This window comes from Molothrus ater, chromosome 19, assembly GCF_012460135.2.
Source record: "Molothrus ater isolate BHLD 08-10-18 breed brown headed cowbird chromosome 19, BPBGC_Mater_1.1, whole genome shotgun sequence".
Taxonomy (NCBI): domain Eukaryota; kingdom Metazoa; phylum Chordata; class Aves; order Passeriformes; family Icteridae; genus Molothrus; species Molothrus ater.
In genome coordinates this window covers 601934-732333 of record NC_050496.2, presented here as the reverse complement: position 1 = coordinate 732333, position 130400 = coordinate 601934, and the positions used below count along the sequence as shown (strand labels likewise).

The window sequence follows — 130400 nt, the reverse complement described above, 5'->3', positions numbered from 1 at the left end:
GGACATCTCCGGCCGTGAGGGCTCTCCCAGAGCGGCGGCCGCGGCTGTGCGACCCCGGGGAAGGGAATCCGCAGCCCAGAGCCCCAGGTTCGGGCCCGCAGACCCTGCAGGTGCCGCCATCAGCATCTCCGTCGGCGTTTGCGATCCCCCGCTTTACTCGCCCGGCGCTTTTCCCTCGGCCCCGCGCCTTCGGGAGCAGCGGCCGCCGCGGGTTCCCGGTCCGGCAGCGTCCGGGCCGGCACGGGAGGGACAGGGACAGGGCACAGCTCCTGTGCCCGGAGGGACTCGCGGGGCCCGCTCGGGACGCAGCAGGTGCCGCTGCCGGGACCCTCGGTGCGGGTTTGGCCCCGGTTGCTCCGGACGCTCCCGGACCCTCTCGCTGGCCCGGCCGCCGCTCGGGAATGCCCCCGGTGCGCAGGGCAGGGCTCAAATCTCAGCGTTTCTTTAAAATCCGCCAGGGTTTCTAAAGGTCGCCCGGCCACCCCTCAAAGCCCGCACGGTTCCTTCACCGCCTCACGGCGAAAACTGGGGCGAATGTAAGGAAAGCTGGCCCCGCGGAGCTGCCCCGCAAAGCCGAGGTGCTGCCTAATCCCATTAGCAGGGTGTTAATTTAACAACCTCCCGGCGCTGCCCCGAGCGGGGCTCCGCGCTGCCCGCCGGCGTTCCCGGGGCTGCGGCTCTCGCTTCCCTCCTGCCCTTCTCGCTGGGTTTATTCGGCGTTTCACAACCCCCGGGGTTTGTAATGGCTCTTGCGGTCATTAACGTGATTTACTGAGGCTTTCTCCTCTAATTACCTCGCCCTCGAGCTATTAAATGCATGTAAGCAGCTCGGCGGGGACCGAGGCGCAGCTCGCCGGGCCCGGGCCCGAGTCTGCCGAGCCCTTCGGGGCAGGGCCCGGGGCTGTCCCGGGACGATGGAACGGGGATGCTCGGGGAACCGGGCCGTGCCCTCCACAGATCGGCCCCAGCTCGAATTTGATTTTCCTGTCCTGAAGCACCAGCCAGTCCCGGCCCTGTCCTGCCTCGGGAGGGGACGGATCCTTGCCCAGGTCAGCCCCGGTGAGACGCCGAAACATCTCCGGTACCAGCACCGGGGCCGGAGCCTCGCTGGTACCAGAACCGAGGAGTACCAGACTGCTGGTACCAGCACCGGAGCATCTCCGGCGCCTACACCGGGAACGAAACACCGCTGGGCCCACACCGGGGCATCATCTCCGGTGCCCCGGTCCCTCCCCGAGAGCGCGGCCGGCCCCAGGTGCGGGCCCGGGGCCTGAGCGGCCGGGCCGAGCTGGGGCAGAGCGGAGCCGTCCCCGTTCGGGCCGGGAGAAGCCCCGGGGCCGGAGAACCGGGAAGAGTTTGACTTCAGCCGCACCGGGGACAGCGGGAAAGGCGGCCCCGGCGCTCGGAGCCTGTTTTAAAAGTCAAATGGCTTCGGGCGCCGGAGCTCGTCCTCCTCGCCGGGAACAATGTGCTGCTGCTCGCCCACCTCCCCCTGCACCGCCCGGGCCCGGAGAAGGGAGGGGGAGAGCCCGAGCGGCTCCTCTCCTCCTCGGCTCTCGGGGGGCCGTTCCCCGGCGGGACCGGGAGCGGCTGGAAAAGCAGAGAAGACCCGGGTTGAAATAATCAGGAGCGATTTATTCCCCTGGAGTGACAGTTCTTTTGAGCAGTTGCCGAATGGCAGTTTCTGTCTTTCTGAAAGCTTTTCTTCCAGATTCTGTTCAGATTAGGCTGGGGAGATGAATGAGGCCATTATCCAGCCCAGTAGCTATTCTGAAATGCCAAATTAATTACCAAGGGCTAAATCAAGGCGATGGGGGCTGGAGGGGAGAGGGGGGCGGCGGTTTGAGGTGTGAAAATATCTCCGCGATCTTTTAAACACGGGCACGGCGGGCGGCCCGGGCTGCTCGCCTCAAACCCCCCAAACTTCGCTCGGGGGCAGCGGCGGCCGGAGCCGGGCGGAGCGAGCGAGGAGAGGCCGCGGGTCCCGCTCCGGTTCCCCTGGCCCGGCTCCGGCACCGCTGCCGCATCCCGCACCTCCGGCGGGCTCCGCGTGGGGCTGAAGCGGGGCTGAAGCGGGGCTGAAGCGGGGCTGAGGCCGCTTGTGCCGCTCACGGCTCCGGCGGCCCCTCCGGCACTGCCCGGCTCTCCCCGCTCCCGTCCCGGGGACTCTCGGTCACCCCCGCGCCGGTCCCGCAGCGCAGGGAGCAGCAGCCCCGCTGTGCCAGACCCGTTTGCAGAGGTTCATCGGCAGCTGAGCCGCCGCGGAGCCAGCCCGGGGCATTCCCGAATTCCCGCAGCTCCGAAGGGCCGCCGCGGGGATGCCAGAATGATCAGCCCGTCGCGCCTTTGCCATGAGAGAGGGAAGGGGAGGGCGAGGGATCGTGCAGGGATGCTGATCCCTAACTCGGTTCGCGTTCCTTGGCTTGGAGGGTCACAGAAACGCCGCGGAGAAAGGGGAGAAAGACCCGTTCCGAGGGAATTGGGGAAAAAGGCACCTCTGGCTCTTCCCGGACTGATGTCTCTCTGCCAGCACAGATGACAACATTTGCACATGACATTTAATCCTCTACCCTAAAGCTCTGTGGCTCCCGGCAGGCAGTTATTGTTATTATTGTCGCTCTAATATTTACGCTTTGCTCCCAAACAAGTGTAATTTCCCCGATCGCTTTGTAGCTCCTTGGCCCCTAATCCAGTTTTCTCTTCAGTTCCCGGGAGACCACACCTCTGGCTCCTCTCATTCATAGGAAAAAAAAAAAAAAAAAGAATGGAAGGAATTTTTCATTAAAAAGTAACCGTTTAGGGAACGGCGGGCCAAGCCTGACTCAGTTTTGGACGTGGGGTTGATGCTGAATCCCCTGCAAAGGCCCACGGTCAGCAGAGCCTGGGCAGCAGAGGCAGGCAAGGCTTCCCTCGCACTAGACAGTCCTTGCAAACAGGAATAAGCACCGAGGAGATTTCCCAGGGGCTGAGAAGTGGGCTGGAGAAGGAATCAAGCCTTTAATGTAAATTGGCCGTGGCTGGCGGAGACCACTGAACACTGGGCTATTCAGCATCTCTGTGAACCTCTAATGATCAACTCGGTTTTCAATTATACACCCACAATTGCCACCAAGTGAGATAAGCCTCCGGAATACTATATTTCCTCTTGCAAAATGTTTTCTTTAGGGCGGGCGGGCTGGAAAGCTCGGTGAGTAATATTTGATTTATTTTCAGCGGAGCCGCGGGACACCAGCAGCCAGGAGAGGAGCCAGGGCTGTCCGGAGCAGCTCAGGCACTGCCGGGAGCTCGCAGGTGGATCCAGGCGCTGCAGCGCCGCGGTTCCCAGATATTCCAGGAAAACAGGGGCGATCCTGGGTGGCAGCGCTGTCAAACCCTTTGATTTATTTGTGTGCTTCCCTACAGAAACAACGGCTTCGTTTGGGCGGGTGCAGACGGAGCAGGCAGCTTAGACTGGGAAATGCTGCCGGGGGCTCATCCAGGGAAAAACGGGTCCAGGAGCAGAGCAGACCCTCCTGCCCAGCCCCTCCCGCCCCCCGAACAAGGGCATCCGAAGCCATTTGGCTTTTAAAACAGGCTCCTACATTTGGAAGCTGTTTCCAAGTCCAAATTACTGTTCTGAGCAATACATGACAAGGATGGGACAAGAGGGGCTTGGTGACCTCACAGCAATGCCCCGAGCTCCAGGGGAATGAAATACCCGAAGGAACGGGGAGCTGGGGCGCTGGGAATGCCTCGGCACGGCTGGAGAAACCTCCCTGCTCTGAAGTGATGGAGGCCTGGGGGACCCCTTGCACTGCTGGAGGGAACATCCCTGCGTGTTCCTGCAGCCCCGGTTTCAGGGACCTGCGGGACTCTGCTGCCAGGCTGAGGTGTGGGAGATGTGGGGTGTAGGAAACAGGTTTGGGGTTGGAGAAGGCAGATTTCTGTACAAATATTGCCGGGGATCTGTGTGCAGAGGAGGGGATGGGGGCATCCAGTTTATTCAGTAAAATATTGAATTCAGAGAGACTTCACTGAGGTTTTGGTGCCACTCTGCAGATCTTATTTTTAGGTTATCAAAGCACCTGCCTGGCTCTGCTGCCCAGTTGTGTCCACTGGTGTCGCTCCACGCAGGAGATTTTTTGGCTCTGGCATAAGAAAGGGGCCCATGCAGAGATTTTCTGTCTCGATCCCAGTTTTATACAGGACCTGTGGAAGGTCGTGGAGCTGAGACCCTGATCTCAGCGGGATTGTTCCTCCCTGGGAAAAGGAATTCGATCTCCTTAAGCTGGTGTAAAGTAAAGGTGGAACTTGGCCTGGGCTTCCAGGGGAGAGGGAGGGAGGGTGGCAGAGGCTGGGGCCAGGGCAGGCAGGGCTGGGTGGATTTCAGCTACCTAAGGAGCAGGATTACTGAAACACGGATCCCCAGAGCCTCTGGATTGCCAGCTCCTGGGAACTCCCTTTGCCAGACAATTCATCCTCCTCCAGCGTTCCCTCCGCACTGACAAGTGGGCTCCGACTGCAGCTGGGGGAGTCCCGGGCAGGCTCTGCCTCGGCATTGCAGATGAAGGGGCCGTTTTGTTGCTTTCTTTGTTTAGAAGTAATAAAAAGAAACATATTCCAGAAAGCATCCTGTTCCCTGAGGGAAGGAGCGGGGATTTGCAGGGCTTGAGCCAGCGGAGCTGGGGCAGGGCAGAGGGGGTACAGCCCCATCCAGGCTTTGGGTTTGCATCTTCCTCAAGGGAGGTGTCCTCTGGAATCAGACAGGGCACGGTGAGTGCTGGGGCCTTCCTGGCACCCCAAAATCAGGGTGCTGGGAGCGAGCCCTGGCCCAGCCCTGAGCAGAGCCCTGCTATCTTTCCAGGACCTTCCGCAGGGCGCTGCGCAGCGTTCGGGCTCCTTTTGGCAGCCATCCTAACCTAATTATAATGAAGGATGCATTAAGCGGGGATGAAGTGGCCCTCGAGTGGCTCTAACCCTCTAAAGGAGCTCGGGGAGAGGCGGCGGGAGCGGCTCCGGCCGGGCTTTGGGGACGGGGCCGCAGCTCCATGGAGGAACCTTCCAGTGCCCCCTCCCGGGACACGGAGCCCTCATTCCGCCCGTGCCAGAGCTGGGCTCACTCAGAACCATTCCTGCCAGAGCTGGGCTCACTCAGAACCATTCCTGCCAGAGCTGGGCTCACTCAGAACCACCCCCGTCGGTGCTGGGCTCACTCAGAATCATTCCTGCCGCTGCTGGGCTCACTCAGAACCATTCCTGCCAGAGCTGGGCTCACTCAGAACCATTCCTGCCAGAGCTGGGCTCACTCAGAACCATTCCTGCCGGTGCTGGGCTCAGTCAGAACCGTTCCTGCCGGTGCTGGGCTCAGTCAGAACCGTTCCTGCCAGAGCTGGGCTCACTCAGAACCATTCCTGCCAGAGCTGGGCTCACTCAGAACCATTCCTGCCAGAGCTGGGCTCACTCAGAACCGTTCCTGCCAGAGCTGGGCTCACTCAAAACCATTCCTGCCAGAGCTGGGCTCACTCAGAACCATTCCTGCCAGAGCTGGGCTCACTCAGAGCCACCGCCGCCGGTGCTGGGCTCACTCAGAGTCACCCCAGAACCCCGGCCCGGCTCATCCCCTGTGTGCGGACCGGGGGGTCCGCACCATGCCCAGACCAGCCGGGACCCCCGGCACTGCCCATCCCCTGTGTGCCCGGGGATCCGCACCGTCCCCAGCCCAGCCGTGACCCCCGGCCCGCTCCGGCCCGGCCCCGCGGCTGCTCGCCCCAGGGCTGGCTGGGGCCCTGGGCAGAATTCCTGCTGCCTCCTGCTGCTCAGCGGCACCGCCGCCCGCCTGGAAGCCGATCCCGGCGTGCCCGAGCCCGGGATGCCGGAGCAGAGCGCACGGGAAGCACGAAGGGACGGGGATGGAGGGGGGTGGGAGAAGGCGAACGGAGCGCTCGGGGTCAGCCTCAGTTTCCCCGCACATCGAGCAGAGAGCGCTGCTCGCGGCCTTGGGAAAGCTCAGAAGGCAGGAAAGGCAGCTCCGAACCTCAGCCCGGGTGGCTGCAGGTCTCACCTGTGCCCACCTGGGCACCTCCCCGCGTCCTGCCCGCCCTGCTGTCCCCAAAGGAGGATGGGGACGGGCCGCTCCAGCCCGGCTCTGTCCTGCTTCCAGCCTCTTTTGCTTGCCTTGGGTGAGACTTTGTCCTATTTTTCCCATTTACCCGAGGGTGAGATAAACCCTGTCCGCAAACCCCGTTTTCTCCTCACGGCTGATGTGGGCGCAGCATTCGGGTGCCCGCAGAGGACGCCGGGGTACGGTAAAATGTCCCTCTCCTAGCCCAGCTTATCCCAAGGTGTACCTGCAGTGGATTTGCACGGGGTGATTTTGCCCTCTCACTTAAAGCGAGCCGGGAAAAAGGGAATTCGCGGGAAGGAGCGATCCACAGGAGCTCACCCTGAGGCCCTGCTGCCATCTGCTGGGGTCCCAGCGCCGCGCCGGGATGGGGACGGGACGGGTCCTGGCCGGGGGAAGGAGCCCTCCGGGAAGGGGAAGGGCACGGGGTCCCCGTCCTGTTTCTGTGGTCCCGGCCCTGTCCCGCTGCAGCCTGAGCAAAACCCCAAAGAGCCCCAAGTGTCCCAGCTGAGGATTTTGGCTGTCCCTTGCTCCTCTGGCGTGGCAGTGTTTGAGGGTGCCCAGGACGAGGGAAGAGATGAGAATCCTGACTCCATGTTTCAGAAGGCTGATATATTATATTATGTTATGTTATGTTATGTTATGTTATGTTACGTTACGTTACGTTATATTATAATGATATACTAAAGAAAGAGAAAGGACACATCAGGAGGCTAGAAAAGAATGAATAATAAAAACTCGTGACTGCTCAGAGCCTCGACACAGCTGGACCATGACTGGTCACCAAGTAGATTCAATTCACATGAGATCAACCAAAGATGCACCTGCTGGTAAACCATCTCCAGCCCATATTCCACAGCCATGAGATAGTTATTGTTTATATTTCTTTCCTGAGGCTTCTCAGCTTCTCAAGAGAAAAATCCTAGCGACAGGATTTCCATAAAATATCACAGTGACACTCTGGGATGTCCCTCGCTGAAGTATTTCAGCCCCTGCATTTGGGAAGGCAGAGCCTAGCTCCTGAGGCGTGCAGGACTCTGATTTCTACCCGGATTTACACCTGATTTACACCTGATTTACACCTGATCTACACCTTGGCCATCATAAAACGCGCACCCAAAGCGGAGGGGCGGTGGCAGTGAGGGGCGGGGCACGGCTGGGCAGGGCAGTCTCGGTGCCCTGGTGGCTGTGCTGGGTGGCAGGGCTGTGACAGGGGAAGGACAACGAACTGCTCTGCTCTGCTCCCACAGCCTGAACGCTGCCCCCTCCGCCCCTGGGCGTGTGGGGCTGCCCGGGGACGTGTCCAGCTGTGCCCAGGCCAGGGGAGCCCAGCACAGGCCCAGCGTGCAGCCAGCTCCGGGCATTGCCCAGGCTCGTTCCTTTCTGCCCAGATTTATGCAGTGCCACCAGGAGCTGGAGCGAGTCCTGGTGTGGGCACAGCCGGGCTGGCAGTGCCAGAGCGAGCTCCTGTGGGCACAGCCGGGCTGGCAGTGCCCAGAGCGAACTCCTGTGGGCACAGCCGAGCTGGCAGTGCCCAGAGCGAACTCCTGTGGGCACAGGGGAGCTGGCAGTGCCCAGAGCGAGCTCCTGTGGGCACAGCGGAGCTGGCAGTGCCCAGAGCGAGCTCCTGTGGGCACAGCCCAGCTGGCAGTGCCAGAGCGAGCTCCTGTGGGCACAGCGGAGCTGGCAGTGCCCAGAGCGAGCTCCTGTGGGCACAGCCGGGCTGGCAGTGCCCAGAGCGAGCTCCTGTGGGCACAGCCGGGCTGGCAGTGCCAGAGAGAGCTCCTGTGGGCACAGCGGAGCTGGCAGTGCCCACATTGAGCTCCTGTGGGCACAGCCGGGCTGGCAGTGCCCACATTGAGCTCCTGTGGGCACAGCCGAGCTGGCAGTGCCCAGAGCGAGCTCCCAGAGCCCGGTTCGATGGCTGAGGAGCTCACAGGAGCTGTGCTGCTTTGGGAGGTGAAGGTGCTGCCAGCTCTGGAGACTCTGAGGTGCCCGAACCAGAGGGCTGAGGGTCCCCACAGGCACAGACAGCACGGGACCCACGGAATCCAGCGCTCCCATGGTCCCTGCTGCCCTGGGCTGAGCCGGGGGCGCTGCCAGAGGCAGAGCACTCCTGGCAAGCGTTTTCCGGGGATTCATTGCCCGGCTGGGTGCGCAGGGCCGGCTGAGCTGCGGCCCGGGGGATGCTGAGCCCGCTCCATCGGTGCAGTTCTCCGGCAGGACACAGGGTGGAAACCTCAGCCCGCGGGAAAGCCGCTCCCGGCCCGGCTCTGCCCAGCGCTCTGCGCCTGCCCGGGGCTGCCCGTGCCCCGCCCGGTCCCGGACACAGATCCGGGCAGGAATCCGGGCAGGAATGCCCTGCTGAGCAGGGAGCACAGGGCTCCTGAACGCCGCCCGAAGGAGGAGCCGGGGCTGAGCGGAGCGCTGGGAGTGCCGGCAGCCCCAGAGCAGGGCAGATCAGGCTCATCCGCCCAAAGTGGGGCAGCTCTGGAGCCCTCCCAGCCCAGAACTGGCCACAAAACCTTCCACACCTCAGCAGACTGGGTCATGCAAAGTTCTGCTGCCTCCTCCTCCATGGCAGGTGGAAGGGGAAGGTCTGGGGTCAGATCTGCCCACAGCGAGGGCTCTGCCCCAGTTTCATTTCTCAAGGGCTGCGGAAGAGTCTGTCAGGATCCTCTGAGTGTGCTCTGAGAAATGAAAAACACAAGTTGTGGGGAAAACCAGAGACACGAAGGTTCCCTTTTCATGATGCTGCTTCCCCTTCCTTCCAAGGACAGGAGCAGGGGGAGGCTGAGAGCGGCTCTGCAGGGCTGGGATCCCATTCCTGGGGGAACCCAGGGCCGGGGAAGCAGCAGGCTCACCTGGAGCCCGTGCAGCTCACAGCAGCCCCGGGGCTGTGTAAGGACAGGTCAGCATCCCAGAGCTGCTGGAAACCCCTGCTCTGGGCACCAGCAGCACCCTGGGGAGATGTGCTGGCTGCAGTCTGCAGAGCTCGCCCTGAGTGTACAGCTGGTGACTTCATGGCATTTTTGGGGGGCTGAAATGCTCCATTCCCAGGGTGGGGCTGGGGTGGAGATGCTGTTTCAGGGAGTGTGTCTGGGTGTGGAGCAGAGAGGAATGGGAGCAAGGCTTTGATGAACTGAGCTTCAGTGTAAGGTGAACCTTGGTGTCCAAGGCCGGGCTGGATGGGACTTGGAGCACCTTGTTCAGTTCAAGGTGTCCCCTCACCTGCCAACAGTTTGGGATAAGAGAACCCTTAAGGTCCTTTCCAACCCAACCCGTTCTTTGTCTCTGGGGTGTTCACAGAGAACCCAGAGGAATAAATGAGCTCATCAGAGCACAGCCTCAGCTCCCTCCTCCTGCTGGGGCTGGGTGGCAGCTCCAGGGGCAGGAGCTGAGCTGGGATGTGCCAGAGCTGAAGGTGCTCCATGGCCTGCTCTGGCTGAAGCTCCAACAGCTTCATCATTGTTGGTGTCACCACTGCCACACTCAGCGCTACCCCTCCTCCTGGGGGGCACCCACTGGGGATGCCATTCCTGCTCTCTGTGTGCCCCCAAAAGCCACCTGGGATCACTTCCTACTGCCTGCTGTGGCACCAGCGTCCCCGGGTTCCCCTGAACTCGGACCAGCCAGCAATAAGGAGGAACACAGCTCCCTGCTGATGTTGACATGTCCTGGAGGTGGCCCTGCTCCAGCGCCCTCTCCCCGAGCTGGCTGTGTCGGCACGGTGGCCCCACGCGCTGTTTGTCACCGCTGCAGCCCTGGCACGGCCCCTCCCTGCCCTCCTCCGCTTCCTTCCGCCGCCACGAGCCCCCCCAGCCCATGTTTGGTAACTTCCTCAGCTGCCCCGGGCCCCCAGGAGCAAAACAAGGAGCTGCCAGTGCCTCAGGTGGGGAGGGAAGGGACAGGAGGGGCAGACACACTGCGGCCCCAGCAGCCAGAGCGGTTTGGTCCCTGCAGCTTTGGCCCTTCAGGTACCTCCCAGCTCCTCCAGTTCAGGGAGGAGTTCAGTTCACAGCCTGAGCAGCTGGGTCTGAAATGAGGAGGTGGGAATGGGCAGGAGGGGTGGGAAAGGTCAGACTGGCATCCCAGACTGGCACCCACTGGAGAGCTCCGGGCAGGAGGAGCTGGGACCCTGAGCTCTGCCAGAGCCCTTGGCTGTTTCCCAGGTCAGCGCCCTGGGGCAGGTGGCACCGTGACATCGTGACATTGCCACCTGACCTTCCCTGTCCCGCTATTTTTGCTGCCTCAGGATTTCTTCTGAACTGCTGGTGGCCGCTCAGCTGGTGAAGGCCGGGCCCATGTCCCTCCCTGGGGTTTCACCTGGCGCAGGTGACGCAGGCACTGCGTGCGTGCTTTGCACAGAGGCGTTTGTCTCCGTGGGCCACCAACGAAAGGGGATTTCGGCTCTGACTGCGTTTGCTTTTTTTAAAATTCACTGGAATTTCACTGCTGAACCCACAGCTATTTTGGCCCCCGGGCAGGTTTCGACTCTCGGAGCAGCAGAGGCAGCGGTCACTCTCTTCAACAAACCGAAATCCGCAGAGGAACCCGCCCGGGTTCCTGCCTCAGGGCCGGCTGGGCAGGACCGGGACGGGGACGGGGACAGGGACAGGGGACAGGTATGGGGCTGGGACCAGCCCTGTGGGGCCAGAAACCAGGCTGGGGCCAGCCTTTGCTCTGGAGCAGTGCACAGGGCAACCGGGAAAGGCCATTCCCAGGTGCCACCAGAGCAGCACGTCCCAGCCTGGTGTCACCAGCCTGGGCTTGGCACTGGCACAGAGGGGCTGGGGGCTTGTCCTGCAAAGGTGACACGGGGCAGTGCAGGGAGGAAAGGAAAACAGCACACACAGGATGGAGGAACAGAGAGAGGGGGGAGAAATGGAGAGGTGGATGGATGGATGGATGGATGGATGGATGGATGGATGGATGGATGGATGGATGGATGGATGGATGGATGGATGGAGGATGGATGGAGTGGCAGGTGAAGGGTTGGAAAGGTGCAGGGATGGATGGATGGATGGATGGAAAGAAGGAGAGATTGATGGAGGGAAGGGCAGGTGGATGAATAGCAGGATGGTGGATGGATAGCACAGATGGATGAGGGGCAGAATGGCAGGAGCAAGGGGTAGAAAGAGGGGTGGATGAAGGGAAGAGTGAAGGGTGGAAGGGAAAGTGGTGATGGTGTCACGATAGATGGGTCCATGGATGGATGGACGGGGGATCCATGGATGGATGGACGGGGGGATCCATGGATGGATGGACGGGGGGATCCATGGGTGGCTGGAGGGGGGGATCCATGGATGGCTGGCTGGGTGAATGGCAGAGAGCTGGCAGCGAGGCAGGAACAGGGATGGCCGGACGGAGGGAGGGAGGCACGGAGGGCTGGGCGGGCGGAGGAAGCGGGGGCAGGGGGCAGGTGCCGGGGCACGGCCGGGGCGGGGCGGGCGCGCACATGTGCGGGGCGGATCCGCCGCCAGCCCCGCCCGCCCCGGTGCCGCCGGTGCCGCCCGGCGCGGAGCGGAGCCCGGCGAGAGCCCGGCGGGGCCGGCCGAGGATGGGCACGGAGCCCCGGCGGCAGCCGCCCCGCAGGTGGGAGAGCCGGGGGGAACCGAGACGGGGGGAACTGCACGCACCGAGCCCGGGGTGTCCGTGTGAGCGGGACAGGGGAACTGCACGCACCGAGCCCGGGGTGTCCGTGTGAGCGGGACAGGGGAACTGCACGCACCGAGCCCGGGGTGTCCGTGTGAGCGGGACAGGGGGAACTGCACGCACCGAGCCCGGGGTGTCCCTGTGACCGGGACAGGGGGAACTGCACGCACCGAGCCCGGGGTGTCCCTGTGAGCGGGACAGGGGGAACTGCACGCACCGAGCCCGGGGTGACCGTGTGAGCGGGACAGAGGGAACTGCACGCACCGAGCCCGGGGTGACCGGGGTGGGGGGCTCCGTACACCCCGTGTACATGAAGGAAGAGCTCTCTTGTATTCCCGGGGTGCCCGTGAAAGGCGCGGGTTGGGGCTTGGTGCGCTGGGCACGGCCGTGCCCGGAGGGGGCAGTGCCGCTGGCGGGGGCTCGCTGTAAATGGGGAGACAGAAAGCGGCGGCTTGCGGGGCTCGTGTGTAACTGGGGACACCTCTCAAAGCCACCAGCGGGGTGTCACTGCCCGCGCTGGGCTTTCTCTGGCACCCTTGGAGGATGTCCCTGCAGCCCGTGCCTGGCCAGGAGGAGCCGGTGTCAGCCCGGGTGGGGACAGCCCGGCTGCTGTGACTCATTTCGGGACTCTGTGTTTGTTTTTCCCCGCGTGGCCCCACGGAGCTGCCGCTCGGGGCCAGGTGTGGGGCCCTGCCCGCCCCAGGGGACCCCCGTGCCGCGGCGGGGTCCCCGGGAAATGCCGGGGGCTCTCCACTCCCCGCGCGGGGCCTTGGCAGGGCTGCGGGCAGCGAGTGACTCAGCCGGGCCCTGCAGCAGGAGCCCTGATCTGAAGGGACCCAAAGGTCACCGACCGCTCCCTCAGCTGGGGCTGGGCAGCCCGAGCGGCTGAGGTGCAGCCCCAGGGAAGGCTCTGCTTTGGCAACAGGATGTGGTTTGGGATGTGACAAGCTCGGCAGCGTCACCCCTCCAGCCCCGGGCCGTGCCCGCGCTGCCTCCCGCAGCAGCCCGTGCTGCTCGCTGTGCCTGCTGAGGGCATCTCCCACCGGGTGCTCCTGTGGCCTCCCAGTGCCACCAGTGCCACCCGGGCAGTGCCCGGCCCGGCTGCCCCAGAGCTGCTTTGGAGGTGTGAGCCCTGAGGGAGAAAAAGGCTCTGCTGATTGAAATCGCTAACGAAAGCGGGAGAAAAGAGCTTTCAGCCCTTTGTTTTGATGTTTGTGACAAGCCGGCTGCTGTCCCCAGCACCGATTGCTGTGCTCAGGGCTGGTTTCGGCCGTGCTGCTCCCGGGGCAGCGAAACTGCTCAGGCAGCTGCAGGCTGGGGCTGCTCCTGCTGCCTGCCCTGATGCTGAACAGCTGCCATTTGGTTTGTTTTCCCATTCAGGTCAATTTTCTAAATCTCGGCCCGCTGCAAACCCCAGGGATTATGCAGGATGTCAAGGCTTTGGTTTTCCTGCTGCCAGAAAGGTCTCGGTTTGGTGTTTGGGTTTTTCTCTCGTTCAAAGCACACACTCGGGTGGAGTTGTGAAGTGTTTCTGAAACCTGGTTGCAAAGTGGTTTGGAGCTCTGGGCGCTGCTCAGATTAGAGCTCAAACATAGAAAGGTGAGAAGATAAGGAGGCAGAGCCCGGCTGTGGTGGTGGCAGTGCTTCTGTCCCTCAGCCACGGTGACTGTGCGAGGTCCGAGGGCTCAGGTGATGCCGGGGGTGCTCTGCAGCTTTCCAGGTGTGCTGCAGTGGGAGCTGGATGTGAGCTCAGTGCTCCTCTGCCTTCCCTGGCCCTGTGTGGGCACCCCTGTCCTGCTCCCACAGCTCTGCAGCTGCTCAGGGCAGAGGAAAGGGCGTGGGACGTGCTGGAGGGAGCAGGTGGGGCTCTGCTGTGCCTTGGCCCGGTGAGGGGCAGCCCCACACCTCTGGCCGTGGGACGGTGCCGCTGGCTCCTCCCTCCTCCCCGTGGAGATCAGGGCATCCAGCTGGGACAGAAACCAACCAGAAGTGGCCCCGAGCGCCTTCTTGCTGAATGTGAAAATGAAGATGTGGGCTTAGCACTGAGAAAGAAGAACTGAGAGCAGTGGGAAGTGCTGGCAGAGAGGAGCAGCGGCTGCTCCAGCGGGATGAGCTGCTCTGGCAGCCCCGGCGCTGAGGGCTGCCAGCATCAGTGCTCTGCCTCTGCTGGGCACCAGGGACAGCCCAGCACAGCACGGGGACCTTGCCATGCTGCTGCTCACCCTGGAGCAGTTTCCACTTCTCTTTCTTGGGTGCCTGCTGAGCACTGGGGCTGCCCAATTTTGCATTATTATTCTGCAAGGGGAAAATTGTGCCTGAGGGTGGCACTCAGGTGAGTGGCCCAGGTGCTTTTGAGCAGCGAGAGGCTCCTTCTGTGTCTGAGCTCTGCTCCCGGCACCGGTTTGAGCTTCCAGGTGAGAGGATGGGGAGGGAGGATGAGGTTTATAATGGAAACTGCCTGGGCATCGCACTGCTGCCCACATTGCAGCTCTGTGCTTTGCTGCTTCGGGCTGGAAATGTCGCTGCCCGGAGGAAATGGGAGCTGTGGGTGCAATCCAGGCCCTGCAGTTCTTTCCCTCCCTCTCCTTTGCTCGCTTCCCTCCGAGGCTCAGGACTCCCCGTCCCTCATGTCCGGTGTGAGGACAGGTCCCACCCACCCAAAGCCATCACCGGGGCTCCAGGTGACATCTGCAACCCACGCAGGGCTGCGTCCCCTGGATTTGGGGCAGGGCTCTTTGGTGACGGGGTGCGACCCAAGGATATTCCGGGGATCCGGAGAGGGGCCGGGGCCTGTCCCCAGCGCTCCCCGTCCGCGGCTCCTGGGGGGAGCCCGGGGCGCGGCCGCAGCTCCCGAGCGCCTTTCCCAGCGCGGAGACCGAACCCCGCCGCTCCCGTCCTTCTGATCCCTCTCTGGCCGCCAATTAGCGCGACGTGAGAACTTGTCTCCCCGCTGACGCGCCCGTGTGACTCCTCAGATGCTTTAATTGCGGTGTTTTCGGCGGCCGGGTGCAGTGAAATGGTAATTGTTGTGATTGTGCGCCGGGCGGGAACTGAGAGATGCAGCTCTTTGGCGAAGCCTAATTAGGAAATAGGGACACTGTTGGGAATGGCTCTGCGATGTGGTTTTCCTAATGAAAGCCGCTGAATAGGCAGCCTTGTGATGAAGAACAGCCTCGCGAGGGCACTGCCAATTGCTCTTCTCTAGTGTTAATTTTGTATTTCCTCCCCATTGTTTCTAATACCCTCTTGGAAAAGCTTGAAGATAAAATGCTTTATTTCCTTGCGCCTCGTATCCTGTTTGGCAAGCGGCGATTGGAGCATGTGCATCTGGAATACATGAGAGGCCAGGCAGGAGCTCCTTCAGACTTGTTCATCTCTGATTTCAAGCTCTGCCACGGGAAAAAAAAAAAAGAAAAAAAAAAAAGAAAAATAAAGCAGCTTCAGCTTCGGCTGCTGGTGCAGCGGGAAGGGCCGGCAGGGATGTGCGGCTGGAGGGGAGCTGGGGCCGGGCAGCCGCAGCACAGCGATGCTCTGGGAGCCTGGGACAGGCTGGGGCTGTGCAGCCGCAGCACAGCGATGCTCTGGGAGCCTGGGACAGGCTGGGGCTGTGCAGCCGCAGCACAGCGATGCTCTGGGAGCCTGGGACAGGCTGGGGCTGTGCAGCCGCAGCACAGCGATGCTCCGGGAGCCCGCGGCTGGGCTGGTTTCACTTCAGCTCTGTTGAACCTGCAGCGCCTGAGAGCTCACCCAGATTCAGTCTCTGGCTTGGTAAAGCCGAGCCTGGAGGCCGGACCTGCCCGGGCAGCTGTGGCTGAGCGCTCCCACCTGGGCTGCTCCTTCCCGGAACGGGGCTGGAGCCCTCGGGGTGCCCGGACCGGGAAAGGCCCGCAGGTGGCTCTGGCCGGCAGACGGGAGCCGCTGGCAGAGCGAGGAGGGCACAGGACAGCGCTCCCTGGCTGTTCGGGGCAGTGCCGTGGCGCTGGGACAGCGATCGGTGACGATTCTGGGTGACAATTGTCAGTGACTGGTGCCGCAGGGGCTCTGTCTGTGTTTGTACGAGAGGTGGGGCTGCGCCTTGGCTCCCCTCGAATGCTGTTTCATTGCTCAGAATCCCCGCAGTGCCTGGGCTGGGAGCAGCTTGGGCGCCCCCAAAACGCTGCAGGTGCCGGTTTTGGGGTGGGCCGAAGCAGAAGCGAGCGGAGCTGGCAGGAGCAGCCCATGGGAGGGGCCAGGACAGGGGACACGGCCCCGGTCCCGGTCCCGGTCCCGCCGCTGGCGGCTGCTGTGTCTGGCACGAAGGGCTCGGCTCAGCCCGATGCTGTGGCTGCCCCAGCAGCTGCCGGGGGAGGATTTGCCGTGGCCGTGAGCTCTGCTGCGGGCTTTGTGTGGCTGCTCCGGCTGTTTTCCCTGCCGTGTTTGCCCGTTCCAGGCGGGGCTGTGCGGATGGGGCACGGCTGCTGCTGCTGCTGCTTCGGGAAAGGCGCCTTGCTCCGGGCCTGCAGAAGTGTTTTCATCCCTTCCACAAAGGCCTATTCTTTGTTGTCTCAAATTAGGATGAAACGCTTCCCCTTTCAGCTGCTTCCCCCGTGCTCTGTGTCTATTTAAACCCTCAGCCCAGAGGCTTCTCGGCAAACAAGCTCCCATCCTTTCAGGTGGCATTTCCCTTTTCTCATTGTTTCTGGCAGTCTGTGCATGTGAAACCCCACCAATGTTTCTTCATTCTCGGTGTCTTTGTGTTGATGGAGCTCCTAAATGGGTACACACGGGTGTGCAGCTGCCTGGGGACTCACAGCATCTCTCAGGTGTGGGGGCTTTGCTGTGGGAATGAGGGAATTCCAGCCCGGGAGAGATCCCTGCTGCTCCTCATCCAGCTGTGGGAGAGCCCTGCTGCTCCTCATCCAGCTGTGGGGGAGCCCTGCTGCTCCTCATCCAGCTGTGGGAGGTCCTGCCTGCCTGAGGCTCCCTGGATCAATTAGCTGGGTTGCAATCAAAGCCAACAAGGTCAAAGTTCCCCGAGGGCTGCTCATTAACTGGGAATTGTCCCCAGGCTGGTCTGGTCTCCATGCCAGAGGCTGCTACCTTGGGGAACTCCAGGGTGTGGAGCAATGGCTGCGAACACAAACCCCACTTTTATGGCCTGGGAACTCCATGGCCCTGAGCTGTCAGATCCTGGAGCTGGTTTAGAAGTGATGGAGGATATTGAGCATTAAACACGGTCCCACCTGCTCCAGGTGGGCTCCAAGCAGGGATCACCATGAGGGTGGTGCTTTAGGCTGAAGGAGCAGCCTTTGGAAATGGGGTGTCCACATCACTGTCAGCTCAGCTCCCAGGAAAAGGGCTGGCATGATCAGGGCTGGCATGAAGGGCTGCTCAGCTCCTGGGAACAGGGCTGGGATGAAGCAGGGCTGGCATGAAGGGCTGCTCAGCTCCCAGGAACAGGGCTGGGATGAAGCAGGGCTGGCATGAAGGGCTGCTCAGCTCCCAGGAACAGGGCTGGCATGAAGGTGCCCTTTTCCTGCCCCTTTTGGAGAAAAGCCCCTGTGCCAGGAAGCTCCAGTCCATCCTGGGAGGACCCGGGGCTGGAAGTTGCTGTGCTGAGCTCCCTGCTCCTGTTCTGGGTGCCTGGGGGGATTTGGGAGCTTGCCCTGAGGTCAGGGCTGTGCCAGCCTGGCTGGAGGCTCTTCAGGGCTGGGCTGCTCTTGGTGTCACCTGTGGCTGTGGTGTCACCTCCAGATGAGTCCCTGAGCTGGGGAGAGGGGACAGAGAGTCATGGCCGGGTTCTTCACGTGGAGAAGGGGGCACCTCTTGCCTCGTGCTCTCCATGGATTTTGGGCTGCCTGGGTCCCTCCTTTGGAGACTTCCTTCCTTCCTTCCTTCCTTCCTTCCTTCCTTCCTTCCTTCCTTCCTTCCTTCCTTCCTTCCTTCCTTCCTTCCTTCCTTCCTTCCTTTCCTTCCTTTCCTTCCTTTCCTTCCTTTCCTTCCTTTCCTTCCTTTCCTTCCTTTCCTTCCTTTCCTTCCTTTCCTTCCTTTCCTTCCTTTCCTTCCTTCCTTCCTTCCTTCCTTCCTTCCTTCCTTCCTTCCTTCCTTCCTTCCTTCCTTCCTTCCTTCCTTCCTTCCTTCCTTCCTTCCTTCCTTCCTTCCTTCCTTCCTTCCTTCCTTCCTTCCTTCCTTCCTTCCTTCTTTCCCTCCCTCCCTCCCTCCCTCCCTCCCCTGGCTGGCACGGGGGTGCTGTGGCTGTACCCCCCAGGTGGGGCTCACACCCTCCTGGCAGGTCTGTGACATCCAGCCTGGCCTGAGTGCGATGGGGACAGAAATGTCCCTGCCACCATCTGTCCTCGTGGTGCTGCAGCCAGCGGTGCTGGGAGCAATCTGCAGGGTTTGGGCAACCAAGCCAGGGACTGAAAAGGCTCCTGGGTTCCCAGCAGGGCCTCCACAATGGCAGGAAGCAACTTCTAAAGCTTCCTTTGGATACACAGGGCCTTGGGGGAAAGATTTACTTGCTTGTTTATGCTGGAAGTTAATCTGTTTAGTGGGTTTGGCATTAGAGCTCACAAAAAGCCCTCAGAAATGGTCACGCTGCTTGTTTGTAGGTTTGTCTCTCACTTACTCTGTGTCACAGCTGGAGGAGTTAAGCAGAGCCAGATCCAATTGAAAGCTCACATGTAAACTTGTTTTTCCAAATAGCCAGGAGGAATTGGGATCAGCTCCTGCACAGGAGGGAGCTACAAGGGGAGGGCAGTGGGGCAGGGATTGGGGTCCCCTCTGGGAGGGACCCCTGTGCCACCTGGGATGGCCCCTGGCCCCATGCAGGCTCAGAGATGTTTATTGTATAGGAAAAACCCACCAGACCCAACCCTGGCCCTCCCCTGAGCCAGGGGGGCAGAGTCAGGAGCCACAGGACATTTGTGGGGACAGGAACCTGGGAAGGGTTTGGAGGGGCAGGGCTGGCTCAGGGGAGCACAGGATGGTGAGGAGCTGCTCTCCTGGTGTGGCAGTGTTGGTGTTTCCCTGTGCTCTGGAGGTGACAGTGCCACCCACACACGTCCTTGCACAGTGAGAAGGGATTTTCCCAGGGATGGCCACAGAAGGGCCCCGTGTGGGGCAGCTGCTGGGGGGATGTGCTGGGACCCTCCTGATCCCAGCCTGAACACAGCCAGGGTTGCACCAGCTCTGCCCTGTGAGTGGGGTCAGACCCCCCTCCCAGCAGGGATTGCCCTTGTGTCTGTCCCTGGAGTGCTGGCAGGGGTCCCTGGCCCCTGCTGAGTCCCTCAGTTCCTCCTCAGCACCAACAGCTCAGGCTGCTGCTGCACTTTGGGAAGCACCTTTTTTCCCTCTCTGAATGATGCACTTGCTGAATTTTTTATCTTTCCCCTGTGGCACACAGGAACTCCTGTGCTGAGCTCCCACCTCCCCTGGAGAGGAGCCCTGGGGCTTCCATGCCACCCTGCTGGGGACACCCAGCTCCTGTCAGGCTGTGCCCACACCAGGCTGTCCCCAGCCCCGCTCCTGGGTCTCACCTGGAGCCAGGACTGCCTGTGATGTGCGGTGGAACTTCAGCCTCCCCTGCGCTGACAATGACTGCTAGAGGCTAAAATTAACTCTTGCATCATGTGGCCAGGGGTTTTCAGAATTGCTGCCAGGAACAAGAGCATTTCCTCTCTGAAAACCGAGCTATAAAACTGGGCAGCTCTTACTCACATCAGATCTGTGTCATTTCTGTTGCCCTTGGGGTTTTTGAGGAGGAGAGCAGAGCTGGCTGAGCTCTGCCAAACTCCCAGAGCCCAGGGGTGGGGATGGGGTGCTGATGCCCTGGGTGCCCTCTCCATCCCATCCAGGCTGGGAGTGCTGATGCCCTGGGTGCCCTCTCCATCCCATCCAGGCTGGGGATGCTGATGCCCTGGGTGCCCTCTCCATCCCCATCCAGGCTGGGGGTGCTGATGCCCTGGGTGCCCTCTCCATCCCATCCAGGCTGGGGGTGCTGATGCCCTGGGTGCCCTCTCCATCCCATCCAGGCTGGGGGTGCTGATGCCCTGGGTGGCCCCTCCATCCCATCCAGGCTGGGGGTGCTGATGCCCTGGGTGGCCCCTCCATCCCATCCAGGCTGGCTGTTGGAGGCAATGGCTCCTGTTCCTGGACAGACCCAGAGCCACCACAGGGCTCCCCAGCAGAGCAGAGAGATGATGGGGCGCTCCAAAGTCACTGCATGGTTTATTGGTTTTCCTCTCTTGGGCTCCATTGTTTTTTGGGGCTCAGGATGATAACCCTGCAGTTTCTGGTGCTGTAAGGAACAGGACACCAGCAGTGTTGGCTGGGCAGAAGTTCACAAAGGTTTCAGGCTGGAGAGGGTTCCTGCCAGCCCCAGCCGTGAATAAACTCAGGGAGCACCTGGCCAGCCCCAGCCAGCTCTGGACAGCCTCACTCAGCTGCATCCCCGTGGAGATCAATATTCTGTGGGGCAGCAAGGGCACTTTCCTTCTTTAGCTGCTGCTGAGCGAGGACTTTAAGCCCCCAGCGGTTTCTCCCTCTGAGCAGCTGTGCTCTGGGGAGTTTTTGGAGGGGAACTGGGTTTTCCTGATGAATGCCCTCCTCTGCAAGCCCCGAGGACTTGGTCCCCCTGAGAAAGTCGATTTCCCCCCTTGTTCAGGGGGATGGGAGCCCTTAGCAGTGGCAGACCTTGTGTGCTGCTCCCCCAGTAACTCCCAACCAGGTGTGAATTCTGGGCCTTGTGTTCTGGCCCTGGAACTGCTGGGATGCTCTCCGTGCTAATTAATGCTCTGTAATTCCAGTGCTCAGGACAGTCCCTCTGAAATCACCTCTCTGGGGTGCCTCTCTGGGGATGAGCTCCAGAAGGAACTTGGAAATAGTTCCAGAAGGAACTTGTAAAGAGTGAATGAGGCCCGAGCCACCTCTGGTGTGCTGGAGAAAGCTTCTGCTAACGGGGCTTGATCCCCCTGGGGAAGGGATGCAGGAGACCTTTCCCTCTACACCAGGATGGAATTTCCATCGTGGCAGCAGAAATCCAGGCTTTGGTGGCTGCAGGGACAGAAGTGATGATTGAGTGTGCCCCAGAGTGGAGAGCAGGACAGGAGTGATGACTGAGTGTGCCCCAGAGTGGAGAGCAGGACAGGAGTGATGATTGAGTGTGCCCCAGAGTGGAGAGAGGACAGCAGTGATGACTGAAACTCCTCCAGAGTGGAGAGAGGACAGCAGTGATGACTGAGTGTGCCCCAGAGTGGAGAGGGGACAGGAGTGATGACTGAGTGTGCCCCAGAGTGGAGAGAGGACAACAGTGATGACTGAGTGTGCCCCAGAGTGGAGAGAGGACAGCAGTGATGACTGAAACTCCTCCAGAGTGGAGAGAGGACAGCAGTGATGACCGAGTCCCCTCCAGAGTGGAGAGAGGACAGGAGTGATGACTGAGTCTGCTCCAGAGTGGAGAGGGGACAGGAGTGATGATTGAGTGTGCTCCAGAGTGGAGAGAGAACAGGAGTGATGACTGAGTGTGCTCCAGAGTGGAGAGAGGATAGGAGTGATGATTGAGTGTGTCCCAGAGTGGAGAGAGGACAGCAGTGATGACTGAGTGTGCCCCAGAGTGGAGAGAGGACAGGAGTGATGATTGAGTCCCCTCCAGAGTGGAGAGGGGACAACAGTGATGACTGAGTGTGCCCCAGAGTGGAGAGGGGACAGCAGTGATGACCGAGTCCCCTCCAGAGTGGAGAGGGGACAGCAGTGATGACCGAGTCCCCTCCAGAGTGGAGAGAGGACAGCAGTGATGACTGAGTCCCCTCCAGAGTGGAGGGCAGAGCCCTCGTGCTGAGCAAAGGGCGCAGGCTCTGGTGATGGAGGGTGGGAGGACCCTTCTCCCCGGCTCTGGCAGCAGCTGCTGAGGATGGAGCTGTTCTTTCAGTCCAGGTGGGCACACACAGGGAGGGAGGAGAGGCTCTCCTGGCTCTGCTGCTGCTGCCTGGGGGGAGCTGACCCCTCAAACCAGGGGGGAAGGCCCAGGACTGCCCAGCTGTGCCATCCTTTGGGAGAGTCCAAAGTCCTGGCTTGGCCCTGGAGCTGCTTTCCTGCCCCTCCCTGCCCAGCCCTCCATGCCCACGTGCCCTGCTGGGGTATCTGGTGGCTGCCAGGGGCAGCCTGGTCGTTTCTGCCCCATCATTTGTGTCTGGGCTTTATTTCAGGGGCAGCCTGGTTGTTTCTGCCCCATCATTTGTGTCTGGGCTTTATTTCAGGGGCAGCCTGGTCGTTTCTGCCCCATCATTTGTGTCTGGGCTTTATTTCTGTGTTTCCTTGCTCTGGACTGTTGATGTTCCTGGAACTGCTCGCCCCAAAGCAGGGCCCTGTGCAGTGCCAGCCCTGCAGCGTGGCCAGAGCTGCCCCTCGGATGTGGCAGGAGCCTGAAATCCTCTCCAGGATAGGAAAGGGCGCCACAACTTCCCCCTGGCCCCGAGCACTTCTCCTTTTGGGGCAGCACACGGAAGGTGGGGTAAGAAGATCTCTGAAATTGCAGAAGTGTGGGTTGCTCTTGGAAACAGGGCCCAGCCACGGCTGGGGAGGGGGATCTGGGTGGGATGGATTTGGGATCTGGGTGGGATGGATTTGGGATCTGGGTGGGGATGGATTTGGGATCCAGCTCCGGGCCCAGGGCTTCCTCCTCAGCTGGGAAGTGTTGGAATGGCAGGAGAGCCCGGCACAGGGGGCTGCTGGCTCTGGGGAGTTCCCTTCTCCTGTTTTTCCACCCTTGGGAAGCACCATCCCATGTCCCTGCTCACCCATGGGTCGGTTTGGATCCCGTGCAGTGCTGCTGGGGTTTCCACAGGAGTATTCCCACCTCGGGAAGATTGTCTGGTGCTGCTCAGCCCCCAGCCTGTGCTCCTGGGGATGCTCTTGGCCGCTCCACTGAGGCTGCCGGGCTTTTGGCTGGAATTTTCTTTGACCTCATTTGGTTACCCAGCCCTACGTGCTCAGCACTAGGGCAAAACATCCCAGGGAAAGGAGCTTATGCAAAAACACCCAGAGCATTTCCAGAGACACAAAGGACTTTCCAAGGTCACACCACAGATTCTGAGCCTGGGAACAACTCCCCAGGCCAGCCGAGGGGGATGAGGAGGAGGAGTTGGACCTGTGGGGGAGAGCAGCAGCAGTTTGGGACATGCTGTGGATGACTGGGGGGGTCACCTTGTCCCTGTGAGCTCTGGGGTCCCACAGCAGCACTGCCCCGAGCCTGGGCTGGGCTGGGGCTCCTGCTGCAGCTGCTGGGGCTTTGGGGGCCTGCGGGAAGGGAGAAGGAGCAGGGGAGCAGCCCCAGCCCCAGCCCCTGCCCGAGCCCCCTGCCCCAGCCCTGCCCCAGCCCTGCCCCTGCCAGGTGTTGTCCAGCTGCTCAGAGGTGCTGGGAGGGGCTGCAGGGAAGCTGGCAGTGTGTGAGGAGAGGAGGTGCCAGCACAGGGAAGTGCCAGTGAGGGCTGGCAGCGGGCACGGGCAGAGTGGAGCCATCCTGAGTGGCACAAGAGCCGCTGCAGCCCCTCTGTGCCCTGCCCACGTCCCCAGGGGTGGCCCTGGCACCTCGGGTGAGTTTCCTTTTCTCTCAGCTCTTCTCAGCCCTTTCTCCTGCCAGGGGCATGGTGGAGCAGCAGATCCATGGCTGGGGCCAGAGGCACGAGCACAGCTTGGGATGGGATGGGGATGGGATGGGATGGGATGGGATGGAGGATCAGGGTCAGCAGCAGTAAGGGACAAATGCTGGATCCCTTTGAGGCAGATTTAACCCCAAATCTCCTGCTTCTGCTGGACCCCTTAGGGCTGAGTCCTTCTCTGCCAGGTGATGCCTTGTTCTGGGGGTGAGGAGCTCCTCCAGCTTGGGGGGATCCTAAAGCCCCGTGTTTCAAAGAGTTTGTTGGGATTTTCCCTCCCCCAGCTCTATCTGCAACGGCTGCGCTTGGGACCAGCCCTTTGAAGCCTTAATTGCAATTATGAATCTTCCTCTGTTCCCAGGTCTCCCCTAATTGGCTTCCTGTGCAAACTTGAGAGCTGCTGAGAGCAGGGCTGGGCTCTGGGAGGGAGCTGCTGTTTGTGATGGAGCTGCTCTCTGGGGCTCTGAGCCCACTCAGGGCAGGCCCTGCCTGCTGCTGTGCCCAGATGCTCACAAGGGTGGCATTATGGCCAGCCTAAGCTGATTTACATGCTTGCATTTGCAAAGTGCTAATCTAGTGGGATGGTTTTTCTTTCCCCCTCCTCTCCTTTTCTTTTCAGCCCCCTCTAATCTCCTGCTCTCCCTGCCAGGTTCCCAGCTCCTTTGGCTGGAATGGGCCCCAGCTAAATCCTTTATCTGTCTGTTTGGCAGCCCCGGGTGCAGTAGTTAGCAAACGAGTGACACTTTTCCTGGCTCATTAATTAGATTTACTGAGCTGAGCGCTTGCTGCAGCAGCAGGGCTCTGGACAAGGCAGTTCTGTATTTTGTTTCTGAGAAATTTGGGATTTAAAAAAAAAAAAACAACAAAACAACAAAACAAAACAAAGCAGTTCCAGGGCAGTTCTGGTCCCAGTGGTCAAATCCACAGCTCCCCTGCTTGCAGTGCTGCTGGGAACACGTGGTGTTCTCGTGTGCAGCTTTATTTCTGCAATTTGCTGCTGCATGGGCACTTCTGGCTCTGTGTCATTGTTCTGCTGCTCAGAGACTTTGAGCATGGGTGGCTGGGTGCCCGTGGCAGGATGTCTTGGTTAAGGCAAGTGGTTCTTGTGGGTTAGAAATAACCTCGGTGAAGAATTAGGATGTTTTATTATAAAAACGCTTTTTTGGCATGTCCTGCTCTGCCAGGTTTATAAATGGGATTGAGAAGATTACAGTAGGAGATAAAAGTGAGAGGATGTAAGAAAGTTCTGCTTCACTTTTACCTTTGCAGCTGAGGGACTTTGCTGAGCAGGAGCCTCGGCCACTCCTGCTGGAGGGGAAACTGAGGCACAGAGAGGTCTCACCCAACTCTGGGCTTTGATCATGGACTTGTAGGTCCCTCTGGGAGCTCTGGACAGCAGCAGCCTGTGTTGTATTCCTTTAGGGGTGAGTGCTGGGTCCTTGTCCCCCCTTGCTGGGCACTGGGACACCCGGGGAGCCTGGGGGATGCTCCTGGTGCTGCTGAGTCACAGATGGAGCTGGGGCAGGGACAAACCCAACAACTCTTTAAACATGGAACTTTAGGGTGCCCCTCAAGCTGAAAGAGCTCCTCGCTCCCAGAACACTGCGGGCAGGTCACTGATTTCAGTTTTGGATGTTTGTGCCAAGCAGCGAAGTGCCCGGCACAGGAGGAGCTCCCACGCTGCCCCCGGGTGTGCTGACAGAACTGCAGCGGCTCTGGGAAGGAGCTCTGGGGTCTCGGAGCTGGGGAGGAGAGCAGAAACACCAGAGAGGTGTCCCAGGGCTGGGGAGGAGAGCAGAAACACCAGAGAGGTGTCCCAGGGCTGGGGAGGAGAGCAGAAACACCAGAGAGGTGTCCCAGGGCTGGGGAGGAGAGCAGAAACACCAGAGAGGGGTCTCGGAGCTGGGGAGGAGAGCAGAAACACCAGAGAGGGGTCTCGGAGCTGGGGAGGAGAGCAGAAACACCAGAGAGGTGTCCCAGGGCTGGGGAGGAGAGCAGAAACACGGGCGCGGTGTCTCAGAGCAGGCACCGAGGGCACTTTGCCCTTCTCCCCGTGGGAGCTGCCCTCCAGAGCAGCAGTGAGCGTTCATCCAGCGCGGAGCCACCGCTGGGACAGCGAATTGCCACTAATTGGCTGCCCCTAATCGCGCAGGGGCCAGGCCGGCTAATTAGCGGTGTCTTTACACCTCCCGTGTTAATTTGGAGAGCGCGGGGCATTCCCGAGGGAGCTGGGACCCCCATCAGCTCCGGTGTCCTTTGATCCCTGCCGGGGGCAGCCGGGAGCTCCAGTAAAATAACCCACCGGCCTGAGCTCTGGTAAAATAACCCACCCGGTAAAATAACCCACCGGCCTGAGCTCTGGTAAAATAACCCACCCAGTAAAATAACCCACCGGCCTGAGCTCTGGTAAAATAACCCACCCAGTAAAATAACCCACCCGGTAAAATAACCCATCAGCCTGAGCTCTGGTAAAATAACCCACTCGGTGAAATAACCCACCCGGTAAAATAACCCACCGGCCTGAGCTCTGGTAAAATAACCCACCCAGTAAAATAACCCACCCGGTAAAATAACCCACCGGCCTGAGCTCTGGTAAAATAACCCACCCAGTGAAATAACCCACCGGCCTGAGCTCCCCAGGGAGGAGACCCCAGCCCCTCTCTGGTCTCTGCCCAGGGCAGAAGCTCTGCCTCCTGTGCAGGGGTTGCTGAGGTTCCCCACTCTGAGCCAGGGGTTTCACCTGCCCTCACACGGGGTTAAAGGCTGTTCCTGGTCTCAGGGAGCCACCAGTGTTTCCACAGGGAGTGGAAATGAGTGACTGGGAGCTCTGGAGACACAGGAGCAGTTGGAGCTCCAGGTTTGGGATGTCTCAGGGATGCTGCAGGAGGGCAGGAACCCTCCTTGGGGGCAGGTGAAACACCTGGGTCCCACTGCTCCCAGGGAGGGCTGGCCTGCTGAGGGTCTGCTCTGTGCTGTGTGAATCTAAACTGGTGTGTGGAGCAAAATGTCTCTGTTGATCAGGAATGAGAAGTTTCATTTTTTTTCTGGCTCAATTTTTGCTTTTTGAATCACAGGCAGATGAGGGCAAACACTGTTTTGAGATGATGAGTTGCATGGTTTTGTTCTGACTCCTTGAGACTCTCCACCTCTCTCCTTGTGCACCCTCTGGGCAGATTGATTTCTTTGGCATCCTCTCCATTCACTGAGGAATTCCCTCACCTCAGAAAAGTTTCTTGGATTATTTTACTCTTTTTGCTGAGTCTCTTGCAGCCCTTTCTCCCAAGGTTTTGCTCCTCCTGTGGTTCAGTTTGCATCTTTGGTTGCACACCCTCGGGACAGCTCAGTCCTAAATTGGGGGTCATGCATCTCGGTTATCACCAGGGCTGTTCCTGTGGAGGGATGGAGCAGAGGTGCCCCCTTGGCAGCTGGTTTGTGATGCTGGGAGCCCCCACGGGCTTGTTTCACACCGGGGGTGCTGTGAGTCCTGCTCCTGATGCTACAGCAGCCTCTCTGTGCCTTTATCAGCTGGAGAACAGCACATCCCAGAGCCAAGGGCAGCTGGGGTGGGCAGTGCTGGGACCCTGCTCCCGATATTTTGGATTTTTTCCTTTCTTTCAGTGGAGCCTTTATCTCCAAATCTCCCCAAAAGGTGGTTGCTCTTTGGAGCTGTTGTTGCTCGTTTTCACTCTCGGGTTTATTTTTTGGCGTTCACAGATCCTTCACCTCCTGAGCCCAGCCTTAAGCTGTGGCTGCTAATGCAGGTAATCCTGGGGCTGGGATTTGGGAAATCCCATTGAATAACCCCTTGGCAGCGACACCCGGGGCTGGGATGGAGGGCTTTGAGTGGGGCTGACTCGTCTTAGGCTGTTCTGAGCCCCTGTGGGTTTCCTGCTCTGATCCCGGGGCCGGGAGGGGCCGGCGATGAAACCGCAGGTGCTGAGGGGGCACAGCGCTGCCTCTGCGGGCTGGGGCTGGGCCCGAGCCCCTCCTCTGCCCTCTGCAGCTCCCACAGCACGGTCAGCCCTGCCCTGCCGCGGATCTGGGGCTTGCTGGGTGCCCTTGCTTGGGGCTACAAGATGCTGGGTACGGGGGGAGCAGGCAGCCAGCCCTGGGTGTGACACTGGTGCTGCTGCTGGCACAGGGGAGCAGGCAGCCAGCCCTGGGTGTGACACTGGTGCTGCCGTGCCCCTGTAGTATCATGTTCTGTAAGTGCTGTTTGACACTCGTTCTGTAAGTGCTGTTTGACACTCGGAGCACTCCGAAACTGCTTTGCACGTTAGTTAGGTGCTTTCCCTGCCCCGCGGTGGGAGCCTCTCCTGCAGCCCAGCTCTCAGAGACAGCGAGAGCAGGAGCTGATCTCTGGCTCTGGGGGAGCTCTGCAGTTGGGGCTCTTTGAGAGCTCCCCAGTTCTCACATTTCTGGTGTAAATGAGGAATTGCAGTTCAGAAAGGCTGCCTGGGTAGGGCTTGCTCCTGTTCTTTCTCCCAAGGCTGGCACCTCTCCTCTTCCCAAAACACCATTTCCCACTCATAAGTCAGGATTTCGTTTCCTCCTGTGAGCAGCAGGATGTCCCGTGTTGTTCCTGCCCCTCAGCACCATTATCCTGCAGGCACAGGCACTCTCGTTATTCCAGAAGTAAATTTTCTTCTTGTGTCAGGAGTTTTATCTTCTGCTTTGAGATGAAATCACTGCCTCAGGCGCTCTTTGGGAGCGATTCCCTGTGTTCCTCCTCTGCTGCCTCTTCCCCCGTTGGCTCAGGGAGTGGGGACTCGCTGGAGTGAGGGTTCACAGACAGGGAGGGAATGTCCCTCACGGTCCCTGCTGTATGTCCTCACCCTCAGTGTCACAGCAGCCCGTGCCCCGGCCCTGTTTGAGCCGGGCTTTGGATGGCACAGCCTCCTCTGCAGGCACCCTGGGAGGATGTTTGTCAACCCAGCTGCCTCGCGGATCCCCTGGTACCCTGCCTTGCTGTGGTTTCAGCAAACATCTTATCAGCCTCATCTCCTGCTCCGTGCAGCGCTCTCACTCGCTCACAAACACCGGGGTGAAGTTTTTCTTGAAAATCGCAGCTTTCTCCCCACACTGCCCCGTGCCCCATAAAGGCTTCCTCCAGCTGCTCCCTCCCTCCCTCGCTCCGGCTTTCTATCTTTGGCTCCTCTGCGAGGTGGAGGGGAGGCAGCAAAACCTTGCAAGCAAACAGCTGAAACCCAAGGTTTTCTTCTGTAATCTAAGAAAAACAGTTTCACTGGAGGAGCAGGCACCAGGCACGTGCTGCTGCACTGCTGGGCTCAGCTCAGTGTCCAGGGCCCAGCTCGGTGTCCCGGGGCCCAGCTCGGTGTCCTGGGGCCCAGCTCGGTGTCCAGGGCCCAGCTCGGTGTCCAGGGCCCAGCTCGGTGTCCAGGGGCCCAGCTCAGTGCCCGGGGCCCAGCTCGGTGTCCAGGGCCCAGCTCGGTGTCCCGGGGCCCAGCTCGGTGTCCAGGGCCCAGCTCGGTGTCCAGGGGCCCAGCTCAGTTCCCGGGGCCCAGCTCGGTGTCCAGGGCCCAGCTCGGTGTCCCGGGGCCCAGCTCCATGTCCAGGGCCCAGCTCGGTGTCCGGGGCCCAGCTCGGTGTCCGGGGCCCAGCTCGGTGTCCAGGGCACAGCTCCATGTCCAGGGCCCAGCTCGGTGTCCAGGGCCCAGCTCGATGTCCGGGGCCCAGCTCGGTGTCCCGGGGCCCAGCTCGGTGTCCAGGGCCCAGCTCGGTGTCCAGGGCCCAGCTCGGTGTCCCGGGGCCCAGCTCGGTGTCCAGGGCACAGCTCCATGTCCAGGGGCCCAGCTCGGTGTCCAGGGGCCCAGCTCCATGTCCAGGGTTCCAGCTCCATGTCCAGGGCCCAGCTCCATGTCCAGCCCTTCCTCTGCTGTGAGGATCTCCCAGAGCTCCTGTTCTGCCCCCCCAGGATGAGCTGGTGGAGGCAGAGAGCTGCGCTGGAGCTCAGAGGAGCTGGTGATCCCTCCTTTCTGAGGATCTCACCTTGAAAACATCGCTGGCTAGGATTCCTTTGCTTTAGACCAAATGATTTTCCTTCTGCAGCATCAACCCAAGCTCCTGCTTCCTTCAGCTTCATCGGGCTCCTTGTTCTGGCTCCCCTGGTGCCCAAACCCCTCCGGGTGCTGAGCCACATCCAGGCACCAACCCAGGTGAGGCATCCGTGTCCCTGCACTCCCTGCCACTGTTCCCAAACCTGTGCAGTGCGTTCAAAGCTGCTCCCGCGGGCCCAGGGCTTTGTTTTTCCTCTCCTGTTTCCTGCTCAGGATGCTCAGCCCCAGAACAATTGGGGCAGGAAAGGGCGTTGTCCTGGCCCGAGGGTACCCGCGGGTTTCCAGGTGCCGGGGGAGCTGCAGGACCCCTTCTGGAAGGTCCTTGGCAGCTCCTTGGCAGCTCCTTTCTGTCCCCAGGTGATGTTGGTGGGCTTGGCCGCGGGAGGGGAGATCCTGGCTCGCTCCGTGTCTGCCTGGCCCTGCTCTCCTGGCTTTTGGAGCCTTTCCTGCCAGGGCTGGTGGAGCCCCCAGGCTCCAGGGATTGCTGTGCTGGGGGGTCAGAGGGGTCCTGCAGGGGGGTCTGATCCTCTCCACTGCTTCATTTTGGCTCTTTGAGCTCTCCCCTCTGGTCCTGGGCTCCACCACTGCAGAGGGAGCTCAGAGGAGTCCCCTGGGTGTTGGAGATGGGGCTCGGGTGGACCTCAGCCCAAGAGAAGGGATTGTCCGTGCTGGAAAGGCAGCTCTGTACCCTGTCCCAGCCCTGCAGAGCTGCTGGTGTCACCTTGGCTCCCGAGGCACCTTCTGCTCCTGGGCATGGAGCAGATCCTGAGCAGCAGCAAAGCCCTGGCAGGGAAAGGTCCCAGGGCACGGAGGCAAGTGGGGAACCCCAGCGGGTCCCAGCTGAGTGGAAAGTCCTTGTCAGGGAGCTGTGATGCCCCAAGGCTTTCCCATGACCTCTTGTGGCTTCACAGCTCAGCAGCAAAAGATGGGTTTTGTTGATAATTCTCTTTCATACTGTTTCAAAACTATTTTTTTTTTTTGTTTTTAAAAACCTTTTGCCTCAAGCAGGACAAGGGAAAATCTAAAACCAGTAGGTCAGCAGGATCCCACCTCCCACCACAGGGTAAATGTTTACTAGGTTGGTGTTAATTAACAGAAATATTTAATTTGTCTGCTCACCTTTGTGTCCCACAGAGTTGAATGAAGCCTCTTAACTAAGCAATCCTGGCTGGAAATTCCCCAAGGGTCTGGCACCCATGCAAGGACAACTTCACAGATAATCTTGGGATACTTCCCAAGCTGAGCTTTGGTGTGCTGGGCCTTCCCTCACTCACTTTAATCAGTGTTTTTTAAGAAAATAATTTGTGATTTATGATAATAATTAATACTAAATAATTTTAAAGATAAATATTTTACAATAATTAATTATTATAAATTGCCCTTTTGGACACTCACACCTTCAGAGGGGATGGGTTCAACCTTGCCCTGAGCCCTGACTCTGGGAATTGTGGGCACCTATTGAAAATAGGACAAAGCCTTGGGGCAGGTGGGTTTCTCTGAGGACTTGAGGCTCTTAAACCCAGGCACTGTCCCTGCTGCGTGGAGAGGGCTGGGCCATCACTGGGGCGGTGCCACGTGGAGCTGCTCAACACCCTCACAAAAAGCAAGGCATTTTCCAAACCCTTGACCTCAGCACTTGTTTTTCTTGGTCTTCTCAAGATGCTTAACAGGGCTCCTGAAAGTCAGATTGTGTTCTCCAGAGCTGTCCTCTGTCACCGTGCTCAGCGTGGGTGGCAAGGAGGGGACAGCAGCAAAGTTTCTGCTGCGTTGTGGTGGACGGAGCCAGGCCTTTCCCACGGGAAATGCTTCCATAAGCACTGCCCTGGGAGAGGAGGCCCAGGCTGCTGTGTGGTCCGTGGCACAGCAGGAAGAGTGCGTTCTGTGGTGTGAAAGTGGCAGCAGTGTCAGGGGGGGTTTCATTTCACATTCCCTCCCGTTGTGTGCCAAGGCACGCGGGAAGGGATGTGGGGTTGGTGTGGGGTGAGGAGCCCGTCCCCCCCGAGGACTGAGCTGGTTTTTGAGCTGGCTGTTGCAGGGGTGTCTGTGAGTCACCCTGGGCTCTTACTCACTGCCTTTCTCCTGCCTCCAGCCTGGCCGAGGGCTGGGCTCCATTTCCGCGCTCCCTCGCGGTGCCGTGGTGCTCCTTGGTGCTCCTTGGTGCTCCTGGCACCGGGCACAGGTAAAGGTTCTGCTGCAGGGCCTGGTTCAGGCTCTGGCAGTGAGGAGGAGCCCAGGAGCCCCTCTGGGGTGAGGGGAGGGAGGGCACTGGGCAGATCAGTGGCACTCAGGGTGTTTGCTGTCACCTCCAGGGAGCTGCTGGTGCTTCTCTCTGGGGCAGGGGCAGGGCGGGAGGTTTCTCCCTGCACTCCCAGGGAGCTCCAGCAGCCAGGCTCAGCTCTCCTGAGCCCTTCCAAGGAGCTGCTGGCAGTGGAGGCTGGGTGGAGGTGGCTGTGCTGGGGACACAGGGCAGGGAGGGCTCTGGAGCATCTGCCCAGGTCACAGTGGCTCCGGAGCAGGGGTGGGTGAGGCTGTGATGGGCACGGCCACTGCTGGGTGGTGGCCCCAAATCCTGGCCAAATGGGCAGAGAATTGGGTGTTTTAGGATCTCTGGGAATGATATGGCTCTGTGGCGTGGGTGCTGTCCAGGGTGAAAGCAAGGGCTGCCTTGCAGGTAGTTTTGTAGCACTGGCAGCTTTTATTTCTTCTTACTCAAATATTTTTGTGCATTTCTGTTGCTTCTAAACAAGAGGCAGAGAATGTGTGGGCTGGACCCCTCTCTATGCCTTGGGAGAGGGGAATACCTGCCCCAGGGCAGGAGGGAATGGGCACCTGGGCACCTCTGATTGCTCAGGTCAGGAACATCCCCGTTACCGCTCCTGCTGTCCCAGACGTGATGTGGATTGGCTGGGATAAAACCTTCCTGGGCAGCACAGGCCATGCCAGCCAAGGCTCAGCGGGCAACCTGGGCCCCGGAGCAGAGTGGGATGTGGCAGGGCTGCAGGCACAATTTCACAATGTCCTCGTGTGCTGGGCTCACATCCCCTCGGTGTTTTCCACTATTGCCACAAGGGCACATGGAATTTCCTTCACAGTGGCCGTGTGGCAGCAAGGGGACAGTTGTGCAGCCTTCCTTGCCACTTGGGGTGGGTTTGTGACCTTGGCCAGTGACCACTGGAGCCATCAAGGGCAACCCTTTATTAACTCTCCTCCTTCTTTCCCCTTCAATCCAGGAGATGAGTTAAAATGCAGCACACCACGTGCACGGAGGACAGGATCCACCACGCGCTGGAGCGGTGTCTGCACGGGCTGGGCAGGGATGCTGTGGCCAGCAGATGGGCTGGTAGGTGACCTTAACCATGGCCTTCTCTCTCTGGGGTGCCCTGGGCTCCTGCTGGGGTGTCTCACCCAGGGCTCTGGGTCACAGGAGCTGCTGGTGCTGTCCCTGCTGGGGTGTCTCACCCAGGGCTCTCTCTGGGTCACAGCAGCTGCTGGTGCTGTCCCTGCTGGGGTGTCTCACCCAGGGCTCTCTCTGGGTCACAGGAGCTGCTGCTGCTGGAGGCCTTTCCCCTTCCAGTGCTCAGTCAGAGGTGGCATCCAGCCTGGCCAGCGCTCCTGGGCATTTGCTGGAGCAGGAGGGTGTTCCAGGACCCTGAACAGGCCTGGCCCTGCGAGGATCAGCAGGGCAGTGGTGCTGGTGCCGGCTGTCCCTGAGTGAGCTGGGCAGAGCAGAGGGCTTTGCTCAGCCCAGGAGAGCTCCTCTGTGCAATCAGCCAGCCCTGCTGGTGCTGCTGCCCCCAGGGCAGGGCTGTGATCGTGCTGCATTGTCACACACAGCACGGGGATCTTGTTATCAGCACAGGGATGTTGTTATCAGCCCAGCCCTGGCTCAGATACCTTTGGTGGTGGCCATGAAGAGCTGAGCCTTGCTGAGGGGGCTGTGAAGGATTGGGGCTGGCGTCGTGAGGGCAGAGCAGCAACGAGCAGAAATAATTCCTCAATGTCATTCTGACCTTTCTGCCTCGTAGCTGTGAGCTGAGATTAAACCACTGCCAAACCCATCTGTGGATGAAATCTGGGGGCTGTCAGATTCTGATTCCTTCTTGTCTGTGCAGTTCTTTCAACCCTTTCTGCTTTTCTTTTCCCCACCAAGACCAACAAAGAGCTGCAGACAGGATCCCACCTGCTGCCAGCTCCCAGAGGATTCCCTTTGCCACCCCTCACAACCGCTGGAGCTTTGCCATTTCCCTGCTGCAGCATCACCTGGGGGCTCAGCTGGGGCAGTCCTGCCCGAGTTTCCCGTGTCCTTGCCTTTCCCCTGCTCTGGGAGGCAGGCCCTGAAGTGTGACCCACATTGCTGGTTCCTGGAAGAGCAGCCTCGTGCTTGGCACGGTGACAGAGCGTGGCCAGAGCAGCCCTGTGTGCCCTCTGTGCCCCCAAAGCAGGTCAGTGTGTGCCCAGAGAGCAGGTCAGTGCCCAGAGCCCACCTTGCTGTAATTGCATCAATCAGTTCCTGTGTCACTCACAGCTCTCACCCCAGCCCCTCACCTCCATCATTTCTGCAGCTTGTCGGCAAAGTTTGGGGTGTGCAGGGCAGGGGTTGGGGCTGGGGGCTGTGCTGACCCCCCGTGAGTCCCATCCCAGTGATGTCCCCTGGCTCCCAGACCCTTCCTGTGCCTCTCCTGGCCTTTGCAGAAGGAGCTGGCATTCCTGGGAGAATTTGGGGCCTTTTGCACCTCAGAAATCTCCCCCTCATCATTCCTGCTCTGCCAGAAATCCGCAGCACGCCCTGGGTGGCTGTTGGTGGCTCTGCTGTGCCCCAGCCCCGGTGCTGCTGCTGCTGGGGACCCCCAGGACCCCCAGAGCCCCTCCCTGCCCCTGCAGCCTCCGAGGGGCTGCTGTCCCATCCCAGCATGCAGGGCTGGCAGGGTTTGGTCTCTGGCAGCAGGAAGGTTCAGGGAAAGTGGAGAGCATTGCCCTCAGAGCTGTCCCCTGCTGCCTTTCAGAGCCAGGGCAGAGATGTTGTCACATCCTTCCCCAAGCTACAAATGACAGTTTCATTATTGCTGTCCTGTCCAGGCTGTTGTTTGTGGCAGGGTTGATCCCCTCAAGGCAGTGAATCCTTTCATCTTGCTCTTGGCTGGGCTGGAACCTTCACCTTCCTCATTTTTCACTTCTATTTCCCAGTTCCTTTGCTTTCCCCTCATTTTACCCTTTCCACACACCAAAATAACACACATGATGTCACAGCTTTTTGGCTGAGATCTTGCTGAATTTCATAAATTACTTAAAGCTTTATTTTTCTGTGCTAACTTTCACACAAGGTTGCTCCAGAGAGGGTGAGTAATCGTTTCCAACACGTTGTTCCCCCTGAGTAAGGGATGAGGAGCTGAGGGCTGTGAAGTCAGCAAGGAGGAGTTGTGAGGCTTTGGCCATCCCAGATTTACAGCCTGGGTGAGCCCGTGGTGGATGTAAATAGAAGATTTTTCTGTGGAACTTATTGCAGAAACCAAATCAAAATGAATTGTGTGTGACTCGTGAAGATCCCCATTAGAAAAGTGCTTGGGAGGAAAACCTTCTCCTTGTGGAGGAGCCTCTTCAGGGCCGGCCTTGCTTTGTGCTGCAGGGGAGACCATGGTCAAGTTAGAATGTGAAAAGCGAGAAAAATGTTTGATTGCTTGCTGGTGAGCAGGAAAAATAAAAAAAGGAGTTTTTGGTGAAGGAGGGCGCTGGGCTTGGCTCTGGTGGTGCTGGGGACCTGGCAGGTTCTCCCCTTTGAGCTGATTTCTCCTGGTTTGTGCTGGGTTTTCCTGTGGAAATCTCTGCCCAGGCCGGGGGGCAGTGCCAGGAGGGGCCCTGTGCTGGACACCCACATCCACCTCCCGTGTCTCAGCAGCTGCAGGCTGCCTTGCTGCCCTCCCCAAGGGTGCAGGGCTGTGCCAGTCCTTGGGCCCCTCCCTGACCCAGCTGCCCCGAGCTGGCCCTTCCTTGGGGCAGTGCCAGGAGAAACCACGTCCCCCTGGTGAGGAGATGGTGCCAGTGGCTCTGGGGGAGGAGGAAACTGAGTCTTCTGCTTTCCCCCCACACCGTGGGTGTCACTTCTGGTGGCACCAGGGGCCCGTGCCCAGCACAGTGGGCGAGGGCAGCTCAGGGGGTGCCGTTTCTGCTTCGGTGCTTCTGGATTTCTGCCCGGTGCCCACTCTGAGGGGAAATGCCACCCCCTGAGCCAGGAAGGAGCTGCTCTGGGAGGCGGAGGAGGAAGAGGGCGCTTGGGGCACTTCTTAGAAAAGAAATGGCAAAGCCTCATCCTTCCGAGGCCGCCCACGGTGCTGCTGTGCACGGTGCCCATTCTTGGCACTGAGTGTGCTGTGCCTGCTCTTGGTGCTGCCATGTGCTGTGCCCACTCTCAGCATTGCTGTGTGCCTCTTGGCACTGCTGTGTGCCATGCCTGCTCTTGGCATTGCCGTGTGCCTTTTGCCATTCCCATGTGCCTCTTGGCATTGCCGTGCTGTGCCCGCTCTCGGTGCTGCCGTGCCCATTCTCAGCATTGCCACGTGCCTCTGGCATTGCTGTGTGCTTTGCCTGCTCTTGGCATTGCCATTCCCACTCTGGGTGCTGCCATGAGCTGTGCCCGTGTGCCGTGCCCGCTCTTGGCATTGCCGTGTGCCTTTTGGCATTGCCGTGTGCCTTTTGGCATTGCCGTGAGCCTTTTGGTGCTGCTGGTGACCAAAGCCAAGCCCCAGCTCCCTGGGCAGCCCTGCCCAGCTGCTGCTGCTGCTCAGGGGCTGGGCTTAGTCCAGTCACGCTCTGTGGGGTGCTGGGATAAGCCCAGCTTAGTCCTGCCCTTGCCCCAGCCCCAGCTGGGGACAGGGTGTGCCCTGGGCTGCCTGCGCTGCTGGCTGGGGCCAGGAGTGACCACGGGGCCATGAGTGACCATGGCTCTGAGAGTGACTGTGGGGCCATGAGTGACCATGGCTCTGTCCCCACAGCCAGGCCGTGAGTGACCATGAGGCCATGAGTGGCCATGAGGCCATGAGTGACCGTGGCTCTGTCCCCACAGCTGGGCCGTGAGTGACCATGAGGCCATGAGTGGCCATGAAGCCATGAGTGGCCATGAGTGACCACGAGGCCATGAGTGACCATGGCTCTGTCCCCACAGCTGGGCCGTGAGTGACCGTGGCTCTGTGAGTGACCGCAGGGCCATGAGTGACCATGGCTGACCATGCCTCTGTCCCCACAGCCGGGCTGTGCCTGAACTGCTGGAGCCTGCAGGAGCTGGTGAGCCGGGACGCTGGTAACTACCTCATCCTGGTGGAGAAGATCCTGGCCAAGACCAAGGAGGTGAGGGGGGCTGGCGGGGGAGCTGAGGGCTCTGGGGCACTGGCAGCTCCATGATGGCCTTGGGCAGAGCTGCCAGGGGACTGGGCTCATCAGATATTGCTGGGCATCAGTGCCGGGGGCTGGGTCAGCAGGTCCAGAGCTCTGGTGGCACCAGTGCTGTGTGTCCCACAAGGAAGAGCCCATCGCCATTGTTGGGGCAGCCCTGCAGGTCCCCAGGGATGGGCTTTGATCCCCCCAGGCCCTGCTTGGCTCTGTGCAGCTCCTCCAGCCTTCCCCAGCCCTTCTCTGGCCGTGTCCAAAGCATTTGGAACATTTCCTGTTGTTCCTGGTGGAGGCCTTGCTGTGGCTGTGCCAGGTGCCCTGCAGGGCTGGCACCCGGGGACCAGGGGCAGGGTCTGCCCTGCACTGCACCATGCACATCACCCACAGGGATGAGGGAATCTCCAGGGTGTGGTGATGGGATGGCAGGGCTGGAGTCTCCTGGCACCTCCAGGGATATTTTGGGTGGTGCTCGAGGCCAGCAGCTCATCCCTGTGCCCTCGGGCTGTTCCCACAGGTGCAGGAGAGGTGTGACTACGACCTGGTGACGCCCCTGGCCCTGCTCTTCTACTCAGCCGTGCTCTATGTAAGTGCTGAGGCTGCTGCACCCATCCCAGCCCGGGGCAGGCTCCAAAATCAGAGTGGCTTTGGCTGGAACTTCCCAGCCTGCTCTCATCAGCTCCTCCCAAAAAGAAAGGTTCTGTATGAATCCAGAGGGATCGGGATCGAGCAACAATTGCACGAGCAGGGAGACAAAGGGAATGAGCTTCAGGAGTTTGGAAGCTGTTTTTTAAAGGCTGGGCTAATCAGAAAGGGAGATGGACAATAAAGGGGAATTCTTTTCTTTACCCTTTATAGCTGGGCAAAACACACGGGCAACGTGAATGAAAAGGAGCAGAGCCTTCCCAGGAAATACTTTTTTTTATGATTATTATTCCCAGCACAATGCATCATTATCCCAAGGAAGTCATTGCTGCCAGGTCCTGCACAAGCACAGGCTGTGTGGAATTCATCTCTGCGGCTTGAGGGGCTTAAAAAGGAATTTATATTTAGGCTTGGGCACGTGAGCCCCGCTTGGGGAGGCGGGGAAGGAGCTCCTTGGAGCTGTGCCCGGGGGATCCTGTGCCCTTCCTTGGGAGGAGATGGGGTGGCACAGGGCACCCTCTGCTTTGCTTCTCCTCCTGGCACTGCCAGCCCAAACCCTGGGGTTGCAGGCAGCACTCGGGGTCTCTGTGCCCTCACCCCTGTCCTGTCCCTGTCCCGCAGGCTCCTCACCTCCCCCCCGGCTCTGAGCTGCTGCTGAAAGCCGCCAGCGTCTACCACGGCTTCCTGACCTGGCCCGTGCCCTACTGCGACACCTCCCGGGAGCTGCTGACCTTCATCAGCAACGAGCTCAAGGCGCCAGGTGAGCGCCCTGCCCTGCCCTGCCCTGCCCTGCCCTGCCCCAGCAGGGCCCTGCCAGCTCCAAACTCCCCCCTGCCAGCTCCAAACTCCCCCCTGCCAGCTCCAAACTCACCCCTGCCAGCTCCAAACACGGCACCAAACCTGGCATCAAACCCAGCCCTGCCAGCTCCAAACCTGGCACCAACCCCAGCCCTGCCCCGGGCTCTGCCAGCTCCAAACTCAGCACCAAACCCAGCCCTGTCCTGGGCTCTGCCAGCACCAAACCCAGCCCTGCCAGCTCCAAACTCACCCCTGCCAGCTCCAAACTCACCCCTGCCCGCTCCAAACCCGGCACCAAACCCAGCCCTGCCCCAGGCTCTGCCAGCACCAACCCCAGCCCTGGCAGCTCCAAAACTGACACCGAACCTACCCCTGCCCCAGCACCAACTCCATGCCCACAGGATGGGGCAGGAGACCTGCTCCAGCCCCAGCCCCTGCTGCCCCCCTGCCTGTGTGGGATGGGGACTCCAGGATGGCATTTCCCCGCTGCTCCCACCTGCCTCAGCCCCCAGGCTGTCACACAGGGCCAGCAGGTCACTGCCACCTCCCCTCCTGCAGGGACAGAGCCCAGACTGATGCAGGACAGGCTGCTGTGGACAGCCACAGCCTGGGGCCCCCAGGACTGTCCCCAGGACACCGGGTGACATCAGCAGAGCCCTGTCACCCCTCAGCAGGACAGGAAACCCTATGGCATCAGCAGGACCCAGCCCTTATCCATGCAGGGAGCCACATCCCCCAGCCCTGCACCCACGGGGGCCACCCTGGCCCCCACAGGTCACCCAGCACCGACTCCTGCAGGGCCGTCAGCCCCAGGGTGAGATCAGAGCTGCTGTGCTCCTGGCCAGTGTTGACAGCGGCTCGTTCTCTGTTAATCTTTGCCCTCATCACAATAAAGAGCTTTGGCCTCAGCCCCCAGCGGGTCAGGGGCAGGTGAAGCAAGGCTGGAACAGGTGGAAGGTCCTGGCAGCGGAGCAGCAGGGCACACACCTCACTGAGGGCTCCCAGGGCAGCCCTGCCACCCAGCACCTCTGGCAGGGAGCAAACCCACGGCGCTGGGAGGGGAGAGCTCCAGGGCCAAGGTCCCCACTCACGGCCTGGGGCACTGGGGGTGGCACAGGAACGGGGGCAGCAGCCCCCCCTGGCACCAGCGCCCTCCGGAGGTGGGCAAAGCTCAGCCCTGAGCAGGGCACAGCCCCACCACGGGTGTCCCCATGTCCCTGTGGCCCTGCAGCTCTGAGACAAGGCTGACACAGCCAGGCCCTGCCTGGTGGCCATGGCCAGCTGTGCTGGGGCTAAAGCAGCCAGTCCAGAGCTCAGGCTGGGATTTTTTCCCATCTTTTTGTTCCTTTGGAAGCACCTTTCATCCCATCCCCAGGTTCCCATCTCACAGGAACAGCTGCCCTGACAGAGACCCTGCATTTCCCATCCCCCAGGGCCCCCGAGCACCTTCCCAGTTTGAGGGGGTGGGGAACACCCCCAGCCCCAGGCACATCCCCTCCCAGGCCTCCCAAAGCCTGCCCAGGATCAAACCCGGCCTGCAATGTGCTCTGTGTGATAACAGCCCTTCAAAAGCCCCCGAAAGGCAGGGAGAGCAGGCAAGAAGGCTTTGAGAAATAATTGGAAGAGCTGCTCCACTGGGAACCACAGGACATCCACAAGGAGCCCTTAATTAAGAGGAGCACTGGTGCTGCCCGTGCCTGTGCCCAGAGCTGGGTCACAAGGTGTGTCTGGGCAGGAAAGAACAATGCAGGGAGTGCCTCAGCCCTGTGCAAATCCCCATGGAAGAGCAGCCTCGGAGGCTCCAGCCACCCTGATGGCCATGAATGGCCCTGCTGCTGTCCCCCTCCTGTCCCTCACACAAAGGGCAGCCTGGGGGAGCAGCCACCACGGGCTCTGGGGGGAAAGGACCCTCCAGACTGAAAGTCAGCCAGGAAATCGTTAGGGTTAGGGTTAGCCATGTGGCTAATTGCCTCTGATGCACAGCTGGGGGAGCCTGGCATGCTCCTTGCACACACCAAAACCAAGGGCCTGCCCTGCTCCTCCAGAGGAACCAGGCCCACCTTGTGCTGGACCACCCGGGCCCACCATCCTGAGGGGGGGAGCAGGGTCCTGAGCCCTGGAAAAGCTGAGCTTTGGCATGGACAGTGTGCTCCCAGGGAGGCAAGGACTGGGACAGGAGCAGCAGGGACAAAGCCCAGGGCAGGGCTGGGGCTGGGGCTGGGGCTGGGGTTTTTGTGAGGGTGTTTCCCCTGCTGCTCTGCTGCTCTCTGGGTTTTACCCTTCACATCCTGGGTTCCCTTGCCCCTGCACTGGTCCCTCACACAGAGGCTGTGCCTGGTCCCCACGAGGCCTCTCAGTGCTGCTGTTCCTGCTCCAGGCAGGGGCTCTGCCAGCCCAGCAGTGCCCTGGGGGCAGAGGCAGGGCATCCTGCAGGGCTCCAGTGCCTCACTGCTCTGCTCCCTCCCCAGGGATCACCTTCCAGAGGCTGGTGAGGACAGAGCAGGGGCTGCCTGTGAAGAACTACCAGAGCTCCACGGTGTAAGTGTGGCCAGGGGCACTGCTGGGGCTCCCTGGGACATCCCCTGGGGCTGGCACTGCTGCAGCATCTCCAGGGGCTGGGCAGGAGGGCTGGGCTGAGCCGTGGGAGGGGTGAGGAGAGCACCTGGGCCATTTCCAGAGGCTGGGACAGGGTCTGTGAGCTCCCCATGCCAGTGACCCTGCAGATGTGGGGAAGGCAAAGTCCCCTCCCTAGGGAGCTGCTGGTGTTGCAGAGCAGTGGGACACGCTGAGATCCTGATTTTGGGAGCCACCACCCCCACAGGAGCCAGAGGGAGCCCCTCCCAGCCCTGCAGCTCTGAGCAGGCAGACTCTGCTCCTTCTTCGGGGGCTGAGCCTGTCCCTGCCGTCCTCATCTGCAAGGAGGGAAATGAGGCTGGGAATGGGCCTGGGCTGTCCTTAGAGCTTCTCCTTAGAGCTGCAGCTTCAGGAGGGAGATGTTCCGGGCTCCCTCGTGTCCTGTGGGGCTGGGCCGGGCTGGGCCAGGGTGGGCTGGGCTCCAGGGCTGGGCTGGGCTCCGGGGCTGGGCTCCAGGGCTGGGGCTGGACTCCAGGGCTGGGCCGGGCTGGGCTCCAGGGCTGTCTGTGTGCCGTGGCCCGGCCTGAGCCGTGTCCCTGTCCCCAGGACGGTGCTGCTGCTGAACCGCTCGGAGGTGCAGAGCGAGTTCCTGTCCATCGCCCGCAGGCTGAGCTCCAGCGAGCCCGCCCAGCACTCCACGCTGCTGCTGCTGCTCCAGCACCTCTACCAGGCCACCTTCGGCACCCACTGCGACCTGGATGGGCTGGGCCGGCTGCTCAAGGTGGGCAGGGGCAGGGGCAGCTGCTCAGGGTGGGCAGGGGCAGCTGTTCCAAGCGGGAAGAGGCAGCACCAGCTGCTCAGGGTGGGCAGGGGCAGCTGCTCCAGGTGGGCAGGGGCGGTGCCCACCCTGGGCTGCTGCAGGAGCAGCTCTGTGCAGGGCCTGCTGCAGTCATTTCCTGCCCAAAGCGCCACTGGTTTGGCAAAGGAAAAGAGTTTGGGTAACACTTCTTGGAGGAAAAATGCACCTTTTCCCCTCCTCAGGTTAGACCTGAGGTCTGAGGTGTTTTGTGAGGTGCGTGCAGAGGGCTCTCTGATCTTTGATCCTGCCACTCCTTTCCCATCACGCAGCGGAGAGAGGAAGGGCCCCAGATTTGAAAAGCAGCAGAAATGTTTGTTTGACCAGAGAAACGCTTGGGGGAGAGGAAAAAAAAAAAAAAGCCATGAAGGAAACCCCTGGGGTGTTTTCAAAGTTATTTTTATTTACATTGGAAAAGTTTGGCGGGACTTGAGGGAGGCGGGGGCAGTGCAGGGGGAGAGCCCCCCGTTAGTGATGCTGCCCAGTGCAGGGACCCCCTGACCGTGTGCCCCCGGCTCTGCTCCGCAGTCCAAGCCCCTGGAGGAGCTCTCGGAGCTCTACGCCAGCGCTGCCGATGCTCAGGAGGCGGCGGCCGCCAGCCCCGACCCCGCGCTGGCCCGGGAGCGGCTCCAGGCCGTGCTGCGCGACATCGCCGGGGCCGCCTCCTTCCCCGGGGCCATCGCAGGTGAGCATCCCCCGGCCCTGCCTCCTTCCCCCGGCCCTGCCTCCTTCCCCCGGCCCTGCCTCCTTCCCTCGGCCCTGCCTCCTTCCCGGGGCTTTCTGCCCTGCATCCACCGGGTCTCTGCCTCCTTCCCCGGGGCTTTCTGCCCTGCATCCCCCGGGTCTCTGCCTCCTTCCCCGGGGCTTTCTGCCCTGCATCCCCAGGCCCTGCCTCCTTCCCCGGGGCTTTCTGCTGGCTCAGCCCCTGCAGCAGCAATGGGGAGAGGCTTTGCAGAGTCTCAGCCGAGTGCAATGACTGCGATAAAAAAGCACCGCCCCAGGTCCTGTTCAATAACCACACCTGAGCCACAAATGGTGTCATTTAAACAGCAACCAAACGAGTTGTGCAGCCTTTGAACATTGAGGGGTGAGGTGAAAGCGTTAAATCAGAAACTGGCTCTAGCTGTGACATCTGGTGGCCGTGGAGGTGTGAAGTGTCCCCGTGTCCTGAGCCAAGGACAGCAGCGTGCCCTGGGCTGCCCAAAGCACACGGGGGTGGGTGGGTGGCACCTCCAGGCCAGGGGAGCTGGCAGGGCTGGCCCTGGGGGACCCTGCAAACCAGCTGCTGTCCCTCCTCTCTCTGCAGGCGAGGCCCAGCCCCGCAAGCTGCACCCCTTCCCCATTCCCCCTGCACGCTGCTACACCTACAGCTGGGACCAGGACAACTTCGGTGAGTCAGGGCCCTGGCCCAGCTCTCAGCTGGGCCCCGAGCAGCTTTGGAGAAGTAGAAGGTTCCCCTTGTGCGGAGCTGGTGCTTCCCCATTCCTGGAAGGACCGTGTCTGTTCTTGGGAGGGCTCTGTGCCCTTCCCTGCTGGCCCCAGGGAGCCAGGGTGGGTCAGGGCGGGTTTGATCGGCCAAAGGCTTGGCTTTGCTCCAGTTAAACCTGGATCAGACGTGAGGATGTGGTGGAAGCTGGGTGGGAAGGAAGCAAAAGCCCAGCTGGAGTTTGCCTTTTGAGAACCCAGCCAGAACCTCGAGGAGAGAGACACAATTTTCTTTGCATTGCATCCGAGCCTTTACTGGAAATCTAAAACCTTTGGGGAGGAGGTTTCCAGCTCCTTGCTCGACACCAGGGTGGAGGAGAGCTTTGGCCAGGGGCAGCGGCAGCGGTGTCTGGGGTCACCACGTTTGCAGTGGCTCTGCTGGAGCCGTGGCAGACACCTCCTCCCTCCGGTCGCTTTCAGACATCCTCAACGATGTCCTCAGCAAGGAGTGCAGCATTGCCGAGCCCCTGGCCTCGGAGAACGAGGACGAGGAGGAGGAGGAAGAGGAGGAGGATGTGGAGACGGACGGCGGCTCCCCCGGGCAGGACTCGCTGCTGGCCCCGCTCTGTGCCCTCCCCGGGGACTCCGTGTACTCCGTGCTGGCCGAGGAGGGCTCCAAGCCCCCGCGGGTGTCCCTCTTCGCCTCCCCCAAGGAGTCCATCTCGGAGCTGACCGTGGTCTCCAGGAAGTCCCTCAAGTCCTTCGTGTCCAGCCTGAAGGACTGCATGGACAGCGGCTACGCCGAGGACAGCGACGAGAGCTCCGTGGAGGCGGCGGGCCGGCCCGAGCTGCCCAAGCAGCGCCAGTCGCTGACCAACCGGCTCTACAGACTGCTCAAGAGCAAGGGCCAGCAGCTGGTGCAGCGCCGGGACTGCCCGGGGCCGTGCTCGCTCCCGCTGCGCCGCGCCGAGAGCCTGTGCGCGCCCCCGGCGCAGCCGCGCGTCCCCGCGCGCTCCCGCCGCGCGCTCTCGCTGCCGCAGCACGGCCCGGCCCGGCCCGGCCCCGCCCCGCTCGCCCCCCGGCCCCTGGGGCTGCCCCGCCGCCCCTTCCTCAGCTGCGACGAGGAGGAGGCCAAGGCGGGCACGCTGCGCGTGGTGGTGTTCGGCTCGGACCGCATCTCGGGCAAGGTGGCCCGAGCCTACAGCCGCCTCAGGTGAGCCCCCCCAGGTGTGCCCCCCCAGGTGAGCCGGGGGCCGCGGTGCCCGCCCTGCCCGGCCCCTGGGCTCAGCGCAGCCCCTGCTCCTCGCCAGGCTCCAGGAGAGCTCCTGCCCCTCCCTGACGCGGTACTTCAGGCTGCAGTTCTTCTACGTGCCCGTCAAGAGGAGCTGCGTGGCTCCATCGACCCCGCAGATGCATCACCCTCATCCTCATCCTCATCACCACCCCTCGGCGGCCCCGGGGGAGCCCCCGCCCCGGGCACAGGTGGGTGAGCCCTCCCCGGGGGTGCTGTGGGAGCCGGGGCAGGCTGGGGACCCTCGGGGTGACCCCGGTGCCGGTTCCAGGAGCCCTCCCCGGCCGGGACAGAGAGCAGCACCAACGACATCTCCCACTACCTCGGCCTGCTGGACCCCTGGTACGAGCGCAACGTGCTGGGGCTGATGAGCCTGCCCATGGGCGTCCTGTGCCAGGTGCGTCTGTGCCAGGGGCAGGGCGGGGTGTGCCCCTTCCCCAGGGCGCTGGGGAGCTGTTTGGAGAACCTTCTGCTGTGCCACACGGACATGGGATGGAGCTGGGGCTCCTGCTGATCAGCAGGAGGTTCCCATCCCCAGCAGGGTGGGTGGGCAGGTGTGGCTGGAGGTGCCACCCACCCCATCACCCCTCAGACCCACTGTGCCACTCACCCCATCACCCCTCAGACCCACTGTGCCACCTGCCCCATCACCCCATCACCCATTGTGCCACCTACCCCGTCACCTCTCTGACCCATTGTGCCACCCACCCCATCACCCCTCATACCCATTGTGCCACCTACCCCGTCACCCCATCATCCATTGTGCCACCCACCCCATCACCCCTCATACCCATTGTGCCACCTACCCTGTCACCCCATCATCCATTGTGCCACCTGCCCCATCACCCCTGTGACCCACTGTGCCACCCATGTGTCTCCTGCATTCTCACCTGCCCCATCACCCCTCTGACCTGTTGTGCCCCCTACCCCATCACCTCTCTGACCCGTTGTGCCCCTGCAGTGTGCCAAGGCCGAGGCTGAGCCCCAGGAGGATGCCCAGGAGCAGCTGCCCATCCTGGCAGACATGATCCTCTACTACTGCCGCTTCGCCTCGCGCCCCGTGCTGCTGCAGCTCTACCAGACCGAGGTGGGCACAGGGAGAGGAGGGTGCTCTGGCTGTGGAGCAGCGGGGACGTGGCACGGCCACCACGTGCTGCTGAGGCAGAGCTCGGTCCCCTCTGGTCCCCGGTGTCCCTGGTGCCCTGGCTGATGCTCCTGGCTCAGAACTGAGAGCGGCTCCTGCCCTGACCCCGAGCAGTTTTCCACCCCAGCACATTTCCCCATGCACAAGGCAGTGCCTGGCACTGCTGCCAGCTTTTCCAGGTCGCTGGAATCTCTCCAGAGCTCTGCGTCCCAAAGCAAGCCCCTCCCTGAGGCGACTTTTCCCCACCCTGCTGTGTGCCTGGGGCAGGTGTGGTGGGGAAGGCTGAATTTGGGGTGCAGCCCCTGCTTTGGGGCTGTGCCTGGGGACCAAACAGGGCTTGGTGAGCAGAGCCACGTGGGATTTGTGCTCCCAAAGCAGTTCCCAGACCCTGCTGTTGGCTCATTGGGGTTTTTCCAATGGAGTTTTAAGTGAAAACGAGGGGTTTGGGTTGTTTTGGGGTCCAGCTAAAGGCAGGCACCACCAGGCTGCTGAAAGGTGCTTTGAGAACATGGAAGGGCTTTCCCAAAGTGACCCATCTCCTAAGGACTGAGAAGGGTGAAGGCTGCCTGGCCAGGCTGCGTCCCCTCACCCCCACGTGTCCCCTCTTGTCCCCCTGGCAGCTCACCTTCATCGGGGGCGAGAAGAGGACAGAGGTCTTCATCCACTCCCTGGAGCTGGGGCACTCAGCAGCCACCAGGGCCATCAAGGCCTCAGGTCTGTAACTGCTCCTGCACCCCCAGCTGCCCTGGGGGCTGAAACCAGGGCTGGGAAGGGAAGGGAAGGGAAGGGAAGGGAAGGGAAGGGAAGGGAAGGGAAGGGAAGGGAAGGGAAGGGAAGGGAAGGGAAGGGAAGGGAAGGGAAGGGAAGGTTTTGGGAAGGGAAGGGAAGGGAAGGTTTTGGGAAGGGAAGGAAGCCTGGGCTGCAGGAGGTGTCTGAACCAGGCTGAGCAAGGATCCAGACAGCTTTTCACTGGTCTGGGAGAGAAACATCCCAGTTTTGTATTCCCTCCAGGAGTGAAAGCATGGCAATGCCTGATTGTTTGTGCTGCTCTGAACTCTAGAATGGATTTACAATAAAACACCTCCAAGCCCGTTTCCTTCCTCTCATCAGCACCTGCCAAATGCAGTTCTTTATCTCTCCTTGTTATGCTTGCTCTCTGTGCTCTGTCCAGAAGTGTCACTGATAAAATCCCTCTTTTCATCTCCTTGTTTTCCTGGGCGAAGCCAGATTTGTGTGTGTGTGCTTGGAGCCTTCCGGGTGTCGTTTTTCGTGCTTTTATGTCACAAATTTGTAACGTTAGTGCTGTTCAGAGAGCAGAAGCGGCGGCAGGGACATCTGGCTGCAGTTCCTCGGGCACCCAGCCCGGGATGCTCTGCTGAAGCGCAGCTCACACAGACACCTCATGGCCAGCCCCAGCACTGCACCCGAACGCGTTCCTCGGGGCTTTAACCAGCTGCTTTGGTGGGAGCTCTGCTTGTCCTTCAAAGCAGAGCCCATGAAATTCCCCCCTATGCAGTGTGACCCCCCTGCTCCCCCAAAACCAGGCTGGGGCAAAGAGCTCTTAGCCCCAAGCCATGAAACACCCCCAGTGCTGAATCCGATGTTTGCCCTTGGCTTGTCTGGCACTGCTTCACAGCTGCAAAAACTTATCCAGGGGGACAAGAACAGTTAGGAAGTGTCAGCCCAGTGTTTCAGGCTGACGTAACGTGGGCAGAAACCTGCCTGAGCAAACAGGAGCAGGGGGAGCACTGTGGCCTTTGCTGCTCTGTGTTTTCCCTGAGCTCTGACCCTTCTGCACCGGCTCAGCCAGAGCCACTTTCAGTTCTGCTGAGTGGTTTTGTGTTGTAATTCCTCCCTGGATTCTTTGCTTTCTGCAGCTTTTAAGCCCCCTTTTCTCAGTTTTGCCCTTTTGGCCCACAGCTGTGCTCAGCAAGCCCTTTTCCCCTTCCTGACGCCCCGGGTGTGCTGCTGTGCCAATCCCCCGTGTGATGTTTGCTCCTTGTTCCCTGCAGGTCCAGGCAGCAAAAGGCTGGGAATAGATGGAGACAGGGAAGCAATCCCACTGACACTACAGATTGCATACAGCAAGGTCAGTGCTGGCACTGCTGGGGCACCTCCAGAGCTGGGGACAGCTCTGGGACACTCATGGCAAGGACATGGAGGGGCTGGAGCGTGCCCAGGGAAGGGAATGGGGCTGGGGAAGGGGCTGGAGCACCAGGAGGGGCTGAGGGAGCTGGGAAGGGGCTCAGCCTGGAGAAAAGGAGGCTCAGGGGGGCCCTTGTGGCTCTGCACAGCTCCTGACAGGAGGGGACAGCCAGGGAGGGGGTGTCAGGCTCTGCCCCAGGGAACAGGGACAGGAGGAGGGGGAACAGGGAGTTTAGATTGGATATTAGGGATTATTCCTTCACTGAAAGGACTTTCCAGCCCTGGCACAGCTGTGCAGGGCAGTGGTGGAGTCACCATCCCTGGGGATGTTTAAAAGATGTGGGGTTGGTGCTTAAGGATTTGGTAGGGTTAGATTTAGGGTTGGATGTGACCTGAAAGGCCTTTTCCAAGCTGAATGGTTGTGTGCTTCTCTCTGCTGGGCTCTGGCTGCTCCCTGCAGACAGCTGCCAGTGGCAGGAGTCACTGGAATGACGTGGAGAAGGTCTGCACGTCTGTCAACCTCAGCAAGGCCTGCAGGAGGCACGAGGAGCTCGGTGGGTACGAGGTGGCAGTGCCAGGGGAGGCGGGGGGCACTGGGGGGGCAGGGAACCCTGTGGATCTCCTGGCTGGAAAATGAGGGAGGTGAGAATGCAGGAGACACCTGGGAGTCCCTGATGCTCCCTCAGCTGTGCTGTAGTGTTGGGTGTGTGCCAGTCCTCAGCACCACGTCGGGGACAAAGGACGTGTCCTGTGCCACTGTCCCAAAGCCTCCAGCTGGGAGAACATCCCCTAGGGATGGGGCTGGGATGGCTCAAACACAGGCTGTCACTGGGCAGCACTTGCTTAGCAAGGAGGAACAGCAGGTAAAACTCTGCAGGTGAAGCAGGACCAGGGCCAGGTGCTGGTCCTGCATCCACAGCAGCTGCCTCACATGTGCCCTCAGCACACCCTTCCTGCAGCCTGCTTCCCTTCCTGCAGCTCAGCCACAGCTCCCAGCCACCTGGCCTGGCCTCAGGACCTTTGTTCGAATCAGGTTTCCAGTTAATCAGGTGTCCAGTTAATCAGGCTCTGAGCCTTTCAAAAGATCCAAGGCTCTGGCTCTGTGGTGTTTTTGGTTTGCTCTTGTTTAAGAGCTGCTGGTTTGGCCCTCAGACACATGCAGTTCTGAGACAGCTGAGGGGGTTCAGGTCCTTTTTCCTCGTGTGCCTGTGCCCAGCAGGTGTTTGTCAGCAGGATAATCGGGGTGTTGCACCAAGCAGGAGACATCCCTGATGCTCCGTGGAGCTCCCCACTGTCCCTCCTGCCCCTGCCCATCCCTGGAGCCAGTGCTGAGAGGAAAGCATCAGGAATGGGTTTGTCACCCCCTCTGAAGGCTGAGTTGGATGTTCCTGCTCTCGTTCAGGGCTGGCATCAGGGGCGCCCTCAGCTCCTCTCTGTGAATCTCCATCACTCCAAGAGGAACCCGATCCCCCTGGCCCCGTGGTTCTCCCGTTCCGCACTTTGGCCACGGGATGTCACTGTCATCCCAGGCACCAGGAGCTGCTGCAGCCCACCCGGAGCAGCTGCCCCTGCCCACCTTGAGCAGCTTGTTAAAGTAACAGAAATACAGTTGCAATTGTTTAAACTACACCTAGACTGAAATATTTGCTTTAAGAACATTTCTAATGCATTCAAAAATCCTAAAGGCACTTAAATTATTTCAAGAAGAAATAACAAGAGTTAGGTACCATAAAATCGCCTTATAGCATAAATATATTAAAATATAGATGTCTAACTGAAGATATTAAAACTGTGGACTTCTGTATTACATCTAAATATTTTCATCCACATTCAAAAGAAGAATCTTTCTCATAACTTCTGATTTATTTCTGGGTGGGCTCAGGAGAGGCCACGGGGGGAGAGTTGCCCATTGGGGAGGTCTTTCCTCATGGCAATGGGCGATGGATTTCCTCCGGTCTGCAGCCCATGGGGGCTCAATGTTCTGTCCCGCTGTGTTTGGAAAGCAGCTGGAATTGCAGAGCACATTCAGCAGGAGGGGAGGAAAGCTGGGACTGCTCTGCATTCCCCCAGCTCTGGGATCCTGCTGGAGCTCCAGTTCTGGGATGCTCTGGGAGGTGCAGGGACTTCCTGAGTCCCAGCAGAGCCCCAGGCCATGGCAGCTTCCTTCTCCTGCAGCCTCCAAGACAGAATGTCTCAACCTAACCATGACCGAGGTGGTCAAGAGGCAGAACTCCAAATCCAAGAAGAGTTTCAATCAGGTAACTGCAACCCTGGAGCTTTTACATCTGGGGAGGATGGGAGGGGAGCAGGGCTGGAGGGAGCAGCTCTCGGGGCATCCCTTTGCTGCTGCCCCCAGCTGCCCTGCCCAGGCCAGGGAAGGCGCTGAGGCAGCAGCTCCCTCACCCCAGCCTTTGCTCTCAGCAGATCAGCGTGTCCCAGATCAAAGTGGACAAGGTCCAGATCATCGGGGTCCAGTCCTCCTTCGCCGTGTGCCTGGACCAGGACGAGCAGAAGATCCTGCAGAGTGTAACCAGGTGGGAGCTGCAGCCAGAGCTGCCGGCACGGGGCAGCCTGACCCACCCATGGGAGCCCCGGGCTCTGAGCCCAGCTGGGATGGAGGCTCCTGCTCAGACACCAGCAGCCCTGTTCCCCCTGGGCTCTCAGCACTGTTCCTGTTCCCCCTGGGCTCTCAGCCCTGTTCCTGTTCCCCCTGGGCTCTCAGCCCCGTTCCCATTCCTGCTGGGCTCTCAACCCTGTTCCTGTTCCCCCTGGGCTCTCAGCCCCGTTCCTGTTCCCCCTGGGCTCTCAGCCCCGTTCCCATTCCTGCTGGGTGCTCAGCCCCGTTCCTGTTCCCCCTGGGCTCTCAGCCCTGTTCCCATTCCCAGTGGGCTCTCAGCCCTGTTCCCATTCCCACTGGGCTCTCAGCCCCATTCCTGCTCAGTTCTCAGCCCCATTCCCATTCCTGCTCAGTTCTCAGCCCCGTTCCCGCTGGGCTCTCAGCCCTGTTTCCATTCCCACTACCCCTGAGGGTTCTCAGTCCCCACCTGACTCAGGGGCTGTTTCCTGCTGTTCCCCTGCAGGTGTGAGATCTCCGTGTGCTACAAGCCCAGGGACTGTGACCCCCTGGCACCGAGGGGCTCCCCCGTGGCTCCGCAGGACCCCTCCGAGTTCCAGTCCCTGCTGTGTTTGCCCATTGCCACCTTCAGCGGGGCACTGCCCTAGAGGAGCCGTGTCCCTGCAGAGCAGACTGTGCCACACCAGTCCAGGCTCAGGAGAAGGAAGAGGACACCCAGCCCAGCTCGTCCCCGAGCTCCTGCAGCTGCAGAGTCACCGTGGTGTCGCTGTGGGGGCTGAGCTGCTGCTCCAGGCTCAGGGAAACGGGATCCTTGTGCTCTGGTGTCCCTGGGGGCTCCTCAGAAGGTTCCTGGGGGTCAGCAGATCCAGCACCTGGTGGGAGGGCAGGGCAAGGACAGGGATATTCCCTGCCAGGTGGGGAAGGGTGAGCTCATGGGGATATCTGGGGATAGGAATGTCCTCCGCTCAGTGGTGTCGGGTGTCTGTCAGTGCAGGGCAATTACAGAGCCCTGCTATTGGTGAAATAACCCCAGTCCCGGTGGTGTTTCACCTGTCACACGGCGAGGATGCTCAGGACAGTTTTCTGGGATGGGGACAGGTTTCTCAAGGCTTCCCTTCCCCTCTGGAGGTGGGGTGTCCTGCAGGGAAGCAGAGCAGGGATCCTGCAGTGTGGGCTGGCTGTGTCACAGGGAACTGAGTGCACCAGGCCAGGGCAAGCACAGCTGCTGGTGGATCCGTGTATTTCCTGTGCACCCAGAAGAGGAATTCCCAGTTCCTGCAGGGTCCCAGCACTGAGCTGCACTCCCAGTCCAGCCCCTGGTCGTGCATCCTGCTCCCAGCCCTGTGTGCCAGAGCCAGCCCAGGGCTGAACCCTCAGGAGCTGCTGGAAATCCATCAGGATCTGTGCTGGACTGCCTGCAGGGAGGGAAGGACTGGGGAAAGCACCAGGATTGCCTTAGGGCCACTGCAGAGTGACCTTTGCTGGAGGGGGACCCAGCTCCAAACCCACCGAGTGACGGCTGCAAGGGACAGCAGGATTTGAGATCCTCCCCCAAAACATTCCAACCTCTTCCCCCTCTCTACAGTCAGGCTGTAGGTACAGAAAGGTGCAATATTTGAGGATATTTAGGGGTAACCTGACCCTATGAGTGAAGAAATAAGAGTGGAAAAGCCTCGGGCTGTTTCTGGGTGGTTTTTGGGGATTGTAGCAGTGCTGGCAGCACAAGGGCTGCTGCAGGCCCCAAGGAGCTGATCCCAGTGTTGTGCTCCCTGGATGTGTCTGCAAGGGAGCTCTGGCACTGCTGGGGGCTGCAGGGCTCAGCCGCAGTGGGCTCAGTGCAGGGGGATCCTGCAGGAAGCAGGAGCTGCTGAGCTCCTGGCGCTGTCCCCAGGCCTGGTGGCACAGCAGCAGCATCACCTGGGGTTCAGTCTGCCAGGGAAGGGGCCAGAGCTCCTGGGGGCTCCGAGGAGAGGGGTCAGGTGTGTCTGCTGGACTCCTCCAGCCCTGCTGGGACCCCTCCTGTGCCCTGGCTCTGCTCCCAGCTCTGCTGGCTGCTGGCCACCTTCTCCTCCATTGCTGGGGATGGCTTAGCCTGGGCCCAGGCCTGAGCACTGAGGTCCCCAAAGGGTTTTCTCTCTGCCTTTGCCTCCCCAGGCAGGTCTGAGATGTGTTCTCTGCAGTGGGGCTGGAATTTGGCAGGGGGTTGTTCTTGTTCAGGCCTTTGAACCAGCACCTTGTCCTGTCAAACGCTGCTCATTGGCATCCCTGGCCAATTCCGTGCCATGGATCCATGCCAGGACACAAATCCCTCTGGGTTCAGCTGGCCCTCCAGCAGCCCTGGAGAAGAGAATTCCCATCCCATCCAGAAAACCAAGCCCAAACTCCAGGGACTCCCAATCCTGGTGAAGGTTCTGGCCTCTGATGCTTTCTGGAAATGAGAGAATTCCAGGGCTCTTTGGGGTGGTTTCTGTACATTTGTGTAGCCTCAGCAAATCTGTGTAAAGTCTGTGCTGATCTGTAAAATACTGTGCAGAGAACTTTTAAAGTAATTGTAAAATATTAAAAGTTGATTTATTTCCAGTACAGGAGCAGTATTTGGGTCAAGGAATTCCTGGGTGGGTGGGAGGCACAGGAGGAGGCTCCAAAACTCCCCAGAGGAGCTGACCTGGGAGCAGGAAAAGGCTGAGAGTCATTGGCAGAGACAATTCCAGGACCCACCACAGCACCAGGATTTTTCCTTCAGGTGCTCCAAAGTGTCCTGAGGTTAACCTGCAGGTAGAACCTGCACAGTCTTTATCAGTTAAATGGTGTTTTCCACCCTCACAGGACAGCCTGAGGTGCTGCCCGGACTTGAACACTCCATGGTTTATTATTAACATCTCTTCATCCCCTTAGTATGATTTTTTTCAAGACAAAAAAAAAAAAAACAAAGTAAAAAAAAAAAAAAAAGAGAGAGAAGTATTGGAGATGACTCAGTTTAGAGAAATGAAAAAGGCAACTTCAATGCCACCACACTGCCAGCTTGGCTTTCCCTCTCCCCAGATCCCCTCATCTTCTATATTTGCTAGAGCTGGACTAGAAATAGAACTGGGCTGAAGGCCAGGGTAGAAAATAGAGCCACAGCATCAGAAGTGTTTGGTTTGTGACCTGTTCCCTTCCAAGTGTATGGAAATCCCCCGGGGCTGGGATTGGGGCTGGAATTGGGGCTGGAATTGGGGCTGGGGTTGGGATTGGGGCTGGAATTGGGGCTGGGATTGGTCCTGGGGCTGGAATTGGGGCTGGGGATGGGATTGGGGCTGGAGGAATAGCCCTGGCCCTCCTGGCCCTGCTCGCTGCCCCCGTGGCACAGCCCCAGCTGCTCTGGGCACCCTGTGCCAGGGCCTGCCCACCCTGCCAGGGAACAATCCCTGATTCCCAAGATCCCATCCAGCCCTGCCCTCTGGCAGTGGGAGCCATTCCCTGTGTCTGTCCCTCCTTCCCTTGTCCCCAGTCCCTCTGCAGCTCTCCTGGAGCCCCTTCAGGCCCTGGCAGGGGCTCTGAGCTCTCCCTGGAGCTTCTCCTCTCCAGGTGAGCACCCCCAGGTGTCCCAGGCTGGTTCCAGAGGGGCTCCTTCCCTCGGGGTATCAGGAGATCCCTTCAGGAGACAGAGTTTTTCCATGTGAGGAAGATTCCAGCTGCTTCCCAACGTCCCTGCACCCCACCCATGCACTGAAGTGACCAGGTACGGAAGGATACATACAAGGCGCTGCATTTTTCGCCTGCTCTGGTGCCGTGTATAGACCCGGTGGCGGCGGAAGCGGCGTGCCAGGGCACAGGGATGCCGGCTGTGGCCGGACAGCGGCACGCAGCGGCTCGGAACCGGAACCGGGACCGGGCTGTGCCAAAGCTGCGGCCAAAGCAGCGGCGGGTGGCGGCGGGGCCGTGGAGATGGAACTGCGCATGCGTGCGGCTGATCCCGGAAGCGGCGCTGTGGTTGGATGAGCCGGCGCGGAGTGATATCGCTGGTGCTGGGGTTGTAGCAACTGCGCATGTGTGGGGTGCGTCACTATGGCAACGTGGGGACAGCCCTGATGCCGGCGGGCGGGCCGGGGGGGGTGCGGGAGGCGGCGGAGCCGCGGGAACGGGGCTGCGGCTGTGGAACGGAACGCCGGGACGCCCGTGGTTGCAGGAGGCGGCGGAGCCGCGCCATCCAGCAGCTCTGAAGCGGGGGGCCGCGGTGCGGAAGGCGCGGCTCGGCCAGCCATGCAGCGGCGGAGCCGCGCCATCCAGCAGCTCTGAAGCGGGGAGCCGCGGTGCGGAAGGCGCGGCTCGGCCAGCCATGCAGCGGCGGCGGAGCGGCCCCTCTTCAGCGGGAGATGATCCCGGGGTGGCGGGAGGCGGGAGGAGCGGCGTGGAGGCGGCGGCAGTCTGCTGCGGGGGCGGGGGGGGGCGGCATGAGCGGTGCTGACGGGAGGCGGGGCTGGAGCGGCCGCAGGCACGGCAGAGGCTGCGCTGGAGCGGCAGCAGGCACGGCAGAGGCTGCAGGCACCGGGGGAGGCGCCGCGGCGCCGGCACGGCGGGGCTGTGCGGGCTGGGGCGCCCCGGTCCCAGCGCAAGCCGTGCCGTGCCGGAACATGGGGATTGCGCCCAAACGCCGGCAGGGACGGGGTCTGCCGTGGGCGTTTGCCTTGCGGCGGGGCCCGTGGGCAGCTCGGGGTGCGCTGCGTGCTCTTGGAACGCCGCGGCGGGGGGGGCGGGCTCCCGCGGCAGCGCGCACAGGGGCGCTGGGGGCGCAGCGCGGCCGCGCCAGGCGCGCTCGGCACCGCAGATCCGGGAGCCGCAGGGAATGGCAAAGACGCAGCAGCAGCGACGGGACTTGGGCCAGCACCGGCCCCGCTGTGTCGGCAAAGGGGGCGAGGGGACGTGGGGGGCGGCAGGAGCGGCCGCACTCGCGGGTAATGGGGGGCAGAAGCGGCGGGACCCGCGGCGGCAGGAGGGGGCGGGGCTGCGGTGGCGCCGGTAGGCGGGCTCGGAGAGGCGGGATTAGGGGGCGGGGCCGCGGTAGCCGGGACAGCCGGGACCGACGGGATGGCAAAGGCGGGGATGGCGGGAGCGGTGGGAGGGGCCGCGAGGTCCGGAAGGGCGGCGGGACCGCGAGGGCGGGGGGCGGGGCGGCAGGGATCAGCGAGACTGCGGTACCGGAGCCGTGGGGTCCGATGGGCAGGTGGGGGGCGTGTCCCGTTGGAGACTCGCGGCAGCAGGGGGCGGAGTCGCGGCAGGAGCAGAGCTCGGCACGGCAGCAGCTGCGGGCGCCCCCTTGCGGCAAAGAGCTCAACCAGCGCCCAGCAAGCCAGGACCAGCACCACGGCAGCCAAATCTCGGAGGGAGATACTACTAAAGTGCTTTACAACACCTTTTGCGACATTCGCACTTTACGACCCCTTTCACGACATTTGCGCTTTACGACAGTTTTGCGGCAGTTGCGCTTTACTGCCCCTTTTACGACAGTCGCGCTTTACGGCCCCTTTTGCAACAGTCGCGCTTTACGGCACCTTTTACGACAGTCGCGCTTTACGGCCCCTTTTGCGACAGTCGCGCTTTACGACCCCTTTTGCGACAGTCGCGCTTTACGGCACCTTTTACGACAGTCGCGCTTTACGGCACCTTTTACGACAGTCACGCTTTACGGCCCCTTTTGCGACAGTCGCGCTTTACGGCAGCGTTTGCGACAGTCGCGCTTTACGGCACCTTTTACGACAGTCACGCTTTACGGCAGCTTTTGCGACAGTCACGCTTTACGGCTCCTTTTGCGACAGTCGCGCTTTACGGCACCTTTTACGACAGTCGCGCTTTACGACCCCTTTTGCGACAGTCGCGCTTTACGGCCCCTTTTGCGACAGTCGCGCTTTACGGCACCTTTTGCGACAGTCGCGCTTTACGGCCCCTTTTGCGACAGTCGCGCTTTACGACCCCTTTTGCGACAGTCGCGCTTTACGGCACCTTTTACGACAGTCGCGCTTTACGACACCTTTTACGACAGTCGCGCTTTACGACCCCTTTTGCGACAGTCGCGCTTTACGGCAGCTTTTGCGACAGTCGCGCTTTACGGCCCCTTTTACGACAGTCGCGCTTTACGGCGGCTTTTACGACAGTCGCGCTTTACGGCCCCTTTTGCGACAGTCGCGCTTTACGGCCCCTTTTACGACAGTCGCGCTTTACGACCCCTTTTGCGACAGTCGCGCTTTACGGCAGCGTTTGCGACAGTCGCGCTTTACGGCCCCTTTTACGACAGTCACGCTTTACGGCAGCGTTTGCGACAGTCGCGCTTTACGGCAGCTTTTTTACGACAGTCGCGCTTTACGGCCCCTTTTGCGACAGTCGCGCTTTACGGCAGCTTTTGCGACAGTCGCGCTTTACGGCCCCTTTTGCGACAGTCGCGCTTTACGGCACCTTTTACGACAGTCACGCTTTACGGCCCCTTTTGCGACAGTCGCGCTTTACGGCACCTTTTGCGACAGTCGCGCTTTACGGCAGCGTTTGCGACAGTCGCGCTTTACGGCCCCTTTTACGACAGTCACGCTTTACGGCCCCTTTTGAGACAGTCGCGCTTTCCGGCAGCTTTTGCGACAGTCGCGCTTTACGGCCCCTTTTACGACAGTCGCGCTTTACGGCGGCTTTTACGACAGTCGCGCTTTACGGCCCCTTTTGCGACAGTCGCGCTTTACGGCAGCGTTTGCGACAGTCGCGCTTTACGGCCCCTTTTGCGACAGTCGCGCTTTACGGCAGCGTTTGCGACAGTCGCGCTTTACGGCCCCTTTTGCGACAGTCGCGCTTTACGGCAGCGTTTGCGACAGTCGCGCTTTACGGCCCCTTTTACGACAGTCACGCTTTACGGCAGCGTTTGCGACAGTCGCGCTTTACGGCAGCTTTTACGACAGTCGCGCTTTACGGCAGCTTTTACGACAGTCGCGCTTTACGGCCCCTTTTGCGACAGTCGCGCTTTACGGCCCCTTTTGCGACAGTCGCGCTTTACGGCAGCGTTTGCGACAGTCGCGCTTTACGGCCCCTTTTACGACAGTCACGCTTTACGGCAGCGTTTGCGACAGTCGCGCTTTACGGCAGCTTTTACGACAGTCGCGCTTTACGGCACCTTTTACGACAGTCGCGCTTTACGGCCCCTTTTGCGACAGTCGCGCTTTACGACCCCTTTTGCGACAGTCGCGCTTTACGGCAGCTTTTGCGACAGTCGCGCTTTACGGCCCCTTTTACGACAGTCGCGCTTTACGGCACCTTTTGCGACAGTCGCGCTTTACGGCCCCTTTTGCGACAGTCGCGCTTTACGACACCTTTTACGACAGTCGCCCTCTACGGTGCTACCTTTTATGGAACTTTTATGGTACTTTACAGGACTTTACGGGTTTTTTTTTTGTTTTTCATGAATTTTTAATTTTATTTTTTTAAATTTATTTTTATTAAATTTTATATTTTTATTTTTCTTTTTTTAAAGCTTTTTATTTTATTTTATTAATTTTATTTTTTATTAAATATTTATTTTTCTATTTTTAAAGCTTTTTATTTTATTTTATTAATTTTATTTTTTATTAAATTTTTATTTTTAATTTTTGTATTTTTAAAGCTTTTTATTTTATTTTTTATTTTATATTTTATTAATTTTTCTATTTTTCTATTTTTAAAGCTTTTTATTTTATTTTATTAATTTTATTTTTTACTTAATTTTTAAAAATTTTTCTATTTTTAAAGCTTTTTATTTTATTTTATTAATTTTATTTTTTATTAAATATTTATTTTTCTATTTTTAAAGCTTTTTATTTTATTTATTGCATTTTTTATTAAATTCTTATTTTTAATTTTTCTATTTTTAAAGCTTTTTATTTTATTTTTTATTTTATATTTTATTAATTTTTAAAATTTTGCTATTTTTTAAGCTTTTTATTTTATTTTTAAATTTTTTTTACTTAATTCTATTTCTAATTTTTCTATTTTTAAAGCTTTTTATTTTAATTTTTTCATTTTATTTTTTATTTCATTTTTATTTTTAATTTTTCTATTTTAAATTTTTATTTTATTTTTAATTTTTTTATTTAATTTTTTAAAGTTTTCTATTTTTCAAGCTTTTTATTTTATTAATTTTATTTTTACTTAATTTTTATTTTTAATTCTTCTATTTTTAAAGCTTTGTTTTATTTTTTTTATTTTATTTTTTATTTAATTTTTTAAATTTTTCTATTTTTAAAGCTTTTTATTTTATTTTATTAATTTTTTTAGTTAATTTTTATTTTTAATTTTTCTGTTTTTAAAGATTTATTTTATTTTTTAATTTTAATTTTTACTTAATTTTTATTTTTTATTTTTCTATTTTAAATCTTTATTTTTTTAATTTATTTTTTTATTTAATTTTTTAAATTTCTCTTTTTTTAAGCTTTTTATTTTATTTTATTAATTTTATTTTATACTTAATTTTTATTTTCAATTTTTCTATTTTTAAAGCTTTATTTTATTTTTTAATTTTAATTTTTACTTAATTTTTATTTTTAATATTTATATTTTAAATCTTTATTTTATTTTTTAATTTTATTTTTTAATTTTATTTTTTATTTAATTTTAAAAATTTTTCTATTTTTAAAGCTTTTTATTTTATTTTATTAATTTTATTTTTTACTTAATTCTTATTTTTAATTTTCCTATTTTTAAAGCTTTATTTTATTTTTTAAATTTTTTTTTAATTTTTCTATTTTTTAAGGTCTTTATTTTATTTTTTTAATTTTATTTTTAATTTTATTTTTTAAATTTTTCTATTTTTTTAAAGTTTTTATTTTATTTTTTTAATTTTATTTTGTACCTAAGTTTTATTTTTAGTTTTTCTATTTTTAAGGCTTCTGGGCCCCTCAGTTTAGGAGGGACGTTGAGATGCCTGAGCATGTCCAAAGGAGAGCAACGAGGCTGCTGAGGGCTTGGAACACAAGCCGTATGAAGAACAACTGAGGGAGCTGGGGTTGTTCAGCCTGGAGAAAAGGAGACTCAGAGGTGACCTGATCACTCTCTTCAGCGTCCTGAAGGGTGACTGTGGTGAGCTGGGGCTCGGTCTCTTTCTCTGGGCAACAACAGACAGAACAAGAGGACACAGTCTCAAGCTGTGCCAAGGGAGATACAGGCTGGAATTAAGGAGGAAGTTTTTCACAGAAAGAGTGGTCAAATACTGGAATCATCTACCCAGGGAGGTGGTGGAGTCACCATCTCTCGATGTGTTTAAAAAAAGACTGGATGTGGCACTTGGTGCCATGATCTAGTTGAGGTGTTAGAACATGGGTTGGACTCGATGATCTTGAAGATCTCTTCCAACCTAGAAATTCTGTGATTCTGTGAAATAAGAGTGGAAAAGCCTCGGGCTGTTTCTGGGTGGTTTTTGGGGATTGTAGCAGTGCTGGCAGCACAAGGGCTGCTGCAGGCCCCAAGGAGCTGATCCCAGTGTTGTGCTCCCTGGATGTGTCTGCAAGGGAGCTCTGGCACTGCTGGGGGCTGCAGGGCTCAGCCGCAGTGGGCTCAGTGCAGGGGGATCCTGCAGGAAGCAGGAGCTGCTGAGCTCCTGGCGCTGTCCCCAGGCCTGGTGGCACAGCAGCAGCATCACCTGGGGTTCAGTCTGCCAGGGAAGGGGCCAGAGCTCCTGGGGGCTCCGAGGAGAGGGGTCAGGTGTGTCTGCTGGACTCCTCCAGCCCTGCTGGGACCCCTCCTGTGCCCTGGCTCTGCTCCCAGCTCTGCTGGCTGCTGGCCACCTTCTGCTCCATTGCTGGGGATGGCTTAGCCTGGGCCCAGGCCTGAGCACTGAGGTCCCCAAAGGGTTTTCTCTCTGCCTTTGCCTCCCCAGGCAGGTCAGAGATGAGTTCTCTGCAGTGGGGCTGGAATTTGGCAGGGGGTTGTTCTTGTTCAGGGCTTTGAACCAGCGCCTTGTCCTGTCAAACGCTGCTCATTGGCATCCCTGGCCAATTCCGTGCCATGGATCCATGCCAGGACACAAATCCCTCTGGGTTCAGCTGGCCCGCCAGCAGCCCTGGAGAAGAGAATTCCCATCCCATCCAGAAAACTCCAGAGACTCCCAATCCTGGTGAAGGTTCTGGCCTCTGATGCTTTCTGGAAATGAGAGAATTCCAGGGCTCTTTGGGGTGGTTTCTGTACATTTGTGTAGCCTCAGCAAATCTGTGTAAAGTCTGTGCTGATCTGTAAAATACTGTGCAGAGAACTTTTAAAGTAATTGTAAAATATTAAAAGTTGATTTATTTCCAGTACAGGAGCAGTATTTGGGCCAAGGAATTCCTGGGTGGGTGGGAGGCACAGGAGGAGGCTCCAAAACTCCCCAGAGGAGCTGACCTGGGAGCAGGAAAAGGCTGAGAGTCATTGGCAGAGACAATTCCAGGACCCACCACAGCACCAGGATTTTTCCTTCAGGTGCTCCAAAGTGTCCTGGGGTTAACCTGCAGGTAGAACCTGCACAGTCTTTATCAGTTAAATGGTGTTTTCCACCCTCACAGGACAGCCTGAGGTGCTGCCCGGACTTGAACACTCCATGGTTTATTATTAACATCTTTTTATCCCCTTAGTATGATTTTTTTCAATACAAAAAAAAAAAAAAAACCAAACCAAAAAACAAACAAAAAAAAAAACAAAAACAAAAACAAAAAAAAAAAAAACCAAAGGAAAAAGAAAAAAAAAAAAAAAGAGAGAGAGAGAGAAGTATTGGAGATGACTCAGTTTAGAGAAATGAAAACGGCAACTTCAATGCCACCACACTGCCAGCTTGGCTTTCCCTCTCCCCAGATTCCCTCATCTTCTATATTTGCTGGAGCTGGACTAGAAATAGAACTGGGCTGAAGGCCAGGGTAGAAAATAGAGCCACAGCATCAGAAGTGTTTGGTTTGTGACCTGTTCCCTTCCAAGTCCCTGGGGCTGGGATTGGGGCTGGGATTGGGGCTGGGGCTGGGGTTGGGGCTGGAGGAATAGCCCTGGCCCTCCTGGCCCTGCTCGCTGCCCCCCTGGCACAGCCCCAGCTGCTCTGGGCACCCTGTGCCAGGGCCTGCCCACCCTGCCAGGGAACAATCCCTGATTCCCAAGATCCCATCCAGCCCTGCCCTCTGGCAGTGGGAGCCATTCCCTCCTTCCCTTGTCCCCAGTCCCTCTGCAGCTCTCCTGGAGCCCCTTCAGGCCCTGGCAGGGGCTCTGAGCTCTCCCTGGAGCTTCTCCTCTCCAGGTGAGCACCCCCAGGTGTCCCAGGCTGGCTCCAGAGGGGCTCCTTCCCTCGGGGTATCAGGAGATCCCTTCAGGAGACAGAGTTTTTCCATGTGAGGAAGATTCCAGCTGCTTCACAACCTCCCTGCACCCCACCCATGCACTGAAGTGACCAGGTAGGGCTCCAAAATAGCTGTAAATCCCAGAGCACAGCCCCAGCCCACAGGGACAAAGGGCTGCTTTGTCCCTCGACTGCCACACAAGAGGTTCTTTCTCTGCCTCAGTTTGGTTCTTCCCTTTTTCCCCCAGTCCTTTGACTGAAGGCTTTGTGTGAGCAGGGTCACACCTGGCTCTTCCTCTCTCTGTGGCTGGGAGCTGACGTTATCTGGGGGAATTTGGCAGTTCCCTGTGCTGCTCGGAGGGTTTCTGTCTGCTGTGTTTTGGTGTTTAATGACATCAGAAAATGTGGGGAACCAAGCTCTTGGTGCCCCTTCCACGGGCTGCCACGAGGATGGGGCCCCACAGCAGGAGGAGGGTTCAGGGTGCTCTCACAGAGATGGAAAGGCAGGAGGGGAAGGGCTGGGGTGAGGATGAAGGGTCCCAGCAGGACCCTTCAGTGCACTGGATTTTTGGGTTTGGTTGCAATGAGCAGGTGCTGGGTGTGTGCTGTGGGCAGTGGCTGAGGAGCTCTCTGGCCTCCCCATTCTCTGTGCAGGGGGACAGAGCCCAGTTCTGGGGACAAATAGGGGATGGTGAAGGTTTGGGGCCTGCAGTGCCCAGTGGGGAGGGGAGGAGTGCAAATCCCTGGGAACAAGGGAGGGATGCAGCAAAGCCAGAGCTCAGCCCCCCCCTTCTGTCCTGTGCAAAATGTGGGGCCAGCCCAGCCCTGCCCGAGCCTCTTCCCTCTGGAATTTGCATGGCAAGCAGGGGACAGAAGCAGCTCCTGAGCCTCTTCCCTCTGGAATTTGCATGGCAAGCAGGGGACAGAGGCAGCTCCTGAGCCTCTTCCCTCTGGGATTTGCATGGCAAGCAGGGGACAGAAGCAGCTCCTGAGCCTCTTCCCTCTGGAATTTGCATGGCAAGCAGGGGACAGAGGCAGCTCCTGAGCCTCTTCCCTCTGGGATTTGCATGGCAAATGGGACAGAGGCAGCTCCTGCCCCTGTCACAGCTCCTGCACGCTGGGAAACTCCTGCTGAGGAGGGACAGACAGAGGTGGCATCAGGACAGGGGGACAGGCACGGGACAATGCTCTACTGACCCCAGACCTTCCCCTGGGCTCTTGAAGGTGCTAACTGTGACCCTGGCAGGGACACAGAGTCCCGTGTGTGACCCCAGCAGGGACAAACAGCGTCCCACGTGTGTGACCGTGGCAGGGACAGACAGCATCCGTGTGTGACCCCGGCAGGGATGGGCAGCGTCCGTGTGTGACCCAGGGACAAACAGCATCCCGTGTGTGCCCAGGCCGTGCCCACCTGCCCGATGGCCGCGTGTCCGTGTCCCTGGTGCACGGCAGGGCAGGGGAACGAGGGTGTTCCCACCGCTGCTGCTGCTCTCGGAGCCGTCCTGCTCTCCCTCGGGGCGGCTCAGGGCGGGGCTGGGGAAGGGATGCAGGGTTTGGCACCAGCGCAGCGAGAGGAGCTGGCCCGAGGGACGCCGACAGCCCTCGCTGCCTCCTCCTGCCTTTCTGTCCGCTCTGGAAGGAAGGAGGTTGTTTTTAAACCTGGGCCCCAGGTACAGAGTGGTACCTAAGGCTTTTCCTCGTGCAAAAGGAATGGGAAGTGATGCAGAGTCAGCTGCAGTTCCCACACTCCCTCCAGAAGGATTTTCTTGCCCAAACCACTCCTCCAGCAAAGCTGGGTACCTCAAACCCTGCTCTGGGTACAGCTGGGGGCTCATCCTGCCCTGCCCCACATCCCACGGGGAGCAGCGCTCCTCTCCGTGTTCGGGCCGGGTCTGCCGTGTCCCCTCAGCCCCGCTGTGTCCCTGCCGTGTCCTCAGAGCCCTGCTGTGTCCCTGCCGTGTCCCCTCAGCCCTGCCGTGTCCCGTGTGCCGTGTCCCGGGTGCCAGCCCTGGGCTGTGCCAGCCTGCAAACAGATCTCGCTGTGCAGGCACCGCCAGGGCGCCGCCGGAGCCCGCAGCCCTGGGCAGCCTCACCTGGGCCCGGGGCTCAGCCCCGCTCTGCTGCCACTGGGTCACATTGCGGTGACAATGGCACCGTGCTGAGCACAGACCCGCTCCAGGCTGGGCCGGGGCAGTCAGGCTGCTCCAGGAGGGGCGGGCCATGCCCAGGCTGCGGCCCGAGCTGGCAGCGGGCTCTGAGCAAAAGCAGATGTGGGAGATGCTGCGGGCGGGAGGCGCTGCCAGGGGCACAAACACCGTGCCTGGAACGGGGAGTCCTTGGAGGGACTGCTGGTGTCCCGGGGCGACGCTGTTTGTTGGGAGCTGTGAGCATCCAGGCTCTCCCTTCCCTGCCTCCCTGCGCGGCAGCAGCGCCGGGACTGTCCCTGTCTGGGACGGCTGGCAGCACAGCAGGGGCTGTGCCAGGCCCGGGGCCGCTGCCAGGGGCGGTGCCAGGCTCTCAGACTCATCCCCGGGCAGCCCGACCGGCTTAGAGGGGACCGCGCCCAGGGCAGGGCTGAGCCCGGGGAGCGCCGGGGGAGCGAGCGGCGCACGGGGACAGCTCTGTCACCGCGGGACCGCTCCGCCAAAGAGGAAGTTGTCTCGAAAGAACTCGGCGCTTCCCCTTCTGCCCCCCACGCTTTGAAGCGGCTGCCGAGCCCGGGAGCCGCCGGGGCTCCGCCGCCACCCGCGCCCCCTGCCCGGTGTCCCCCGCGGGACCCCGCTGTGCCCCCCGCGCCAGCCCGAGGGGGGACTGCGGCTCCCTGCGCCCCCCGAGCCCGGCCTGACGAAGGTAAGAGCCCCGGAGGGCGCGGTGCCCCGGCTCTGGCCGTGGAGAACGCTGTGGCTCAGCCTCCGCCATGCCCCGCTGCGCTCGGGGCTGCTCTGGCACTGCCGAGGGCTTTGTCTGGGGACTGGCACCAGCGCTGGGTGTTTGGGACTGGCAGCACCGCTGGGTGTTTGGGACTGGCACCAGTGCTGGGTGTCTGGGGACTGGCACCAGCGCTGGGTGTTTGGGACTGGCACCAGTGCTGGGTGTTTGGGACTGGCACCAGCGCTGGGTGTTTGGGGACTGGCACCAGCGCTGGGTGTTTGGGGACTGGCACCAGCGCTGGGTGTTTGGGGACTGGCACCAGCACTGGGTGCCAGGGCTGACAGAGCCTGGAGGGCAAGGCTGGGGCAGAGCCATTCCTTTCCTCGGGAAGGACGAGGGGAGGGAGCCGCGGTGCTGCGGGAGATGAGGGCGGTGCTGCTGGAGGAACAGGAGTGCCAGCTGCCCTGCCAGCCGGTGGCATCCTGCCGGGCACGGGCTGGCCCTGGAGCCAGCGGGTTTGGTTTGGGGCCGCTGCTCCGGCCCCGGGACAGCCCCGCACGGCCCGGCTGGGTGAGTGTGTGTGTGCATGAGTGTGTGAGTGTGTGAGTGTGTGAGTGTGTCAGTGTGTGTGTGAGTGTGTCAGTGTGTCAGTGTGTCAGTGTGTCAGTGTGTGAGTGTGTCGGTGTGTCGGTGTGTCAGTGAGTGTGTCAGTGTGTCAGTGAGTGTGTCAGTGTGTCACTGAGTGTGTGAGCTCCGCCCCATGCCGGGGCTGCTGCGGCGCCAGCCCGCGCTGCTCAGCTTTGTTGTGTTCTGCAGCCAGGGACAGTCACCTGCGCAGTGCCACCCCCGGGCTCCTGTGCCCGCTGCCCGCGCCCGGGGGCTGTACCGGCGGTGCTGGCACGGCCGGGGTGATGCCCATGCTGGCACTGGCTGCGTGTGCAGTCCCGTGGCTGCCCTGGCCTTGGCCCGGCGCCTCGGCTGTCCCCTGGGGCCGAGCAGCGGTGACAGGGCAATAAAGAGCGATGGCAGCGGCGATAACGAGCAGAGAGCGCGGCCCCGTGCAGAAAGGAAGCAAAAATCTGCAGGCTCGGGCCGAGCTGCGAACAAACTCACGGGAGCCAACTGCAGGACGCAGGGCTTTGTGCTCCTGCCCTGAGTGCTTCCCTCGGCGTCCCCGGGCTGCTCAGAGCCAGCTCCCCATCACCATTCACCTGCTCGGGATGCTGCTCCCTCCCTCGGGAGCTCTGCAAGCAGGGAGATGCTCAGGGTCTGTGCTCCCCAGGGTGCCAAGAGAGCCCCCCGGGCCGGGCACACGGGGCTGGGTGCCACACACAGCGTGAGGGGTCACTCTGGTCACCCTCCTCCTGCCACCCCAGGTGGTTCCTCCGTGCCCTCCCCGGGTCACCCCCACCGTGGTCACCTGAGGGCAGCTGCCAGCAGGGGCTGGGCAATGGAGAGGGCAGTGCTGTGACCCTGCACGGAGCCGGGCCCTGGGGCACGGCACAGAGATGTGTCCCAGTGCTGGTGACAGTCCTGTCCAAGGGAGGGAATGGCTCTGGAGGGAGGCAGGGACCAGCTGTGCCACCCACAGCCCCTCCCAGCTGGGCTGCGTTGGGTACCCTGAGCCCTCCCTGCTCTTATTCCCCCTCAGGTGCTTGCCTGGGCTGTTTGTGAGCACAGTCTTGGCAGTGGCTCTCAGATCACACCTATTTTTTCCCTGTGATTGTTTTTCCAAAGTCGACTCCAGGGATGGAAAGAGATGCTAAATCTAAAAAGCTGCTGTTTCCGGAAAACTCTTTCCTTTCCTTAGGAAGAATGAAATGTGACGTTGGCAAGGAAGTCTCCAAACAGTCGGTGGTGTCCAGGAAGCTGCTGGACTTCCACAGCTCCAGCAAAGGCCGGGGGCTCTGCAGAGCTGGGGCTGATGAGCACTCGCTGCAGGGCCAGTGAAGGTGTTTCACCCCTGAACTGGCCCCGGGGGCCCTGCGTGCTCCCCCCTGCACAGGCAGGACCCCCCTGGCAGGGCTGAGCCTTCCCCCAGCAGCCAGCAGGCAAATGGAGCCTCAAGGAGATGCTGGAAAGCCGAGTCTGGGCTCCAGATTCTCTCCCTTGGCAGTGAGAGCCCCAGGGAGAGCATCTGCCTCCATCTCCAAGCTGGTGGGAGCAGAGCCCTGCCAGGGCTGCAGTTAAATCTGGAAATGAGAGCACAAGGGGCTCAGGCTGGGCCCCAGTGCCCCAGTGTGGCACTGCCAGCTCTCCTGCAGGTCTGTCCACTCCAGCAGAGAGCCCCAAGGGGCCAGGAAGGGGCCAGGGCATCTTTCTGTGGGGTTTGGGTCTCATAGCCAAAGTTTTGCCCAGTTCTTGTTTGAACTGGGAGCAGCTGAGGGAAGGGAGAGGAGGAGCCCCTGCCCTGGCTGTTTATCCTTGGTCAGGGGAGCCTGGAGCTGCTGCTGCCTGCAGAGCCAGGGGACTGGAGGAGGGAGAGCTGCCTTGTCCTGCTCTCCTAGCTGGCAGTGCAGCTGGGCTGGGGCTTGGCTGCACGGACAGACAGACAGGCTTTGAGAGGAGGGGACAAACGGGACACAGCATCAGCCTCTGCCGGGGTCCCCTGCAGCTCCAGGGCTGAGAGTGTGGGGGGTGTGAGGAATGTAAGGGGTTAAGGGACAAGGGCTGTAGGGGATTAAGGGACCAGGGATGCTGCAGGAGCCGTTTCTCAGCGTTCAGGAGCTGCCAGCTGCAGTTTGGGGCAGTCCAGAGGATGCAATGTCAGATTCCCAGCACGGCTTGGGGGACACGGCCCTTCAGCTGCCACATCCCCTCCTGCTCCCATCCCATCCCCATCCCATCCCATCCCCATCCCATCCCATCCCATCCCATCCCATCCCATCCCATCCCATCCCATCCCATCCCCATCCCCATCCCATCCCATCCCATCCCATCCCGTCCCGTCCCATCCCATCCCATCCCATCCCACCCCGTTCCAGCCGTGCCGGCTCCCGCAGTCAGCCCGGCCTGGGCGGGTACCGGGGGCCGTGCCAGGCTCTGCCGCCGCTCTCAGCGCCCCAGCCTCGCCGCAGGAGCGCGGGAGGGCGGCACGGGGGGCGGGCCGGGGCTGTCCCCAGGCCAGCTGCCGTGCCGTGACGCCACCGAGCCCATGTGGGTCCGTCCGGTCGGGCTGAGCGCTGCCCGCTGCTCCCGCAGGACGCGCCGGCGCTGGAGCCGCTGCCGATGGAACCGGTGCGATCCCCCCGGGCTGGGGCAGAGCCGCTCCCGCTGCCGATGGTACCGGCGCGATCCCCCCTCGCTGGGGCCGGGGCGGGGCGGAGGGCTGAGCTGGGCTCAGAAGGGGCTGAGCTGGGCTCAGAAGGGGCTGAGGTGGGCTCAGAAGGGGCTGAGCTGGGCTAGGAGAGGGCTGAGGTGGGGTGGCAGAGCCGCTCTGTGCCCGTGCGAGGCGCGGCTTTCTCTGTCCCTGCCCCGGAGCTGACAAACAGCCCCGGGGTAAAAGCTCGGCGTGCCCGGGCGGTGAGTTTGTAACCAAACACGGGCTGCAGGAGGCGTGGGGAGGCGCCTTGGGAGCGGATAAAGAGAACGGGAGAGAGCTCGGGGATGTGCTCCGCGTCCTGCTGGGGCTGCGCTGGCCCCGGGCAGCGGGACAGGGACAGCCCGGCTCCAGGTTTGGCATTTGGGGTGTGCCGGGAGCAGGGAGAGGATCCCGGACATGCTGGAGCTTCCCAGGGGAGCCTCGTTACTGCCAGCCCAGCTCTCACCAACCAGGGTTTGGGGTTGGGGTTTCTTCCGTGGCTATTTCTGCCTCTCTTCAGCTATTTCTGTGCCTCTCTATTTCTGTGTTTCACCTGGCCGGGGGTGGTTGGCGTTCAGTGATTTCCGAGTGCTCATAGCCGGTGACACAGAGCAGGAGGGGTTTGGGGAGCCAGCCCCACACCTCCCGGGGCAGCCTGAGGCCCCACGGTGGGGCTGCAGTGACGCCCCTGCATGGGCACGTCCCCATCCCTCAGGGCCATTCCAGTCCCACCCCGAGGGCTCCCCAAGGCTGAGCTCCAGCCCCTGCCATGGCTGGAGATGCCCCTTTGTGGGGTCGGGGCTGTGCTCTCCTGCAGGATGAGCCCAGGGCTGGGTGGATGTGGATCCTCCTCCCTGGAGGACACGGAGCAGCCCGGCCTGGGCTCTGTGCGGGGACCGATGGCCCCGCAGGGACAGTGACCTGCTGGCTGTCCCTGCTGCTGCCCAGGACCCCCCCGACACACCCAAAGGCCACCAGGGCGATGTTTGAGCTGTGGAACCCAGCTGGTGACAGCGCCTTTGGTGCTCGTGATCTGCCCAAGAGAAGGGAGAGGGAACCGGGGGGGTGTCCCCAACACTTGGGATGATGTCCCCAGCACCGGGGGGATGGTGTCCCCAGTGCTCGAGATGGTGTCCCCAGCATTCAGTGTGGCGTCCTCAGTGTTCCCCCCTGCCTGTAAGGATTAGGGAAGGGACAACCCTGGAGGGAGGTGACAATTTCCTTGTGCACACCTGGACCCGAGCTGGGGATCCCTGCTTAGGAGGAAGGAGCTTCAGTGGGATGAGCAGGGGGAGGATGGAGAGGAGCAGAGGCTGGAGGATCCCAGAATGGGACAGAGCCTCCCCTGGGATTAGCGGGGCTGAGATGGGGCACTGGTACAAACAGCTCTGACCTTGGGCCCCCGGGCTGCTGCCCTGCAGAGAAGGGGCTGAGGAGGCTTTGGGGGGTGCTCAGCACCCCGTGCTCAGCCAGGTCCCGCTCTTGCTGTCTCCTGCAGTTTGGAGCAGGAGGGTTCCCTTTAACCCTGCATTTCCCTTTAACCCGTGAATTTATCTGCCAGGGTCCAGGGAGAGCTGCACTTTCGCTGCCAAGTCCTGCATTTTTAAGAACAGAGCCACGTGTTCCCCAAAACTGCCCCAAACTCTTGGGGAAGGCAGTTTTGGTGTCATTTTGGATTTTTGTCCTATGAATCTCAGAATTGTTGAAACCTGAAGGGAGAATTGTGACGACTCTTCTTGCCCGTCCTTTTTCATTTTTTTTCCCTGCAAAAGGAATAAAATCCAGCTGATGCCACGGGTATTTTAGGAATTGCAGGGAGGAAGCAGAGATTTGCTGCTCTGCAAAGAAGTGGGATGAATGCAGAGAAGGCTCTGCTCTTGCTGAGCTGGCAGACAGCAAAACACCCAGGGATGGGATGAGCTGTGCCTCGTGCCTGCTGCAGGGGATGAGGGGGACAGAGGGCACAGAGCCCTCCTGGGGTGGGCCAGGGAACCTTCCCAGCCTTCCTGGAGCACGGAGGGGCTCCAGGGAAAGGGGCTGAGTCCAGCAGGGGCTGGGACCAGCGTAGGGTCCGTCCCCAGAAATGGGGGCAGCTCCTGTTGCTGGGGTCAGGGATCCTCTCAGGGGGGTTTGGCACACAGAGGGGCTGCCTGCAGCGGGGCTCTGCTGCCCAGCACCATTCCTGTGGGCTGGCATCATCCCTGCTGCCCTGCTGGGCCTGGGATGGGCACAGCAGGGCTGAGGGGCAGTGCCCCCACCCTGGGGAGCACAGCAGGCAGAGAACATTCCCAGGGAAAAGGGGGAATTTCTGCTCGTTTGGGTTCCTGTGCTGCTCAGGAACATTCCCATGAAAAGGGGAATTTCTGTTCATTTGGGTTCCTGTGCTGCTCAGGAACATTCCCAGGGAAAAGGGGAATTTCTGCTCATTTGGGTTCCTGTGCTGCTCAGGAACATTCCCAGGGAAAAGGGGAATTTCTGCTCATTTGGGTTCCTGTGCTGCTCAGAAACATTCCCATGAAAAAGGGGGAATTTCTGTTCATTTGGGTTCCTGTGCTGCTCAGGAACATTCCCAGGGAAAAGGGGAATTTCTGCTCATTTGGGTTCCTGTGCTGGTCAGGAACATCCCCATGAAAAGGGGGAAGTTCTGCTCCTTTGGGTTCCTGTGCTGCTCCTGGCCAGGGGGAAGCAGTGGCTGGAGCTGGCAGGACCCTGCCTGACCCCAGTGTTCCTCAGAGCCTCTTCCTGTGCCTGTCCTCTCATCCCCCTCTCCCACGACTCCTGCCTGTCCCCCTGGGCAGCGTGACTGTTCTGAGCCTGCTGGGGACCTGTTCTGTCTCTTTATGTTGGATTTTCCCGGGAGACCCAAGCACTGGGAGCAAGCCGTGCCCTGTGGGCTCAGCCTCAGCGGCTCTTTGCTAAATTTGGAAGCTGTGGGTGGCCGGCAGCGCCCGCCCCCGCAGCGCCAAGAGGATGCGGATGTGGGGAGCCACCGACACCTTCGGCCGCACTCAGCGAGCGGCTGCTTCCTCCGGCAGCGAGCGCCGAGAGGAGCCGGGGCAGCGAGGGGGTGTCCGGGCTCCGGGGGCTCCGGGGGGCTCCGGGGGGCTCCCAGCTCCGGGGTCTGACGAGCTCCGGGGGTGTCCAAGCTCCGGGGTCTCACAGCTCCGGGGGCTCCGAGATCCGGGGTCTCACAGCTCCGGGGTCTCACAGCTCCGGGGGCTCACAGCTCCGGGGTCTCACAGCTCTGGGGGTCTCACAGCTCCGGGGGGCTCCCAGCTCCGGGGTCTCCGAGCTCCGGGGGTGTCCAAGCTCCGGGGTCTCACAGCTCCGGGGGCTCCGAGCTCCGGGGTGTCCGGGCTCCGGGGGTGTGCGAGCTCTGGGGGTGTGCGAACTCCGGGGGTCTCCCAAGCTTGGGGGTTCTCCGAGCTCCGGGGTTGTCCGAGCTCACCCAGCAGCAGCTCCAGCCCCGGGACTGGCAGTGGCGGCAGCCCCGAGCTGGAGATTCTGCCCCAAACACCGCCCGTGCTCCCCCGGGCTCTGTCCTGGTCCCAGGGGGTCCCAGGGGGTCCCGGAGCCTTCGTGCTCCCCCAGCTCACCCTGAGCCCGCCTGTTCCCGTTCCCTGCAGGGCCATGCCCCAGCGCCGTGAGCAGCCCCGCGCTGGTGCCCCAGGAGCTGCAGCCCGGCCCGGCCATGGACAGCTCAGGTGGGTGAAGCTGAGCCCCGGGGCGGGGAGGGGGAGCCGGGCAATTCCCCCTCACCCACCCCTTACACCCCCCGCCCTCTGTTCGAACACCTGGGCGCTGCCCAAGGTGCTGCCAGGTGCTGCTGGAAGGTGGGAAATGGGCATAGAGCAGTGCAGAGGCAGCCAAGAGCTTTGCTGGGTCTGGGGCGCTCACAGCTGACAAAACATTTGAGTTTTAAAGCAGTTTATTTTATAGTTGTGTATTTTATTTTTTAAAATTATTTTTATTTTAGTAGTATTTTTTATTTTATGGTAGTATATTTTATTTTTTTTTTATTTCATAGTACTATATTTTATTATTATTATTATTTTTAATTTTATAGAAGTAGATTTTATTATTACTTTTTATTTTATAGTAGTATTTTTTATTTTATGGTAGTATATTTTATTATTATTTTTTATTTCATAGTACTGTATTTTATTATTATTATTATTATTTTTATTTTACAGTAGTAGATTTTATTATTACTTTTTATTTTATAGTAGTATATGTTATAGTAGTATATTTTATTATTTTTATTAATTTTTATTATTTTTCATTTTATAGTAGTATTTTTTTTTTAATTTTATAGTAGTATATTTTACTCTTATTTTGTGTGTGTGTATTTCAGTCCATTTCCCCCATGTTTCATTTTCACGCTGTTTCAGAGGTGCTGTTGATCTCCCAGGCTCAGGATGTCAATGCTGAAAGGTTTTATTCCATTTCCAAGCTGCTGCTCTTTGTTGCTGGGTTTATTTTTTGCTGTTTTTAGATCAAAGTGCCTCTTGTTTGCGCTGGGTCAAGCTCTTTGCTCTGCCCTGTGAGGGACCCTCAGCGCTGGGGCTGCTTTGATGAGGAGGAGAGGCCAGGACTGAGAGCGGTGCTCAGGAAAAGCCTCCCCTGGCAGTTACAAACACACACAAAGGAAAAGAGCAGCACATTTCAAACAGCCCTTTGAGGCAGAATTCCCAATAAACAGGAGAGGGACATCAGGAGCTTCCCAAAATCCCCGAGGGGAAACCAAGGGTGAGGAAAGAGGAGTTTCTGAGACATTTCTCCAATGACACCTCCTAAAGGAGACAAACGCCGTGTCCTGAGGAGGTTTTGGTGCTGCGGCAGGGATGGGGCTCCCTGTGCACACACAGACCCTCAGCAGGGCAGCACTGCTGGCCCTGAGCCTGGGGCTGTTCCCTACCACAGCTCCAAAGCCATTCCCAGAGGCACCTGTGTGGGAAAGGCAGCAGAACCTGGATCCAAAGGGGAATTTCTGAACGGTTCACACTTATCTGTGAGCCAAAACTGAGATTTCAGCCAAGTGTTTAGCTCTCTTTGCTTAGAGACACAGCTGAGGGATCTAACAGAGAGCCTGTAGGCATTTGGGGTATCAAGTTTAGCACAACCAGCCTAGCTGGGAGCTGCAGGCTGGGCCTGTGCTTGCTCACAAAAAGGGATGAAGAAGTCAGTTATTTCATTAACCACATGTACGAGGCAGTGATACCATCTTTAAGGGGATATAATGAAGAGAAAGTTCAGCTTTTTATCCTCTGCAAACCTGTAAAGAGGAGTAGGCTGCCAGGAGAAGCTCTGGGAGGCAGGGAGTGAGAGAGGCTGGAGTGAGACAGGCTGGAGAGAGAGAGACAGGCTGGAGAGAGACAGGCTGGAGAGAGAGAGACAGGCTGGAGTGAGAGAGACAGGCTGGAGAGAGAGAGGCTGGAGAGAGAGAGACAGGCTGGAGAGAGACAGGCTGGAGTGAGACAGGCTGGAGAGAGACAGGCTGCAGTGAGAGAGACAGGCTGCAGTGAGAGAGACAGGCTGGAGTGAGAGAGACAGGCTGGAGTGAGACGGGCTGGAGTGAGAGAGACAGGCTGGAGTGAGACAGGCTGCAGTGAGACAGGCTGCAGTGAGACAGGCTGCAGTGAGAGAGACAGGCTGGAGTGAGAGAGACAGGCTGCAGTGAGAGAGACAGGCTGCAGTGAGACAGGCTGCAGTGAGACAGGCTGCAGTGAGACAGGCTGCAGTGAGTGAGACAGGCTGCAGTGAGAGAGGCTGGAGTGAGACAGGCTGGAGTGAGACAGGCTGGAGTGAGACAGGCTGCAGTGAGAGAGACAGGCTGGAGTGAGACAGGTTGCAGTGAGTGAGACAGGCTGCAGTGAGACAGGCTGGAGTGAGAGAGACAGGCTGCAGTGAGTGAGACGGGCTGCAGTGAGACAGACAGGCTGCAGTGAGAGAGACAGGCTGCAGTGAGACAGGCTGCAGTGAGACAGGCTGCAGTGAGACAGGCTGGAGCCACGAGCTTCAGGCAGGCAGAACCTCCAGGCTGGGTGGGCACTTGTGGGGTTCTGTGCCATTCTGTGCCATTCTGTGGCACTCTGTGGCACTGTGGCACTCTGTGTCAGTCTGTGCCATTCTGTGTCACTCTGTGGCACCTCCCAACCCTGTCCAGCGGCCCTGGGGACAGCTCTGCAGTTTCCATCACAGCTCTGAGGGCTCTGTCTGGGCTCTGTCCGGGCTGTCCCGCCCCGGGGGTGCTCAGGTGTCCCGGCTCAAGTGTCGCTGTCCCCTGCAGAGCTGGAGTCGGACATCCTGCGGCGGGTGCGGGCGCTGCTGCGGGAGCTGGACGGGCACCACCCCTCCTGCCAGAGCGACCGAGGTGAGCGACGGCCCCTGCCCGGGCACCGCCCGCCCCGGCCCCGCCCGCCCCGGCCCCGCTCCTCCCGCTGCCCCCGGGGGCCTGGGGACTGACTCCGCTCATCCGCCCTGCCGAGCCCTCTGCGCGAGGGGACAGATCCTTCACCAGCTGCACCCGTGCCCCAGCAGCGTCTGTCACCCTGTGTCACCCTGTGTGACACCCTGTGCAGCCCCAGCATTGTCACCCTGTGTGACACCCTGCGCAGCCCCAGCATTGTCACCCTGTGTGACACCCTGTGCAGCCCCAGCATTGTCACCCTGTGTGACACCCTGTGCAGCCCCAGCATTGTCACCCTGTGCCACCCTGGGTGACTGTCACCCCTGCAGAGTCCCACCCCTGCTGTCCCTCCTCAGGAATGCTGCGCTGGACCCTGCACAAAAGAATGGACCAGAACCCCAGGACCAGCTGTGTCCTGGTCAGCATCCTGGTGAAGGAGCTGGAGAGGGTGAGTGCCACCCCCGGGAGGGGACAGTGCCACCCAGGGAGGGGACAGTGCCACCCCAGAGAGGGGACAGTGCCACCTCAGGGAGGGGACAGTGCCACCCAGGGAGGGGACAGTGCCACCCAGGGAGGGGACAGTGCCTGCCCAGGGAGGGGACAGTGCCACTCAGGGAGGGGACAGTGGCACCCCCGGGAGGGGACAGTGCCACCCAGGGAGGGGACAGTGGCACCCAGGGAGGGGACAGTGCCACCCCCGGGAGGGGACAGTGGCACCCAGAGAGAGGACAGTGCCGCCCCAGGGAGGGGACAGTGCCACCCAGAGAGAGGACAGTGCCACCCAGGGAGGGGACAGTGGCACCCAGAGAGAGGACAGTGCCACCTCAGGGAGGGGACAGTGCCACCCAGGGAGGGGACAGTGCCACCCAGGGAGCCTGGCCCACGCTGGGGGCTCTGGGGCTGCTCTGCCCAGCGCAGGGTCCTGCCAGGGGCTGACTGTGCCTGCCCTGCCTCTGCTCCCACAGGCAGAGCGAGGGGACCTGCGGCACTACATCATCCCCCTGCTGCACACGCTGATGTACACCTTGATCCAGGTGAGGCAGCACCGGGGCAGCACCCGGGGAACATCAGCGCACAGGAGAGGCCACCGGAGCCACTCAGAACCTGGAGCAGCCGCTCAGAGGCAGCAGAGCCCTGGGACAGCCCCAGGTGGGCTCAGATGGGCATCTCCCATGTCCCTGTGGCACACGGAGTGCCAGCTCCTGCCACCTGAGCCCTTTGCTGGGGGCCTTTCAGTGCCTGGCAAAACAAATGCGTGCCCAGGCTCCAGTGGGCATTCCTGGAGGCTCCCAAACCCCTGCAGGGCCTGATTCTGCCCCATGTTTTACATTTAAATCCAGAGTGAATTCAGTGCAGTGAATTTGGTGCCCTCCCAGCCTGGGGGCTGTGTTGGGGCAGATTCAGGGCTCACTGCCTGTCACCTCCCTGTCACCTCCCTGTGCCCCTGCAGGCTCCCTGCATCCCTGACGAGCTCTGTGCCAGGGTTTATGACTTCTGCAAGAGGCTGCTGACCCTGCCCAAGCCCTTCTGCACCATCGGGCTGGACTATGCCAGCAGGCTGCAGCTGGAGAGGGCAGCCCCAGGTAAGGGGGGCTGGCAGGAGCTGATCAGCTCCAAAGCAGCGCCGTGGGCACTGAGGTGTCAGAGGGGCTGCAGGGAACAGCCCCGTGCAGGAAGCAAGCCCAAGGACACCTGATTTCTTTTTGCTCTGTGTTCTTTTTCTCTGTTCTCATTGAAGTTCCTCCAGTTCCAGTTTTCTGTAACAGGAGCCTTTCAAACAATCCTTTAGAGCAGAGCGAGGTGCAGACACCCTATGATGGGGAGGGGAAGCAGGGGAATCCTGCTGGGGAGTTTTGGTGCCGTTCTGGGGAGCCTCAGCCCACCCCAGCAGCCCAAGCTCTGCTCCCCAGCGCTGCTTTGGCTCCAAGGGGGACCCCTGAGTGTCCCCTCTGCGTCCCTGAGCTTGGGTGCAGGGGTGGCTCAGGGTGCACACAGGGGATCTCCAGCAGGGCTCCCCTGGGGCAGCACGGGGGTCCCAGGGGATTGTCCCTGAGCCAGGCCAGGGATGGAGCCTCAGCCCTGGGCAGGGCAGGGCAGGGCAGGGCAGGGCAGGGCCTCTCTCCTGATCCAGAGACCCCTGGAGCTCCTCAGATGTCCCCAGTGGCCCTGGGGACAGAGCTCTCCCTCCTGCCTGCTCCTAATGCCCCAAACAAAGGAAGGGAAACACAGGAAATCACCCGGAACAGACGGGGGTTTCTTTTTCTGGAGCCAGGGCTATCTTTGTCCTGGGCTGTTTTTAGCTCTGGCCCAGCTCTTGGCTGTTTAAGCTGAGCTCAGCGGGTGTTCCCCGCCTTGGCAGAGCCTCCTCAGGCTGCAGAGCCGGGAGCAGCCCGGGCTGCTGCCCCGAGGGCTGTGCTGCTCCTACCGGGCGTGTTTGTCCTTGGCAGGGACCCTGTACCAGAGGACGGTCATCTCCGAGCAGAGCCTGCCCAGCGCCGCCTTCCCCTGCCAGGAGAGGTGAATGCTGCCCCCGGAGGGGCTGTACTGTCATTTTACTGTCATTTTACTGTCATTTTACTGTCATTTTGGGGTCTCTCAGGGAAACCTGTCCTTTCCCAGCACTCTTGGTAGGAGCAGACAGCCTGGGGCTGAGCCTCGTGCCCTTGGGGACACCACGGGGTGACACCCAGTACCTCACCAGGACTGCATGGGGAGGGCACATTCTGGTGTGTCCCAATTGTGTCCCCTCGCGGGGCACACGGGGTGGAGAAGGGGAACAGCAACAGCAACAATGGAAAAAGTGAGACGGGAGCTGCTCCTGCCAGCCCCGGGGGCTGTGGTGTGAGGCTGCATCTCCCCCTTTCCCCCGCAGGATTTTCATCTTCGCTGACCCCGAGCTGCTGCCCGAAGCCATCTGCAGGGCTCTGGCCATGGACACCGAGGCTGCCCAGGTGTCCCAGAGCCCGCGGGGCTGCATGAGCTGCGTGGTCACCCACGCCCTGCAGGCGGCCCTGGGGGACACCTGCGACACCCCCGGCCTCAGGGCCCGCCTCCAGGTACTGCAGCAGCTCCTCCCCTGCTCCCCCTGCTCCTGCTCTGCACAGCCTGCAGGAGCAAACGGTGCTTTGGGAAGTGGAGAAACCCCCCCAGCTCCCCAGTGCTGCGGCCCCAGAGCTGGGCTGGGCTGAGCTCAGACACCCTTCGGATGGAAAACAGCAGAGCCAGAGGGGGAACCTTCGGTCTCAGTGCTGGTTTTGCCCAGCAAAGCTGAGACAGAGCCTCTTGTCAGCTCCTCTGGGAGCCGCTGGGCACTGCAGGAACCTCTCAGGGGAAAGGTTTCAGCCAGTTTTCTCCAAACCCTCCTGGAAGGAGCTGTGGGGCTGCAGTGGCACAAATGTCTGCCTCAGTCACTTGGCAGGGGCTCCCGGCAATCCCCACTCCAAGGTCACCCTCATGTGCCTGCTGTCCCCATGGGCCGAGGGTCACCCCAAGTGCCAGCACTGCTGGGGATGCCCCAGGAGCCCTTCAGCTGCCAAGCTGCCCCCAAAGGAGCTGTGAGCAGCCAGCACAGCCAGCGTCTGCTGGGGACAGGAGGACATTGGTGTCCCCCGGGAATCACTTTCTGCAGGACCCATTTGCTGTCCCTGCAGGAATCACTTTCTGCAGGACCCACTTGCTCTCCCTGTAGGAATCACTTTCTGCAGGACCCATTTGCTGTCCCTGCAGGAATCACTTTCTGCAGGACCCATTTGCTGTCCCTGCCCCTCCCGCTGCCCTGGCCGTGGATCATTCCCCGTTTCCAGGCGCTCACAGCCCCTGTCCCGCAGGCCCTGCCCCCGGGGGATGTGGAGCACTGGTTCCAGCAGGTGGTGGCGGCCGTGGAGGGCAGCGAGGGGGGCTCGGACCGGGGCCAGCGCACGGCGCGGCTGGAGAGGATCTACCACAGCCTCCTGGGCTCCTCGCACAAAGGTGAGCCCAGGCAGGCATTCCCATGGGACAGGGAGCCGTGGTGTCCTCCTGTGTCCCTGTGTCACTCCTGTCCCTGGCCCAGTTCCCCCCTTCCATTTCTCCCTCCCAGCAGTGCTGCAGACACCTGGGGATGGCTCAGTTTGTGAGAGCAGGGGCTGCACAGCCTCACATCTGGCCTCACCCAGCAGCTCTGGGCAGGGAGAGCCCCAGGGCTGCCCCAGCCAGCGCTCAGTGCTGGGGCTCGTGCTGGTGTGTGGGGAAATGCTCCAAGAGCCCTTGTATTCCCAGGGAATGCTCCCCAGGAAGGGCTGCAGGGCACCCCTCTGCCCAGCCCCAACATCAGCTTCCACCTGTGGACAGAAGATGAGCAGCTCTGTGAGTGCCCCAGGGCTGGGGGCGCTGGGGGGGTCTGAGCCTGGGGGTCCTGTCCCAGAGGGGTCACTGAGCCCTGACCCTTGGGCAGGGAGTTTGGGCACCACTGTCCCAGGCCCAAGCTCGTGGAGATGGGCGCTGACTGTCCCAGGCCTCCTTCCTGGTGAGGAGGAGGGGGAAGGAGCTGGGGCTGCAGCAGGACGTGCCCAGGGCACCCGTGGGTGCCCCTGGCAGTGCCCAAGGCCAGGCTGGATGGAGCTGTGAGCAGCCTGCTCTGGTGGAAGGTGTCCCTGCCATGGCAGGGTTGGGAATGAGGATGATCCTCAAGGTCCCCCCCAACCCGAACCACTCTGGGGTTCTGGGGCTGGAGCAGCACCAAGCTCTCTCGGTGGGCACTGGGGCTGAGGACTGGCTGCCCTCGGAGCCCTCAGCTCTGCGGGTTCCCTGAGGGGAGAGCAGCTGGGGCAGGAGCGGGCTGAGCCCCTCTGTGCCCCTCTCCCGGCTCAGGCTCTCAGGGAAGGAGCTGGGGCTGTTCCTGCTCTCAGCTCAGGGCTCCCCAGGGGGAAGGCAGCTGGGGCAGGAGCAGGTGGTGTCCCTGTCCCCGCTCAGGCGCTCCGTGCCCGCAGGGAAGGAGCTGGGGCTGTTCCTGCTCTCAGCTCTGCGGGTTCCCCGGGTGAGGGAAGCTGTGCCCGGCTGTGCCCTGTCCCCGCTCAGGCGCTCCGTGCCCGCAGGGAAGGAGCTGGTGCTGTTCCTGCGGCCGCTGTCGCAGAGCTGCGAGCCCGAGGGCCTGGGGCAGGAGCTGGAGCCCGTGGAGATGCCGGACTCGCTGCCGGGCTGCGGCTGCTGCGGCCAGAGCCGCTTCTCGGTGCTGTCCACGGACAGCGGCATCGAGCGGGACCTGCCCGCGCCGGAGGAGCCCTGCGAGCGCTCCCGGCTGCACAGGAAGGGCGGCATCAAGAAGAAGCCGTCGCCGCTGGACAGCGTGGCCCTGCTGCAGGCTGGCGGCGGGAAGCCCCCCGGGAAGGCCCTCGGGAGGGCGGGGATGCCCCCCGAGCCCCCGGCCCCGCTGCAGAGGCTGCACACCGCCCGCGTGGTGCTGCTGGGGGACGATCGCATCCTGGGCCGCCTGGCACAAGCCTTCCACTCGCTCAGGTACCTGCGGCCGGCCGGGCTCGGGGGGACGGAGCACAGCGGGGCTGTGGGAGCAGCCGGGGGGCTGGGGCTGGGGCTGGGGCTGGGGCTCGGATCCGTGCTCGGCTCCCAAACGCACCCGACTGTCCCCGGCGGCTCTCATGGCCCGAGTGATGCACACAGCCTGTCCTCCCCTCTGTGCGGGGGCTCGGTTAAACGAACAACAAACGAGACAGTGGGAAAAATCCCACAAAGAGGCTGTTTCCCAGCTGGTTCCCCCGGGTGGGGTGGGTGACAGTGTGGGCAGCCTGGGAGCAGAGCTGGGTGCACAGGGACACCAGGACCTGACAAAAACTCCTCCCCATCACCTCCCCTTGCTTGATTTGGGAGCCCAGGGCACATCCCGGGAAAGGAGGCAGCGAGGGGGGCAGGTGGCAGAGCAGAGGCCGTGTCCTGGCACTGCCCTGCCTTCTGCCCCTGCCCTCGGGACGTCTCCGTTCGCGTTTCAGGAAGCGGGAGGCCCGCCGAGTGTTCCTGACGCCCAGGCTGGACCTGCAGTTCTACCACATCCCCGTGGTGCCGGCACAGCCCCAGCCCTCGGCTGCTGTGAGTGCCGGGGGTGGGAGATGGGGACAGCTGGGGATCGGGAATTCCTGTCTGTCCGGGCGATGGGATCGGGAATTCCTGTCTGTCTGGGGGATGGGATTGGGAATTCCTGCCAGTCCGGGGGATGGGGAGAGCAGGGGATCGGGAATTCCTGAGTGTGAGCCAAGTGTGAGCCAAGTCCCAGAGGAGCTGGATTTAGGGCTGGAAGTGGCTGGGAGGGGCTCTCCAGGGTTTTCTCCTCACGTTTTGCTCAATACAAGCCCAGGCAAAGCAAATATTCCCAGGCTGTGGCTGTGAGCTGCGTTTCCCTGCAGGAGCACGCTGGCCCCGAGGAGCTGTGCGAGGTGGCCGGGTACCTGGGCAGGGCTGACCCCTGGTACGAGAGCAACATCAACACCCTGTGCCACATGATCCCCAAGCTGGCCACCATGGTAGGAGGAAAACCTTCCCATGTCCCAAAAACACCTGCAGCCCCTGGGGAGGGCTCTGTGCCCTGCAGGGCTCTCCATCCCCAGGCAGAGATTTCCCTCCAAACCCTTCCCAGGCCCTGCAGGGCTCTCCATCCCAGGTAGAGATTTCCCTCCAAACCCTTCCCAGGCTGAGATTTCCCTCCAAACTCTCCCCAAGCCCTGCAGGGCTCTCCATCCCCAGGCAGAGATTTCCCCTCTCCAGGCCCTGCAGGGCTCTCCAGCCCCAGACATTTCCCCTCCAAACCCTTCCCAGGCCCTGCAGGGCTCTCCAGCCAAGACAGAGATTTCCCCTGCCAACCCTCCCCAGGAGGTGCCCGTGTCTGACACTGCCCCAGCCCACAAAAACCATTTGCTGTGGTGGGGTTTTTTGACCAGGGGACAGGAAATGGCAGATTTCAAGAAAGAAAACTTGTGCTGAAATCCCCCCAGCTGTCATTTCCTGGCAGTTTGAGCCACCACTGCCTGCCCACACAGAAAGGGCTGCGAGGGGGGCTCAGCTCCTGCTCCCTGTGAGTGGCGAGGCCAGGGACAGCTCATCCCTCCCTCGGTGCCCAGGAAGGTGTGAGGCCTCGTGGCAGGGTTTCTGAGAAGTGGCAGGGGCTGAGCCAGCCTGTGGTTTGTCCCCCAGCCCAGCAGGGCCCTGGTGACCGACCTGTTCCTCACCGACGTCATCGCCTACTACGTCCGCATGGGCACGCAGCCCGTCTGCTTCCAGGTGCACTCTGTCAAGGTGGGTGGCACAGCTGGCACAGCTGGCACAGCCCTGCAGGGGCTGGCAGAGCTGGGCAGAGCCAGAGGGGGCTCCCAGCAGATCCCAGCCCATGATCCTGGAGCGCAGCTCAGCTGAGCCAGTGCCCCTGGCAGGGCCATTTGGGGATCTCAGCCCAGCACAGGAGCCTTGAAATCCCCCTCAGGGTCGGGGGTGTCCCGCCCTGCCGGGCTCAGGGTGCTCAGGAGCCCTGTTCCTGCTGCTCTGGGTGCTGGGAGCGAGCAGGGCTCTGCTGAGCAGAGTGCCAGAACCCCCTGTCCCTGCGGGGGCTTTGCAGGGCTTCCTGCAGCGCCCTTTGCTGGATTTCCTGCCAGCTTTGCTCTGAGGCGCTATCACAGCCAGGGCTGGCATTTGATAGGAGAGCAAGGAAGGGCTAAATTCGGGCATACAACATTAACCCTTCCCTCCCTGCTCCTCTGGCAGCCCCTCCAAAGCTCAGGCTGATGCACAGAGCTCTTTTTAATCTGCTCACAGCCACTGTGGCACCTATTGCAGAGTGGCTGGGATCTCCAGGACCTGCTCTGCACGTCCTGCCCAATTCAGGCCCGTGAAAAGGAAATAATCCCCAGGGCTGGGGTGAGCTGCCCATTGCGGTTGGGTCAGAGAGGAACAGCGTCCCCTGAAGCTCAGCAGCAGCTCAGCCTGGCCGGGAGAATGGGAGTGACTCATCTCCGAGGGCACAGTGACATCCAGTGGCCGGGGACAGTGCCCGTGGCTGGGCTGGCCAGGTCCCCACGTTCTGGCAAGGCTCCCACCCTCCTGGAGCTCAGGAAACGGTGCCAGGGCAGCTCCCCCAGCCCACAGGAACCCCGAGTGCCATGGCCAGCTCCCAGCCCCCGGGGCTGCTCTGGAGAGGCTGTCCAGGGCACAAACCTCGTGTGACACCTCGGGGTGACAGAGGAGATGTCCTCAGGGCTGTTCCTGTCAGGGCTGTGACTCTCAGGGCTGTTCCTCTCAGGGCTGTGACTCTCAGGGCTGTTCCTGTCAGGGCTGTGTCTCTCAGGGCTGTTCCTCCCAGGGCTGTTCCTGTCAGGGCTGTTCCTCCCAGGGCTGTGTCTCTCAGGGCTGTGTCTCTCAGGGCTGTGTCTCTCAGGGCTGTGTCTCTCAGGGCTGTGTCTCTCAGGGCTGTGACTCTCAGGGCTGTATCTCTCAGGGCTGTGACTCTCAGGGCTGTGACTCTCAGGGCTGTGTCTCTCAGGGCTGTGACTCTCAGGGCTGTGACTCTCAGGGCTGTGACTCTCAGGGCTGTGACTCTCAGGGCTGTGTCTCTCAGGGCTGTTCCTGTCAGGGCTGTGACTCTCAGGGCTGCGTCTCTCAGGGCTGTGACTCTCAGGGCTGTGACTCTCAGGGCTGTTCCTCCCAGGGCTGTTCCTCCCAGGGCTGTGTCTCTCAGGGCTGTGTCTCTCAGGGCTGTGTCTCTCAGGGCTGTGTCTCTCAGGGCTGTTCCTCTCAGGGCTGTTCCTCCCAGGGCTGTGTCTCTCAGGGCTGTGTCTCTCAGGGCTGTTCCTCTCAGGGCTGTGTCTCTCAGGGCTGTTCCTCTCAGGGCTGTTCCTCCCAGGGCTGTGACTCTCAGGGCTGTTCCTCCCAGGGCTGTGTCTCTCAGGGCTGTGTCTCCCAGGGCTGTGTCTCTCAGGGCTGTGTCTCTCAGGGCTGTGTCTCTCAGGGCTGTGTCTCTCAGGGCTGTTCCTCTCAGGGCTGTTCCTCCCAGGGCTGTGTCTCTCAGGGCTGTGACTCTCAGGGCTGTTCCTGTCAGGTCTGTGACTCTCAGGGCTGTGTCTCTCAGGGCTGTTCCTCCCAGGGCTGTTCCTGTCAGGTCTGTGACTCTCAGGGCTGTGTCTCTCAGGGCTGTGTCTCTCAGGGCTGTTCCTCCCAGGGCTGTGTCTCTCAGGGCTGTGTCTCTCAGGGCTGTGACTCTCAGGGCTGTCCCTCTCTTCCAGGTGCTGTTCCAGGACCCAGCCCAGGACCCGGCTGAGGACGTGTTCCTGACGGAGCTGCTGACGCAGGTGCAGGACAGCCCCTCTCACAGAGGTGTGTGTGTCCCAGCAGCCCGGACAGGGCTCCTGCCATGCCCAGGTGCCCCCTCAACCTGCAGAGCTCCAGGCCATGGGCAGCACTCCTTGTTCCTGGCCAGACCTCCCTGACCACCTCCCCGTCCCTGCTCTCCCAGGAGACCAGGCTGATGTGGGCCCTGCTGGCTCCTGGCCCAGCCAGGGTTTGCAGTCTGAGCCTCTGGTCGGCTCCAGGACACTCGGGAGCTGAACCTGAGCCCTGATGTAGTGGAGGAAACAAGCTGAGCCTCACAGCCGGATGTTTTCCTGGTAGAAATCCAGCTCCTCGAGCTGCCAGGGCTGGAGCAGGAGTGCTTGGAGGCTGCTCCAGCAGTGCCACCCAGATCCTCTGTCAGTGCACTCTGGTCCCCATCCAGGGGACATTTGTCACTGAGGCTGGCACAGAGCCTGCAGTGGGTCTGTCCCACTGGCACAGGGCCCCAGCTGCCAAGAGAGGGACAGAAGGGACAAAGCGTGACAGGAGGCCATGGTGGGACACTGGGGGGGCTCAGCCCTGGGGGGATCCCTCTCTGCTGAGCTCAGACAGGTGGGAGGAGGGAGAGTCAACCCCACCTGGTTCCCTCCTGGCAGAGCTGAGCACGACCAAGAGGAAAAGCACCCTGGATGGGCCTGGCATGGACCTCACAGTGACCTACAGGAGGGTGAGTGGGGCTCCTGCACCCCCAGTCTCTGCTCCAGCAGGGCACAGATCTCCTAAAAGGGCACTGACCTCCCTCTTCCCTCTGGAATTGCTGTCCAGGCAAGGACAGGGGCTGTGCTCAACCTGTTAGCTCCCCTGTGCTTGTGACAAGCTGTGCCCAGCCCTGCCAGGGCACTGCCAGGGCATTGATTGTCAGGGCACTGCCAGGGCATTGCCAGGGCACTGCCAGGGTATCTCCAGGGCATTGATTGCCAGGGCACTGCCAGGGCACTGCCAGGACTCTGCCCTTGCCCGCAGGTTGTGCTCAGCGAGCGGCAGAAGGAGCTGGCGCTGTCCCTGCGCTCCACGGGCCTGCTGATGAAAGCCATCCCTGCTGAGGAGGCTGCAGGTGGGTTCTTCCCGCTTCCTGGGGTTCCTGGTGCTCAGAGCAGTGGATCTGCCCACGGCCCTTGGTGCCAGCTGTGTCTGGGCTCTGGGGGTGGAACCAGTGACAGGAATATCGGTGTCCCCACGGTCTGGTTGGGGTTTGCTCAGGAATGACGTGCCTGAGGCTCAGACAGGACTCCAGCATCTTCCCTCTGCTCCAGCCTTCCTCTTCCAGCTGCCCCTTAGCACAGCCTGTGAGCTTTCCACCCTGGGCACGATCCCACACAATTCCTGTGCCCTTGGAGCCTGCTGGAGCCCTGTGTGTCCATAGTGCACCCAAATGTGGGGCAGGGTCCCCAGAGCTGAGCTGAGGCTGTGCCATGGCCCCAGCCCAACCCCTGCTTCTGTCCCAGGCCTGGGCTGCCTCACTGTGACCATCACTGAAATCATCAGGACCAGCAACTTGGCAGGACGCTCATTCTCAGTGAGTACCCGTGGGATGCTCAGGGCCAAAATCCCCTCAACAGCAGGGAAAGGGGCAACCCTGTGGGGAGGAGAGGGATTTGGGGCCACCCTGTAATCATTTTCTGTGGAAAAGTCTGGATGTTTGAGCCAAAGCCCCAGATCCCTCCCTGCTGGTCACTCTGATCCCTGCTGGTCACTGTGATCCCTGCTGGTCACTCTGATCCCTGCTGGTCACTCTGATCCCTGCTGGTCAGTGCCATCCCTGCTGGTCACTCTGATCCCTGCTGGTCACTCTGATCCCTGCTGGTCACTCTCATCCCTGCTGGTCACTCTCATCCATTCTGGTCACTCTGATCCCTGCTGGTCACTCTGATCCATGCTGGTCATGCTCATCCCTGCTGGTCACTCTCATCCCTGCTGGTCAGTGCCAGGTTCTGAATACAGAGAAATTACTCTCTTTGTGTCCCATCTGAGGTTAAAGAGGAAAACCAGAGCAATGTCATTTTCTGTCCCACCCAGCACACAGCCCAGGGAGGGGAGGGACGCCCCCACAGGCCCTCCTTGCTCTCCCCATGCAGGCTGTGGCACACAGGTTCAGAACTCGCAGCATCAAGGTCAGGAGCGCAGAGCAGAGACCCTTCACAGTGCGGCTGGACAAGGACAGCAGGAGAACCTACAGGGACGTGATCGGGTGAGAATCCTGGCTCTGCACGTCCCCTGCCTCCCCTCTGCCAGGGAGCCCTGACCCTCATCCCTGACAAACCCCCACTCCTTCTCCAGGGGCAGCAGGGACACGAAGGCTCCCCTACATTTGTGTTTTGGAGATGGTGTGAGGAATAAGATTGTTCTTTACACAAAAGGTGCTGTCCTTGAGGCAGGAGAAAAGCAGGCACCTCCAGGGGCAAGCAGAGTTAGATCTCCTGAGCTATGAATGCATCAGGGTGCTGATGCTCTCTGCCCTGACTGCATCCCTGCCCGGGCTCTCCAGCAGGGGCAGGTGGGGGAGAGCACCCAGCCCTGTGGGCATGGCCGGGGCTGGTGTGCCCGGGGAGCTGCAGGGCCAGGGGATGTGCTGAGGGTTCAAGGTCCAGCCAACACAAACTGTGAATTCCTGAGTCTCACTGAGCTCAGGAGCTCGGGGTTCTGTCAAACACTGACACCCAGCAGCTCATCTCTGCGGTCAGACCCAGCTGCAGAAAGCACAATTGCAGCTGTGGCTGGCAGGGGGAGAGCTGGCCTTTGCTCAGAGCTCACATCGGAACGTGCCACAGGAAATGTGCTCTGTGCCCTTCCAGCCTGGAGGTGTCTCCCTGCCTCGAGCCCAGCTACTGCCTGCAGAAGACGAGGACCACGAAATGCAGCCCTGAGGAAACAGAAGACGTGGGGCTGGTGAAATACCTGCCCAAGTCTCTGCTGCTGCCCATCAACACGTTCGCAGGAGTCATCCCGTGAAGGAGATGGAAAAGGTGCTGGGAGTTACGACCTGGGGCCAGCACAGAGCACACGGGGAGAGAAAACTCTCTGAAAGCCACCAGTGGGGACTTTACATGGCAGTGGTGGGGAGAGCAGAGGAGGATGGGCTCAGAGGGCACAGCCCTGCCCTGTGACAGTGTGACAGTGTGACAATGGCCCCATGCCCCTGCCAAGGGCACAGTCCTGCCCTGTGACAGTGTGACAATGGCCCCATGCCCCTGCCAAGGGCACAGCCCTGCCCTGTGACAGTGTGACAGTGTGACAATTGCTGACAGCCCCTGCCAAGGGCACAGCCATGCTCCAGGACTGAGCTTTTGCCTTTTGCCCAGGTCAGGGAAAAGCTTTGAGCTCTCCATTCAGGAAGAACAAGGCAGATCCGTGGAGGTGGCACTGCCACCCGGGGAGCCCAGGGCAGCTGGCAGCAGCAATGTTCCTTTTGGAGGTGTCTCACAGCCCAGCAGGGCTCAGGTTTTCACCTCACGAGCCAAACGCTGTTGGTGCTCCCCTGTGCCAGCCTGGGGCAGCAAACATTGTGCCCCTGAAGGAAGCTGGGGAGCAGCAGGAGCCCTCGGGCACCTCAGGAAACCCCTGCATGAGCAGCTGCTGGTTTTGGGATCGTGTGGGCCTTAAGGGGTGACCCCTCTGCACCCCTCTGCCTCTTCAGGGCTTCCCTGTGGGGTTTGCACACACAAAGAAAAGGCTCAGAAAGCCAAAAGGCTTGGAGCTGGGCTGGGGTGCGGGCTGGAGCGCAGAGTTTGTTCTGTACAGCTGTAAACTATGTAGATGGATGATAAATTATTTGTATAGGTGTCATGGATGACTTGTACCAGAGGGTGCAGTCCTTTTAGTGCCGATGGAAAGAAATGGCGACAAAGCCAAGCTGAAGCTGCCCTTGGTGGTTGTTGTGTGTTTGCACGTGGCTGGGATGCTCAGGAGCTCCACCTGAACTGAGGCTCGGTTCTTCCCCGAGCAGTGAGCCCCGAACAGATTGTCCAGAGAGGAGCATCCCTCACCGGGGCTATTCCACCCGCAATCCCGTTCCCTGGGGCTCCCGTCCGTGTCCCCCGCGCCCCGGCGGGCCGGGAGGAGGGCGAGCCCCGGGCCGTCCCCTCCGAGCCCAGCGGAACCGCGGCCGCCGCTCCCCGGCCTGTGCGGGGCGCTGGGGCCAGATGAGCGCGGCGGCCGCTTCAGCCCGAGCATCCCGGGACCTGCGGGAGGGGACGGGCCGGGCTATCCCCGTGCCGGTACCGAGCCATCCCCGTGCCGGTACCGAGCCATCCCTTGTGCCAGTACCGGGCCATCCCCGTGCCGGTCCCGGGCCATCCCCGTGCCAGTACCGGGCCATCCCCGTGCCGGTACCGAGCCATCCCCGTGCCGGTACCGAGCCATCCCCGTGCCGGTCCCGGGCCATCCCCGTGCCGGTACCGAGCCATCCCCGTGCCGGTCCCGGGCCATCCCCGTGCCGGTACCGAGCCATCCCCGTGCCGGTACCGAGCCATCCCCGTGCCGGTCCCGGGCCATCCCCGTGCCGGTCCCGGGCCATTCCGGTGTCGATCCCGGGCCATTCCCGTGTTGGGCCATTCCGGTGTCAGTCTCGGACTGTTCCCATGCCGATCCCAGGCCATTCTCGTGCCGGTGCCGGTGCCGGTCCGTGCCGCTCCCGGGCCATTCCTATGCTGGTCCTGGGCCATTCTGGTCTCGGGCCATTCTGGTGTTGGTCCCAGACAGTTTCCGCGCCGGTGCCGGGCCATTCCCGTCCCATTCCGGTCTCGGGCCATTCCCGTGCCGGTCCGTTCCGGTCTCGGGCCATTCCCGTGCCGGTCCCGGGCCATTCCCCTGTCGGTCTCGGGCCATTCCGGTGTCGATCTCGGGCCATTCCCGTCCCCGCCCGCAGACGGCTCTGCGGCCCCGCCGGTGCCGTGGCGGGGCAGGTGCGGCCGGGCCGGTGCCGCCCCGGTGCCGCAGGTGCGGCGGCTCCGCCCTGCCCGGAGCGGGGCGGGCGGGGAGCGGCGGCGCTGGCGGCGGGTGAGGCCAATGCGGCGGGGGCCATGAGCGGGCGCTGGGACGTGGGCCGGGCCCTGGCGCTGGCCGCGCTGTTCCGGGGGCTGCAGGGCGCGGGCCGGGGCTGCGCCGAGCCCTTCCTGCCGCTCTACCTGCGGCTGCTCGGGCTGCCCGCGCCGCTGGTCGGGGCGGCGGCCGGGGCCCGGCTGCTGGCGGCGCTCGCCGTGCCGCTGTGCTGCCCGCGGGGCCGCGCCGGGCGGCGCCTGCTGCTGCTGGGCTCGGCGCTGGGCTCGGCCGGGGCCAGCCTGGCGCTCACCCTCATCCCGCCCGCGGGGGACACGGGGCACTCGGGCTGCAGCCTGCAGCTCGGCCTGCCCGGCGCCCTGCCCGCCCCGCTGCCCTCCGCGCTCCCCTCCGCTCTGCCCAGCCCGGTGCCCAGCCCGGTGCCCGGCCCTGTGCCCAGCCCGGTGCTCAGCCCGGTGCCCGACCCTGTGCCCAGCCCGGTGCCCAGCTCTGTGCCCAGCCCGGTGCCCGGCCCTGTGCCCGGCCCGGTGCCCAGCCCCGGCAGGAGCAGTGACGGGGCGCTGAACCCCAGCGCTCTGCCGCACACCAGAGCCGTGCCAGGGCGAGCGGGGACAGCGGCTGCTGAGGTGGTGGCAGCGAGCAGGGAGCCCGCTCCGGCCAGTGCAAGCTCCCAGGCGTTGCTGGGCACAGCAGGTGCGCTTCAGGAACGCGGCAGAGGGCCTGGGGAAGGTGATCCAAAGGGAAAAGGCTCCTTGGATGGTCCCTCTGGGCCGACAGTGAAAGGCGTCGATCAGCAGACACCGGAACCAGGAGGGCCGGCATCCTACAGCCCTCCCTCCCCCGGGCTCCAGGAGGAAACTCCGGACTCTGCCGCCACCAATCCTGCTGATAATGCTGAGGAAAGCCTAAATGCCACCGAGAGTAATGAGCCAGCTTTGTTTAAAACAGCTCTTCCCGCTGTTGGAGGTGCCCACGTGTCCGAAAACCTTTCAGACTCTCGAGATGCCATCTTGGAGGCAGTGCAGAGCACCTCCCAGGACACAGAGTACCGGGTTTTTCTCATGGTCCTGGGCGCCGTGGTGCTTTGGGAGCTGTTGGCCACGTCCCTGGAATGGGCCATGGATGAGAGTGTCTACGAGTACCTGGACTTGGTGGACGCCACGGACAGGCACGGGCGGCTGTGGCCGTGGGGCTGCGTGGGCGCGGCCGCCGGAGCGTGCGGCGTGTCCGTGCTGGTGGAGCAGCTGCATTGCTCCCTCGGCGGCTCCGTGCCCCGCCTGGCCGTGCACTTCTACGCCTACGCTGTGCTGGTGGTGCTCTCGCTGACGGTCAGCGTCTCCTTTCCCAGCCACGCTCCCAGGCGCAGCGCCCGCGCTCCCGGGCTGCCCAAGGCGCTGTCCCTGCTGCGGGGGCACGGCCGGGCGCTGCTCTTGGCAGCCACCCTGTTCCTCGTGGGCGCCGCCAGCTCTGCCAGCCACAGCTTCCTCCCGTGGCAGCTGCAGGACCAGGGCAGCAGCGAGCTCCTCCTGGGGCTCTGGGTGGCCCTGGGGCCGCTGGCGGAGCTGGCGCTTCACCCGCTCGGGCCGCGGCTGCTGCGGGCGCTGCCGGGCGGTGGGGCTGAGGCGCTGGGCCTGGGCGCGCTGGCAGCGCAGCTCCTGAGCTATTCCCTGCTCCGGGTGCCCTGGGCGGCGCTGCCCCTGCAGGCGCTGTCCGGCCTCGGCAGCGGGGCCCTGCGGTGGCACATGCAGGGCACGGTGCGGGACGCGGCCGCGCCGGGCACGGAGCGCGCCCTGCTCGCCCTGCTGCGGGCGCTGGGCACGGCAGGGGCCGGCCTGGGCAGCCTCGGGGCAGGGTTTGTGGTGCAGCACCTCGGGCTGCCCGTGCTGCTCCAGGCCAGCTGCGTGGGGCTCGGCGTCTGGACCCTGTTCTTCCTAATTGTCCGATCCAGATTGCCCCGGCAGAGAAAAATTAATTATTCCCGGCTCCTGGCTGCGGATTCCAGTGAAGGGAGTGATTCTGAGGAGGAGGATGAGAAGGACTGGCTGGTAAAGGCTATGAAGGATGAGAGCTTTAACAGGAATTGGATACAGCAGCATGGGATCAACTAGTCTGTACCTAAATCTGTGGGGTGGAGTTGGAACCTGGGGTAATGATAATGTCTACAAATCACCACAAATTCTAAACTGCTGAATATATACTGCTATATCTGACAGGAGAGATTTCTATTAAAAAATATAAATCTTATTTTTTTACTTTATAACATTCTAAATTTTTGTAATTTTTCCTTTTTAACTTGATGATTTTGCTTCCAAAATCCCAAAAGGATATTTCCTGTATACATTGGGTAAATTAATGTAACTGAGTTTTTAGTCAAAAGCCAAACTTAGATTGTTGCTGCCAGAGCTGCTGCTGCTGCTGGGTGACAGTTGTGAGCTGGGCTGTGACACCACCCAATGGAAATTATTGGCATGCTGACAGCACACAGAACCCTTCCGGGGTGGCTGTGGACTCTCTGCACTTTATAAGGGATGTGAATAAAAACCCGGTTCATTTGTAAGAGAAGGTTTTTCCGCAGAGCACCCCCCGTGTCGTGCTTTGTGATTTCGGTGTCTCCTGCTGGGAATCTGCTGGGAGAGCCCTCCAGGTGTGCTCGGAGCCCGCGGCTGGCCCGGCCCTCCTGGGCACTTCCTGCTGCTGATTGAAGGCGTGCCCGGCGTTGCAGGTGGCACGGGGCGGCCTGGGATTTCCGGGCACGGGATGGGACACCTGAGCAGGGCTCCTGCGGCAGCCGGGCAGGGACAGCACAACCCCAGAAAGAGAAGGGGAATTCATGTCCCTTATTAACCCTCACTAACAAAGCAACACCTGGGCACAGGTGCACAGCAGAGAGCAGCGCTCGGTCCATGCCAGAGGATCTCCTGAGTTATCCCAGGAAATTCCCAGCTGGAAGTCACTGGTTCCCAGCCTTCCTCTTTTAACCCATTCCTGGGTTAAACCTCCTCTGCCCTGCCTTCACCTCCAAGGCACAGATTGCCGCCCCTCTCCAGGAGGGAAGATCTGCTGCTCAATGGAAAATCGGTGGTCTGATGTCATCAAGAGATCTGGATGGGGTTCAAATGAGCCTTGGAGTCCCTTGAGCCGCAGCAAAGGCTGCTGTCAGTTCAGTTATCAGGAATTCCTCGGTCAGGAAATGGCCTCATTCCTGTGCTCAGGGATGGATTTCAGTAACATCTGCCCGAGTGGCTCACAAGCCCCGAGACAGGCAGCTGCAGAAAGCAGAATATTTATGGGAATGCATATTTATTGTGGCATATGCAAATGGCTGGCAGTGTGTCACCCTGCCGCGCTGTGGGCTCGGCAGGAAGCGCTGGAGACAAGGAAAGGACTCCGGGCGGTAATTCCTCCCTCAGCAGGCATCGATCCCGCATTATGTGTACATCAGATGTTTTCAGGGTGATTAGCTCCCTCTCTCCCGGCAGCGATCCTCTGTGCCAGCGCAATGCTCCGCTGGAGTGGCTCCACAGACAGAGCCGTCCCCGTGCCGAGAACAGCTGGGACTTTGTATTAAGACGTTGTCTTCTCCCAGGAATTCAAACACGAGTGGAGCAATTTTGATGTCAAGAATTTCTCCCGGTCGTATTGTCGTGTAATACCTGAGGAACAAAGCGTGTTAACGGGGAATCTGCCTGCAGTCAGGCTCATCCCTGCACGCAGCACACCCTGAGCCCTTGTGAGCGGCACAGAAAGAGCTGGAATGCTTTGAAATGCAGCTGCTGCTTCAGCTGCCCGCGTTAGACGCCGGTTACCTGGGTGAGCCGTGCCCTTTTCATCTGCCTCAGCTGCTGGATTGCAGATTCACGGGGAGAAGCCCTGCGGCGACAGGAGCCTGTCCATCCTGGAGCTGTGCAGAGGGCTGACTCCCCTGGATCTGCACCCAATGTCTTTATTGGCTTGATAATCTTCAAAACCCCTTATGGTGCGAGATTATCACACCGACTTTGGGCATTCCCTTGAATCCTGCCCGTCCACAGCACGAGCACATCTCTCTGAGGAGGAGCAGGGAAGGTCCCATTGAAACTCCTCAGCCTCAGAATTCCAGGACCTGGGCGAGGGAAGAAGCCCAGGCTGCTCCGGTGCCTGATGTGCACTTCCCTCTGCCCCAAGGATTCCACCCAATCCAGCAGCTCCAGTGGTGAATTGTATCCTGACTCTGGACTGTCTGATTTACTCCCGATAAATTGAGCGTATAAAATGCATTAAACTCCAGTTCAGCCCCCAGCAGATCTGGCTGCTCGCAGTGAAAACCATCCTGGAGAGTGCTTGCCTGAAGAACTGATTAAAATATTTACAGGTTCATTTTCTCTGCGCTTCGGAGCGACCAAAACAAGGTGAGTCACTGCAGCCCCGCTGGCTCCAGGGCTGGGGGCGCTGATCCTTTCATCAGCTGAGAGGCAGCAGCTTCATGGCTCTCCTTCCCTGCACAGCCGAACCCCCAAAGCAGCCCCTGCACACCCGAACCAGCCCCTGCACACCCGAACCCCCAAACCTGCACACCCAAACCCCCAAAGCAGCCCCTGCATACCCAAAGCAGCCCCTGCACACCCAAAGCAGCTCCTGCACACCCAAAGCAGCCCCTGCATACCCAAAGCAGCCCCTGCACACCCAAAGCAGCCCCTGCACACCCAAAGCAGCCCGGGCAGCCCTGTCCTGTCCCTCGGCGGGGAGCCGGCAGTTCCTTACAATCCCAGGGCATTCCTGAGCGATTCCCTGGAATGCTGGAGCTCCCAGATTGTCAAGGGTCACTCTTCCAGCTCCCAGGCCACCTCCTGGCTTTGTGCTGCTGCTGGGAGAGTGCTCCTGCATTCCAGAGGTGCTGCTGCTTCATTTCCATCCCAGAGCAGCAGCTCCCACATCCTTTCCCCCTGTTTTTAGACAGAGACTCAATTTTTGCCTCATTGTGTTTATATTCCACAGTTAACCTCAAAGGATGAAGCACCATCTCTGGCACGTGTTCTGCTTCAAATCCTTCGCCTGGATCAGGAGCCGGGAGCTCCTCTTCGGCTGTTGGAGGTGGGAATTCCAGGATTTTGCTCGGGTTTGTGTTTCACTGGCTGGAGCTGAGGCTGGGCAGGGGCTGATCTCCCAGCCCCCCCAGTGTCACTGTGTCCCTGCTCTCCAGCCAGGGGCGCTTCCCAAAGTGTCCCTGAGCCACCTTGCCGAGCTGGGCTGTCCCTGAGCCCTTGGAGCTGTGCCTGGGGACACCGGTGTCACCTACAGTCCCGTCCTGCCCAAGAGCTGTCCCCAGAGGACTCTGTGTGTCCCCTCGGTGCGTTTTGGGGAGCAGGTGCTGGGGTGTGTCCCTGCAGAGCCGTGACTCCTCAGCCAAGCGCTCTGGGAGCACAAACCCCTGTCAGAGCAGGTTTGCCCCCCACACCCAGCCTCAGGGCGGTGCCCCCGGGCATTGCAGTCCTGGCCGAGAGGGGAGGGAGCCCCAGGGTCCTGCTCAGGAGCCTGCTGCACTCCAGCCCCTGGGGCTTGGCTCAAACTCTCACTGTTGGGTTTTCCCATGGGCAAAAGTTGCTTCTACCAGAAAGCACGGCTGCCCTGGCTCAGCGGGTTTTGGGGGGGCTGTTGGGTGCTGAGCCTCACCCCCGGCACCCCGTGTCCCGCCCCCGTGTCCCCCAGAGCCTGGGCGCCTTCAGTGCCCGGGCCCTGCTCGGTCGGTGCCGGTGCTGCGCGTTTGGGGCTGAAAGGGGCCGGGAGGGGCCCCGGGGCACGGCCCGGGTGAAGCTGCGGGGCCGGGGGCTGCAGGCGGGGGGCTCGGAGGGGAGGGAGCGGCGGGAGCCCCCGCCCCGGCGGAGCGGAGAGACCAGCACGGAGGGAGAGGAGGGAGAGGAGGGCTGGGAGCGGAGCGGAGAGAGCAGAGCGGAGGAAGAGGAAGGAGAGGAGGGCTGGGAGCGGAGCGGAGAGAGCAGCGCGGAGGGAGAGGAGGGAGAGGAGGGCTGGGAGCGGAGCGGAGAGAGCAGAGCGGAGGGAGCGGTGGGAGCCCCCGCCGCAGCGGAGCAGAGCGGAGGGATCGGGGCGGAGGGAGCAGCGCGGAGGGAGCGGAGGGCTGGGAGCGGAGCAGCGGGATCAGAGCGGCGGGAGCCCCCGGGCCGGCGGAGCGCGGCGCTCTGGCTGCGGATGGAGGGCAGCCGCGCTTCTCCCCGCTACGGATCCATGGAATCCACCCGCTGGCCGCCGGCCGGCGCGGGGCCAGGTGAGCGCCGCGGCACCGGCACCGCCCGAGCCCAACTTCCCCCGGCCCCGGGCTCCGGGACAATCCGGGCACCCCAGCCCCGGGAGCTGGCGGGGAACCGGCGGCTTCATCCACCAAAGGGAGCCCAGCCCGGGTCCCCGAGCGGTCATCGGGAGTGGGGATGGAAGGATGGATGGATGGATGGATGGATGGATGGATGACGGATGGATGGATGGATGGATGGATGGATGGATGGATGGATGGATGGATGGATGGATGACGGATGGATGGATGGATGATGGATGGATGGAGTGCCTGGGGGACAGGAAGGGTGGCGGCAGGGGTGTCTGCAGGGACACACCGGGGCAGCACGGTCACCTCTCGCTGCGTGCGCGGCCCTGGGCACGGCTGTGAGCAGGGTACAGGGGGCTCGCCCTGTCCTTCACCGCCTTTGCCCCTCTCAGACCGGTTGGTGCAGCGGGACTGAGGTGAGGAGAGCGGGGATGCCCAGCGGGGGAATCGCCTCGAGCAGAGCCCTCGACCTTGGGCTGGGAGGAAGGGTCGCAGCTGGGCCGGGCCGAGGGAGGCGCCTGCGATCCCTCTGCCCCGCCGCCCCTCCGACCCCTCCCGTCCCTTGCACGCAGCGGGCTCAGGCAGCTGGAGAGGCAGGGCAGGAGGCACCACCAGCTCCAGCATCCTGCCGGTACTGCCTGGGGGCTGAGTGGTGCCCGTGAAGCTGCTCGGCTCCTGGGGCAGCTGTGGGAAGTTTGGCTCCTTTCCCCTTGTGCCTTTCCTGGCCGTGCCTTTCCTCCCCTACAGCTCCCGTGGGGCTCTGAGCACCTTCACCACCCCGTCCTCTGCTCCAGCAGCTGGGTGACACCGAGCTGGGCCAGGGACCCGACTCAGGGTGCTGCCTATGGGCAGGATATCCCCCATGGGTGCCTGTGAGCAGGGCTGGGATTCTGCTGGTTCAGGGCAGTTCTGTGAGCTCCCAGCTCCTGGGGACCTTGGGCTGGGTGAGAACCTTGGGACGGGTAAGAACAGCAATCCCTGTCTGCTGTTCAGGTGCTGCTCTGCTGCTTCCTCCCCCCCCAGCACAGCTCAGACCAAGCCTGTGCAGCCCTGAGCTCCTGGAGCCTCTCGTCCTGCTGGAGCTCAGGCTGGGTGTCCCCTGTCCCTGCTGCTGGCAGGAGCAGAGGAAAACGCGCAGCTGAGCTGAGGCTTCTCGGGATGGTGCCCCCATGAAGGGCTCTGACCCCTCCACGGGGGCTCACAATCGATTTCCCAACTTTAATCCGGAAGAAAATGGCTCAAAGCTCACCCTGCACTGTTGGCTGCAGTGACTCATCCCAGCTTGCTGCTGGCTGCCCAAATGTGGTCCCCAAACCCTCTGGAATGGAAGCCTGTGCCTATTGCACTCCTCGTTAGCAGAGGCCCCTCCCTGGGCTGGCGGGGATGATCGGAGCATCTCCAAATTCCTGTGCTTGCTTTGCCAGGCTGAAATGGTGCCAGGCAGGATCCCTTTGGCTCAGGCACTGGCGGTTTCTGTGTGTGGCTGTGCTGCTCTGGGAGAGCTGTGGGGGCACAGGGACCCCTGGGCAGTGGGGCCACACTTGGGGCCATCCCTGTCTGTCCCCAAGGCGACATCTGGATCGTGGGCTTGCTCCCAGCTCTAGTGAGCACCCTGCCCTGGGTGCCCCCTTCTCCATCCCAGGGTTTGTGGGTTAATTTTCCATCATTTCCCTCCTGGCACTGCTCTCCCTCTGCTTCTGCCCTGAATTCAGCAGCTCCAGGCACACGAAAGTCCTGTCAGAGCGCCTTGCCCAGCACCGCCTGCTTTGGGGAGCAGTTCCTTGGAATTCCTGAGGGCTGCGGAGTGCCAGGACTGACCATAGCTCCTGGAGGCACAGCCAAGGGCTGGCACCCTCCAGCTGAGCCCTGCGGCCCTGGCTGGGCAGTGCTGTGACCTTCCCGCTGTCCCCATGTCACAGGACACCCTGACCTGCTCAGTGTCCAGCAGAAAGGTGGCTTGGGAGCAGCGTGGGAGGGCAGGGTGGTGCCAGCCCCGCCCGGTGGTGCCAGCCCCGCCCGGTGGTGCCAGCCCCGCCCGGTGGTGCCAGCCCTGCCCCGTGGGAACCATCCCAGAGCCGAGCCAGGAGCTTTCCTGCCCTTGTGGGCTCTGCCCAGGGGCTGGAATTACATCCCAGCCTCCCGCTGCAGGTGGGGGAAAGCAGCTCAGACCTGGCCCCTCCTCCCGTCCCAGCATTGTCACCTCCTCCCGTCCCATCATTGTCACCTCCTCCTGTCCCAGCCCTGCCACCTCCTCCTGTCCCATCATTGTCACCTCCTCCCGTCCCATCATTGTCACCTCCTCCCGTCCCATCATTGTCACCTCCTCCTGTCCCAGCCCTGCCACCTCCTCCCGTCCCGTCATTGTCACCTCCTCCCGTCCCAGCCCTGACACCTCCTCCCGTCCCATCATTGTCACCTCCTCCCGTCCCATCATTGTCACCTCCTCCTGTCCCATCATTGTCACCTCCTCCTGTCCCAGCCCTGCCACCTCCTCCCGTCCCAGCATTGTCACCTCCTCCTGTCCCAGCCCTGCCACCTCCTCCCGTCCCAGCATTGTCACCTCCTCCCGTCCCAGCATTGCCATCTCCTCCCGTCCCATCATTGTCACCTCCTCCCGTCCCAGGCGCCTCCTCCCTTTGCCTCTCCTGCCGAGGATCCCCTCTCGCAGCTGGCACGGCTGTGCCGATGCCATTCTGGGATTCTGGAGCTGCTCCAGCCCTGGCGCTGCCCCCGGGCAATTCCTGCTGGGAAGCTCAGCACAGTGATCAGAACGTGCCGGGCTATTCCCAGGCCAGGAGGGACCATCCCTGTCCCCAGCCCTGCCCCGTGCCCCCGGGCAGGCTGGGGTGTCCCTGGGGTGTCCCTGGGGTGTCCTTGGGGTGTCCCTGCGGTGTCCCTGGGGTGTCCCTGCGGTGTCCCTGGGGTGTCCCTGGGCCCGGAGGCTGCAGGAAGCCCCGGGTTTGTGTCTCTGTGTTTATTGGCACAGAGGGGACACAGCAGTGCAGCTTTTGGTGCCAGCTGTGCCACCTGCCCCTCCAGCTGTGCTGGTCCCTGCACATCTGGCAGCATCTGCCTCGGGCCCCTGGGGCCGTCCCCAGCTGCTCAGCTGGGTGCAGCTGCAGCAAAACATCCCAGGTGATTAACCAGAGCAGCTGCGGGGCAGCAGAGCCACGCTCGGGATGAGGGACCTCAGCATCCTGGTCCCTTAGCAACCGCACTCTGGTCCCTTAGCAACCGCACTCTGGTCCCTTAGCAACCGCACTCTGGTCCCTTAGCAACCGCACCGCGATGCTGTAGCAGGCACAGGCCGGTCCCTTGGCAACCGGCAGGAGGGAGGCAGAGGGAGAGCAGAGCCAGGCAGGAGCTGCTGGGGCTCATCCAGCCTGACCCTGCCCCACCAGGAGCTGCTGGGGCTCATCCAGCCTGACCCTGCCCAAAAGGAGCTGCTGGGGCTCATCCAGCCTAACCCTGCCCAAAAGGAGCTGCTGGGGCTCATCCAGCCTGACCCTGCCCCAACAGGAGCTGCTGGAGAGCTCATCCAGCCTGACCCTGCCCCACCAGGAGCTGCTGGGGCTCATCCAGCCTGACCCTGCCCCACCAGGAGCTGCTGGAGCTCATCCAGCCTCACCCTGCCCAAAAGGAGCTCCTGGAGAGCTCATCCAGCCTGACCCTGCCCAAAAGGAGCTGCTGGGGCTCATCCAGCCTGACCCTGCCCAAAAGGAGCTGCTGGGGCTCATCCAGCCTGACCCTGCCCCAACAGGGACCGAGGGAAGGTCACACCCTGGCATCAGCTGAGCCTGCCCTTCCTGCCTTGGGGCAGGGACACAACCTCCAGGAACTCTCATGGGCTTCCAAGCCCGAAACAGCAGAAAACTCTTCCCCAAACCGCTCACATGGATCCAAACCATCGGATTTCCACAATAAACCTTCCCTGCTGGAAGTCTTGGACATATGTCCCACCCTGGGAATGATTTCCTGAGCAGTGTTTCATGATGGGAAGAGGACAGAGATCTTGTTCCTGTGCTTGGGGTTTGTCTCTTCCTGCCCTGTAACCCTCAGCACTGGCCTGGCTCCGGTTTGGGATGCCCAGAGCACACACCCTGGCATCTCCCAGCATCCCTGCCCGGGCAATCCTGCTCCTGGAGCAGCTGCACCTCCTGTGCCTTCCCCTCTTCCTGGGAGCAGCTGTATTTTCTGTAGTTTCTCTCCTTTTCCCTCTTCCCAGGAGCAGCTGTATTTTCTGTATTTTCTGTATTTTCTGTATTTTCTGTATTTTCTGTATTTCCTGTGCTCTCCCCTCTTCCTGGGAGCACCTGTATTTTCTGTATTTTCTGTATTTTCTGTATTTTCTGTATTTTCTGTATTTTCTGTGCTCTCCCCTCTTCCTGGGAGCACCTGTATTTTCTGTATTTTCTGTATTTTCTGTATTTTCTGTATTTTCTGTATTTTCTGTATTTTCTGTATTTTCTGTGCTCTCCCCTCTTCCTGGGAGCACCTGTATTTTCTGTATTTTCTGTATTTTCTGTATTTTCTGTATTTTCTGTATTTTCTGTGCTCTCCCCTCTTCCTGGGAGCACCTGTATTTTCTGTATTTTCTGTATTTTCTGTATTTTCTGTATTTTCTGTATTTTCTGTATTTTCTGTATTTTCTGTATTTTCTGTATTTTCTGTATTTTCTGTATTTTCTGTATTTCCTGTGCTCTCCCCTCTTCCTGGGAGCACCTGTATTTTCTGTATTTTCTGTATTTTCTGTATTTCCTGTGCTCTCCCCTCTTCCTGCACGGGGAAAGTCCCAGGGCTGCAGGAAGGCAGAGCCTCAGAGGGGAGCTGTGTCCTGTGAAGGGTCGGAGGAAGCAGACCCAGCCCCTGCAGGAGTGTTTGGAATGCTGTTTGGAACGTTGCCCCCCAGCCTGGCTCTGCCCCTGTCCCCAGCACCCCCAGCAATGTGGGGTTGGCTGGGATGCGGTGAAGGAGCTGCTGCTGGCGCTGGTGACAGGCTCAGAGTGTGTCTGAGCCAGCCCAGGCCGGGACCTGGCCTGCAGCAAATCCTCAGCTGTTCCCCAAACCTGGCTGGGAGTCCCTGTGCGATCCACCCAGCATCCAGAGGAAACCCATGGGCCAGGCAGGAGCAGTGAGTGGGATTTGGGTGTGAGTCACAGCGGGGGAGGCAGAGCTGCTGCTCAGAGCCATGGGCAGAGCTGGAGGGGCTTTCATCCCGTCCCTCCTCTCAAACACAGATCACAGCCCCTCTATCCCACATTTTGCTGTGAAGCTCCTGCCCCTCACCCTGAGCAGGTGACCCCCCCCCCCCGCCCTTTCCTGCCTCAGTTTCCCCATGTGGGGGCTGGCTGTGAGCCAGGGTGGGGGAGCTGAATGGGGGCTCACCCCTGTGCCTGGGAAGGATGGGGGTGTTCAGCCAGCCCGTGATGGGGGCAGCAGCAGCAGCAGGAATTCACCCCGTGGCTCTCAGCTCCGAGCTGTGTGTGCCTGGGGTTTGCTCCTGGTCTTGCAGCAGGAGGGTGCAGGGCAGGCTCAGCTCTCCGTGCTGGACACGCTGGGGGTTTCTGTGCCTCTGGAAAAGGAGAGGGACATCCCTGCCCTCCCCTCCGGCAGTTTGCAGCTCCTTTGGGCGGCTGCTGCTCGAGGGAACGTGGGGCTCTGTCCCAGCACGGATCCAGGGGAAGCGCTGCTGCTGCCCGGGGACAGGGGGACCCGGGGAACGTGGGGCTCTGTCCCAGCACCGGGGACAGGGGGACCCGGGGAACGTGGGGCTCTGTCCCAGCACCGGGAACAGGGGGACCCGGGGAACGTGGGGCTCTGTCCCAGCACCGGGAACAGGGGGACCCGGGGAACGTGGGGCTCTGTCCCAGCACCGGGGACAGGGGGACCCGGGGAACGTGGGGCTCTGTCCCAGCACCCAGCCTGGCACGGGCTGGGAGCGGGGCAAGCGCTGCTGCTGCTGCTGCTGCTGCTGCTCCCGAGGCTGCCCCCAGGGCCCTGCTGCTCTCCTGCTGCCTCAGGTGGCTCCTGTTTCGTGTTCCTTGTCCAGAGGACGAGATCGTGTCCATGGCCGACTCCACGGCCACCATGGATGACATCGAGGGGGAGCTCTTCAGGATCGAGCGGATCCGGGAGATCCTGGTGCGCCGGGAGTCGGAGCTGCGCTACATGTGAGTGTCTGTCCCTGTGTGTGCCGTGTGTCTGTCCCTCTGTGCCGTGTGTCTGTCCCTGTGTGCCGTGTGTCTGTCCCTCTGTGCTGTGTGTCTGTCCCTGTGTGTGCTGCTGTGTGTCTGTCCCTGTGTGCCGTGTGTCTGTCCCTGTGTGCCGTGTGTCTGTCCCTGTGTGCTGTGTGTCTGTCCCTGTGTGCTGTGTGTGTCTGTCCCTGTGTGTGCTGTGTGTCTGTCCCTGTGTGTGCCGTGTGTCTGTCCCTGTGTGCCGTGTGTCTGTCCATCTGTCCCTGTGTGCCGTGTGTCTGTCCCTGTGTGTGCCGTGTGTCTGTCCCTGTGTGTGCCGTGTGTCTGTCCCTGTGTGTCTGTCCCTGTGTGTGCCGTGTGTGTCTGTCCCTGTGTGCCATGTGTCTGTCCCTGTGTGCTGTGTGTCTGTCCCTGTGTGTGCCGTGTGTCTGTCCCTGTGTGTGCCGTGTGTCTGTCCCTGTGCCGTGTGTCTGTCCCTGTGTGCCGTGTGTCTGTCCCTGTGTGTGCTGTGTGTCTGTCCCTGTGTGCCATGTGTCTGTCCCTGTGTGCCGTGTGTCTGTCCCTGTGTGTGCCGTGTGTCTGTCCCTGTGTGCCGTGTGTCTGTCCCTGTGTGTGCCGTGTGTCTGTCCCTGTGTGCCGTGTGTCTGTCCCTGTGTGCCGTGTGTCTGTCCCTCTGTGCCGTGTGTCTGTCCCTGTGTGTGCTGTGTGTCTGTCCCTGTGTGTGCCGTGTGTCTGTCCCTGTGTGCCGTGTGTCTGTCCCTGTGTGCTGTGTGTCTGTCCATCTGCACCGTGTGCCGTGTGTCTGTCCCTGTGTGTGCCGTGTGTCTGTCCCTGTGTGTGCCGTGTGTCTGTCCCTCTGTGCCGTGTGTCTGTCCCTGTGTGTGCCGTGTGTCTGTCCCTGTGTGCTGTGTGTCTGTCCCTGTGTGTGCCGTGTGTCTGTCCCTGTGTGCCATGTGTCTGTCCCTGTGTGCTGTGTGTCTGTCCCTGTGTGCCGTGTGTCTGTCCCTGTGTGCTGTGTGTCTGTCCCTGTGTGTGCCGTGTGTCTGTCCCTGTGTGCTGTGTGTCTGTCCCTGTGTGTGCCGTGTGTCTGTCCCTCTGTGCCGTGTGTCTGTCCCTGTGTGCCGTGTGTCTGTCCCTGTGTGCCGTGTGTCTGTCCCTGTGTGTGCTGCTGTGTGTCTGTCCCTCTGTGCCGTGTGTCTGTCCCTGTGTGTGCCGTGTGTCTGTCCCTGTGTGTGCCGTGTGTCTGTCCCTGTGTGTCTGTCCCTGTGTGTGCCGTGTGTGTCTGTCCCTGTGTGCCATGTGTCTGTCCCTGTGTGCTGTGTGTGAGTGGTCAATCTGGGGAGTGGAAGGTTTGAGCTGCTTTAAGGCTCAGATTTGGATCCCCTTTGGGGCACAGCTGCCCCTGAACTCGAATTTGAAAAGGAGTTTTGGAAACCATCAGAAGTGTAGCTCCTAAAGGCTTTCCATGGCAACAGCACCTGATGCTCTCAGGTGCTCTCAAAGCTCCAGCTCTGGTGTTTCCTTAACCCTTGGCTTGGTTTCTCCCTTGGAAAGCAAAGGGAAATCTCTGCAGGAACCTCCCGGGGGGCTTGGCTGGCACCGTGATCCCATGGGGCTGGGACAGGCCAGGAGTGCCTGGCTGGGAGCTGGGGGAGCTCAGGTCAGCTCTGCAGGGCCCAGCAGTGAGGCTGGGAAGGTTGGGGAGTTTCTGGGGCCCTGCTGCTGGAGAGGGGAGCCCAGGGCTGGGCTCTGCAGGACAGGCCCAGAGGGGTGGGACGCAGGGGCTGCCAGACCCTTTCTGATCCCCCAGTGGGGCAGAAGGTGATGCCCAGGGTGGGTGGATGGACTGCAGGGCTCAGGGAGGTGGAGAACTCCTGGGCTGAGCAGCTGAACAGGCAGGGCCCCCCACAGAAACCAGAGTTTGCTCTTGTGGGCAGTGTCAGATCAGCCACGCCAGCGCTCCTGGGGTGTCCCTGCTCGGGGGAACAATGGGGCACCAAACACTTTTCCTTCACAAGGCAGAAAGGGCTGGAATTCTGTGGGAGATGCAACTCCCCTGGTCCCTGAGGCTCCCTGGGGCCAGCCAGGGACACCTGGCTCTGGCTGAGGCTGCCACAGGTGTCACCAGCAGGGGTGGAAGCAATCCCAGCCCCAGAGGAGCCTCCGGGGTGCTTGTCCCTGCAACCCCTCCTAATTTTAATTGAAAAGAGAATTTATTATCTTTTATTCTCCCTATCAGTGTTTCCAGAATTAATTTCCATTTAAATGCAACGCTCATCCAGCTCTCATCTGACTGTAATTTTCATTTCAATCAGTGTGTCCCCAGCAATCTCTGCTGTCCCTGTGGCCCCCTGGTGCTCTGCACACCCTCTCTGTTACGTTTCATGTTTCTACCTTTATTTAATTCTGCAGGAAGGTGGGATAAAAAAGATCTTTTTCCGTGGCAGCAGCTTCCACTTCTTTTTGGATTTTGCTCTTTGGGGATTATTTTCTGGGACCAGGAGAAACACAGCAGCCCTTGCCTGGTGGGTAGGCCGGGTTTTGATAAGGCTTTGTTATCATTGAGGCGGTGAAGCTTTCTGTCTGCCAACAACCAGAGCCCCAGCAAAACTCTGGGGTGAAGTGGGCTGGGTTTCCCTTGGGAAGGCAGGGAAATCTGGGATCCCACCACAGGCACTGGGTGCTGCTCTGGGGGTTTGAGCCTCTCCTGTCCCAGCTTTCCCCCTCAGAGGTCCCATTGGTGTCCCTGCAGGATGGACGACATCCAGCTCTGCCAGGAGATCAGCCGGCTGAAAACAGAGCTCCAGAAGCTGCTGGCCCTGCCAGGTGAGGCTCTGGGGGTGCCCCCTGAGGGTGCTGGGGTCCTCAGGGTGCTGGGATCCCTGAGGGTGCTGGGATCCCTGAGGGTGCTGGGATTCCTGACAGTGTTGGGGTCCCCAGGGTGCTGGGATCACTGATGGTGCTGGGATCCCTGAGGGTGCTGGGATCCCCGACAGTGTTGGGGTCCCAGGGGTGCTGGGATCCCTGAGGGCGCTGGGATCTCTGAGGGTGCTGGGATCCCTGACAGTGTTGGGGTCCCAAGGGTGCTGGGATCCCTGAGGGTGCTGGGATCCCTGAAGGTGCTGGGATCCCTGAGGGTGCTGCTCTCCCCAGGGTGCTGCACTCCCCAGCCCAGGGCAGATGTTACAGGGGTGATGGGCGCAGGCAGGGCCCAGCTGTGCCCAGCTGTGGCCCCAGGCACCTCCTCTGTCTGCGCCCAGGACGTCTCAGGGGCCAGGTGGCCCTGCCAGGTGCCACAGTGGCACGGTGCTGGCTGTGCCTGGCAGCCACAGAGCGCACCCAGGCAGAGCCCAGGTGCTGCTCAAGATTCAGGTGCTGCTCCCCCCAGTAAACCTGGCTCGGGCTGTGGATGGAGGCTCAGTGGGGAGGGCAGTATCCTGCCACAAAAACAGGAGCTCCTTGCTCCAGATCTCACAGGGGCCTTTAATCCCAACTCCTTCCAGTCCATAAACCAAGCCTTTCCCTAAACCACATCTCAGAGCACAGATAAATTGGTTTTTTCTGCTACTGGAGGAATGAGCCTGGCTTTCCTTCATCTGCTTTGGGCTTTCATTTCTTGCCTTTTCAGCACTCCCAGACTCAGCTGAGAGCAGAAATTCTGCTCTTTTTGTCTTCTTTCTGAGTTGACTCAGAGCAGTCTGTGCTGGAAAAAGCCTGCACATGCTCGTTCTGGTGAGACAGCCACGGCAGCCTCGGCTTTGGGTAAAGGCAGGGATAAACACCTCAGTGCTGCTCAGAGCTCGGCCAGGGCTGGGGCTCAAAACGTCCCCAGCCACGGACGGCGCCTTTAGTGACTCGGATGTCACCGTGATGGGCTCTGCCAGCAGCGGGAAGGGGCAGCGTTTGTCCAGGGCCACCTTAACCCTGACACGTTCTGCCTCGTGGTTGTTAATGAACCCCAAATAGCCGGTGTTAGTGACCCCAAATACCGGTGTTAATGAACCCAAATAGCGGTGTTAATGAACCCCAAATAGCCGGTGTTAGTGACCCCAAATACCGGTGTTAATGAACCCAAATAGCGGTGTTAATGAACCCCAAATAGCCGGTGTTAGTGACCCCAAATACCGGTGTTAATGAACAAAAATAGCCAGTGTTAATGAACACAAATACTGGTGTTAATGAACCCCAAATAGCCAGTGTTAATGAACACAAATAGCAGTGTTAATGAACACAAATAGCGGTGTTAGTGACCCCAAATACCGGTGTTAATGAACCCAAATAGCCAGTGTTAATGAACCCCAAATACCGGTGTTAATGAACACAAATAGCAAGTGTTAACACAAATACCGGTGTTAATGAACACAAATAGCCGGTGTTAATGAACCCAAATAGCCGGTGTTAATGAACCCAAATAGCAATGCTTGGGCCCAGCCTGATGCCCTGGGGGTAGCCCTGTCCCAGCAGGCAGGTGCGGGATGCCCAGAGACAGTGCCCAGGTGACCCTGCACTGATTCAGGTGGTGGGAGAGCCCCAGGAGAGCCCCAGGAGAGCCCCAGGAGAGCTGTCACACCCAGCCAGGGCGGCTGGGACGAGATTCCTCTCTTTGAGCAGCCCGAGCCTGGATCCAGCTGCTCCCTTGGCTTGGCTTCGCCCCCACGCTCGGAGCTGAGCAGAGCAGTTCTGGCCTTGGCGGGTGGGATGGCTCCTGTGGGGTGTGAAATGTGCTCCCCGTGGCTGTGAGTGTGCTCCCTGTGCTGCAGAGAACCAGAAATCCAACGAGGAGAAGCAGAGGGAAGAGGAGCTGGTGCAGCAGATCCACAAGCTGGTGGAAACACGGGATTTCCTGGTGGATGACGTGGAGTTTGAGAGGCTCAGGTAGCTGCTGTCACCTGCTGCTCGTGCTGGGGACACTGCAATCCACCCCCTGAGCTGTGTCCCGCCTTCCCAGGGCTTCTGGGGCCCTGCTGCTCCTTTCCCAGCAGTAACCAAGTTCTTTGCCACAGGGAAAGGGAAGAGGACAAGGAAATGGCCGAGTTCCTGCAGAGCAAGCTGTCCAAAAGCTGCCTCCAGAGAGCAAGTGGGTGCTGGCGTGTTCACTGCCTGCACTGACCCTCCCTGGGGCTCGTCCCCTTCCCTGGCACTCTGCCTCCAAGGTTTCCCTGCCTGGGGCTGCCTCACCTGGGGGAGGCTGGGGAAGGGGCACGGGGGGTGCTGCTGTTTGAGGTCCCAGCGTGGGAGCACCTGGCATTGGAGCAGATGTTGGGGACCCATTTCCCTCCTGGCATTTCCCAGGTGGCCCACAGGAACGGGGCTGGGGGGGCTCTCTTGGAGCTGCCATCCTTCATCTCCCCTGGAACACTGGCTCCACCTCGGCTGGGTGCAGGAGGGGCACCACTCCTCTGATGACAGCCACCCCTTCCCTGTGCTCTGTCACCTCCCCAGGCTGGTGGGAGGCACTCCCAGCCCTGGGGACACCAGAGGCCCTGGGGACACCCAGAGCCCCAGGGCGGTGCCATGGAGGTGCAGGAGCAGCCCCAGAGCAGCTGTGAGCAGCAGCCCCTGCTGTGCCCTGGCCCTGTCCCCAGGCACAGCTGGGTTCCTGTTCCCGCAGCTCCTGTCCCAGAGAAGAAGATGACATCGAGGGGACAGCAAACCTCGGCTCCCTACGTGACCAAGACGGGCCTGGCCCTGCTCAGGGGGTGCTGTGGCTTCACCTGCTCCATCATGTAGGGCACTGCCAGCGCCTGGCACAGGACACGGCCGTGGTAGGGGCACGTCCTGGGCAGCCGGGACAGGCAGGAGGGGCTTCCTTGGAGCTGGGCCTTCCTTGGAGCTGATCCTGTCCTGGGGCTGATCCCAGCCTGGAGCCAATCCCATCCTGGGCTGCTCCAGAGACTCTCCAGGGCTGCTGTGCTTGGCCCACAGGGATTTGCTTTGCTCCACACACACCACAGGCTCCTCCCTGCCCTGCCCTCCCAGGGCCTCTCTGGGGCAGTGAGTGACCCAGCCAGAGAGTTTGGTTGGGCTGAGGGGAGCCAGAGGCCAGGAGAGCCCTGGATTCCAAACCTGCCCCTCTGGAGGCAGCCTGGGCTGGAGGCAGTGCTGGAGGACGGGCAGGGTCTGTCTGTGTGTCCCCCTGAGGATGGGCAGGCTCTGTCTGTGTGTCCCCCTGAGGACGGGCAGGCTCTGTCTGTGTGTCCCTCTGAGGACGGGCAGGCTCTGTCTGTGTGTCCCTCTGAGGATGGGCAGGCTCTGTCTGTGTGTCCTGCTGAGGACAGGCAGGCTCTGTCTGTGTGTCCTGCTGAGGACGGGCACGCTCTGTCTGTGTGTCCCTCTGAGGATGGGCAGGCTCTGTCTGTGTGTCCCCCTGAGGATGAGCACACTCTGTCTGTGTGTCCCCCTGAGGATGGGCACACTCTGTCTGTGTGTCCCCCTGAGGATGGGCAGGCTCTGTCTGTGTGTCCCCCTGAGGATGGGCAGGCTCTGTCTGTGTGTCCCCCTGAGGATGAGCACACTCTGTCTGTGTGTCCCCCTGAGGATGGGCACACTCTGTCTGTGTGTCCCCCTGAGGATGGGCAGGCTCTGTCTGTGTGTCCCCCTGAGGATGGGCAGGCTCTGTCTGTGTGTCCCCCTGAGGATGAGCACACTCTGTCTGTGTGTCCCCCTGAGGATGGGCAGGCTCTGTCTGTGTGTCCCCCTGAGGATGGGCAGGCTCTGTCTGTGTGTCCTGCTGAGGACGGGCACACTCTGTCTGTGTGTCCCCCTGAGGATGGGCACGCTCTGTCTGTGTCCCCCTGAGGATGGGCAGGCTCTGTCTGTGTGTCCCCCTGAGGATGGGCACGCTCTGTCTGTGTGTCCCCCGTGTCCCAGAGGCTGCTCCCCGGGCACACAGAACTGCTGGGAGGGCTGGGAGAGGAGCCCAGCCCACGGGAGGGACACAGCTTTGTGTGCATCCACCTCAACCCCAACCAATAAATGTCTGCTGGAAGCTCTGCAGGTGTTTTCCCTCCTGGCACCGCCTCAGGAGATGGCTCAGCTGTGGCACAGCAGGGTGGGCAAAGGCTGTGCCCAGCAAGGGGAGCAGAAACCCGACCCTGAACACCCGGGCTGCACTTGGGAGCTCCAGGAATGTCCAGAGCAGCTCCTGCAAGAGCCCAACCCTCCCATCTCTGGCTCTGACCCACACTTCACTTTTGGTCCCTCAGTGTCCTCACCGGTCCCTGGGGACAGCCCTGTCCCCATCCGTCCCTCACAGGGCAGGGGATGGCCCTGTCCCCATCCATCCCTCCCTCCCTCCCTCCCAGGGCAGAGCTGCTCCTGTCCCATGAACTCCTGCCACCACCGGGAGGGTGACGCCCCCGCGGGTGACAGGGTGGCCATGGCTGGGGACAGCTGAGTCATCTCTCAGCGGGGTGTGGATGGCCCTGTCCCTCTGGAAATGTCACAGCTGAGATGAGATGCAGGGGCACAACGGCCCCGCATGCTCTGTGCTCCGGGATGAGTCAGGAGCTGATTTTCCACAGCAGGAGCAGCTCCTGGTGGCGCTGCCAGTGTCTGTGAGGCCTCTGGGAGCCCGAGAGCCACGCAGGCCTCACTCCCTCCTGCTTTTCTCTCTTCTGCTGCTGAGTATCTGGGCTCACAGAAGAGCAGGGAAAATCAGCAGGAATTGAAGAGATGCTTTAAATATTTGCTATTTTTTTAGTCTGCAATGTCTGCAGGGTTCTCTCGTCCTCTCCTCTCCCTGCCCACCCTGCTGCTGCCTCGCTGGCAGGGCAGGCTCTCACAGAGCTCGGCCACGCTCCTTCATGTCCTCGGTGAAGTCCTGGAGGTCGCGGATGAACTGCCGGATCTGGGGTGGGACAGGGACAGGGACAGGGACAGGGACAGGGCAGGGTCAGGCAGCAATGGGGGCAGGAGGCAGAGGGGAGCCTGTCCCTCCTGCAGGGCATATGCTGTCCCTGAGCTAAGTGACAGGACATGAAAGCACCAGAGTGTGCCTCTGTGGGGGAATGGAACCAAACCCTGGCCATGGCTGGACCTGCCTCCCTGCACCCCAAAAACCCTTCACCTGAACCCCTGCACCCCCGAACCCTGCATCCCCATATCCCTGCGTCCCTGCACTCCCAAAACCCTGCACCCACAAACCCTGAACCCCTGCATCCCCATTTCCCTGCACTCCTGCATCCCCACAACCCTGCATCCCCACATCCCTGCACCCTGAAAACCTGCACCCCCATATCCCTGCACCACATATCCCTGCACCCCAAAACCCTGCACCCCCTATCCCTGCACTCCCTGTCCCTGTATCCCTGCACCCCCAGACCCTGAATCCCTGCACCCCTGAACCCTGTAGATCCATATCCCCACATCCCTGCACTCTCGAAGCCGTGCATCCCTGCATCCCCATATCTCTGAACCCCATCTCTCTGCACCCCAAAACCCTGCACCCCCTGTCCAGGTCTGACCCTCCCCTGCAGCCCCCGCTCCCCATGCTCCGAGGGACAGGTGTGCCCGCTGTCCCCACTATTCCCAGCCAGGGTCCCCAGGGGAGGAGGGAGCCTGTGCTGGGCCTGGGGGCTCCCTCGCCCTGAGGGAGCCGTTCCTGCTGCTGTCCTGGCCAGGACTGAGCTGTCCCCGGGGCTCAGAGGCCCTGGGGCTGTGCCACGTTACCATGTCCAGCTGCCGGTGGCTGTCCCCAGCTGCCACCCTGCCCTGTGGCTGCAGCCGCGCGCTGGCGGCGTGGAACAGGCCGTGGATGGCCATGGTGAGGGACCTCAGCTCCACGGCCTTCCTGGCTTGCCTGTCCTGCACCTGGGCCCAGCGATCCTCCTGGGGACACGGGACACATCCCAGCGGGGCTGCCTCAGCCCTGGGACCCTGCTGGGACCCCAAGTTCAGCCTCATCCGGGCTGGCAAGGACCTGGTGGGCTGGGAAGGACCTGGTGGGCTGGGAAGGACCTGGTGGGCTGGGGCTGGTGCAGCCCAGCCGTGCTGGGAGCAGAGAAGAGCCCAGCTGCGCTGCCCACCCTGCAGTGCCCTCCCTGCCAGCCCTGCAGCGCTGCCACTGTCACCTCCCTTGGTGACAAATCTGCCCCCACCCGGGCTCTCGCTCCTCCTGCAGCTCCAGGACGGAATGGGATGGGATGGGGATGACATCCATGGGATAGGATTGAGGATGGGATTGGGGATGGGGCATCTCCTGCCCCTCAAACTGCTGCTGGCCCTGCCACGAGCCCCTGGCTGCAGGAGGAGCCAGTCCCCCCCCCCCCCGGGCACCCCTCAGCTCCTTACCCACTGCTGGATGTCACTCTGAGCCCGGTCAAAGGATTCCTTGAGCTGCACCAGGTCGTTCCTGCACTGGAGCATCTCAGCCTCCTTCTCTGCCCTGAGCTGCTGCTGCAGGCCCTTGCTCTGCTCCATCAGCTGCCGGTGCCACCACTGGGACTGCAGCAGGTCCTTGCGGGTCCTCAGCAGGGCCTTGTAGTAGCTGATGATGTCATCGATGTCACGGAACTGCTGCACAGGCCCTGGGGTCAGGGACACCCTGCCCTGTCCTGCCCTGCCCTGCCTGGGGTCAGGGACACCCTGCCCTGCCCTGCCCTGTCCTGTCCTGTCCTGGGGTCAGGGACACCCTGCCCTGTCCTGCCCTGCCCTGCCTGGGGTCAGGGACACCCTGCCCTGTCCTGCCCTGTCCTGGGGTCAGGGACACCCTGCCCTGCCCTGCCCTGTCCTGTCTGGGGTCAGGGACACCCTGCCCTGCCCTGCCCTGCCCTGCCTGGGGTCAGGGACACCCTGCCTTGTCCTGCCCTGCCCTGTCCTGGGGTCAGGGACACCCTGCCCTGCCCTGTCCCGTCCTGCCCTGTCCTGGGGTCAGGGACACCCTGCCCTGCCCTGTCCTGTCCTGTCCTGGGGTCAGGGACACCCTGCCCTGCCCTGCCCTGTCCTGCCCTGTCCTGGGGTCAGGGACACCCTGCCCTGCCCTGCCCTGTCCTGTCCTGGGGTCAGGGACACCCTGCCCTGCCCTGTCCTGTCCTGGGGTCAGGGACACCCTGCCCTGCCCTGTCCTGTTCTGGGGTCAGGGACACCCTGCCCTGTCCCGTCCTGCCCTGTCCTGTCCTGAGGTCAGGGACACCCTGTCCTGTCCTGTCCTGTCCTGCCTGGGGTCAGGAACACCCTGTCCTGCCTTCATCCATCCTGGTTGTCCTCTCCTGACCCTGCTCCCTGTGGCCCACCTTGGTTTCCAGGGAGCCCCTCCCAGCCCACCTGGAGTCTCTGGGTTTGCTCAGGGGTTGATTTCCCTGGCCTTGCCTCATCCCTCTGGTTCAAACCCTCCCCAGCCACGTCCAAGCTCACCTGTGAATTCTCCACCACATCCTCCAGGTACCTCTTGAACGGGGAGTACTTCAGCAATTTTTTGGAGAGTTTCTGGTGCTTTTTTCTCAGGGCATCCAGTTCCCTCCTAGCCCTCAAGAGCTCACTCTCCTTTTTCAAATTCTCCTCTTTCTCTTCTTTGGCTTTCTTCAGAGCTTGGGTTCTCAGCCTTTCATTCTCCTGGGGAGGTTTGCAGCAGCACCCACAGCCAGAGGGGGAGGGAGGCACGGGAAGGAGGAGCTGGGTCACTCAGGGCACTGCCAGGAGAGCCTCCAGGGAGGAGATCCCAGCACTCGGGATCTTGTTCCAGGTGTATGAGACATGCCAGGGGTGCCAGGGGTTACCAGGAGTATGAGGTGTATGAGGTGTGCCAGGTGTATGAGGTGTATCAGGTGTGCCAGGTGTGCCAGGTGTATGAGGTGTATCAGGTGTGCCAGGTGTATGAGGTGTGCCAGGTGTGCCAGGTGTATGAGGTGTATCGGGGGTGCCAGGGGTGCCAGGGGTGCCAGGTGTGCCAAGTATATGAGGTGTATCAGGGGTGCCAGGTGTATGAGGTGTGCCAGGTGTGCCAGGTGTATGAGTGTATCAGGTGTGCCAGGTGTATGAGGTGTGCCAGGTGTGCCAGGTGTATGAGGTGTGCCAGGTGTGCCAGGTGTATGAGTGTATCAGGGGTGCCAGGTGTATGAGGAGTATCAGGTGTGCCAGGTGTGCCAGGTGTATGAGGTGTATCAGGTGTGCCAGGTGTATGAGTGTATCAGGTGTGCCAGGTGTATGAGGTGTTCCAGGTGTGCCAGGTGTGCCAGGTGTGCCAGGTGTACCTTCACGGTGGTCCCAGATGTCACCACGTGGGCTTTCAGCTGGGCCCTCCTGGCATGCAGGTCCCTCCACTGCTCAGCGAGGGTCTCCATGCTCTCTGTGAAGGCCTGGCAGCACCAGAGCTGGGGTGACACGGCTGCCACAGCCAGAGCCACCCCCTGCCACCCTGCACAGCCCCCCAGGCACGTCCCAGCAGCCCCCCAGCTTCCTCACCTCCTCTGTCTCCTCCACAACCTTCTCCATCTGCCGCACCTCCTTCATCTTCTTCAGCACGCAGATGAAGGAGTTGGTGGAGTCCTCCTCTGCCGCCTGCAGCTCCCTGCCACACATGGCCCGAGCTCACAGGGCATCCTGGCAGGGTGCTCCAGAGCTGGGCTGCGTCCTGGGGGCGGGCAGGACCCCCAGCCCCACCTGCAGGGACCCCCCCAGTACAGCCGGGGCAGCTCCGGGGGTGACAGGGCAGGGGCAGGAGCAGGTGAGGGATGGGAGCAGCTGAAGGATGGGAGCAGGCAAGGGATGAGTGCAGGTGAGGGATGGGAGCAGGTGAGGGATGGGAGCAGGTGAGGGATGGGAGAAGGTGAGGGATGGGAGAAGGTGAGGGGTGGGAGCAGTGAGGGATGGGAGCAGTCAGGGATGGGAGCAGCTGAAGGATGGGAGCAGGCAAGGGATGGGTGCAGGTGAGGGGTGGGAGCAGGTGAGGGGTGGGAGCAGGTGAGGGGTGGGAGCAGGTGAGGGATGGGAGCAGGTGAGGGATGGGAGCAGCTGAGGGATGGGAGCAGGCAAGGGATGGGAGCAGGTGAGGGGTGGGAGCAGGTGAGGGGTGGGAGCAGGTGAGGGGTGGGAGCAGGTGAGGGGTGGGAGCAGTCAGGGATGGGAGCAGCTGAGGGATGGGAGCAGCTGAGGGATGGGAGCAGGTGAGGGGTGGGAGCAGTCAGGGATGGGAGCAGCTGAGGGATGGGAGCAGTCAGGGATGGGAGCAGTCAGGGATGGGAGCAGCTGAGGGATGGGAGCAGCTGAGGGGTGGGAGCAGCTGAGGGATGGGAGCAGGTGAGGGATGGGAGCAGGTGAGGGATGGGAGCAGCTGAGGGGTGGGAGCAGTGAGGGATGGGAGCAGGTGAGGGATGAGAGCAGTGAGGGATGGGAGCAGCTGAGGGACAGGAGCAGGTGAGGGATGGGAGCAGTGAGGGATGGGAGCAGGTGAGGGATGGGAGCAGGTGAGGGGTGGGAGCAGCTGAGGGATGGGAGCAGGTGAGGGATGGGAGCAGGTGAGGGATGGGAGCAGCTGAGGGATGGGAGCAGCTGAGGGACAGGAGCAGCTGAGGGGTGGGAGCAGGTGAGGGATGGGAGAAGGTGAGGGACAGGAGCAGGTGAGGGATGGGAGAAGGTGAGGGACAGGAGCAGGTGAGGGATGGGAGCAGCTGAGGGATGGGAGAAGGTGAGGGATGGGAGCAGGTGAGGGATGGGAGAAGGTGAGGGATGGGAGCAGGTGAGGGGTGGGAGCAGCTGAGGGGTGGGAGCAGCTGAGGGACAGGAGCAGCTGAGGGATGGGAGCAGGTGAGGGGTGGGAGCAGCTGAGGGACAGGAGCAGCTGAGGGATGGGAGCAGTAGTGAGGGATGGGAGCAGGTGAGGGATGGGAGCAGGTGAGGGATGGGAGCTTGGCACAGCAGGGAAGGAGCCTTGGAGGCAGGGGGGAGCTGGAGAAGGCCCTGACCTGAGCAGGGACAGGAGCCTGGCCTTGTACTGCCCCCGGTAATAGCTCAGGTCCTCGTGGGCCATGCCTGCGGCCACTGCACGTCCCGGTCCTGCTGCTGCTGCTGCTGCTGGCCCGGCCTCGGGGCAGCCCGGGGGCTGCTGTGCACTGCTCACAGGGCCCTGGGGCTGCTCCAGGGCACCAGGACAAGCCCCGTGGCTACTCAGTCCCAGAGAGAGCCACTGTGGCTCCTGCAACCATTGTGAGAGTTCCAGGGCTACTCCAGGCACTGTGACAGCTCCAGGGGCACCTGCACCCTTTGTGACAGCTCCAGGGGCACCTGCACCCTTTGTGACAGCTCCAGGGGCTCCTCCCAGCACTGTGACAGCTCCAGGGGCTCCTCCCAGCACTGTGACAATTCCTGTGAATCAGGGGGACTGATCACTGGTGTCAGGGGGACTGACCACTGTGTCCAGGACTTGGAATTTTTTCGTTCCCTTCTCTTCTTCATTCATCTTCTCTGCTTCTTCCTCTGCCCAGGTTTGGCCCTTGTGCCCTGTGCTGCCCCGGGGGTCTCTGAGGCCCCTGGCAGCCCCTGCCCCTGTCCCAGAGCCCAGCTGGAGCTCAGGGACCCGCACACTGCCCTGCCCAGAGCTCCCTCTCTGGCTCAGCCTGAGCTTCCCCGTTTGCCAAGAAATTCTATAGAATTGATATAACAAATACCAATGCTAAAATATACTAAAAATACAGAGTTATTGGAATATATAATAATATAAAATAGATTATATGTGATATAGCTTTATAGACAATGAGTAAAATACATAAAACAAAATCTATGGCATAAAAACATCTAAGGAGGCAGATTTGCTAACTTCATAAAACTTTTGCTTCCTCTTTCCCAAAGCACTTCCACAAACAGAAGGAATGAGAGGGATTTTAGGATCTCTCAAGTTCTCCATGATTTCAGTTACACCCAGACCTAAACGAGAACGCTGCCGTTGTTTTGGTGATTTTAACTGGGTTCTTATGGAGCTGCTCTGATCTGCCCAGTGCCCCCCTGTGCTGGGCACCCCTCTGTGGCCACGCCCGGGGCAGGGGGGCACTGGGGGGGCACCGGGGGGGCACTGGGGGGGCACTGAGGGGGCACTGGGGGACACTGGGGGGACACTGGGGGGCACTGGGGGGGCACGGGGGGGGCACTGGGGGGACACTGGGGAGGCACTGGGGGGACACTGGGGGGCACTGGGGGGGCACTGGGGGGCACTGGGGGGACACTGGGGGGACACTGGGGGGGGCACTGGGGGGACACTGGGGGGCACTGGGGGGCACTGGGGGGGCACTGGGGGGACACTGGGGGGCACTGGGGGGACACTGGGGGGACACTGGGGGGGGCACTGGGGGGCACTGAGGGGGACACTGGGGGGACACTGGGGGGGGCACTGGGGGACACTGGGGGGGACACTGGGGGGACACTGGGGGGGACACTGGGGGGACATTGGGGGACACTGGGGGGACACTGGGGGGGGCACTGGGGGCTCCGGGCCCTGCTGGCACTGAAGGCTCCGAGCCCAGCCCAGCCCAGCCCAGGCTCCTGCAGCAATCCCGGGCAGCTGGGGACATCTCCTGGCCGTGGGATGGAGCAGCGCTGCTGGAGAATCGCCCGAGCAGAGCCCGCAGCTCCTCTGCCTGGCCGCGGCAGCGCGGGCACGGCGCTCCGGCTCCAGGCAACCTCTCTGAAAGAAAAATAGGAAAAAAACCCCTTTTTGGCTAAAAGTGACTAAACCCCACTTGTTTTAAATCACAACATCTCCCTTAATCACCCTGAACACCAAAGCAGAGCCTGCCTGCTGCTCCTGGGCACATTTCATTTCATTTATTTCATTTTCCTCTTCACTCCCTCCAAACACATTCCACACTCAGATTTCCAGGTCATTAACCCTTCTGTCAAACACCGGGGTCTCCTTTCCATGCCTCTCCCTTTTTCTGTGCAAGATTCCTTACAAATGTGAGTGGCACCCAGAGAGTCCCCATTCCTGGCTGCTTTCCCCCTCCTGCCTTGGGAATGCAGTGACACCCTGGGGATTCTGCCCTGCTCAGCCCCTGCTCCAACAGCCTGCACAGATCCTCCCGAGGAGGAACGGGGCCAGAAGAGACTGGAATTGTCAGGAAATCCCCACTGAAGGAAATGGAGCTGGCCCTGCTCGAGGGGGGCACACAAACAGCCCAGCCTTGCCCTGGGAATTCCAGGGGCTCCTTAATTAGGGCTGGAAGGGGCAGGAATGCTGTCCCCAGCCAGGGAGAGTCCTGCAGCAGTTGTCACTTGGGATCAGCCCTGGGAGCATTAAAGCCCAGCCCTGCAGCCCAGAAACAGCTTCAGAGCAGCTTTCACAGGATGTGGAGCTCACTGAGTGCTGAGCAGAGCAAAGCAGCTTAATTCCAGGGCAAAGCTCCCAGCCCCAGGCCCTGGACAGCAAACATGTGATCAGTGGTGCAGGAAGGTTAATGAAAGGAAGGGCTGCTGGCAAGAGCAGGGCCTGGGCACCATGGGCTGTCACATCAGGCCTGGATTAGATCTGGAAAAGCAGCACCAGCCAGGCAAGTGTCAGTACTCAGCTCCATCAAAGCCCAGGTGCTGATTGTTCTAATGCAGGGCAAAGCCGAGTGTCAGCCCCAGGCACATTCCAGGGGGGCTCTGCCACCTCCAGGCTCCCAAAGCTGGGCCAGGATCTGCCAGCACTGCAGGGGGACCCCGAGCTGGGAACGGCAGCTGAGCCCTGCAGAGCCTGGGGCTCCGTGCCTGGCACCAGCTCCTGCCAGGACCTGCCAGGATCCTCCTGAGATCCCCCCAGGCTCCCTCCAAGATCCTCCTGAGATCCCCCCAAGATCCCTCCAAGCTCCTCCTGAGATCCCCCCAAGATCCCTCCAAGATCCTCCTGAGATCCCCCCAAGATCCCCACAAGATCCTCCTGAGATCCCCCCAAGCTCCCTCCAAGCTCCTCCTGAGATCCCCCCAAGATCCTCCTGAGATCCCCCAAGCTCCCTCCAAGCACCTTCTGAGATCCCCCCAAGACCCCTCCAAATTCCTTCCAAGCTCTCTCCAAGCCCCTTCCCTACAGACCCACTCCCAGCCAGGCTCAGGCAAGAGAGCAAAGTTGGATTTCCTGGCACAAGATCCAGGCCCCGAGGTCTCTCTGCCTGTACCCCTGAAACCAGATCCACATCTGGGAAGGGCTGGGAATTCACCCTGCAGGAGGAAATGGCAGAGTCACTTTGCTGTCCATAGCTGGCCACCAGCTGAGGAGCAAGGCTGGGGTTTTATTATCTCTTTCATCCTCTCTCTTCTCCAGGAATTATCTCATTGGGTGCTTTAAACTCGTGGAAGGAAAAAGAGAATTGTTCCAAGGCTGTGCCCAACGTGGTTTGTGTGTTATGGACACAGAGCCTGTGTGGCTCCCCCCAGTCCCAAAACCGTGCAGAACACTGCCTTGAACTGACCCAGAACAGCACAAAGGGGACACGGCCCAGAAAGTCACTGAGCACAGACCCACTGCTGGCTCCCGCTGCAGGGGAGAACAAAAGAGTTCCATTTCCATTTCAGAAAAAAGAAAAAAAAAAGAATCCAGTGGAAGCTTTGAGATCAGCTCAATGGAGCAGAGTTCACTGACGGCAAGTGCTGGATTCTAATCTTACCCTACAGGTTTTTTTGTTCTATTTTAGATTTTGTGCTCTATTTTTGGCTCAGCAACAAGCAAGAAATTTTTCCGCCATTCTAATTGCAAAGTACTACAAAAATAAACCCCTGTTTACATTCTCCCTAAAAGGCCAGTGCTGTACAAAGACATTTCCCTGCATTTCAGCACTCAGGAGGCACAGGACACGCGACTGCTCAGCCGTGGGTTTCTCAACAGGTATTTCTGTTATGGAAACACCTCTCTCCTTGTGGGAACCTTGTTTAGAGTAGAATCAAACGCTGCCAAATATTCCCCTTTACCTGTTAATGGATTAAAGGAAGCTGGAAAACACAGGGCACGGGACAAATGATTTTATGGAGAAGTCAGCCACCCCTGCAATGTTTCCATAAAACACAAGCCCGGAGAGTTCCAGCCCCACAAAGGCTCCAAACAGCACCAGCCCCACGTTCCCCTGGGCTTTGGGCTCCTCAGGGTGGCCCTGATGGCAGGAGAGAACTTTGCCCTCTATAAATACAGACACATTGAGCAGCAACCTTTTTATTGGTCTGCTGTTGTTGAGGTGTATCTGTGCAATTCTGATACTTCACCATGCTGAAAGCAGGAATTTAATCTGCACCTCCAAACTCTCCAAAGGCAGAGAAAATACTGCTCAAATCCCACTTATTCGGGGTTTCAGAGACCCTCCCATCCAAATCCCCAGCCCCAAACCCCGCTGAACCCCTTCCTGCCCGGGGCACAATGACAGCAATGGTGATAACGATGTTGATAACGGGGTGGGCTCTGGGCCCTGGCCCGGCTCTCCGGAGACGCTCCCGCAGCCGCGGCCATCAAACATTCATGGCCTTGGGCTGCGCTGCTCAGCCCGAGCCCCGCGGCCTCTACATATTTCATATTTGGCCATTAAAAATGCATGAAGCGACATTTCCTTTCGCCCTGTCCCTAATTCACTTCCATCTCCATCTCCGGAGCGGCTGCCGGAGGTGTCAGAGCTGGGGGGCTGGCAGGAGGGGCGGCCGCTGTCCCGGCAAAGGCAGACGAGGATAAGGGCGGCGCACGGGGTCCGGGGAGGCAGCGGGAAGGAGCCGCTGCTGCCGGAGCCGGGCAGGGCTGGGGCTGCAGAGGGAACCAGCGGCCCCTCGGCCCCGGGGAGCAGCGCGGGGCGCGGGTGGGGACCCCCGGGAGCGGGGCTGGGGCCGGCCCTGCCCCTTTGGGAGCAGCCTGTGGAGCAGAACCGCCCGTCGGGAGCCCGGGCAGGCTCTGGGGAGGATCGGGAGATGAGGATAAGGACAACTCCCGCTGCGAGACCCCCTCGCCCCCCGGCACCCGGCGCAGCCCGACGGGAGCCTTCGCTGACCCTGCCGGGGCTTCCCGCCCGTCAGGGGCAAAGGGAGGAAGGGGCGAAGGGACAGCCGAGCTGCTCCCGAGGGACTGGGCACAGCACGGGAAGGGCGAGGGGAAGGGGAGGAGCAGGGAGCCGTGCTCGGGAGGTGCCGCGGGGCCAGGGGATGCTCAGGGAGGCGCTGCAGGTGCAGCCGGACCTGGCCAGGACACCCTGCAGCTGCTCTTACCACAGCAGAAACAATCCGATTTTAAAGGCAAATAAAGATCCTTTAAAGGTTAGGATGCCTATAAAAGTGCCCGCTAAGTGCAGCCCGAGCTGAGAGCAGCGCTGTGGGACCGGGGCGGTGTCCCGGGAGCCTCTCCAGCTGCTCGAGGCCGCTTTTCCTCCAGCCCAGCCCTTCTGTCGGTGAGCACAGCGCTCATTCTGCAGCTCTGCAGCGCGTTCTGAGGCTGGAACCGATCGGTCCCGAGCATTTCCCGGGGGCACACCGGGAACACCGGAGCCCCAGGGCCGGGCCGCAGCAGCCGCAGCCCGAGCGGGAGCACGAAGGTTATCCTCGGGAAAATCAAGGCTTCATTTACTGCCCGTGTTGCTGTTTGATGCTATCTCGGCCCACGAGGTGTTTACAGCCCCCGGCCGGGCCCGGCGCGGAATTGGGGCAGGAAGGGGCGATGCGGGCGCGGAGCCGCTCCACCCCTCGCTGTGTTTACCCCAAATAAACGGCGGGGCCGGGGCCGGCCCGCACCTTAAAAGCGCGGGCAGGTGCGGGGCAGAGGGGACCCGGCAGGGGTGGCCGAGCTGGCAGATGCTGCAGCTGGGGCTCAGCCTGCCCCGCTGCCCCGGGGGCGCGGCCGCCGCCTTCCCCATGGCCGAGCCGGCGGCGGGCGAGGAGCCGGGACCGGGCCCGGGTGAGTGCGGGGCCGAGCGGGACCCGCCCGTGCCGGGACCGGGGCCGGGTGAGTGCGGGACCGGGGCCGGGGGGTGAGTGCGGGACCGAGCGGGACCCGCCCGTGCCGGGACCGGGACCGGGGGGTGAGTGCGGGACAGAGCGGGACCTGAGCAGCGCCCTGAGAGAGGAATTTGGGGTGAATTTGGGGTGAATTTGGGCTGCAAGCAGCCCCTGATCGCCCCCCGGTGTTGTCTCGGCCTGGTTTCTGTGGCCAGGAGCCCCCGGGACTGTGCCGGGGTCAGGCTGTGTCCGGGACAGGAGCCGGCCCGAGCGGCTCCGGATCCAGCAGCTCCTGCCCTGAACCAGGCTGAGCCCGACTCGCTGCTCCCGCTGGCCTTGGGCAGGCGCCAAACTGAGCTGGAGAGCGAGAGCCAGAGCCGGACCCGGCCCGGGAGCCTCCCGATGTGCCACCACGGGCTGTCCCCGTGTCCCCTCGGCTCGGTGCGAATCCATCCCTGACCCCCAGCAGCCGAGCACAGGCACGGTGCAAACACCCGAGGGTTAATGAGTGCGCTAATTGCGGTGTCCCCGGCCGTCGATGAGCGCCCAGCAGAGCTCACCCACGCGGGGACAGCTCCCAGCCCCGGCGGGGCTCGGCTCAGCTCTCCCGAGCCCCGGGGAAATGCCGCTCCCGTCCGTCTGTCCAGGCGGAGCTCGGAGCCTGCTCTGCCCAGCGCCGGGCGGGGGCTGCCCGAGCCCTGATCGGGGCCGGGAGCTTTGGGAGGTGGGAAAAGCCCCTCACGGTGTGAGAAGCAGCCCCTGATCGGGGCCGGGAGCTTTGGGAGCGGGGAAAAGCCCCTCACGGTGTGAGAAGCAGCCCCGACACCCAGCTGGGACCTGGCCCCACGCTTCTCCGGGGCCCGGAGCTGATGGGAGCGGGAGAGGGCAAAGCCTGAAACGCTTCCCTTCGCGGGGGAGAGCAAAGAAACGCAGGACGCGGCTGTGAGACTTCAGAGCGCCCTGAGCCGGGGTGGAACGCCGCTGCTGGGGCCGGGAGAGGCGCTCAATAAAAGCTCTTTGTCCCGCAGAGGGGCTGGGCTCATCCCCGGTCACCATCGTGGTCACGTCCGAGGCCGACACCTGGGACATCGACACCTCCCCGGGCCGGGGCTGCGGGCCCTTCGTGGACTGGGCCAAGATGCCGGAGGCGCAGGGGCCGGCGCGGATCCCGCGGGACGTGCTGGGCCGGCCCCCGAAGGAGCTGAAGCGGCTGGCGAGGGAAGGCTGCTGGGCCGGGAGCCACGCGGGCCGGGCCCGGCTCTACCCCCGCCTCATCCAGCGCGTCTCCTGCCGCCTCGTCACCCCCGACGCGCTCGTGTACCGGGACGTGGCCGGCCGGCTCTTCGGGAAGCGCAGCGTGAGCTCGCACCCGCTGCCCGAGTTCCTGGAGGGCTGCCCCGTGCCCACCTACTGCCTCAGCCCGCACGGCGTCGCGGCCCTGAAGAAGATCCTCATCTGCGTGGGCGCCCTGTTCCCCGACATCACGCACAGCCCGCTGCTGCCGGCGCTGGCGGCGCTGCTGCTGCACTACAGCGAGGACGAGGCCCAGTGCTTCGAGAGCCTCTCGCGCCTCATCGCCAGCAACGCTCCCCACGCCGCCTACATCGACCAGTCCTTCCTGGCCCACCAGGCCTCCTGCATGACCTTCGGGGACCTGGCCAGCAAGCACTGCCCCGCGGCTCACAAGCTCATCGCCGGCGCCGCCGACAACGTGCTCGAGGTCTACTCGGAGTGGCTCTCGTGGCTCTTCCCTGGGCTGCCCTTGGCCTACGCCGTGCGCGTGCTGGACGTGTTCCTGCTGGAGGGCCAGAAGGTCCTGTACCGCATCGCCCTGGCCCTGCTGAAGCAGTTCAGGCTCTCGGCGGCCCCGGCCGGGCCGCAGGGCTCCGACGTCAAGGCCGAGCTGCAGGCTTTCGCCAGGAACATCGCCCAGCACGTCACCGTGGACAAACTCCTGGAGAGAGCCTTCGGCATCCGCCTCTTCTCCCGCAAGGAGATCTGGCTGCTGCACATGGCCAACAGGAAGGCCTTGGTGGAGAGGGGCATCACCGTGGTGCAGAGGAGGTGAGGAGGGTTCTGTGCTCCCAGCTCTGGGGCCGAGCCGGCAAAATGGGAGCTCCTGTGGAGAACTCTGGGGGAGCTGCAGGAACCTCCCACAGCTGTGGCTGTGCTGGGCCCTCGCAGCCCCTGGGGGACCCTGTCAGGGGACACGGCACAGCCAGAGCTGGAGACCCTGTCAGGGGACACGGCACAGCCAGAGTCAGGGACCCTGTCAGGGGACATGGCACGGCCAGAGCTGGGGACCCTGTCAGGGGACACGGCACAGCCAGAGTCAGGGACCCTGTCAGGGGACATGGCACGGCCAGAGCTGGGGACCCTGTCAGGGGACACGGCACAGCCAGAGTCAGGGACCCTGTCAGGGGACACGGCACAGCCAGAGTCAGGGACCCTCTCAGGGGACACAGCCCAGCAGAGCTGGGGGTGTTGGCAGGGAGCTCACGGTGCTCAGGGCAGGGCAGAACCTGCTGCAGGGGCTGTGCCCCATAAAGCACAGGGCCCCAGCCCGTCCTGGTGTCCGTCCCCCCCAGGCCGTCCTTCCACCTGGCCGTGGACATGCAGAAGTTCAGCTCCAGCACGGTCACGGCACAGGAGATGCGCCTCGTCTGGTCCTGGCTCCCCGAGCGCTTCTCGCTCTTCCCCCCGCTGCTGCTCTTCTCCACCTGCCAGGACGGCTGCAGCCTGCAGAGGTGAAGCCTCACCTGCCCCGGGGCCGGGGCACGGGGGAACCTGGGCAGGGCTTGGTGCTGGAGGGAGGAGCAGCACAAGTGACCTGGGCACCCCTGGGGCTGCTGGGGACCCTCCTGGGCTCAGCTCGGGGTCCTGAGGGTGGCTGAGGGCAGAGGGCAGAGCCTGGCCCAGATGGGCACCGGCACCTGGGCACCGCCCGGGGCACAGGGAGCCCTGTGGCTGTGCCAGGCAGGGATGTCCCCTGTGCCACCCTGTGCCAGCACACTGTGAGTGGCCAGGGACAGCCAGCACACCCTGCCCAGGGCTCCAGCTCCCCAGCCCAGCCTTGTCCATGCCTGCAGGTTCTACACGTGCTGTGAAGGCTACGAACCCACGGTGCTGCTCATCAAAACCACCGAGGGGGAGGTGAGCGTTGCCAGGCAGGGCTGGGCAAGGGGACCCAGGGCTGGGTGACCCCCCTGGCACTGCTGGAGCACCCACGGGCTGTGCTCCCTGTCCTGCCCTGGCCCGGGTCCGTCCCAGCTGCCAGGGCAGAACAAACTGCACCTTGGCCACCAGGACACACCTCAGCCGGGGTGCTGGGGAGCCAGGAGGAGAGGGCGAGGGGAGAGAGGCCACGAGTGAGGCTGATCCACACCCTGAGCTCCCCGTGCTCTCTCCCAGGTGTGTGGGGCCTTTCTCTCCTCGGACTGGGCCGAAAGGAAGAAGAGCGGAGCCACATCGGGCTTTTTTGGGACCGGGGAGTGCTTCGTGTTCACTGTGAGTCACGGTTTGTGTCTGCCTCTGTCCCCTCACTGCTGTCCTGCCAGGCCACGCCGTCCCTTCCCTGCGCCAGGCCCAGAGCCGGGGCAGCAGCAGCGCCTTCCCCCAGGCTCAGCAGGTGTGTCCCGTGCCCAGGTGCGCCCCGAGGCAGAGAGGTACGAGTGGGTGCTCATCCAGAGGCCGGAGCTGGCCAAGGCCGTGCCGCGCTCCCGGCAGCGCTCGCCTTCCCCCGCTCCCGAGTCCCCGCCCGGCTCCTCCCGGGACAGCCCCAGCCCCAAGCACCTGGCCGTGCCCTCGGCGCAGGGCAGAGGCCGCCTGTCCCCGTTCCTGGCCATCAGGCACTTCCTGCTGCCCTCCAAAACTGCCTCCATGTTCATGGCCGGCTCCCGGGACGGCATCGTCATCGGTAAGGGGGGATCGATATCGGTAAGGGGGGTCGGTATCGGTGAGGGGGGGCCGGTATCGGTGAGGGGGGGCCGGTATCGGTGAGGGGGGTCAATATCGGTAAGGGGGGATCCCTATCGATAAGGGAGGATCCCTGTCAGTAAGGGGGGATTGATATTGATAAGGGGAGGATCCTTATCAGTACGGGGGGATCCCTATCAGTGAGGGGGGATCCCTATCGATAAGGGGGGATCCCTATCAATAAAGGGGGATCCCTATCGATAAGGGGGGATCCCTATCAGTGAGGGGGGATCCCTATCAATAAAGGGGGATCCCTATCAGTAAGGGAGGATCCCTATCGATAAAGGGGGATCCCTATCAATAAAGGGGGATCCCTATCGATAAGGGGGGATCCCTATCGATAAGGGGGGATCCCTGTCAGTAAGGGGGGATTGATATTGATAAGGGGAGGATCCTTATCAGTACGGGGGGATCCCTATCATTTGGGGGGGATCCCTATCGATAAAGGGGGATCCCTATCAGTAAGGGAGGATCCCTATCGATAAAGGGGGATCCCCATCAATAAAGGAGGATCCCTATCGATAAGGGGGGATCCCTATCAGTGAGGGGGGATCCCTATCAATAAAGGAGGATCCCTATCGATAAGGGGGGATCCCTATCAGCTCCCAGGAGCTCCGGTTGGGGATATCGGGTTAAAGTCCGGGCAGGCGAGGGCAGCTCCCCTTCCCCAGCCCGGGAGCTGCTCCCGAGAGCCCCAGGGGGACCCCAGAGCCCAGAGCCTGCCGGGGTTCGCTGCCCGGGCCCGGAGCGGCCCTGCCCAGCCCTTCCCTCGCTGCGAGGGTGGCCCCGGCCCGGCAGGGCCGGCCCGAGCCCAGCCCGCGCTGCCCTCGCAGGCGGAGGGGGAGGCCAAGCGCTGTCCCTGGACGCCAGCCTGCTGCGGGGACACACGGAGCGCTGCGAGACCTTCGACAACCCCCCGCTCTGCCGGGAGAACTTCCAGGTGCAGCTCCTGGAGGTGTGGGGCTTCCAAAGCGCCTAGGGGCCCTGGGGACACCCCGAGCGCCACCCGCGGGCACGGGCACGGGGACCCTCCCCGCGCTGGCACCCCCGGCCGGGCTGGGGCCACCTGGGCGGCTGCTGCGGAACCCACGGGCCCCTCCACGGCCAGAACGGAGCGGAGCAGAACGGAGCAGAGCAGAGCAGAACGGAGTGGAGCAGAACGGAGTGGAGCAGAGCAGAATGGAGTGGAGCAGAGCAGAGCAGAGCAGAATGGAGTGGAGCAGAGCAGAATGGATCAGCCAGACCGGATCAGCCAGACCGGATCAGAGCAGAATGGATCAGACTGGATCGGATCAGAGCAGAATGGATCAGACTGGATCGGATCAGCCCTCGTGGTGCTGCAGAGAGAGGCCGAGGCAGTGCCAGGACCGGGACTGCGGGCGCTGCCCCTGGGGACATTCAAGGTCCCCTCCCACAGTTTAGACGGAGCCCATTCCGCCCGGTCTGGCCCAGTTTGGGGTGCTGGAGGGAAGGGCAGCCAGGCTGCAGTTTCTCGTACCTCCCTGGCCTGGGGAGGGCCAACAGGGACAGCATGGGTGGATCCTGTGGGAATTCTGAGGCCAGGCTCCAACACCGAGCTCCAGAGCTCACCAGAAACGCTCTCAGATCTGCTTCCCTCCCAGCCCCAAGCCCAGCACAGCCCCTCAGGCACCCAGGGGGTTCTGCAGCCTCCGTGGGTATCCAGGACTGCCCGGGACCCACCAGCACCGGCAGAGGCTCTCCCTGTCCCTGGCTGGATGTGCTGCCGGGGATGGCAAAGCCCTGCCTGGGGCTTGGGGGGTGCCCAAGCTCTGCTGAGCCTTTGCTGTGCTGAAAGGGACCCTGAAAGGGATTCTTCCTTCCTGCCCCTTATTCCATTGCTGAATAAAGTTCCAAACCCTTGGAGAATTCAAAAAAATTCCAGCACAAAGACCCGGTGGGGGAGCAGCGGGGCCAGGAGGCAGAGGGGACGTGTGGTGGGAAATAAAGAGATCTGGGACCTGCTCTCACCTCCCTGGAGAGGGTCAGCACCCAAACCCTCACCCCATGGCCCCCCAGCACCCAAACCCTCACCCCAGGGCCCCCCAGCACCCAAACCCTCACCCCAGGGCCCCCCAGCACCCAAACTCTCACCCCATGGCCCCACAGCACCCAAACCCTCACCCCAGGGCCCCCCAGCACCCAAACCCCTCACTCCATGGCCCCCCAGCACCCAAACCCTCACCCCATGGCCCCACAGCACCCAAACCCTCACCCCAGGGCCCCCCAGCACCCAAACTCTCACCCCATGGCCCCACAGCACCCAAACCCTCACCCCAGGGCCCCCCAGCACCCAAACTCTCACCCCATGGCCCCACAGCACCCAAACCCTCACCCCAGGGCCCCCCAGCACCCAAACTCTCACCCCAGGGCCCCCCAGCACCCAAACTCTCACCCCATGGCCCCCCAGCACCCAAACCCTCATCCCAGGGCCCCCCAGCACCCAAACTCTCACCCCAGGGCCCCACAGCACCCAAACCCTCACCCCAGAGACCCCAGCCCCTCACGCTGCAGCCCCAGGGCAGCCCAGCCCTGCCACCCCCTGCCCATTTCCCTTGACTTTGGGTCTTTACTGAAACCCAAGGAAACTTCAGCCCCCGTGTGCTCTGGAAGGAGCTGGAATATCCATCAGCTCATCCCTTTGGGGCATTTCTGCTCCTTGTCCCCACAGAAGCATCTCAGAGCAGCACAGGGACCTGCCTGGCTCCCCTCTGCTCCCTGAGCTGCATTCGGGGCTCCCTCCAGACTTGGTACAAAAAGAGCAGCCCGGGGTGGCTCTGAACAACGGGGAATTGAGGAAGGGACAATCTCTCCTGCAGGTCTGGCTCATCCCCTGCCCCCGCAGCGGTGAGGGACAATTGGCCACTGGCTTGTACCAGAAATCGCTACAAAAAGCACATTTTGTGACGCTCGGAGCTGATTTCCCGGGAGATCCGGGGGCTGTGGATGCCCTGCTCCTCCCGAGGGCCGGGCTCAGCAGTTCCCACACTGGCACACGAGGGGGGCAGCGCCGAGGGGCTGCGTGTGCTCCCCGTGCGGCTGCACTGTAACAGAAGCAGCCCAAGGTGTCCCAGCCATCCCTGGCTCACCCCAGAACTGCCTCCCACGGGGCTGTCTCCGGAGAGAAACGGCCCCTGAGGGTTTGGGGAGGAGAGGGGATGCGTGGGGAGGGAGGGACAGGGGGTGCCTCCAGCCTCCTCCTTCTGCCATTGCCCACAGCAGGCATTTCTGTCCAGAGCCAGGATTCTGGAGCACACAAACGCTCGCCTTCCCCTCCTTCTCTTCTCCTCTCCTTCCTTCCTCCCTGCCCTCTCCCCTCACTCTCACCAAATGCAGCTTCCAGAGCCTTGAAATGGGAAATCCATGGGCCCCGCCTGCCCTTGCACCTGGGGAGAAGGTCCTGGTGTGTTTTTATCTCCCTCCCCTGTCAGATCCATTTGCATCCTTCCCATTTCCCCCTCCCAGCCCCGTGCAGTGATTCCCCTCCCACCCACCTGCTGCACACACAAACAATTCCTTGTCACTGCCACCAGCTCGTCTGGAACCACACCTAATGTCCCATGGCAGAAATTTCTAACCGGAGCAGAGCCTTCAGTGCCACAGGAGGGGTTTTGCAGGTGTTTTTTCCAGTCAGACCCACAGCATGTATCAAAACAAACGTGTTTCCATCCCTGTTTCCACACAATTTAGTCCCTGGAATTGCTAACCCTGGGCCAAGGGCTGGTTTTGTTTCCCCCCTGCAGAGCTGGGTGATTCCTCAAGGCATCCCTGGACTTTTCCTTGGGAATGCAGCAAGTGCTGGGTGTGGAAAATCCCCCTCTGGTGCCCTGCAGAGCCGAGCTGCCCTGGGCTCCGCAGGGTCTGGCTGCTCCAGAGGGGGACCTGGGATGGGCACTGCCCTCCCAAGAGGGAATTTCCCCTCCCTGGAGGGGAGCTGGGCCATGCAGGCCCCTGTGGGACCGTCCCTCCCTGCCTCCCTCCTTGGGGGATTGTTTTCAGCACTTTGTAGTCATTTATCTGAAAAATACCATCCCCAATACGAATGGTTTGGGCTGGAGGGGACATCAAAGCCCACCCAGCGCCACCCCTGCCATGGCAGGGACACCTTCCCCTGTCCCAGGCTGCTCCAAGCCCCAGGGTCCAACCTGCCAGGGATGGGGCGTGCCAAAGATGTGTTTTAGTGAGCAAACATCCAAGATGAGGATGTTCCAAGACGTGTTTTAGTGAACAAACATCACCCTTTATCCCTGAAACCTTGCTCACACCTGGAATTATGGGCGCCTGGCTCCCCATGAAACTCCAAACCTGGAATGCACGGCCCCCCCACGGGGAGTTTATCTCTAAAGAAAGGGTTCAGATCTGCTGGGGGAGGGAAAGATGTTTATTGAAAATAAGTCGGGTCAACCTTAAAGGAACTCTGCCTTCAGATAGAGGAGAACGTGTTTATTCCCTCGGGCTGATCTGAAGATTCCTTTGTTTCTGTTTTGAGAAGGAGTGGCAGAACACTTCAGTGGGTGATGATGATGCTCCTTGTTTTCCACCTACGTGGGATTATCTGTACGTGCATTTCTGTGAGCTCTATAAATACTGGGATAAACAGCAGGATTGGTTTTGGTCCCCATTTCTGTGAGCTCTATAAATACTGGGATAAACAGCAGGATTGGTTTTGGTCCCCATTTCTGTGAGCTCTATAAATACTGGGATAAACAGCAGGATTGGTTTTGGTCCCCATTTCTGTGAGCTCTATAAATACTGGGATAAACAGCAGGATTGGTTTTGGTCTCCCCGTCACAGCTGAGCAGCTCCCAGGCTGCCGAGGCAAAGGGGGATGCACCCCTGGAAATGCATTTCCAGAAAGGGCTGATTTGCACTGAAGGGAAATTCAAATATGCATTTGAAGGAGGTGAGCTGGAAGAGTTCACAGGAGAGCAGAGCAGGACAAAGAGCAAATATTCCTGCAGGGAAGGGGTGGGCAGGCGGGGTTTCTGAGGGTGTTTGTATTTATAATCACACTTCAAAGCAGCGGGTTCTTGCTGCAAGGAGTAAATAATGAATGGGGATATTTTTAACCTCCTACACAGCCTCTGGGTTTCATCCACGGGAGGATGGCAGCAGACAGAGCCCTGCTGGGGCTGCTGGGGACACGAGAGCCACCCAAAGGTCTCTGTTTACTCCGGGGGACCCAGAGCGCAGCCTGGGCAGCACACAGGGACAATGATGGGGTGAAAGTGGAAAGCAAACCCTGGGGAGCTCCGAGGAGAGCTGGGGGTGCTCACCTGGAGCAGAGAAGGTCCCAGGGAGAGCTCAGAGCCCCTGGCAGGGCCTGAAGGGGCTCCAGGAGGCACTTGGGAAACAGGAGACACAGAGACAGAGGGGACACGGGGACACAGGGAATGGAGGGGACACAGGGAACAGAGGGGACACAGGGGACACAGAGGGGACACAGGGGACACAGGGAATGCAGGGAATGCAGGGAACACAGGACACAGGGAACACAGGGAACAGAGGCAACAGTAGGGACAGAGGGGACACAGGGAATGCAGGGAACACAGGGAACAGAGGGGACACAGGGGACACAGGGACACAGGGAATGCAGGGAACACAGGGAACAGAGGGGACACAGGGAACAGAGGGGACACAGGGAATGCAGGGAACACAGGGAACAGAGGGGACACAGGGGACACAGGGGACACAGGGAATGCAGGGAACACGGGACACAGGGAACACAGGGAACAGAGGCAACAGTAGGGACAGAGGGGACACAGGGAATGCAGGGAACAGAGGGGACACAGGGAACTTGGAAGCCAGGGGATACAGGGGCACACAGGGGCACAGGGAACAGAGGGGATGCAGGGGCACACAGGGACACAGGGAACACAGGGAACCATCTCCCCCCTGCCCTGCTCCTGGTTTAGCTCTGCTCTCCTGCACTCAGGGCTGTGTCCAGGTGCCTCTCCCAGGACCCTGGCAGGCTGCAGCCAGCCCCGGGCTGCCATGTGCCACTCGTGTGCCATCTCTGGGAGCTCCCAGGAGAGCCGTGCCATCACCTGTGCATTGCCTGCAGCTCAATCCAGGGATTTGCTGCGCCTCTTTTACCTTACCCTGGGGAAGGGATGCTGGTCCAGAGCCCTTTGAAGGCCCTTTGTGCTCCTGGCCCAATTTCTGGGCACAGCTCCCTGGGAGCTGCTGCTGCAGGCTCTGAACTCTGCTGGGCACCGACTGTGCTTCAGCTGAGAAGGAGCAATTGTCCCAATTCCCGCAGTGATTGTCCCACCCTGCCGAAATCAAAGGGATATCTCAGTGCTCCCTGCCTGTGGGGAAAGCAGGAACAGGCTTAGGCAGAGGAGGGAAGGTTTAAATTAGAAATTAGGAAGAAATATTGAGGAGAGGAGGCCCTGGAACAGAGAGGCTGTGGGCTGGACACCCCTGTGAATGTCCCAGGCCAGGCTGGACAGGGCTGGGAGCAGCCTGGGACACTGCAAGGTGTCCCTGCCACGGCAGGAGTGGCTCTGGATGAGCTCTAAGGTAATTTC

General features: G+C 60.8%; 6 protein-coding genes and 2 long non-coding RNA genes across 12 annotated transcripts; 5 read left to right on the top strand and 3 right to left on the bottom strand.

Moving 5' to 3' along the window:
• Positions 1–11614: 11614 nt before the first annotated feature.
• PIK3R5 (phosphoinositide-3-kinase regulatory subunit 5) lies at positions 11615–52875 on the top strand. The gene is made up of 19 exons (XM_036394647.2): positions 11615–11695; positions 32696–32805; positions 36703–36803; positions 37360–37428; positions 38109–38247; positions 40754–40823; positions 41466–41640; positions 42244–42400; positions 43022–43105; positions 43621–44353; positions 44451–44622; positions 44703–44828; positions 45393–45518; positions 46196–46289; positions 47588–47664; positions 48181–48274; positions 49896–49978; positions 50145–50254; positions 50801–52875. Exons 2-19 carry the CDS (start codon positions 32709–32711, stop codon positions 50940–50942), a joined length of 2649 nt encoding a protein of 882 aa, XP_036250540.1. The 5' UTR covers positions 11615–11695; positions 32696–32708; the 3' UTR covers positions 50943–52875.
• Positions 49455–50838, bottom strand: LOC129046885 (uncharacterized). The gene is made up of 2 exons (XR_008508730.1): positions 50765–50838; positions 49455–50237 (listed from the first exon to the last, which is right to left on the bottom strand). It is a non-coding gene; the product is annotated as an uncharacterized LOC129046885 (long non-coding RNA).
• LOC118693797 (uncharacterized) lies at positions 52842–54216 on the bottom strand. Its single transcript, XR_004981315.2, has 2 exons — positions 54035–54216; positions 52842–53185 (listed from the first exon to the last, which is right to left on the bottom strand). It is a non-coding gene; the product is annotated as an uncharacterized LOC118693797 (long non-coding RNA).
• A 4888-nt stretch (positions 54217–59104) lies between these two features.
• On the top strand, positions 59105–87369 carry PIK3R6 (phosphoinositide-3-kinase regulatory subunit 6). Of its 5 annotated transcripts, XM_036394648.2 has the most exons (20): positions 59105–59319; positions 71372–71449; positions 74035–74118; positions 74511–74602; positions 75120–75188; positions 75605–75737; positions 76602–76671; positions 77027–77210; positions 77982–78123; positions 78412–78498; positions 79227–79647; positions 80136–80232; positions 80547–80663; positions 81331–81432; positions 83409–83499; positions 84111–84181; positions 84478–84568; positions 84960–85030; positions 85590–85702; positions 86307–87369. In XM_036394648.2, exons 2-20 carry the CDS (start codon positions 71437–71439, stop codon positions 86461–86463), a joined length of 2205 nt encoding a protein of 734 aa, XP_036250541.1. In that variant the 5' UTR covers positions 59105–59319; positions 71372–71436; the 3' UTR covers positions 86464–87369. The 5 variants fall into 5 exon arrangements, with proteins under 5 accessions (XP_036250541.1, XP_036250543.1, XP_054372861.1 ...); XM_036394650.2 differs by lacking the exon at positions 75605–75737; XM_054516886.1 differs by lacking the exon at positions 81331–81432.
• Positions 87370–88532: 1163 nt separating this feature from the next.
• On the top strand, positions 88533–90673 carry MFSD6L (major facilitator superfamily domain containing 6 like). Its single transcript, XM_036394828.1, has one exon. The coding sequence runs from the start codon at positions 88533–88535 to the stop codon at positions 90615–90617; it is 2085 nt and encodes a 694-aa protein (XP_036250721.1). The 3' UTR covers positions 90618–90673.
• A 3946-nt stretch (positions 90674–94619) lies between these two features.
• LOC118693760 (bMERB domain-containing protein 1-like) lies at positions 94620–108005 on the top strand. Its single transcript, XM_036394591.2, has 6 exons — positions 94620–94768; positions 100869–100989; positions 103766–103839; positions 105774–105888; positions 106017–106090; positions 106625–108005. Exons 1-6 carry the CDS (start codon positions 94693–94695, stop codon positions 106741–106743), a joined length of 579 nt encoding a protein of 192 aa, XP_036250484.1. The 5' UTR covers positions 94620–94692; the 3' UTR covers positions 106744–108005.
• A 788-nt stretch (positions 108006–108793) lies between these two features.
• On the bottom strand, positions 108794–113977 carry CCDC42 (coiled-coil domain containing 42). The gene is made up of 7 exons (XM_036394829.1): positions 113913–113977; positions 112414–112519; positions 112203–112307; positions 111367–111564; positions 110305–110526; positions 109684–109842; positions 108794–108862 (listed from the first exon to the last, which is right to left on the bottom strand). Exons 1-7 carry the CDS (start codon positions 113975–113977, stop codon positions 108794–108796), a joined length of 924 nt encoding a protein of 307 aa, XP_036250722.1.
• Positions 113978–119730: 5753 nt separating this feature from the next.
• Positions 119731–124915, top strand: LOC118693808 (TBC1 domain family member 24-like). Its single transcript, XM_036394664.1, has 7 exons — positions 119731–119833; positions 120903–121938; positions 122463–122621; positions 122964–123027; positions 123286–123381; positions 123520–123790; positions 124683–124915. The coding sequence occupies exons 1-7, from the start codon at positions 119731–119733 to the stop codon at positions 124826–124828; spliced, it is 1875 nt and encodes a 624-aa protein (XP_036250557.1). The 3' UTR covers positions 124829–124915.
• Positions 124916–130400: the final 5485 nt, after the last annotated feature.

What these genes read in the sequence shown, in the direction of transcription:
- LOC118693808 (XM_036394664.1), top strand. Translation starts at nt 119,731, where the DNA reads ATGCTGCAGCTGGGGCTCAGCCTGCCCCGCTGCCCCGGGGGCGCGGCC. An exon ending in GGGAGTGCTTCGTGTTCACT is followed by an intron (nt 123,382 to 123,519) that starts GTGAGTCACGGT and finishes TCCCGTGCCCAG; the next exon opens with GTGCGCCCCGAGGCAGAGAG. An exon ending in CCGGGACGGCATCGTCATCG is followed by an intron (nt 123,791 to 124,682) that starts GTAAGGGGGGAT and finishes CTGCCCTCGCAG; the next exon opens with GCGGAGGGGGAGGCCAAGCG.
- CCDC42 (XM_036394829.1), bottom strand. Translation starts at nt 113,977, where the DNA reads ATGGCCCACGAGGACCTGAGCTATTACCGGGGGCAGTACAAGGCCAGG. An exon ending in ATGTGGTGGAGAATTCACAG is followed by an intron (nt 110,527 to 111,366) that starts GTGAGCTTGGAC and finishes CCTGTGCAGCAG; the next exon opens with TTCCGTGACATCGATGACAT. An exon ending in AGAGTGACATCCAGCAGTGG is followed by an intron (nt 109,843 to 110,304) that starts GTAAGGAGCTGA and finishes CCGTGTCCCCAG; the next exon opens with GAGGATCGCTGGGCCCAGGT.
- PIK3R5 (XM_036394647.2), top strand. Translation starts at nt 32,709, where the DNA reads ATGCAGCACACCACGTGCACGGAGGACAGGATCCACCACGCGCTGGAG. An exon ending in CTTCCCCGGGGCCATCGCAG is followed by an intron (nt 42,401 to 43,021) that starts GTGAGCATCCCC and finishes CTCTCTCTGCAG; the next exon opens with GCGAGGCCCAGCCCCGCAAG. An exon ending in CCAAGAAGAGTTTCAATCAG is followed by an intron (nt 49,979 to 50,144) that starts GTAACTGCAACC and finishes TGCTCTCAGCAG; the next exon opens with ATCAGCGTGTCCCAGATCAA.
- MFSD6L (XM_036394828.1), top strand. Translation starts at nt 88,533, where the DNA reads ATGAGCGGGCGCTGGGACGTGGGCCGGGCCCTGGCGCTGGCCGCGCTG.
- PIK3R6 (XM_036394648.2), top strand. An exon ending in GCTGGAGAGGGCAGCCCCAG is followed by an intron (nt 75,738 to 76,601) that starts GTAAGGGGGGCT and finishes TGTCCTTGGCAG; the next exon opens with GGACCCTGTACCAGAGGACG. An exon ending in TCCAGGTGCACTCTGTCAAG is followed by an intron (nt 81,433 to 83,408) that starts GTGGGTGGCACA and finishes CCTCTCTTCCAG; the next exon opens with GTGCTGTTCCAGGACCCAGC.
- LOC118693760 (XM_036394591.2), top strand. Translation starts at nt 94,693, where the DNA reads ATGGAGGGCAGCCGCGCTTCTCCCCGCTACGGATCCATGGAATCCACC. An exon ending in GTGGAGTTTGAGAGGCTCAG is followed by an intron (nt 105,889 to 106,016) that starts GTAGCTGCTGTC and finishes TCTTTGCCACAG; the next exon opens with GGAAAGGGAAGAGGACAAGG. An exon ending in AAGCTGCCTCCAGAGAGCAA is followed by an intron (nt 106,091 to 106,624) that starts GTGGGTGCTGGC and finishes CTGTTCCCGCAG; the next exon opens with CTCCTGTCCCAGAGAAGAAG.